At 46.7% G+C, this 144,179-nt stretch overlaps 3 protein-coding genes, 1 long non-coding RNA gene and 1 pseudogene across 5 annotated transcripts; 1 reads left to right on the plus strand and 4 right to left on the minus strand.

Annotated features, from left to right (window-relative positions):
* Nucleotides 1–23,648: 23,648 nt before the first annotated feature.
* Nucleotides 23,649–39,780, plus strand: LOC136516921 (uncharacterized). Of its 2 annotated transcripts, XR_010774150.1 has the most exons (5): nucleotides 23,649–23,909; nucleotides 38,296–38,394; nucleotides 38,533–38,632; nucleotides 38,699–38,781; nucleotides 39,643–39,780. It is a non-coding gene; the product is annotated as an uncharacterized lncRNA (long non-coding RNA). The 2 variants fall into 2 exon arrangements; XR_010774149.1 differs by lacking the exon at nucleotides 23,649–23,909 and having other exon boundaries at nucleotides 37,960–38,394.
* Nucleotides 24,468–25,616, minus strand: LOC136516919 (beta-galactosidase 7-like). Its single transcript, XM_066510422.1, has 5 exons — nucleotides 25,524–25,616; nucleotides 25,332–25,439; nucleotides 25,094–25,239; nucleotides 24,682–24,994; nucleotides 24,468–24,584 (listed from the first exon to the last, which is right to left on the minus strand). The coding sequence occupies exons 1-5, from the start codon at nucleotides 25,614–25,616 to the stop codon at nucleotides 24,474–24,476; spliced, it is 771 nt and encodes a 256-aa protein (XP_066366519.1). The 3' UTR covers nucleotides 24,468–24,473.
* On the minus strand, nucleotides 37,715–40,380 carry LOC136516920 (beta-galactosidase 7-like). The gene is made up of 6 exons (XM_066510423.1): nucleotides 39,661–40,380; nucleotides 38,742–38,837; nucleotides 38,517–38,629; nucleotides 38,289–38,355; nucleotides 38,008–38,100; nucleotides 37,715–37,940 (listed from the first exon to the last, which is right to left on the minus strand). Exons 1-6 carry the CDS (start codon nucleotides 39,868–39,870, stop codon nucleotides 37,728–37,730), a joined length of 792 nt encoding a protein of 263 aa, XP_066366520.1. The 5' UTR covers nucleotides 39,871–40,380; the 3' UTR covers nucleotides 37,715–37,727.
* A 6,649-nt stretch (nucleotides 40,381–47,029) lies between these two features.
* On the minus strand, nucleotides 47,030–50,114 carry LOC136518065 (uncharacterized). The gene is made up of 3 exons (XM_066511722.1): nucleotides 49,551–50,114; nucleotides 48,304–48,422; nucleotides 47,030–47,549 (listed from the first exon to the last, which is right to left on the minus strand). Exons 1-3 carry the CDS (start codon nucleotides 49,992–49,994, stop codon nucleotides 47,402–47,404), a joined length of 711 nt encoding a protein of 236 aa, XP_066367819.1. The 5' UTR covers nucleotides 49,995–50,114; the 3' UTR covers nucleotides 47,030–47,401.
* Nucleotides 50,115–51,378: 1,264 nt separating this feature from the next.
* LOC136515795 (potassium channel AKT2-like) lies at nucleotides 51,379–108,033 on the minus strand (annotated as a pseudogene).
* Between the last annotated feature and the right edge of the window lie 36,146 nt (nucleotides 108,034–144,179).

A 144,179-nucleotide genomic window follows, 5' to 3' on the forward strand; every position in this document is an offset into this window, starting at 1 on the left:
TTCTGGACAGTTCTGCATGTATGCATTGTTTGGCTCAGTTAAGTTATGAATCATGCCTTGTTGATAATAAATGAGTTGTAGTAATTTTCATAAGCTTTTCAAAAAGCTAAAGAGCACAATTTTTGGTTAAGTATGTGTTTAGCTATAGTTGTTTAAAGTACTGTGGCAGTTTCTGCCAAACCCAGACAGGGTTGCTTTGTGTGCCATGTGTGACCTTGTTAGTAGCAGAATTAGTTCTAGATGTTTATAGCAAAGTTGTTCACAATTTATTAAGCTTTCCAAAAATTCTAGAACCATATTTATTGGACATGTGGAACTCAACTTATAGCTGTTTAAAGTAGCATATCAGTTTCTGTTCATGTTTTGGATAGAGACGTCTTCCTTGGTTTAATTGACCTTGTTAGCTATGAAATCATCTTAAGATGATAATAAGAAAGTTGTAGGTAACTTTATAAGCTTTCCATAAAGTTAAGAATCATGTCTGTCAGAGGTCTAGAACTCCATTTATGCTTCTCTAAAGTTCCTATAAGTTTTCTGTCCATAGCTGTGCCTCTGCTGTTTAGGCTGCTGGTGCAAGTGTTACTTGTGCAACTAGTTTCATGGTGTAAATGATGTTTACTGTAGTTTTGGTAAATACAAAAGTTGTAGATGATTATCTTATCTTGCTTGTGTTAAATTTTCATGATCCTAGGTCTGATAGTTTAGGAGTTGCATGCTTAATAAGTCTACTGTCAGATTTTGATTACATTCTGCGCAGACTTAAAAGATTAGCATGTTTGGTCATGATAACGTGGGAATCATGCTGAGATGATTGAAGATGAAATGTAGATAATTTCCTAAGCTTTTCAGAATGTCTTGTTTCATATCATTGGATTTATAAAACTCCAGATATGATTGATTTATGAAGCTGCTGCTTGCAAGTCCAGAAATTGGCATATTCCGGTTATAGTTGTTGCTTCACCTTGACTTGCTTTGCATGTTGCTAGGTGTGGTTCACGTCCTTGGTAATTAAGTTAGATACACCTGAGATCTTGTGAGACTTATGTGCCATGTATAATATTCTTTGTTAGCTTAGCATGATAGATTGTGTGATGTTAAGTTAAGCATCGCAAAGTACTTAAGTGTGTTTAGTGTAAACGATGCTTGTCTTGCTTGCTATTTGTGATGCGTCTCCTGGTACTATTCTTCATATTCATGCACTTGCATCTTGCATCTCATCTAGGTACGCTAGATGCACCACGTGAAGGACGAGATGTTGGAGCCAAACCCGAAGATGGTGTTGGTGGATCCATCCCGAGGATGGAAGGACCCTGGAGTGCATGCCTAGAGTGGAGACGTCGTCAAGACGGAGCAAGCTAACTTGACTGATTTGTGTCGGATCCCAGGCAAGCCCCGGAGCATTTTAAGTCTCCTAGTATTTTACAAATGATTACTTAAGTACTTATGATTGATGCATTAGGTTATAAGAGTTGAATGGAACCACTTGATGCATATAAATTCCTTGTCCAGATATTACACCTTTAACCGGTATAGGTCCAGGATCGAATATATGCTTAGCCATGCTTAGACCGGTAGAAGTCGGGTGATATCCTGTCACCTGCGAGATATAGGTGGATACCGAAGCACGGTTGGCTATATTTGCTATCGTGGAAAAGAACCATGGGGTAAAAGTAAATCGAGGCCGGGCGGAGTCTATGTGTAGGTTGACTCATGTGATCCCGTCTGTGCCGATCAAGGACCGTACCGTTGTTGGAACTTCTGACAAGATTGAACGCATGCCTATCACTTAGCTGGCCGGATAACTCATTCCGACCGCGAAGCCGAGTAATTCAACTCAGGCCGGGAACCGTTTTGTTGTGCGCTCCTTCCGGGGAACGATCAGACTGAGCCCAAGGGCAGGCTTGGCCTGAGCATCCTGGCATCTGGTGTTCCAGATTGTGCGGCGCAGTACGGACCCACGAAATGTGTACCTGAGTTGTACCAAAGGTGACCTAAGGTGACCGTTGATCTGGTCTGCCTGGGTTTGTGTTAGGAATAAATTCCCAGCTGGTTGAAATCGATTCGAATCGCCGTCTCTCCCGGATAGTGAGAAACTTGGCTAGCTCCAACATCATAGTAACTATGTATGGAACATGATGGTTCGGATAAATATGGAATTACTACACCTGCTATGGTTACTATTGTATGCTCTAAAAAGATATACCACATGTTTGGCACAGGATAGTTGCTAATCTAGAGATGGATAGTTCTAATAAACTTGATGACAGAATCATAATTGTATAATTGAGTTAATCGCTGTTTATGCAAAATGTTGTCAAGCTACCTCCACTTATAAAGCCTTGCATACTCCTTGGAGTCAATTTTATTTCTGGTTATGACGGGTAAGTCTAGCTGAGTACATTCGAGTACTCAGGGTTTATCCCACCATGTTGCAGGTGAGGTTTCGGCCTGTTGAAGATGGTGGCTAACCGCCGGTGGGCTCGGTGACTCTATATTTATTCTCATCTATATGCTTTTATCTAAGGATGTCACTTATGCTAGCAATGTATTTGGAACTTATATTAATGTAATCATTTGAAAGCTATCTTGTTTTCACCAATCGATTTTGAAACCCCAAACTTGTACTATTAATTGTGAACTCATTGTAATATTATTTCCGCTGCAACTCTGTGTATGTGATGTGTATTTGCTTAATCACGCGATCTTGGTTGTGATGTTGATTTACCGAGGTCCTGCGTGACACTCGATGGACTACCGGGTTTATATAAGTGAGAGTATGCGCGTGTCAATGTGTTAAGCGGGGACAGCCGTACTTGATCTTGTATAAATTGGGCGGTTCTGTCACACTCGGCATAAGTCAAATCAGGTTCTAGTTCTACATCACCAAAGTCGATCTCTTGGTCAGGTACTTGAAGACATTTCTTTAACTAAGATACATGGAAGATATCATGCACAGCTGACATGTGATCTGGTAGCTTGACGTGATAGGCGACTGGTCCACATCGTTGTTGGATCTGAAAAGGACCGACATAACGGGGCGCCAACTTTCCCCGAATTCCAAAACGATGAACTCCTTTCATCGGTGATACCTTGAGGTAGACATAATCTCCCACTTTGAATTCTAGCGGTCATCTCCTCTTATCAGCATAGCTTTTCTGTCGGGATTGAGCTACCTTCATATTGGCTTGTATGAGTTTAACTTTCTCTTCAGCTTCCTTAACCACATCCGGTCCAAAGAACCAACGTTCTCTAGCTTCTAACCAATTTAAAGGTGTTTGGCATCTACGGCCGTACAGTGCTTCGAATGGTGCCATTTTAATGCTCTCTTAATGGCTATTGTTATATGAGAATTTAGCTAAGGGAAGGCATTCATCCCATTTAGCCCCAAAGGAAAGGACACATGCTCTCAACATATCTTTAAGAATTTGATTTACCCTTTCAGTCTGTCCATCTGTTTGTGGATGATAAGTAGAACTACGGATAAGTTTAGTTCCTAAAGACTCATGTAGACTTTTCCAAAACTTGGATATGAACAATGACCCTCTGTCAGAGACAATGGTCTTGGGTGCCCCATGCAAATAGAAGATTCTATCAAGATAAAGCTTTGCATACTGCTTCGCTCGATATTTATCTCTAACTGGTAAGAAATGAGCTATCTTGGTTAGCCGATCAACAATAACCCATATTGAATTATAGCCTGTAGATGTCCTAGGCAATCCCACGATGAAGTCCATATAGATATCTTCCCACTTCCAAGATGGAACTAGCAAAGAATGTAATGGACATGCAGTCTTCATATGAATCGCTTTGACTCTCTAACAAATATCACACTTGGCTACATATTGAGCTATTTCTATTTTCATTTTGGTCCACCAATATCTCTTTCTCAGATCATGATACATTTTGTTGCTACCCGGATGAATGGAGTATCTTATAGAATAAGCTTCATCAAGAATCTGTTTTCGCAGCTCCAGATTTTTGGGTACTACCAATCTATCCTTGAACCATACGACATCTGATTCATCAATCTTGAAACATGTTGGTCTCCCAGATCTGACTTTATCTTTAATATGGGCTATGCCTTTACTTTTCTGTTGAGCAACAATGATCTGATCTTTGATAGTAGACTCAACTACAATATTGGACAGAGAACCTTGTTCAATGATTTGTAAATCCAGATGCTCCATCTCTTGACATAATGTTTGCTGCATAGGTTCTACAATTAGGCAATGACAATGACTCTTGCGACTCAGGGCATCGGCAACCACATTAGTCTTGCCCGAATGATAGTGTACTTCTAAATCATAATCTTTAATAAGTTCCAACCATCTTCTTTGCCTCATATTCAACTCTGACTGAGTGAAGATGTATTTCAAACTTTTGTGATCCGTATAGATATGACATATATTGCCCAATAAATAATGCCGCCAAATCTTAAGTGAATGGACAACAGTAGCTAATTCAAGATCATGGGTGGGATAATATTCTTCATGCTTCTTGAGTTGTCTGGAAGCGTATGCTATGACTCTGCCTTTTTGCATTAGAACACAGCCAATACCAATTCCAGATGCATCACAATAGATATCAAATGGCCTCTCGATATTAGGTTGTGCTAAAACTAGTGCAGTTGTCAACAACTTCTTCAATGTTTGAAAGGCCTCTTCACATTCTATTGACCATACAAACTTAGTTTGATTTTTCAATAGTCCAGTAATTGGCTTCACAATTCTAGAGAAGTCAGGGATAAACCGATGGTAATACCTTGCCAACCCTAGGAAACTACAAACTTGATGAACAGTTGTAGGTGCTTTCCAATTAAGGACTTCTTCTACCTTGCTCGGATCAACAGCTATACCTTCAGCAGATAGTACATGACCCAGAAATTGTACTTCCTCCAACCAAAATGCATATTTGCTGAATTTGGCATATAATTTGTGATCTCTTAATCTTTGTAGAACAATACGGAGATATTCCGCATGTTCCTCTTTGCTCTTAGAGTAGATAAGAATGTCATCAATAAACACCATGACAAACTTATCCAACTCAGGCATGAAAACTGAGTTCATCAGGTACATGAAATGAGCCGGGGCATTAGTCAGCCCAAAATACATGACTAAATACTCATATAGACCATATCGGGTAGTAAATGCTGTCTTCGGCACATCTTCACGTCTGATCTTAATCTGGTGATAGCCCGATCTCAAGTCTATCTTCGAGAATACCTTAGCTCCCGCAAGTTGATCAAAAAGCAAATCAATTCGGGGTAAGGGGTATTTGTTCTTGATGGTGACTTCATTTAACGACCGATAGTCAACACATAACCTTAAGGTTTGGTCCTTCTTCTTCATGAAGATTGCAGGGCATCCCCAAGGTGATGAACTGGGTTAAATGAAACCATTATCTAACAACTCTTGTAGTTGCATTTTTAGTTCTGCTAGTTCTTTAGGTGGTATCCTATATGCTCTTCTGGACACTAGTGCTGTCCCTGGTTTTAGATCAATTCTAAACTCTACATCTCAGCCTAGTGGTAGACCAGGCAGATCATCGGGAAAGACATCCGTAAACTCACATACCACTAAAATTTTCTCGACTCCTTCAACAATAGTTGCATAGACTATTTCTACTATACTCTTAGGAAAGGGAAGTTGGATGAGAAGTTGGGTTTTGCTGCCAGGTGCATTTACCCTTATGGTTCTACGCAGGACATCTATGATAGCCTCGTGTTGAGTTAACCAGTTCATACCAAGGATCACATCTATATCTTGATCCTTTAATATCAGCATATTGGTAGGGAACTCATAACCTCCCAAATCAATAGGTACATGCTGAACTACCTCCCTTGTACAGATTCGTCCCCCGGGCGACTGTATATGATAGGGTTCTTTTGTTTCCCCAATAGCTATCCCATGCTTCACAATAAATGTACGATTGATGAATGTATGGGATGCACCAGAATCAAATAAGGTAATTGCAGGGTGCTTAGCAATGGGAAACATACCCATCATAATTGGTTCTCCTTCTGGAATAGATTCCACTTTAGTATAGAAGACCCTTCTAGTTTTCTTCTCAGCCTGACCCTTCTGATTGTTCTGAGCATTGCCCTTGTACTGATTCTAAGCTTGATTAACAGGGGCTTTGGGTGCATCAGGATTGTTCTTCCTAGGATACGGACATTCTTGGGAAAAGTGTCCGGATTTACCACAATTATAACATGGAAAATTATGATTCTGGGGAGTAGCATTGCGGTTTGCATTATTTGTATTGTTTTGCTGCTGCGGTGCTTGATGAGTATAAGGCGTATTAGTTGCAAGGTAAATAAAAATTTGCTGTCTGCTTTGGCCTTATTGTGGGCGGAATGGTGCATGGCCATGATTCTGAGGATGGTATACTATCTTCTGACGCTTGCCACTTGATGATCCGGAAGCAAATATTTTCTTTTTCTTTGCCTCCTTGTGTCGGCGGTAATTCTCCTCCGAAGCGATAGCAATGTTGATTGTCTCATGGTAAGTTGCGTTACCACAAGTTGCCATCATGGTCTAAAGTTTAGTGTTCAGGCCTCTAAGAAAATGATTCTTTTTCTTCCTGTCTGTATTCACATACTCAATAACATACTACGACAGGTGATTGAAATGCCCAACATAATGCATCACCGGGTGATCTCCTTGCTTAAGAGCCAAGAACTCTTCTAACTTCATGGTCATCACACCATCTAGAATATAGTGTGCCCTAAAGGCATCCTTGAACTCCCTTCAGTTGATTTGGTGACCAGCGGGCTGTACTGCTACCAAATTTGCCCACCAGGCACCAGCAGCTCCTCGAAGTTGTTGTGCCGCAAACCTTGGCTTCTGAACCTCGGTACAGTGAATCAGCTCAAACTTTTGCTCTATTGTCCTAAGCCAATCGTCTGCTTCTAAAGGTTCTTCTGCCTTAGAGAACATAGGCAGACGTGTGTCAGTAAAATCCACATAGGTTGACTCATCATTTCCATTACAACGGCCACGATTAGGGTATGGTGCCTGTTGGTTCTGCGCCAATTCCCTTAACAGCCTAGCATTCTCTGCTGTTGCATTGATGAGTGCGGCTATGGCATTTGCCATAGTCGAGGGCCTTGGTGGAGGATTTGGGCACTCATCATCGTCATGCGAGCCACTAGCACCAGTTCGGGTGATAGGACAAGGCATCTATTAGAGAACACATTTACTTACATTATTCTTTATTGAAAGCATTTAAAAGGTTTCATACTACAAAGGGTCCTTATTTATATTACATGTCTTGTATCCCATAAGACAACCCTGGTTTTCTAGGAAAGCAGTAAAGGAACTATTTCTACTCTGAGCTCTCAGTCTTCGGCATCCGTGCCCATATCGGACAAAACCTCATCTTCATCTAAGAAGTACACTAGCTCCTCAGGATCCTCCTTCTCTTCTTCATTCTTGACTTCTCCTGGAGCTACAATCATTTCTTCATCGGTAACTTCACCATCCCCATGAGGAGGATGAAGTTGAGCGTACAATAGGTGGACATTCTCATGAAGAATGGCATTGTCCATCTCTAGGTCTTCTACATAGAACTCCAACTCATGGACGCGTTCATTGTCCGCATCCTCTCGTGTCCAGGCTTCATTCCGCAGCTCCATGGTCATGGTGATGCCCCTTTGCATTTCTGCCAGCTCTTCTTGATCTTTGGCATGAGCTCGATGAAGAGTGTTGAGCTCCTTGTTAAGGTTCTCGATGTTGGCGGGGTTCTTGAAGATCCTTCATCTCCTAGGATCTTGGCACTACCTTCACCAAGCTCATGGTTTCTTGGTGCCAACTGGTGATGAGGGACTCCATGAGGTCCGGTGGACTTGCGTGCGGTTTTCTTGGTCTTTGCCATAGCCTGTAGGATTTAAGGTAGGACTATAAGAATAGCTTGAGGATAAAGGAGGTTAGCAAGAATGGGATTGACATTACTTACCCAACCACTATTAAGGGGAATTATTATGCAAGGTGCTCAAGCATGATGCATGAATCGATCTTACAAATCTAAGTACAAAAGATTTATATAATCATAAGTACTAGATTTTTAATACATAGGACAAACCTAAGCATATTATGCGCCACAAACTTTCAAATAAGACATGATTGAGTCTAAATCAAAGGTAAGAAGAAAGAAATTGAACTTTCAAAATATCAAGTTTACTCTCTTTGATCCAAATCAATTTGAAGGTTTTCCAAAGTAACCTACAATGATCTTAGATGGGAACTACTCTGATACTAGCTGTGGTAGAACCTCCTAAGAAATTGGGCCCACATGCACCTATCGTTGTCTTAACAGACCTTGGATAGCGTACACGAGTTCCCAACAACTCAATAGGTCTGTCGGGTGTCCTCAGAAAACCCAAATCATCCACGATTCTCTTTTCAAATAGGATCCCAATCACAGTTATTGCAGATTACAACAGTTTATTCAAATATATACATCAGAGTACAAGATAGCGAAAGTCTTAAGATAACATAGTTTACAAACCAGTTGTTTTCAAACTTACAATACCATAAGTGTCATATAACCATAGTAGCGGGATAATATTACATTAACTTTATTTATCATACAAACTAGTGCCTTGTCCAAAGGCCATTCATCACTCCTCATTGTCATTAACTTCAAACATAGTCATACAGCAGGGACCAAAACAAGCCTGCGCATGTGACTCGCCTACAACAAGGGTTAACAAACCCTAAGTGCAAAGGTACTCAACAAGACTAACCCGACGTAATAGGGTGTAAGACTTTAGAGATGCAGGGGTTTGGGACAAGGTAAGAATGTAGCAAAATTCAAAGTACTTTGCCAAAAGCTTACTATTCTTATCCTATTTTCCAGTTTACCCCTAAGTCCTTTTAGTTCATTATCTCAACTAATGTACATTTCCCATATTCCATTCCTCCTCATTCCATTCTTTTCTCATATTTTAATAATTCACCAGTCCTGCATTGCTTCTGTAATGAATCAAGTCTCCATATCCGTGGAGCATCGGCAATTCGAATTGATTCAAGTTCCAGCTGGGGATTCCTTATCACACGACATATGTAGAACTTAATCTTGCATATATCAACCTCGCTACCGGATCCTCCTATACTAAGCCGTCTCCACGCCACCTGAGAGCACAACACACCTCAAATCTAGCCATATTCTAGCCACGAGGGTACACGCTACTCCTGCCATCTCTCCACTCCTAGTGCGTGGGCATTCATCTTAATATCGGATTAGCCGAAGTAGGCTTACCGGAGTATGTGACCAGTACTACAAAGTGTCTCATTCAGAAGATCCACAATGAGTGGCCTTTAAGCGACATAGTCGGCAATATTACCCAAAATTCAAGATAAGTCACCCGACTAGTCTCTAGTTCATTCTACCTTCTTTCTTTCTTTGGCCAGGATGCCATCTTTGATTGTATCGAAACTTTTACTTTGAAAGCCTACCATAAAGCATACTAAGCATTCTACGCCTTTGTAAATGAAATCATCTTCAAGGATGGTAAACAATTAACAAGGTAGGCAATGCATCAAGTAGGTAACATTTGAATTAATCAACTTAATGTAATAGGTAACATAGGTGATAAACTTTTCAAAGTAAACAAGGTAATGGTTTAATGCATAAACCGGGGCTTGCCTTCGTTGACGATCTCGGGTTCCAGATCAGTACCACAATGATCGAATCCCGTGACAACCGGGGACTCTTCCAGAACTTGCTCAACTAGAATCGTTTCACTCTCGGGTTCTACACGAAACAATAACATATGCCTTAACATGATGATAATGTAAACATGATGCTTTCATGGTACATGAAATGTAAAAACACCCCGCAAATGATTTTATTTCACGGTACAGTTGTAAGCCAACAAAACCAACTTGCAATCCTACCATCAAGAACCACACATGTGACTTGACCAAATGGATCTTGAAACCCTACTAGTCACAAAACATGACCAAAACAAGATCCAACACTAATCAAACACTTAGGGTTTGCATTTATTTATTTTTGAATTAATTTGGAATTAAGCCCAAAAATGAACTTATTCCAAATGACCTAAAAATTTTATGTAAGCTTCCTCATGACAAATTAGTGTACCAAAACCAATTTCATAATTTTTGGAATTATACAGTGACCTACAAAAATCATGGAAATTGCATTTTTCAATTAATGGACTGAATATTTGAACATTAAAAATTTATTCAAATTTTAAGTTTTAAATTTTTAAATCATACTAGAACATGTACAGAAGCTACACACAAAATTTCAAAATTTTTGGAGCTATCATGAATTTCCTACAAATTCCCAAAGTTTCAGCACTATTCACAAATTTAGAAAATAAAAATTTTCACTGTTCTTCTTCCTCACTCGCACTGACAGCCGGGCCCCATTGTCAGTGACTCAAAGAAATCACGGCGGCACTGCCCTCACTGGCCGGCCTCAAAATGCGCCGATGATGATGCTCCGGCGAGGCCGACCTCACCAAAATAATCTACACACTACTACGAACCCATCCCAGCCCTCAGATCGGAAGAAGGTGCGCCGGAGAAGGCTCCACGCCGGCCATGGCGGCTCAAGCACGACGGCTCACGGCGTAACCCCAACAAGACTGTGGTAGAGTCAAAAGCAAAGTGAACATCATGTTCAGTGGCTCACCACGGTCACGTCGGTGGGCTTGGTAAAGGCGGAGATGGTCTGGAATGGCCTGGCCACGTCGAGGCGATGATGGCAGAGCTTCGGCCGGTCTCAGGGAAGAAGGCGTTGCGCCGGGCGACTCCGGCCAACCCAAGTGACGTAGGCAAGCCGCAGAGAAGCGCAAGGCCGAGGCGATCGCGTAGGCGTAGCTGGGCACGACAGATGCTGCTCGACGGAGGCTACGGCGAGCGGCAGAGGAGAGCAGAAGGGGAAAAACGGGAATAACGACGGCGGCGGCTGCTATTTATAGCTGGGAAGGGGTTGCCTGGCGTCGACAGCGCACGCCCAAGCTCGCCACGGCACCGGCTGCATGTCAACGTGCGAAGAAGCGGCGAAATCCGATCGGCGGCGACCTCCGCGTGGCGCCGGCGTCAAGCAAAGAGGTGGATGTTGATTTTTGAAATAATTACAGAACTGCCACTGCGTCCATTTTTCAAATTACTCACAAATTTTCTAAAGAAGTTGAAAAGGTTGATGATGACACCACAAGTGTTGCACATGAAGATTCTACCTCAAGCACACTTGATGGTGATCTTGATGATGATGGTTCATGCTCGGACCATGATTGTGATGCTACTACAAGCTCTTCTCCATCGCCACAATTCTTCATGTCACAAGGTGATACCAAGGTATCAAATAATAATGTGGTTGATCATATTGATTCATATGATGAGCTTGTTAGTAGACTTGCTAGCATGACCATGTACTTGATGCTTGTAGAGAAAGCTAAAACAATGAAATTAGAAAATGAAAACTCATATTTAAAGAACTATTGTGGAGAACATAAGAAATTACTTGATGCTTTTAAATCTTCACATGATGAGCTAAAATTGAATCATGAGACACTACTTGCATCTCATGGTGAATTATTAGAACAACATGCTTCTCTCATTAAAGTGTTTACAAAGAAACTTAAAAATAATGAGAGCTTATCACATGGATCAAATGATAAATTGCAAAATGTTGCTAACAGTTGTGATGTAGGCAAGAAGCATGTATCCACCTCTTATGATGATTTATTAGAAATGTCATGTTCTTCACAAATAGATGCTTGTGCTACGTCTATGTCGTGTGAGACTAACCTTTTGAAGGAAAACAATGAGCTCAAAAATGAATTGAAGAATTTAAGCAACAAGTTAGAGAGGTGCTACAACTCAAAAGTCACCTTTGAGCATATGTTGAAGACTCAAAGAAACTATGGTGACAAGTGTGGCCTTGGCTTCAAGAAGAAGATGACAAAGGGCGAAAGAAAGAGAGAAAGAAAAATGAAGAAGCTACAATAAAGAAAGCTCTCTCATACCATGTGCTACCGGTGTCATGAAGGGGGACACCTTGTAAATGGTTGCCCTAATATTGAGAAGCTAAAAAAGATAAAAGAAGAAGAGAGGCTTAAGCATGTGAAGTGCTTCAAGTGCCGCACTTGGGGTCACCTTACCTCAATGTGCCCAACCAAGCAATTGGTGAAGCAACTAGAAGAGCCTTAACCAAAGCCACAAGTTGAGCAAGAGAAGACACCCCAAGAGCAAATCAAGATCAACCATGAAGATGGTGGTGATTTGATGATAAAGAAGAAGAAAACAAGAAGAGGTGGAAAGGTAAGGTATCCAATACAAACTCAAGATGCCAAGATGATGAGCAAGAATGAAGATAAGAAAAAAGATTATGCTCACATCAAGTGCTTTAAGTGTGGAAGTATGGGACACTTTGCCTCTAAGTGTCCTACCAAGCTTGAGAAGAAGGCTCAAGCAATCCATGAGAGGCAAGGCAATAAGAAGCACCAAATGAGCAAGGAAGAGAAGGCTCAATCAAAGAGAAAGTGCTACTCATGCCGAGAAAGGGGACACATGGCACATTCATATCCCCTAGGTAACACTCCTAAGCCTATTTCAATTAATGATGATTCTATGCTTAGGAAGGATGATAATAGTACCTCTATGGTTGCTATTGCAAAATATCCTGCTACTCATACTAAGGCTTTGCCTAAGTATGTCGCTCCTAACTTCAGAGGACCCAAAATTGTTCAGGTACCATCAAAAAGTGGATGATTGATTATAGGTACCATTGGCATTGGAGACTTGATTCAATTGACTCCATATTGATCATTATATGTTGAGTCAAGTTATGAAGCCTAGTGCACATCCAAACTCAATGCCATGATAATTGAGTGAAGTCCAAATGTGCTACAATATACAAGTGTCATATTCAAGTTGTTGGTGATTCATTGGATTATTTGATGGCTTGCAAATATTTGAGTTGAAGCTTGCTAGTTAAATAATCATGAGCTAATCAAGGTATATCTCTTGTTGATCATTTCATATGGGTGCATATAAGTTGATTGAATTGGATAAATATGCAATGTTGCTTGCTATAAGATGTTTGAATGGATAATTTGATTAGTAATTAAGTTTGGATTGATTTATGTTGGATAAATTCATGAGATAACTTTTAGTAAGTGGTTTGAATGAATATATGTCTTATGAAAGTATTCAAACAAGTTAGTTTAATGTTTGATTCATATTTAATTAAGTATAGCTCAATTATTGAAATCTATCCTATATTGCAAAATCTGAGCTAGCTATGATCTTAGCCATGTTTGAGTGATCAAAACTTATTGGATTAGCATAAAAATTGGTGTACATGCTCTAGACTTTTGGTATAAGATGGTGTACAAATTTCATGAGAATTAGATAAGAGATGCTTTGATTTTGGAGTGGATCTTGTCAGCTATAGTGCAGCAATTTTTAGCATATAGCAGTGGTGGAAGAATTGAAATCTGGTAGCAATCTAGAAGTTAAATGAATCTTAAATTTGATTTTGGAGTGGATCTTGTCAGCTATAGTGCAGTAGTTATCAGCATGTAGCAGTGGTGGAAGAATTGAAATCTGATAGCAATCTAGAAGTCAAATGAGTCTCAAATTTTTATAGCTGCTATATAACTTAGTGATGCACACCTCCACCAAATTTTGTGGTATTTAGATGTGTACTTTGGGAGATATGCATTTTTCTTTGAAGAGTACAAAATCTGCCAGAAAAGTAACAAATGTTGGATTGATCTAGAGTCACTTTGATTAAAAGGTCCTCAAGTTGAAAACATGTTTATAAGTAATTGAGGCACCTAAGTTTGGTTTTGAGATGATCGAGAAACATGACAAGCAAAGAGTACAAGGCCATTTGATTGTGGAGTGTACTTTGCACACTTTTGGTACTCAAGATGAAGATCAAGATCAAACTTAAGTTGAAGATGAAGTTTAAGTTCTAGATATGATTGAAGATCATTTGGTAGAAAGAAAAGGACTTAAGCAAGTAGAAACAAAATGACTTAAAGAAGGAATCAAGGTTACTCATCAAGTTAAGTCCATCACTTGGATCAATCAATCAAGTTATTTCAAGTGAGTATCAAGAATGGTTCTTGGAGAGAGGTCACTTATCCCTATTGTAGGGGCTTGCCGCCTATGAGTAGGTAAACCAAGTGTGGTACTTGAAAGGCTAACATGGAAGTAGTGATCTGAGAAATATTTGAGATGCTTAGTTGAAGCAATTAAAAGGGTTGACCAAGAAAAGCAAGCAACACCCAAAAGAGAGCTAATCATAATATTTCAAGTGGTATTCTCACGTTGATACTCTCATGTAAGCATTGATCAAAAGATGAAGCAATCCAACCACAACAAGAAAGTGCACTTGATCATAAGTGGTATTTATTTCATATGGGTGAAGAATGAAATTCAAAATGTTATCTATTGGTCTTCACCAAGCTTATAATTGGACTTCACATTACTATTGGAGTAATGAATTGGAATCTATATGACTATTCTCTACTCCAACATAGCAAATGTATCATTGTAATGTGCATGATCATTTCATCCCTTACTAGTATGTGGTTAGTGCATATAGTATATACTTCATAGGATCATGCATAACAAATGAAATGTTTACATTCATATCCTACTACTATTGCTTGAATGATTAATTGATCTAGTGGTTAGTATATGAATTTATTCACGAGCTAAGTAAACCCAAGTACTTGATAATTTGGATTGCCAACAAGTGACAAGTACAACATTGGTAAGATAACCCTTGCAAGAGGTGTGAAGAAGCTTGTCATTGGTTTAAACCAGACTTGGAAGCTTAGGTAAATCAATTTAGTTTAAGAAGCTCATGATGGTGATAAGAGTACAAGCACAAGACAATAATGCAAATGGATATCTAGTTTGTTTGTTACAAGTGGTATCTAGACTCAAGTATTTTATCAAGAATCTACAAGTGATGTCTAGATCAACTCACAAGTGATATCCTATAAGTGGTACTCATGAAGATAGCAAATGTTCAAGAAATAGTTTTTATTGATAAATCCAACAAATGGTTCCATACTAGAAGATTCTTTCAAGTGGTATCACATCTACACATGGTATCAATCATGCAAGACGATGGTTCCACAAGTGATCCTCAACTTTAAGTGATCATCAAATAAAGAATGCTTCCCTCACCTACAAGAGCTCAAGTGTATCAAATAGATGACCCATGCTATCACATAGGGGGAGGTGTCACACAAATTGGTATCAAGATCAAAGATCCTATGTGTGGTATCTCAAGAAGCCCTACACAAGATACAAGTGGTACAAGTTACAAATGGTATCTATAAGTGGTGTCATTCCAATAATCAAGTGATGTCCATAAAAAATGCAAGATTCAAGTCTCAATCATCTACCCCAAATACATACCTTTGCATCAATGAGAAGCACACATTTTATAGAAATTGATGACAAAGGGGGAGAGATTGTACAAAGATATGAAAGCTTTAAGATTGAGATTGTAGATGTGAAAGCTGTGGGAGAGATTGAAACAAAGAAGTAGAGGTTGGATATGGACATGGACAAAGAGGGAACAACATTGAAGAAAAGAGATGGATCAAAATTCTTGGACAAGAGAAGCACACAAATAAGGGGAGCAAGCTCATGAACTTTGATTGATTGCATTTGATATGTGCATATTCATGTGCTTGCTTGCATTGCATAAGTACTTAAATTCAATATGCATGCTTGTGTGAGGTATGCTAGTTGTAGAATTTGTTTGATGAAATGAAAACTAGCATGCATAGGATGATAGCTAGACACTTGGTATGCTTTTCAAGTAATGCTAGTACCTTGGTTTTAATGTTGATCTCATGAGGTATCTAGTGATTTTATTTTCAAGTGATATCTAGCTAACCATGGTGCTAAGGATGAACTTAAAGATGCAACTTCGATTGGTATCATGCTTCAAAGGTTTACTCTATACACCTTAGCATCATTTAGTAGTAATTACTCTTCCACAATTTCAATCTATGCATATATACAAGCTTAAAAACAAACACTCTAGCACATATGTAGGGGGAGCTAAAACTACCATTTTGGGTTTGCGGTACTTGTCCAAAATCATTTACACATGGTAAAATTGCTTAGGCAAGCAACATGAATCCAAAAGACCTTAATTTCCATATCTTTGTAGAGTTGTCATCAATTACCAAAAAGGGAGAGATTGAAAGGTCCTTGTGTGGTTTTGGTAATTGAGTGACAATCCTAGGTGGACTAATTGTGTTTATGTGAGATACATAGGTGATTAGTCCACAAGTACATGTGTGTGAGCAACATATGCCGTGAAGGTGAAAATGGTTTTGAGATGCTGCAAAGCTCACACATGTGATGATGAAGGAGCTTATTGCACAAGAGACATGATATTGAGTCATGTGATCAAGGTGGAGAAGATCAAGACAAGACTTAGCTTGATGGACCAGTTGCAAGCGTGAAGGGCAAGTCGGAGGCTTTGGAGCGATGGACCACGTGGCGGTGGATCTTGAGTAAGACTTGGCGCCGATGGACGAAGGCAATGGTGAAAAGAAAGTAAAGTCAAGATCGATGAACCAATATGATCACGTGATGATATAAAGTGGATCATATCATTGTTGATCATGTTGGTGCATGTATTGCATCGACATTGGAGGAGATGGAATGAATTGCGCAAGGCAAAGGTGTAACCTAGGGCATTTCATTTCACCGGTCATAGGTGTGTAGAGAAGTTGATGACTGAATTTAGGATAGATGGCTGTACTGTCAAGAGGGACAAACTTGTTTGCATATCGGTCATCTAGTGCCACTTGAGTGATCTAACTTTGCATCATCGCTAGGATCGAGTGGCGTGGCAAGTTGAGTGACTAATCCTTTGGAAAATATTTGTGAAAAGCTAACACACATACATTAGTGGTGCACACTTGGTGGTGTTGGTACATTTTCAAAGGAGAAGAAGTTAGAGTTGCTGTGAATCAACTTAGAGAAGAGAAAAAGGTTTTTCGGTGTACTCCAAACTATAGGATAGTTTTTGGATTGGAATACTGCTTTGATCCATTGTGATTTGGATCAAGTATGCATGTGGGATGTGTAGCCCTCTAAGTAAGCTTTCCAAAATGTCCAAGATCATCGAAATTGGAGTTCAGAGCTAAGAGTTACAGCTGTTTTAGTGCTGAACGGTCTGTGACCAGACGCTGGCGCGAAAAATGACCAGACGCTCTGGGTCTGTGCCCGGTCAGCACCTGCGAGTCTAGTCACAGAGTCCAGTCAGTGTTTTTAGCATATCCAGAAGCGACCGAACGCTGTGGGAGTCCAAGCAGTGATGACCGGACGCGTCCGGTCACTGAAAAACGTCATTAGAACCTCTCTGTAAGTGACCGAATGCTGGGGTCTAGCGTTCGGTCATTATGACCTATGTGTTCGGTCAGTACGTGCTTTGCCCAGTGAAGGGGTAACGGCTATTTTAGCTCTTGGGGCTATAAAAGGAGTGTGTGGCCGGCCTTGGGCTGGCAGCTGAGCACCCTCACGCCTAAGTGGCTTGTGTAGGAGTGCTTGGATGCCCTCTAACTCACTTGTGCTTGCAAGAGTGCGAATCGATTGCGAGTGAGTGTGATTCTAGTGCGTTGCATTGTGAGATTACATCAAGTGGCACTAGGTGATCGAGTTGCAAGCTGGTGGTGCTTGTTACTCTTGGAGGTTGCCACCTCCTAGACGGCTTGGTGGTGGTCTCCGTCAAAGCCCGCAAGAAGCTTGTGTGGTGCTCCAGAGAAGAGCTTTGTGAGGGGCATTATGCTCGTCCCGCGGGAGCCACGAAGAGCAACTCTAGTTGAGCATGTCATTAAGCTATCCTCACTTTCAGGGTAGGTTCTTGCGATGCCCGACGTGCGGGCTTGGCGGGTGATGCTAATTAGACGCCGAACCACCAAGTGAGCGGTCGACATAACGGGGACATAGCGTGTTGGCAAGCACGTGAACCTTGGAAGAAAATCACCATGTCAACCTTGTTCTTCCTGTTGGTTTGCAATCCCCTTACACAAGCTTGTGATTACTTTTATATACATTGTGCTTGTGTAGTTGCTGTTGTGATTAGTTAGCTTGTGTAGCTCACTAGTTACCTTCTTGCTTGTGTAGCATAGAAGTAGCTCCCTTGCGTGGCTAATTTGATTTGTGTAACCTTATTAGTCACTTTGCTTAGTTTGTGTAGCTAAGTATTTGCGCTCTCTAATTTGGAATTGGTTGCCTTGTTATTGAGCATTGCTAGTGAGCTTAGTTGGCTTTGTGCTTTTGCTTACTAGCATGTGTAGGAGCTCCCTCATTGCTTGAAATACTAGTGTCATAGGTTTATGTGACCTTACTACTAGAATTAGTTAGGTGAGTTCTAGTTAGCCCGGCACCTTTGTTGCTTAATTAGGATCTTTGCAAGGTGCTAGAGAATATAGATAGAGGGGTGTAGTCTTGGCTAGACCGATAGTTTTAATTCCGCACTTATTTCGGTTAGCTGACGCGATTAAGTTTTAGTAATGACTATTCACCCCTCCTCTAGTCGCCATCTCAACCCTTCAGCGTTGGACGCAGCGAATTAATGGAAGGCGTCCTCTCACGTCTAGGCACTCTGGCACGGCACAACGGCGACGACAGCAGAGAGGCAAACAGGGAGAAGCGAGCGAACAAGAGGTGATGGGGACTCGGTCAGAGGCTCGACATGTGCGTGCTTGGCGGGACACGATCGACACAACTGGGGCTACCCACGGCCAAGCGCTAGCTGACGGCCACGCGCTCGCTATCGACGTGGCTCGCGCGCTGCAATGTCATAAATGGCAAGACGATGGTGACACGGCCTCGTGAGCGTAGCATCAAGGAGGGCCAGCGGCGCAGCGCAGCAGCAGGCGCATAGCATGGCGATGCGATGGTAGCGGTAACGGCTCGATGTGGCGCGAGCGCGGAGGTAGCATCAACACCAGCAGCAGTCGCGAGGTAGGGGCAGCGCCGCTTAGATGGGCCAGCCACAGCAACGGTGGCTCCTCACAGTCGGGTCAGAGCAACCAGGCCGACCAAGCACGGCAGTGCACGTGTGAAAGGTCCTAATATGGCTAGAGGGGGGTGAATAGCCTATTTAAAAATCTACAAATCAACTAGAGCAATTTGATTAGTATGACAAATTACGAAACGCAAACTTGCTCTAGCTCTACAAGAGTTGCAAGCCACCTATCCAACAATTCTAGTTGCAATGATTACTAGACACACAACTTGCAATGTTACTACTCACTAAGAGCTCTCAATCTTGCTACTCTAAAGAGCTCCACTAGATGAACTTAAAATAACAAAGCAAACTCTCAATTCTATTTACACTAAAGAGCTTGCCATAATTAGTTTGCAAGAATATAAATGAGTGAGTAGGGTGATTATACCGCCGTGTAGAGGAGTGAACCAATCACAAGATGAATACTAAATCAAACACTGGAAGAATACCAAAGGGCAAAAGACAATTGATTTTTTTCCCAAGGTTCACATGCTTGTTGGCATGCTAGTCCCTGTTGTGTCGACCAACACTTGGTGGTTCGGTGGCTAAGAGGTGTTGCACAAACTTCATCCATATAATTGGACACCGCAAGAACCTACCCACTAGTGAGGTAACTCAATGTCACGAGTAATCTACTAGAGTTACCTTTTGGCTCTTCACTAGGGAAGACATAAGACCCCTCACAATCACCACAATCGGAGCGAGAGATAATCACCAACCTCCGCTCAATGATCCTCGCTGCTCTAAGCCAACTTGGTGGCGGCAACCACCAAGAGTAACAAGTGAATCCCGTAACGAAACACGAATGCCAAGTGCCACTAGATGCAATCACTCAAGCAATGCGCTTGGATTCTCTCCCAATCTCACAATAATGATGAAATAATGATGGAGATGAGTGGGAGGGCTTTGGCTAAGCTCACAAGGTTGCTATGTCAATGCAAATGGCCAAGAGAGTGAGCTTGGGACGGCCATAGGGCTTAAATAGAAGCCCCCATGAAATAGATCCCTTGTACCCCTTCACTAGGCACAACACGGGGTGACCGGACATAGGACCCCAGTGTCCGGTCACCCAATGCTTGCCATGTGTCATCGGCTTCAAACACCGATCGCCCGATCTCAACGGTCAAGTGATGATCGGACGTGTCAGTTAGAAAGCGACCGGACGCAGGACCCCAACGTTCGATCGTTTCCAGTAAGGTTCCAAACATGAAATTTCACGACCGAATGCGTCCGGTCATGCTCGACCGGACTCACCCGGCGTCCGGTCACTCAACGTTTCTTTTGTGTGCCTCATGTCAGCGTACGTCAGCACTGACCAGATTCAAACCATGAGCGTCCAGTCAGTTTACACGTCAGCATCTGGTCACAAGACCGAGACAGTGTGCTTACTATTGTCACTGACCGGACTCTGAACCCAGCGTCCGGTCACTACACCACCAGCGTCCGGTCACTTTGTGAACCCCTGTCTTTTCTGTATAGGGTGTCGGTGGCACCATCGGACTGTCCGCACTCTGACACTCCACCGGTGAAGTTTCCAACCCTTGCTCAAATGTGCCAACCACCAAGTGTATCACCTTGTGCACATGTGTTAGCAAATTTTCACAAATACTTTCAAGGGTGTTAGCACTCCACTAGATCCTAAATGCATATGCAATGAGTTAGAGCATCTAGTGGCACTTTGATAACCGTATTTCAATACGAGTTTCACCCCTCTTAATAGAACGACTATCTAACCTAAATGTGATCATACTCGCTAAGTGTCTTGATCATGGAAACAAAATAGCTCCTACTATTTATACCTTTGCCTTAAGCCTTTTGTTTTTCTCTTTCTTCTTTTCTAAGTTCAAGCATTTGATCATCACCATACCATCACCATCGTCATGATCTTCGCCATTGCTTCATCACTTGGAGTAGTGCTACTTATCTCATAATTACTTTGATAAACTAGGTTAGCACTTAGGGTTTCATCAATTAACCAAAACCAAACTAGAGCTTTCAGCGTGCACACGCAGAGCGCGCCAACGCCATGATGGCGCGCCCCCGCGGCCTGGTGATCGCGCCCAGCCTAGAGGGCTAGCCCGAGAACGTGTTGTGCATGGATTTTAAAGCAGCGACTACCACTAAACCATTGCCTCTAAATTGAAACCGACTTCACCACGATCAAACTAATACATGAGGCTGCTCAGCCGAACTAAAACACCACATCACCCTCTAACCCAATCTCTCTAAATAAATTGCTAAACTTAGCAATGTCATACACAAGGTTGACATTTTCTAACTTTTTTGAGTTGAACTCTATTTCAAATTGCATTTCTAAGATATTGAAAATATTACTAAGCAATATTATTTTTCACCAGCAAGTATTTTATTGTCATCTATAAAGTTTGCACTTCTAACTTTATTTAAGTATCACACACATATTCTATAGTATTTTTGTTTAATAAAAATTGATTTTTAAACCCTACTTGATATACATGAGCTATTGCATCAACATCGATTTAACATTTTTATTACAATTTTTAAAAGGCCTAAACCCTATTAACTGCTACCAACAAGTCTTTCATGCAATAGTCCATACCTTATACTAACCCATAGGAGCAAAATATTTAAACACCATTTAACTATTTCGCTCAATATAATTCGCTAAAAATGGCATTTTAACAATAGTTCAAGTGTTTGCCGACTTAACGAAAAGAGCTTATCTTAAAGTTAAATTTGATTTTTGAGCTCTCAAAACACTAGTTAACAACATCTATTTCCCAAAAGTTAAAGTTGCATTTCCACCTACTAAACTTGTACTTCAATTTTTATTTAAGTACTAAATACAAGTTATGTTTGATCCTTGTTCCTAGAAATTGTTTTTCGCCTCACGTGCGTTATAAATTTTTAAACCCCAGAACTTGTTAGGCTAATTCTTCTCGGACCTAAATCTCGATGCTAAGCAAGCTCGTAACACCAGGGGTGTTACATCATCCCCGCGGCTGTCATAGGGGGATCATTTCTTCCCCATCCCCATCCCCGATGGGGATTCTCCATTCCCATGTAAACTTCTCGGAAAATCAACAATAGACAAACAACTAATAGATCAACAAAGCTATCAGCTTATGATCAAAAGATATCAAATCAACTAATCTCCATATATCTAGTATATTGCATATATATAAATAATAGATTGATACAAAAATGTCATTCATACCAAATTGTATAGCTACAAAGAGTAAGAGCGTTTCATGGGGCGAGTACATGAAAAAGGTTACATGTCCTCATCTCCACAACTCCATAAGACCTAGTGGAGATTATTTTATCCACATTTCAGTCCATGTGGGACATTAATGCTGTTTTTATCTACTAAGGCCTTGTTTGAATGTAGTTAGATTCACATTAATCCACATGTGTTAGAGAGGATTAGAGTGAAACTTAACTATATTCCATCTCAATCCACCCCAACACATGTAAAATAGATAATTGATGTCCATTGTCATCCCTGTCCTCGATGTTGCTAAATCAAGGGCCTGTCTAGTCAAAACTCGTGTGATTTCAAGCCAGCCATCACAGAGTGGCAGATGGCTCGAAAATACTCAAATGGACAAAACAAAAAAAAATCGAGTGTTTTGAAGCCGGCCATCACCCGAATTTCAAAACCATAGGATCTACATCTAAGGGACCAGATTATAAACAAATTAACAGATAATATTTTTGAAATACAAATTAAATAAATACAAATGCAAAACCATAGAAAAATACAAATTGCATATAAAAATTACAGATAATTTCTATGAAAGTCAAATTGGAAGAAATTCAAATAAATCAAATCAAACATACAAAAAGAAGATTGCAGATAATTTTTGTGAAAGGCAAATTGAAAGAAATTCAAAATAAATCAAATCAAACATAAGAAAAGAAGATTGCAGATAATTTCTATGAAAGACAAATTGAAGAAATTCAAATAAAACAAATCAAACATACATACAAAAAAAGCCAAAAAAGATCAAATAAGTGTTCGAGTAGTTTTAACCATTCTCGTTTACAAATAATCAATTTACACCAATTAAACATAAAATTTACACCCAAACAAAAATAGTAAAATATAGTATAATAACACATAATCTACCCGTACTGAACCAATAAATCTGCATGGATCAATGCTGGCGACAAATTTGTAGCGTGGGTCCCAATCAATTTTCCAGGGAATCGTCCGCATGCATGTGGCGTGGAGCACGAGGTGGGCGGCATTGTAGCACGCACCTGCAGCAACGGACAATCAGCCTGTTTGTTTAGCTATGACTTATCGTAAACGATCATAAATTTCTAACCAAAACAATATTTTTCTCTCACATAAATTAATCGACAGTACTTCTTCATAAATCAACCGAACGGAACATGCACACCTGTTCTCCGTGTCTCCACTATCCACCGCGCATGGTCCCTGGCGGCAGGAGCCCAACCATCCTGGCCCCGCGACCGCAGGTGCATGCTGTCCGTTGGTTGCGCGTCATCGACGGCTCTAAAATCGAGTGATCGCAAACGCCAAAACACTCGAGCGTCCTTTAGCTTTACCGCAAATCAAACATCTCTGAACACATTCGCCAAAAAAAAAAAAAAAACTGGACACGGATCGACTCGTTCATCTCCTTTCGTCCTCAAAACCAAACACATGTACCAGGAGTACAGGACTCAAGCAAGTAGACGGGCCGCCGCGGCTTCGATCCCCCCTGATCCCGGCCCGCCTCACCTACACTCCTGGAAGCTGTGGCCGGCGCAAGCCCCCACCTCTCTCGGTCCCTCCCAGGCAATCGCCGAGCGCCTCCGTCCCAGGGATCTGCAGCGGGGATGGATTGGTTGCTTGGGCAGGGACGACCGCTGTTGTAAGTGATTCCTTCTCTTCTCCTTGGCAATCTAGTACAGTAGTACGTACTAGTGGATGTTCTTCCCCTTAGTTGCACTAGTGAATGTTCTTCCCCTTAGTTAATCCTTTATGTGTTGATGCACGTTTGTTCCGCACCTCCGGTGATCCGAAGGGTTTCGGTTTCCGGTGGGTGGCTGTTGCACGGTGCGCGAGGGGATGCGATCAGATGTGAGGCGCTAGAAATGAATTACATAGCGTATTATGGGAGGCGCTACAAATGAATGATATGGCGTATTTCTAAATCATCATATAAACCATAAAACAATGAGCCGTCATTCAGGCGAAATCGATGTACAGATAACACGTATCTATGCCAGGTCAAAACAACTGGCACATAGGGATAGGGTCTACCAACTAATACGCCTCAATTCATCACCTGCCTGCCTAATAACAATTGCTGCTTGTTTTGATTTATTTATGCTTCCCTTCGTCTCTGCTGCTCACTGATTTTGCAACTTATCTTTTATTTTTTATACGCATCTAATTTCTTTGCTGTGATGTATACTTGTATGACTGTCTTGTGTCATCTGCAATTCGCCACAACTAGAAGGGATTTTTGGATTCCAGGGCATGGATCGCCTCCGAATTTGATAGGTGTTATGGGAATAGAGCACCCACTTTTACCCAAGCAAGCCTGAAAAAGCTAAAAGAAGTTATACAAACTAGCTAATATGACAGAACATTATTGCATAGCTCTGGATAGCTTAGAGATGATTTGGCTGTGTTCTGACCTGTTTTACAACAGATTCCGATGATCCTGCATGGCAGCTTCCGAAACCAAATCTTTTGCAGTCACCTACAGGATTTCCATAGCTTGCAAACTCAATTGCCGAGATCTGTTTGCCTTCCTGACACCAGAGATCGACTGCTGGTGGTTCCTTATCCTTGTATTGAAGCGATGGAGCAGAGAGCTCATTCACATTGCCACACACTCTTGTGACCGACACTGTGTTCACTGTTATCTGTTGTGGGTTGCCTCCCATTTCCTCAAAAAGGACCAGGATATTGTCTTGAGGGTTTAGAAATTGCCGGGGTATGTGATACCTTAGGAATGTTGGGTCAGTGAAACATTTGCTTGTGAGATTGTAGGGAAGAGAAGGATATAGTGGCGAGAGAGCGGGAGTTGGAACTAACTCTACTTACAGAGATTGCGAAGGATTGCCGCTAGGAGCCTTGAAAGAGACCCAGTATCGTCCGATGCTCTCTCCATTGACCCATACTTCGCCCTTACCCATACCAGTAAGGTTCAGTGTCACTGCATCATTTCCCGCGGGTGTGGAAAATGTAGTCTGGGTCACAGAACAAATGATGCCAGTTATGGTTCACTTCTGTAAATAATGGACAGACGGGAATTTTTGAACCATTGTTCTGTACTCTATACCTTGTACCAAGTAAGTGGGCTATATGCCATATTGTCGATAGTTGTCCATTCAACACTTTTTGATCCTTCTTGTGTGTAGATGCTATTCCTTTCCCCAAATAAGCCAACCTGCATTTAATAAGAAAACTCAAAATCATGCATCTAATATTGGCCTCTATTTTCATTTATAATAATAACTTGATTTTGACTTACTTGGTACCCCCATAGCTCATTGTTGAGCAGATGTCCTGGTTGTTGTCCCTGTTGTATGCTCACTTTCCGAATTCCAAATACTCTCCTTTCCATATGAGCACCGGAATCCTTTAAGTTAGTAGATGAAAGCTCAGTATATTGAATGCATGTTATTCAACGGCATCTACTTTTGAAAGTTTCGGTACTTGTGCTTGGCAATATATGCTATGTAAAACTGATCTCATAACAACGTTTTATCACAAGTTTGATACACCATTTACTTTGACAACATATGTTATGTAAAGCTGATTGGATAACAAAGTTTTATCACAAGTTTGATACACTATTTACTTTGTATGTGGAGGACCTATTGGCCATTGTAGAACATCTTGATGATGGATAAGTCTCATGTGTGGCTGGTCATTGTGGGGCTATGCTGCCCACATGGTCCTTGTGGCTGTTTTTCTGTTTTTAGGACAGCATCTTAGACTAGAGGACAGCATCTTAGCTAGGACAGCATATTAGCATCTTAGACTAGCATCTTGGCATATGTTTGGCTGGCTAGCAGCCTATAAATATGTAACCCCAACCCCTCAGGTTGGCATGTTATTTGTATGAGTTTGTGTGAGAAATAGACAAGAAAATTGCCCCAACTCCTAGTGTCATCCTCTCTCGATGAGAGTAAGAATTCTCCTACTACCAAGAGTGAGAATTCAGCGACTAACAACTGGTATCAAAGCCGTATTATCCTGTAGCCTGAGCATCTCTTGCTCATCTTCTTTTCCAGCCACACAACAGCCCCAGCTGCGAGCAGCAGCTCCAGCCGCTCCTGCTCACTCCTCCCCCGAGCTCGTCTGAAGCTGCCCTCTCCCCACGCAGCAACCCCCCGGTAGCGCGTCATGTCCGCAGAGCAGTCTCAGCGCTCGGTCGCCTCGAGCACTCGGCGTCGGCAGGAGGCCAAACTTGCCGCGGCAGAGGAACGCGAGCGAGCGGCGGCAGAGACCGCTGCGGCGGCGGCAAGGGCGTCGAGGCTGGCAGCGGCGGAGCTGGCAGCAGCCAGAGCGGAGGCGGAGGCAACGGCGGAGCTGGCAGCAGCCAGAGCGGAGGCGGCGGAGGTCGAGGCTCTGCGCGGCAGCATCGGCAGCTCCATCTCCGCTGACGACACCACCGACGCGGACCTCGAGCTGCTAGAGAGGGAGGCAGCGCGAGCGCGGGCGGCGCAGTGGGCAGCCGCGCACGCCCACGAGCGTGGTGGCAGCCCAGACAGGCGCGGACGCGCTGGCGGCGCTCCTGGAGGAGGCGCGCACGGCGGTGGCGCTCCTGGGGCAGCTGCGCACGCCCACGAGCACGGCGGCAGCCCAGACAGGCGCGGCGGCGGCGCTCCTGGAGGAGGCACGCACGGCGGCGGCGCTCCTGGAGGAGGCGCGCACGGCGGCGGCGCTCCTGGAGGAGGCGCGCACGGCGGCGGCGCTCCTGGAGGAGGCGCGCACGGCAACGGTGGCGGACGGGTCGATGGAGAGCGCGGCCTTCACAGGCAGCGTGGCTCTCTCTCCTCGGATCGGTACCGACGGGTCGATTGAGAGCGCGGCCTTCACAGGCAGCGTGGCTCTCTCTCCCCGGATCGGTACCGTGGTTACCACGGGCTCCAGGCTGTTGTCAGGGACGTCGGTCCCGGCGGTGGGTGGCCTACCCTCATCAAGACCAACTACGTCGAGTGGGCTGCGGTGATGAGGGTAAAGCTCCAGATGCGGCACATGTGGGAGGCAGTCTGATACGACGACGTCGACTACGACCTAGATCGATGGGCGCTGGATGCCCTCATCGCTGCAGTCCCGCCCGAGATGCAGTTCTCGCTTACCAACAAGCGGACTGCCAAGGAGGCTTGGGACGCCATCGCTGCGGCACGCATCGGCAGCGACCGCGCCCGCAAGTCCACACTGCAGGCACTTCGCAAGGAGTGGGAGAACCTGGTGAAAATACATCTAGCCCTTTAGTGGGTTTTGGATGATTGAATGACAACGTGATTAAAGGACTAACCCGTTTGCTAAGTGTGGACAGGTAATAGGTTATCTCACAGGTACTTAATGAAAGCCAAAATGATGTGTTGTTGTATAAACAATCTAGTTCAATCACAAGACAACAATGCAAATGGAATTCATGTGAAGGCTTATTCATTGTGGGATTTTCATGTACTATGTGAAAGCAAGCTCGTGATTATTAGTTAATGAGACATGAGGGATTGAATATGGAATGGTCTCATATTTGAAGCTTGCTAAATTAAAATGAAAAAGATAACAATACATATGAATGGATGATTCAACACAAGATGTGACCTGATGGCTTGAGATGGTAAAGATAGCAAGGAAAGGCTTCGAGGTACTAAGCAAGGGTGAAGGGCAAGCGACGGCTTGGCGGCCGAAGAACCTAGCTAGGGTGAAGAAGAAAGTATTTGCATTTAGTTGAGGTACTAATCAAGCTAAGATGGTCATATTGATGTGAAGGATCAAGTCTATAATGAAGTATTTGATGGAAGTGACTTGATACATTTGGGATTATTCAAATCTGATGAATGGAATCAAGTCACATGCTCAAGATGGCTATGCTCAAGTGAAAAGATCAACATCAACTTGTTAGCACCCTTACTTGATGAAGATTGAAAGGGACGGCATCAATTCAAAAGAAATCAACTGACAACAACAACAACAACAACAACAACAAAGCCTTTAAGTCCCAAACAAGTTGGGGTAGGCTAGAGTTGAAACCCAACAGAAGCAATCAAGGTTCAGGCACGTGAATAGCTGTCTTCCAAGCACTCCTATCTAAGGCTAAGTCTTTGGGTATATTTCATCCTTTCAAGTCTCCTTTTATTGCCTCTACCCAAGTCAACTTCGGTCTTCCTCTGTCTCTCTTCACGTTACTATCCTGATTTAGGATTCCACTACGCACCGGTGCATCTGGAGGTCTTCGTTGCACATGTCCAAACCATCCCAACCGGTGTTGGACAAGCTTTTCTTCAATTGGCGCTACCTCTAATCTCTCACGTATATCATCGTTCCGAACTCGATCCCTTCTTGTATGACCGCAAATCCAACGCAACATACGCATTTCCGCGACACTTAGCTGTTGAATATGTCGTCTTTTCGTAGGCCAACATTCTGCACCATACAACATAGCAGGTCTAATCGTCGTCCTATAAAACTTGCCTTTTAGCTTCTGTGGTACCCTTTTGTCACATAGGACACCAGACGCTTGCCGCCACTTCATCCACCCTGCTTTGATTCTATGGCTAACATCTTCATCAATATCCCTGTCCCTCTGTAGCATTGATCCTAAATATCGAAAGGTATCCTTTCTAGGCACTACTTGACCTTCCAAACTAACATCTTCCTCCTCCCGAGTAGTAGTGCCGAAGTCACATCTCATATACTCAGTTTTAGTTCTACTAAGTCTAAAACCTTTGGACTCCAAAGTCTCCCGCCATAACTCCAGTTTCTGATTCACTCTTGTCCGGCTTTCATCAACTAGCACTACATCGTCCGCGAAAAGCATACACCAAGGGATGTCCCCTTGTATGTCCCTTGTGACCTCATCCATCACTAAAGCAAACAAATAAGGGCTCAAAGCTGACCCTTGATGTAGTCCTATCCTAATCGGGAAGTCATCCGTGTCTCCATCACTTGTTCGAACTCTAGTCACAACATTGCTGTACATGTCCTTAATGAGCCCGACGTACTTCGTTGGGACTTTATGTTTGTCCAACGCCCACCACATAACATTCCTTGGTATTTTATCATACGCCTTCTCCAAGTCAATAAAAACCATGTGTAGGTCCTTCTTCTCCCTATACCGCTCCATAACTTGTCTTATTAAGAAAATGGCTTCCATAGTTGACCTTCCGGGCATGAAACCAAATTGGTTCATAGAGACCCGCGTTATTGCTCTCAAGCGATGCTCGATAACTCTCTCCCATAGCTTCATAGTATGGCTCATCAACTTAATTCTTCGGTAATTTGTACAACTTTGAATATCTCCTTTATTCTTGTAGATCGGTACCAATATACTTCTCCTCCACTCATCAGGCATCTTGTTCAATCGAAAAATATGGTTGAACAGCTTGGTTAACCATACTACAGCTATGTCCCCGAGGCATCTCCACACCTCGATTGGGATACCATCCGGTCCCATCGCCTTACCTCCTTTTATCCTTTTCAACGCCTCTCTGACCTCAGATTCTTGGATTCTTCGCACAAAGCGCCTATTGGTGTCATCAAAAGAGTCATCCAACTGAAAGGTTGTGTCCATATTCTCACCATTGAACAATTTGTCAAAATACTCTTGCCATCGATGTCGGATAAATTTATTTTTCCTTTGATCTTGAGTTTAATAGGTATGTCATACTATTAAGAGGGATGCATCATGTTGATAGATAATGATTCATAAGTGCTCAAGTCAACCCATGTGAGTTTTGAGTGTTTGAGCGACAAAAGAGCTAACTGATCTGTTGCTGGTCTGGCAATACCGGACGTGTCCGGTATTCACACCGGACGTGTCCGGTATTTGTCCAGCAGCTGTAAAATTGTTGCTCTCGGGTTGGTTCGTCGGGAGTTCCGACGTTGGTCGGGAGTCCCGGCATGGGTCGGGAGTTCCGACGTCTCGCACTTCAACTGACTTGGAGGGTTCACTGTCCTGGTCATACCGGACGTGTCCGGTATTCATACCGGACGTGTCCGGTATGGATGACCAGAAGCCAACGGCTAGTTTTCAAAAGCCTTGAGGGTCGGGAGTTCCGACGTGAGTCGGGAGTTCCGATGGTCGGGAGTTCCGACATGCGTCGGGAGTTCCGACACCTCACTAACTTTAACTCAGTTACATGTTTTTCAAAATTGCTGAGGGTCGGGGGTTCCGACTTGAGTCGGGAGTTTCGACGGTCGGAAGTCCCGGCATTCTTCGGGAGTTCCGACGCCTCACAACATCACTGTAACTTAGTTACCGTTGGCGCAGTGTGGGTCATGCATACCGGACGTGTCCGGTATTGCAACGGCTATAAAACGGCTAGTTTTCCAAGGGGGCTATAAATACCCTCAAGCCTCCACCTTTGGAGGCTGCTGATTCTGCTGAGATAGACACACGTTTTTGAGCCTTGCCAACTCTCCTATACCCTCTCTTAGTGAGTGTGTGATCCAAATTGCAAAATCAATTTGTGGGTTGAGAAAGAATTTGAAAAAGAGAGCAAGCCACCACTTGAGCACTTGTGCATATTGTCAATCTCGTGATTCGCATTTGTTACTCTTGGACTCTTCGGTCCTAGACGGCTAGGCGTCGCCGGAGAGCAACCGAGAGATTGTGGTTGTTTCGGAAAGTTTGTAACGGTCGATTCCGCCGCTTCGGAATCATCTAGTGAAAGGAGGAAAAGGAGTTGGAAAAGACTCCGGCTAGAGTGACCTTCGTGGTACCCTCTAGGGCTGACCTTTGCTGGGTCGCCCGCAGCCCCCTCAACGGAGAGTAGGACTCGAACGGGTCCGAACTTCGGTAAAACAAATATCGTGTCTTAATTCGCATTTCATTTGATATTTGTGTTGCTTTAGCTATTCTGCAGGTTCTCTGTGTATTTTACTATCTCTAATAGTTTCCTGCAGTTTGGATTGAAGATAGAAATCAAAAGGAGCAAGTTAGGGGCTGTTCCACTGAAGTCGTGAATACCGGACACGTCCGGTATACCTACCGGACACGTCCAGTATTAACCCCTACGTCAAACTGAATTGAATTGTGTTCTAACTCTTTGGTTGCAGGTGTTTGGCTCCTAGATTCATTTAGTATCTTTTATATACTCTGTGGCTAACTTGTGAGGGGTGGTACTCTTTATTTGGAGTTTTCATTTTTGGAAACTCACTTTACTAATCGTTTCCGCGTTTAAAGGTGTTAATTTTCAGAAACGCCTATTCACCCCCCCTCTAGGCGGCATTCTAGGTCCTTTCACCTGGCCTTCAAGCCAGGTGAGGACGTTGATGACTTTGCTCTCCGTCTCAACACTCTGTTGCAGAAGATGGTGCAGTTCGGCGACGACACCTACGGCGAGGAGAGAGCTGTCGAAAAGCTCTTCCGCTGCGTCCCCGAGAAGTACAAGCAGATGGCTCGCTCGATCGAGTCCCTGCTGGATCTCTCCACGATGTCGATCGAGGAGGCGATAGGTCGCCTCAAGGTCGTCGACAGTGATGAGCCACAGTCCCTCTCGGGGCCCATCACCACTGTCGGGAAGCTCCTTCTCACTCGGGAGCAGTGGCTTGCCAGCCAAGGTGACCGGAAGAAGGGAGAGCCTTCTTCCGCGACAGGCGGCCGCAAGCGTGGCAAGCCACGCAAGGCGCGCAGAGATGCCCAGGCCGGGGCGCGAGGACGTGCTGAGGGTGATGCCTGCGGAGGCGCCCAGGGCGGCGCCGTCGGCAGGCACAAGCCGGCACGGGACGACGCCTGCCGCAACTGCGGCCAGCTCGGCCATTGGGCCAAGGACTGTCGACAGCCACGACGCGGCCAGGCCCACGTCGCACAGGCGGAGGAGCCAGCTCTGTTCATGGCACATGCAAGCATTGAGCTACCTCCAGCGGCACCGGCTGCAGCGGCTCTCCTCCACCTCGACGAGCCAAAAGCACATGCCCTCCTCGGCGACAGCTCCGGCAACGACAAGACTGACGGGTGGCATCTCGACACCGGCGCCACCCATCACATGACCGGTCGACGGGAGTTCTTCACCGAGCTTGACTCTAACGTCCGAGGCTCCGTCAAGTTTGGGGATGCCTCCGGCGTGGAGATCAAGGGCGTCGGCTCCGTCATCTTCACCACCATGTCTGGTGAGCACAGGCTGCTCACCGGAGTCTACTACATCCCCGCGTTGAAGAACTCCATCATCAGCTTGGGACAGCTGGATGAGAACGGTTCGCGCGTGGTGGTTGAGGACGGAGTCATGAGGATTTGGGATCGTCGTCGTCGCCTTCTTGCCAAGGTATCCAGAAGCGCAAATCGACTCTACGTCTTTAACGTGCAGGTGGCACAACCCCTCTGTCTCGCTGCTCGTCGGGACGACGAGGCGTGGCAGTGGCACGAGCGTTTCGGGCACCTTCACTTTGAGGCCCTGAAGCGGCTCAGTGCCACGGAGATGGTGCGAGGCCTGCCGTGCCTCGACCATGTGGAGCAGCTCTGCGACGTCTGCGTGTTGACGAAGCAGAGGCGACTCCCCTTTCCACAGCGGGCTAGTTTTCGAGCCAAGGAGAGGCTCGAGCTTGTGCACGGGGACTTGTGTGGCCCGGTGACACCAGCCACACCGGGAGGACGACGCTACTTCCTGCTGCTCGTCGACGACCTCTCCCGCTACATGTGGGTGATGGTCCTCGGCAGCAAGGGAGAGGCTACGGACGCCATCAGGCGCGCGCAGGCTGCTGCGGAGGCGGAGTGCGGCCGCAAGCTGCGCGTGCTGCGCACCGACAACGGCGGCGAATTCACGGCGGCTGAATTCGCGTCGTACTGCGATGACGAGGGCATTCAGCGCCACTACTCCGCGCCGTACAGCCCGCAGCAGAACGGCGTCGTCGAGCGGCGCAACCAGACGGTTGTGGGGATGGCTCGGGCCCTCCTCAAGCAGAGGGGGATGCCGGCTGTCTTCTGGGGAGAGGCGGTGGTGACGGCCGTCTACATCCTCAACCGCTCGCCTATCAAGGCGCTCGACGGCAGGACGCCGTACGAGGCTTGGCATGGGCGCAAGCCGGCGGTCTCCCACTTGCGGGTCTTTGGCTGCCTCGCGTTTGCCAAGGAGCTTGGCCACATCAGCAAGCTCGACGACAGAAGCACTCCGGGAGTGTTCATCGGCTACGCGGAGGGCTCGAAGGCCTACCGCATCCTCGACTCGAAGACACAGCGTGTGCGCACGGCGCGCGACATTGTGTTCGACGAAGGGCGAGGATGGGCGTGGGACAAGGCGGTGGACGACGGCTCGGCTCCAACGTACGACGACTTCTCTGTCGAGTACGTCCACTTCGAGGGAGCTGGGGGAGTATGCGGCTCTTCTTCGGCGAGCACGTCTACCCCAGTCCCCGAGCCTCCACCGACCCCGGCGCCTGTTACTCCGACAGCACCACGCTCTCCAGCCAGGACCTCGGCTGCGATGAGTTCTTCGCCGGCTCCACCACAGCCGGCAACGCCACGCACTCCAGCACCGACAGGCACCACTCCGGGCACGTCTACTCCACCACCAGCTCGTGTCGAGCACGGCCCGGTTGAGCTCGCTACTCCGCTCTCTCACGACGAGGAGCGCGTCGACGCGTACCACGACGGCGAGCCGTTGCGGTACCGTACGATGGAGAACCTTCTCGGCGACCAACCGGTGCCGGGACCGGTGCCTCACGACCTGGAGGCGCAATTGCACCTTGCGTGTGACGACGGCGAGCCTCGGTCGTTTGCAGAGGCCGAGAGACACGTGGCATGGCGCGCCGTGATGCAGTTGGAGATGGATGCGGTTGAGAAGAACCGCACCTGGGAGCTTGCTGACCTTCCTCGTGGTCATCGCGCGATCACCCTTAAGTGGGTGTACAAGCTGAAGAGGGATGAAGCCGGTGCCATCGTCAAGCACAAGGCTCGCTTGGTGGCACGAGGTTTCGTGCAGCAGGAGGGGCTCGACTTCGACGACGCCTTTGCTCCCGTGGCACGGATGGAGTCCGTGCGACTCCTTGCGCTAGCTGCCCAGGAGGGCTGGCGTGTTCATCACATGGACGTCAAGTCGGCGTTCCTTAACGGCGACTTGAAGGAGGAGGTCTACGTGCACCAGCCGCCGGGATTTGTGATCCCCGGCAAGGAGGGCAAGGTGCTCCGCCTGCGTAAGGCCCTCTATGGCTTGCGGCAGGCACCGAGGGCGTGGAATGCCAAGCTGGATTCCACGCTAAAGGGGATGGGCTTCGAGCAAAGCCTGCACGAGGCGGCCATCTACCGACGGGGCAATGGAGGAAATGCCCTGCTGGTGGGTGTCTACGTCGACGACTTGGTGATCACCGGCACCAAGGATGCGGAGGTGGCGGCATACAAGGAAGAGATGAAGGCCACCTTCCAGATGAGTGACTTGGGGCCTCTCTCCTTCTACCCGGGAATTGAGGTGCACCAGGATGACTCTGGAATCACGCTTCGACAGACCGCCTACGCCAAGCGCGTCGTTGAGCTAGCTAGGCTCACCGACTGCAACCCAGCTCTCACTCCGATGGAGGAGAGGCTGAAGCTGAGCCACGACAGCACGACGGAGGAGGTGGACGCTACGCAGTACCGGCGTCTTGTGGGGAGCCTTCGCTACCTCGCCCACACACGGCCGGACTTGGCATTCTCCGTCGGCTACGTTAGTCGGTTCATGCAGCGACCGACGACGGAGCACCAGCAGGCTGTGAAAAGGATCATCCGCTACGTTGCGGGGACTCTCGACCACGGCCTCTACTACCCGAGGTGCCCTGGGGCGGCACACTTCGTCGGGTACAGCGACAGCGACCACGCCGGCGACATCGACACCAGCAAGAGCACGAGCGGGATCCTCTTCTTCCTCGGCAAGTGCCTCGTTAGCTGGCAGTCGGTCAAGCAGCAGGTGGTGGCCCTGTCCAGCTGCGAGGCCGAGTACATAGCGGCCTCCACCGCTTCGACTCAGGCGCTCTGGCTCGCTCGACTGCTTGGTGATCTCCTCGGCAGAGACACTAGAGCGGTGGAGCTCAGGGTGGACAGCAAGTCCGCTCTGGCCCTGGCAAAGAACCCCGTGTTCCACGAACGCAGCAAGCACATCCGGGTGAGGTACCACTTCATCCGAGGCTGTTTGGAGGAAGGGAGCATCAAAGCGAGCTACATCAACACCAAGGACCAGCTTGCAGACCTGCTCACCAAGCCTCTTGGGAGGATCAAGTTCCTTGAGCTCTGCTCCAGGACCGGGATGGTTCAACTCTCCCACAAGATGACGCACAAGACTTAGGGGGAGAATGATGGATAAGTCTCATGTGTGGCTGGTCTTTGTGGGGCTATGCTGCCCACATGGTCCTTGTGGCTGTTTTCTGTTTTTAGGACAGCATCTTAGATTAGAGGACAGCATCTTAGAGGACAGCATCTTAGACTAGAGGACAACATCTTAGCTAGGACAGCATATTAGCATCTTAGACTAGCATCTTGGCATATGCTTGGCTGGCTAGCAGCCTATAAATATGTAACCCCAACCCCTCAGGTTGGCATGACATTTGTATGAGTTTGTGTGAGAAATAGACAAGAAAATTGCCCCAACTCCTAGTGTCATCATCTCTCGATGAGAGTAAGAATTCTCCTACTACCAAGAGTGAGAATTCAGCGACTAACACTTGATCCCCACTTTTAGTTTTCCCTAATTGCTAATTCTTTATAGTTCACTACATAGTAGGGTTATATGATTTATACCGGTGATCCAACCATAGCACTTAGCAATGATATGGTGTTTGGCCCTTCCTTTAGAGAAATATTCATGTTGAGAATGATATTGGCAGGTCCACCATGGCTCCCATATATTCTACCTAAAATGTCATGGAAAAGACTTATATCAAACACAAATTAGATAAGAGGGAACACTTCTAGAGCATACATATAATTTAACGCATTAATTGTAACAAAGAGAATAATGTAATCTGGAACATTGTATGGTTTCATAAAGAGATAAATATACTTGAAGAACTTTGGGAAAACCACAGTAATTTAATAAGATAGTAAGATACTTGCCCACATATGCATTGTTGACAAAGGCATGCAATATATGTGCCCTTGACTCAACATTAATCAGTACAAGCTGGTCATCATCACTCGGTGTATATTCATAGCTGCATTTGAGAGAGTTTTCCCTTATTACGTGTTTAAGATAGTGATGAAACAAGTAACTGTCGTAAAGAAGATCAAATGATGGAGCAAAAGATCTTTGGGAAAGTTTATCTTACCCAACAATGTACCATAGATAATCGGTATCATCTTTAGTGGTTGATAGATGTTCAAAGAGCCGGTTTCCACTGTACGTAGCTTTACTCACATCTTGTGGAATTGGTTCCTTGAATGCCATCCAAGTATTAATGTCACTGAAAGACTGCACTTCTTCAGCCGTTCTTGATCCATGCTGAGCAGTTACCTGTGACACACGCAAAAATCGGACAATGAAGACATCTTCCTCTATCCTGTGGTTATAGAGGGAAAAAATAAAGGATATGCCATAAACGGTATGTAGGTTTACTCACCTTAGCTGTTTCAAAAACTACTCTCTTACAATCTGAGAGAATGCTGATTGATTTGGGGGCCAGTTCCAGTGATATATTACGAAATACTACTTCTGATATATGATGCCGGTCAAAGTTGACTAGGAAAGCCACACATTGTGATTCTGTTTCAAAAATATGTGCCTGGAGTACATCATACATTATGTCCTGATCTTGGCGGAGTCTATTGAAATAAAGTATCAACTTTTCCTTTCTGTAATTTTACCTCTTGTTCTTGACCTAAAGAAAGATTGGAGTATGTCCCAAATAGTAGTGGTTCTGATGACTGTTTTACTGAAGCATGCAGTTCTCTGAGATGACCCCATGTTGGTTGCCATATCAAACCTGGATATGATTCAATTAATTTTTTTGATGTGATAATTTCTTATCAAAATTGTGTAAATATGTTTAGCACGCTTCTATTTTGTGCAAATATTTACCATATTCATCAAGAGGAGCTCCATCATAGTAGCTCGTTGTTACATATGAAGAAGCAAACCTCCCAAAGTTTGTTCCTCCATGATACTTTATCATAATCAGTAGACAACAACAACAACAAAGTTATTTTGTGATAATCAACAAAAAAAAAAGAAACTGAGGTATTTCTAGGAAATATTCAATTCTGTTTCAGGAAGTTAATACCATGTAGTAGCTCACATAGCTTCCATTCTTCCTTGCTATAAAGTATGCAACTGCAAATGCGATATCTTCTGGAGACCTCAATTTTGTATCATTACCGTAAATAAGATAGCTGGATGCATGAACATTCTACCATTAAGCATGTTGTATTCCATAACGATTAGAAAATGTTAAATTAACAAGTGAAAATATTGTAGCACATATACCGTGAGGTCCAATTTTCTGTCCATAATGCAGGCTTGTTAGCTGAGTTTGGTCCAACAAATGTTTCTCCACAAATGAGCCCATTGCATGTATTGATCTAATCATGAAGTTGTTATTAGACTCGTTGGAACTTTCTGCTAGCATTGTGGAAGTCAAGTGGAATAGTATGAGAATGAATACTGACAACTGGATCTGGAGCATCATTTTGCTTGCACATCGTCCAGGGAACACCTGTTTGAAGGTCTACAGCCATTGCAGCTGCCCAACTGACATAACGTTGCCCACTTGAGCCAAATGCAGGCTCAACCATTTGGTATTCGTTCTCAATCTGCATATAATTTATGTAGTTAGATGATGTACACGCCAAAAATCGTTAACTTTGTTATTTTACAGACCTGAGAAGTTATAATGGGGCCTCCTTGTGGGTAGTAAAGCCCTTCATGTTTCATCATGTTTACTATATCTGTAACAAATCTTTGCATATGTTGCTGCATAGATCAGATGTAAGTAATTTAGTATGATGCCTTTAAACAGGTTTTATCATGATAAATTATTGATGAAAGTACTAAAGTAGTGCTTCATTTGGATCTTGGTAAATGGAACCCTACTATTTGTCTGGTCTTTCATTAAAAAAGAAAAACTGAGTTTAAAAATCCCACATCACAAGTTTGCTTACCTTAAAGGGTTCGTTGTCACTTCGGAAGATAATGTTTGGGACATCATGTAGCCAAAACGGAAATCCTCTGCATGGACCAAACAAAAGATATTCAGCATTTGTTGAGGTAATATCTAGTTTTATTTTACTTAGATGTTATATAGTTCCTTAAATCTTTTTTGAGATGCTTCTCTAAAATATTTTAGTTCAGCGAGAATATATACTTTGTTGTATTTATTTCATTCATACCCATATTTCCATTCAGACTCTATGAAGGGACCAATCCTGAGGCTTACGTAGAGGCCTTGAGCTTGAATTTCCTTGATGAACCTGACAAGATCATATCTTCCCTCGAAGTTGTACTGGTGAAATGATACCATTTACAAATTACACATCTCTTAGTACTTGGCCTCTCACAGGATATTTTTCAGGTGCTTTGACCGGTGTTCATATGAAACTGAGAAGAGCATCTACCTGGCCCTGGACAGGCTCATGAACATTCCAGAATATATAGGTCTGTATCACATCAAGGCCACCTTCCTTTGCTTTAGCAATGAGTTTTGGCCACATCTGCAATTATTCGAGAACTTTTTAAGAAGAAAAGGTATAACTGAAACATGCAGCGCATAAGCCAGAAAACATTACGAAGTTCATTTATTATATTTGAAGTCTGTCCTATATACTTTTGTTTGCATTACATATTCTTGCCTATAACTCTCAACCAAAGGATTTTGTGTGTGCATGCCCTTATTTTCTGAAATGCCTGGCACCCTGGCCTCTAAGCCAATTCTGCTGTGATTATCATAATCCTGAAACTCAGGATTGCTGGTCACTCTGAATGACACACCAAAAAAATACTGAGGTGTTCCCAAATGAGTGTGTACACCACAGAAAAAACATGCCATTTGTAATTTTGTATGACACACGGTTTCTAATTTATATTTTTTTTATAAAATATGTGTGCTTGTAGAAATGGCAATATTAGGTCAGTGAGGGCAATTAGAGGAGACAAGTAATTTTTTTCTCTGCTTGAGCGCTCCTGTGAAATGGGCTTAAATAGCTTGGTGGCATACAGAAACTAATGTAAAACCACTCTTTTGCAATGAACAAGAAGTATTTCCGTAGCTCTTCCAGATCTGCTCTGAGCTTGATATAATAACGGCGGCCAGACCACTAGTTGGGGTGGGTACACTATGCAGTGGCTCTGGGTGATTGGGAGCAGCTCATGTCCATCAGCTCCCTGATATGATCGATCATACTAGTTGTGCTTTGAACCGCATCGAATTATAATCAACTTGATATCTATGATCACTTATGCAAAGATAAATTGCCGATGATAGAGATTACAGATTTTCTTTGGCATTTTTCCCACCAGGCAATGGCGTGCACTAACCTCAGGGGTGCTTCTGGTGTAGTGCATCTCACCGGCGAACAGCAGCCTCCTGGTGCCATCAACTACCAAGGCCCTAGCATCCAGCGACACCTGTCTTGCCACCCCATCTTCCTCCGGCCACCGGATCTCGGCCACCACCGCGGCCGGTGGCATGCACAACAAGGCTGCCAACACAGCGAGCAACGCTGTGGCGGCAATGTTTATTGGCATTTCTATGATCACTAGGATATGTAGTTCAGGGCCGGCTTCCAGTCTCTATGCTCAAGTCAGTTGAAAGGGAGACGCTTTGTATATGCACATATATATACACGCTGAGACGTTGGGGGAAGTCATGACCTTTTGCCAAATCTCGTCGACGGCGCTGCAAATTTTGGTCAAGGTATGAACTGCAAACAATTGGCAAACGAGTGATCCCATGCAGTATAGATCTCTGGGTCTCATATCGCATCGTATCCGCCAACAAGAGTAGAGTGCTAAACACGTTATTACAAGTAGAAAATAGGCTTACAGATATTTGGGCTATGTTTAGATGCCCCAAATTCCAGAATTTGGCACTATGTAAAAAGAAGATTCTCCGTCACATTAAACTTGCGGTACATGCATGGAGTACTAAATGTTGATAAAATCAAAAACTAATTGCACAGTTTGGTTGTACTTTGCAAGACGAACGTTTTGAGCCCAATTAGTCAACGATTGGACAATTATTACCGAATAAAAACAAAACGCTACAGTGCGCGCTACAGTGTCACGAAATCTGTCGGCGCCTGCCCAACTAAACATGGCCTTGCATCTTGTCCCCTGCTAGTGCAGCCTCGAGAACGGCAGTTTCAACACTTCGCATTGACTGTGGAGTGTGGAAGTAAGAGTATAACGCAGTCAAGATGGTTTCTACATTCTGCACATCCTGTCGGTTTCGTGCTGTGTGTATTCAGATGAACCGTGATAGAGCTAGCAATTTACAGTGATCGGGGCATCCCAAAACTCTGCATGTTCCGTGGACACTGGACAAGTGATACCACGCACCCTAGAATAGATCGAGAAGTGTTATTTGACCAGAGATCGAGATGTGTTCATCCTTATTTTATTTTGTGTAGCCGTAGACCTATATGCGTACACATGTGCCGCATACCGGACACGCCTAGTAGTAAAATCCCTGGCAAACAAACTAAATGCAGCAACACGCGACCCAAATAATGAGCAAATCGACAACTAAGGGCACTTGCCACGTCACAACACACGGCTAAATGGAAACTTGTACAGTAAACCATCTATTTCACCGCAAACTGTTTAATGCATACACCCATCTATGATCAAGAATTAATACGATCTTTGTAAGTCACTTTGTTGCTTTTTTATACAAATGAATAAGATGAATGTATATATATAAATATTTCTATAGAATCATCTATATTAATTATCAATCGTTTGCAGCCTAAAAAATTATCAGAGCACTCACAGAACCAAAACAAGTTCATATAACAGTCCTTCTCAGAAGCGCACATGGTCACAGCACTTAACAGCAAGGTGACAAGATCAAAAGTTCAATTGTTCACTTGCTCACACAGCATAACTTCAGAACCCAAATGACTGACCAAATTAGTTAAGCATGCAAGCTGAAAATTTAGAAGTGAACAGATATTGCTCAGAGGCTATTGTCAGGTACCAAATAGGCAAATACACACAAGAGCTATTGCCATTTTATTTCAAGCCATGGCAGTACATGACATGAAATTCACACAGGAAACTCATCTTTTTCAGAACTAAGTTCAAAAGTCAGCTCAGTTTCTTAAACTCATTGCTGACATCTCTGCTCTGTTTGTGTGCAAAATTTGTGAAGACAGAATCCATGAAGGTGTATAGTTTCAGATATTCCATTCTGAACGTGCATGTGAAATACTGAAATGTTCCATGTTCCCACGCTAGATAAGTTGACCAATAGCCAATTATGTCACATGCGAGGAATTTGAAGATTGCCAGGCTGCAGAGCCTGAAGCTTGATGCTGCAACATCGAAGGAGACACCGAGGCACCGAGCTACGGCAGGCAGCCGCATCCCACGATGCCGGACCTGCAGGAGGGAGGATGGCCGGCGTCGGCGGAGCCATGGTTGTCGTAGAGGCACATGCGTCCACTTGTGTGGCCTCGATCCAAGAATACAATACAAGCCGTTCCAGTATGTAGCCAGGTTCACGAGCAAGCCCGATTTTAATTGTGTCAGAACTCAGAAAGAATATATTCTCGTTTCTGTATAGATGTGTCAGCCTTGTGCTTGGAAGCCCAGAACCAACGAAACGTGCAGTACTAGCGAGTATGCTACCACCGGACTACTAGCTAGCTAGCTCACTCGAACTTGAACGTGTGGAGGCAGAGATGCATCCATGCCATGCTCAAGTCAAGTGAATAACAGAGCAACCGGCAATAACTAGCATGCGAGAGAACAGAGAAGAGATCAAGAGCAGCAGGGGCAGGTCACGGCTTCCAACTTTCAGTTGGCAATCACGTTGACGTACCTAGGTTATTGCGCTTTTGCGCTTTCCAGTACGCGGTGATCATATCACTGATGGTGTGTTTCAATCAATGTTGTTTTATCAACCGGAAGCAGTTGTGCCTGCGCCCTGCAACCTGCATGCGGCGTTTCTTTTAATTTTCGCTTCCGGGCCTTTCGTTAAAGCCGGCCGGGAGGGTGGATCGTGGAGGCGTTGATCGTCCACTCCAACTTCCATTAGGACTAGCTAGCGAAATGGTTGCAGTACTAGCCACAGGCGATTCAGCACCAAGGGCGCCGTGGGCACTGGGCAGTGCGTCCGGCGCACGAGCACCGGGGGGCGGTGGAACACGCACGCCGCGCCGACGCCGTGGATGCCAGTGTGCCACCGCCACGCGCGGTCCGCCAGGCCGAGCGCCAAAAACCGATGACGACGAGCGAGAGGCGCGGGCGGGTGGGCCGAGGCAAACACGCCTGCAGTCCGATCCTCCATCTGTCACTTGTTAGAGCCGGCGGAGCATTTGCTGCTTTGGTCCGTAGTGGTACATCTCTAGTGCCAGCCTACTCGACTATTCGTACGTAACGACCGTGCATACTTCCACGTCGATCGCTGCTCCGATCCTCCAAAAAATACCCTGAATCTCAAACCGTGAGGCTAAAGCAGAATAATGTACAAATCTATAAGCGTTTCATATCGTCCCTCATGGATCCATTTTGTTCTAACACAAAGACGTACACGTACGCGCAATCAAACGACTGAGACTCAGGTAAAACTCCCGCGCCCGCCCTAAATATAAAATAGCAATACAGCTGACATCGATCTTATTGAGCAACAGGGAGCAAAATTATGCAAGAAAAAGTGCAGGCACGCAGCAGCAGCATTACCTCTGGCGTGCTCCGTGGATAGTGCATCTCCCCGGCGAACAGCAACCTCCTGGTGCCGTTCAGCACCAGGGCCCTGTGGTCGTATGTCACCTCTCCCCGCACACCACCACAGTCCTCCTCCCTCCATCGCGCACTCCCTGTCCCTGCCGTCGCTGCCGCCGTCGATGATGTCGTGCACGACGTCAGCCCGAGAAGCAGAGTCACGACGGCGACTACCTCCTTGGCGACGGCCATCTCTCTCTCACTCACTCTCTCCCACGGTATCCTTGGTGAATGGTGATGATCGATCAGCTGGCCTCGTGCCTGGACCTCCCGGCTCCCGGACCAGTTCGATCGTTCCTTGCAGTTGCTTCTTTGTGTTCCTCTCTGCTACTTATACCTGAGGAAGTGAGGAGGCAGCAGAAACGGGCACGTTTGCAGAGCATTGGCTGGCACTGCCGGGATGCCCGCATATCTCCTGCTGGCTTGCTATATGTGTGTCTATATGATAAAGTTGGCCAGTTATTAATTAATTTGTTCCGTTTCTTGTGTGAATGAGTATCTGGCTTTGGGGTCTGATGGAAACAGAAGAAGATATCTAATTAACACCATATATGCATGACTTCGGCGTTCTCATTCGCTTTTGTGTTTTCTTAATTTTGTAGTCACATTTTTTTGGGAAGTCACAAATGCTGTTTGTACTAATGAACCTTTTCTGATAGGGTACTCATCAGCAGCTTAATTACAGGTTGATGATGGATAAGCTCCGCGAACCTAAGGTGGCCTTAAGGTGGACCACTCCATTCTAGCTAGATGAGTCGATCCCTCAAACAAACACGCTTTTAGTGTCCAACAAGGGTTGGTCGCTGCATCCCACTCTCAGTTCGGACGGCGACCATGATTGACCAGTGATGACAACCGCGACCTTGTGACGATGATGGACAGTTGTGCCACGGCTCGCGTCCTTCCCGGCCGTTGAAGTCGAAAACCGGGGATGCTCCAACTAGAAGGCAGTTGCGCAGTGCCGGTACACAAATAAACGGGCCACCATATATGCATTTCGTCTGAAATGTGCACGCCCGCCCCGGTGAAGCATCCGGCATCCGCGTCGCGTGCGCTGCCGAATGGCAGGAGTAGGAGTAGGAGTAGGACGGCGACCCGATTGATCACTGATCAGTGAGCCATATTTGGTGGCCCTCGAGACGTGCGGGGATGGACCTCTCGCGTTTTTGCCAAGTGCCCGCTGGCCTATCTCCAGTTCTCCACTTTGCTCCGCGTGATCGATCAGGGCGCGCCATCGGGATTTCGGATTCTAGCCAATTTTTGGCTATGGGCATGGCCATTTTTAGACGCGATGGCCGTCAGCTGGCAACGAGGTGCACCAACTGCAGAGACGCGTCATTGCGTCATTCAGCTTGTTCGCTTGTTGGTTTCAGTCAGGGCTTATCAGTCGGTCAACATTATTTTTCTTTCACAACAAACCAGCACCAGTCGGACTTATCAGCCCATAAACCAACCAGCGAAACAGGCTAATTGTAGTCTGTACTATGTAGGTACTCCGTCCGTCCACAAAGAAAAATATAATTCACATTTTAAGAAATTAAACGGTCTAAATTTTGACTAAAATTATATGAAAAAGTATACTAACACTCATAAGACAAAATAAATATTATTAAATTAGTTATAGAATATATTTTTATAATAAATTTATTTAAAGATATAAATGCTAGTATTATTTACTATATACTTGATGGAGCTTAAGTTATTTTGACCGGTATGATTTCATAATTGCATTCTTTTGCGGACGTGGCAGTGGCCTAGTACTTGCGTCATTGCGTGCTGCTTCTGGTGGTGGTCTGCGATAGAGAAGCAACGTCAATGTCGAGTTCGTTGGGCCGAACTGGCACGGCGGCACACGCCGGACCGAACGACGCCGCAGAGCCACAAGGCGCCGCAGCCCGCAGGGGGACCCATGTCTATGGGCCGCTGTCTCCAGCCCATCCCATGCTCCCGCTGTGGTCCAAGAGGAGCCCGCGAACCAAACACTCGCGGCCTCCCGTTGTGTTCGGCACACCGAGCCTGGCTCTGGCCTCTGGCCTCTGGGGACTGGGGCTCCAAAATCCAAATGCTGAGCTCAGCTCAAGCTCCATTATTAGACCATTTTTTTAGCTTCTAATCAAAAAATTTTTTGGAGAATGTACCCGTTGACACGTGTTTCGTTAAGAGGGTTATAAATCGTTTACAGCATGGTCATGAACATCGACGCGAACAGCGTTTCGGACGGTGAGCACGCACGCGGCGCTTAGACAAGCTGAAATGTAGATCCCGGGATATGTTGCTCATAATCAATTCGTTTATAATCATCATATCTGCTGGCTCTTTCGGTTCTTGAATCTTGATTGTACCAGTTCAAAATTCTGAAGTGATTTCTTAAAATAAATTCTAAAGTGGCGATCTTAATCAAAGCCTCCGGTAGGATTCTTGTTTTCTTTTCAATAAGAATCTGATTATAAGAAGAAAAAAAATCACGACCTTAAAGAGATTCAACATCGCCTAGTATGTAATAGCTCTCTTTTCTGCTACTATCAACCAGTTTTCAGTTTAGGCCCTCTTTTTTTTTTTGGGGGAACTAGTTTAGGCCCTCTTTAGAACAAGAGAATTTTTCCTATTTTCTACATTTTTTTCTATGAAAATAGACTGTTTCCTGTGAATGAAATTTATATAAAATTCCTGCCTTCAAAAAGGTCCAAGAATTTTCTTTTCATGGTCAGTTTGCGCATCTTCTATACCCTTACTACCTTTTCTTCACCTTACAGCACGAGATCAAACAGTATAGAACTGAAAAGATAAAAGTTCACCGTACACCATCGCGAGGCCCGGAAGGAAGCGTAACTGCCGCGTCGTCTTCTTCATCTTCCAGCACGAGATCGAACAGTAGAACTGAAAAGCAAAAGGTTCGCTACTTCGCTGTACGCCATCACGACGGCACCGGGGAGCGTACAAAACTGCCGCAATCAGGGCAGACGACCGCAGCGGAGCGGCTGAGACCCAACACAGCCTTCAACTCCCGGGAATGATGGTTCATGATGAGCCCCGCCTGCACCCAGCACCCGTGGTGGTAAAAGCCTGCGCCCAGCTACGTAGCACCACCACCCTCGCCGCACCAGTCGCCCCGGTACGCACCATCATGACGCCGCGATGCCGCCGAGCGGAGCGGGAACGGGCGCGGGCCACGGGGCGGGGTCGCGGGGACGATCGACCATCCGGCCCCCTTCAGGCTGTTCCTTCGTTGGTTTGAGCCACACAATAGTGTTTTTCTCTCGCAACCCACGAGCACCCGTCGAGCTTATCGGTGTAGAAACCAAGGAAGAGACTGTTTGCCGCCTCCCATCCGCGGGCCATAATTGTGCTGCACACACACATGACACACCACCGGCTCGCCCCCTGTGCGGCAGTGAAGAAGATTCAAGGCGAGCAAGCCAGCAATGGTCCCTGACTGCCTGCCGGATTTGTCGCCGTGTCCATCGCTCCATCCGTCGGCGTCCCCGCGCGGGCCGAGGCCGAGGCCGATGCCGACCGGTTTGTTCTCGGATCCTGGGCTCGGGTCTGGGGACTGGGGACGGGGACACCGTGCGTTGTTGGTGAGTGGTGACTACCATGCCGACCGTGTGTTTAGGAGCCTGCCTGATCTGAACCAGTCACTGCTGCGCGTTATTGATCTGGGCCAGGTGGGGGGCGAGGGTTTAACCGGGGTTGTCGTCCTATTGTAGTTGTAGGCAGTCACTACTCACTACGATTAGCAAGTTTAGCTTTGACATGGAATCAAGTTTGTTTGACACAGTTGGCTTCCAGCGTTTTGGAGAGCATATTAGGGTAGGACAACATTGAGAGAGCAAGAGGGGACAGTTGGTCAACACACATCCAACTTGTTGGGCTGGCTGCTTTGTCTGGTTTGATGTGAGAAAAAAATACTGTTCCAGCTTATAATCCACAATCGTTTACGGCCTGCCGAACAGGTAAGTTCATTATGGAACTCCGTACTTAGCATTTCAGCGAGCAAACAAACACATCGCACAATACACAAATTCTAGTTTCCTGCACCCTGCTCTACAAACAGACAGATTTCCGGCAGAACAGACAGGTCAGCTTCTGGCTTTACTACACAACAGCTACAGCAGCACAGCTAAACCAAGACGATAGAATACAGCAGCGCATCAGAGAGAGAGAGAGGATCAGGCACACACGCACACTGGCACACCCTAGGACACTGGAGGTTATAGTAGATCAATAGATGCAGTAGTGGTTACTTATTGGCCTTGTGAAAAGCTTAGCCCGGGCAGTAAAATCTTCTGCCACCGGGAGGGGAGGCGGAGGCGGAGGCCTTGTGGATCGATCAAGCGAGGAGCCAGAAGTTCTTCTGCCACCGGGTGCTGACGAGGTAGCCGCCGACGCCCTTGCTCTGCCGCCGCACCGCCAGCGTCAGGCACTCCGCCCGGTTGATGCACTCCTCCACCAGCTCCTCGCTGCTGCTCCGCAGGAAGCTGCAATGTTTGTTCACAACGGCCACCCACGCATCAGCAATCTACTACTCTACTAGCAGGTAGATACATAAACATGGAAGCTTAATTTGATTATACAAGTGGTGAAAAGGTGACTTTGGCATAGTAACTTTTTTCTGACGCTGTATGTAAGCTTTTTCGTGTGGTTTTAAACTTTTCTTTCCGGATGTTTTTACTTTCACAGGCGTACAAGAGCAACGACTGCCAGGGCACACAGTGACAGTAGTACCCCTACGGTTCTTGCTGGTTGCTTTGCTCCATTCGGGAGATGGAATCGAATTTAAACTGCAAGGACAAGGGAAAGGCATCTCCGGTTTATGGATGGCACATGGCTGTTGCTGTCTGCTAGTGCTTGACCATCCCATCCCTGCCCCTACACTGGTCTCATGTTCATCTTAAAGTTGACAGCTTGTCAAACAGTTCTTTCTTGCTACCAAGAAAGAAAACTTCAGCTGCTAAAAATATACAGTACATGCTCTCTGGGAGTTTCAGGCATTTGTTTCTGAATTCTGAAGAATAATGGGCACGAACAGCAGTGTGATAGGCTGTGCCAGCTCCGCGAGATTCTATTCCCTCCCCTCCCTCTTTCACCTTTGCACGGCACAGCCCAACTGAAATACTGAATGATCCGATCCGTGACGAGGGACACATCGCAGGCGGATTGGATGAGAAGGCGGTGCGTGCACATGACATGCATGTTGTGTGTGTGTGTGTGCAGTGCAGTGGCAGTGCTTACCAGCAGAAAGGCGAGGGCTTGCGTTGGCTGAGCACCAGCATGGACGCCTCCAGCTTCTTCACCTGGCTGAGGATGGTCGACAGCTTGGGCCCCTGGATCACAAGCGCCTCCACCTCCACCTGTAACGTCCATCACCAAACAATTTTGTGTCATATCGCACCAGAGATCGGATACCGTGATGCATGAGCACACCCGTTTCACGGGCTAAAAGACGAGCAGCTGCGCATGCTTCCACTGCAACACACAGTGACTCAAGTACACTGAAATATGCCACAGTAGTTTTTCTTTTGTACAAACAAACGATAAGGCATAAGGGGAAAAAATTTACAGTTTGACTGTACCTGTTATTAGTTCCTATTAAACAAGGTCAGAAAATTTTGTGCAGAGACTGAACTTGTTATTAGTTCCTAATAAAGGCATTTCTTTCTCAATTGTTTGGGAGACCAGGATATAATTCTGAGCATCTTGCTTTTTAGGAAGATGAGACCCTTTTTAGCTTTAGGCCTGCCATGATCCATCAATAAAAGGGTGGCTATGATGGCATCTCTTTTCATGAACGTTCGGATCAGATCTAGCCACCTACTCGCGTAACTCTTGCGCCCAGGCAGGCAGTCAGTAGTGGCCCAAGAACCCAAACAACTTGATCCAAGAAAAAGCCACAGGGCCAACCGTATGACTCTGTAAGTACAAATTTCACCACATGCATTGCATAAAGAAGCAAAGCTTTTGAGTTTGGACTAACTAACTCGGTAAAGGTAGCATTTTTTATTTCCATCAGGATTCAGCTCCCTGCAATTGTGAGCTTGAAAGTTCAGTCTCTTGGGTCTCTGGGAATCTTAGGAATTTTATAGAAATTGTACAGGGATTTTATAAGAATCAACTTGTTTTTACGGAAAAAAAACCCGCAGGAAACGGGAAAAAAAATCCCGCAATCCAAACCGTGCCTTATTATTGTTAGCGCAGATTAAGGTCATAATGCACATTGTTGAACACCTCACGGGCATGCTCAGAAGTCTTAAAATGAACTCGAAAGCAATGTCCATATTTGCCGAATCAAATGCTAAATGAGAACGTCAAACACCTATGTCTTCATTTCAGTGTAACTGAAGTTCTGAAACAAAATGCGACGAGCATGCCTTATATCTGTTTACTGTGGATACAAGTATACAACATGTAGAAACAAGTTGTAAAAAAAAACATGTAGAAACAAGCTGCGCATGAGTGAAGAAGTAGACGGCTAGACGCACCTCAGGCTTGCAGGCCTTGCAAAGCGCGCCGAGGGAGTTGGCGAGCGCGGAGGCGTCCTCCGCAACGCCGCGGCTGCCACCGCTACCGCCGCTCCCGCTCTGCGGCGGCAGGACGTGGAGGAGGGTGAGGAAGTCGCCCTTGTTGGCGACGTGGGTGAGCGCCCACATCATGGCGTGCTTGGCGCCGGAGCTCTGGTCCACCACCACCATCACCCGCTTCCGCCCCGCCGCCGCCGCAGCCTCCTCCGTCCTGCAGAACCGGCGGTGTCCCCGCGCCCTGCTGGCCTTCTTCCTGGACCAGCGCCGCGACCCGCGCCTGCTGCCGGTGCCGGTGCCGCCGCCGCACTCCCACTCCCGCTGCTGCAGCTGGTGCGGCGCGCCGCCGCCGTCGCTCGAACTCAGCTGCCGCAGGAAGTGCTCGCTGCTGCCCCCGCTGCTCCCCATCGATCTACTCCCGCTGCCGCCGTGAGGTGCGTGTCGTGTGCACGCGGCTCGGTGCGTGTGCGCGCTGTGGTGTGGTGGTGTCGAGTGCTGGGCTTGGCTTTGGTGCGCGTGTGTGCGTGATGTAACGTTCTTTCTTGTTTTAAAGTGGAAGGCGGGCAACCCGCACAGGTCAGAGTTAATATACGCCCCCCTCTAATAAATCAGGTGTTTCGTTAAAGTAAGTACGGTCAACAGTTTAATATACTTCGATCGGCACAGAAAATAGTAGTCCAAACTTTATATGACTAGATTGGTAAGAAATTATACTATCCAATGATTATAAATTTATAAGTATAAATAATATAATATAAAGCAAATGAATGATAAAAGTGTAACCCAGAAGACCGTGTCGTTTTAACTTGTGTTAGATAAAATAGAACGGAGGAAGTAACTCTATCGACAAAATACAAATAGAGGTGTGGTGTGAAGGTGAGCTGCGAATATGTCATGCATATGGTTGGGTGGGGGAGATGCAAGTTTGGTTTTCCTCAAGGATAAACATGCATGAGCGATGAGATAAAAATAAGCTAGCTAACTCATTGTCTTTTTGAATCCCTCGGTCTAATAGTTAGGGTGTGTATACTCTAGCCGGACCCTTGCTCATGCGAAAAGCCAGTCTCATTGTGACTCCCAAGATATAAGGCATATTTGGGTTGTAGCTGGACAAGCTGCTGGGATGGTTCCGCACTTCTGCCTTTCTTCATCAAACGTGCCTCTTCCAGCGGATTACCACCGCTGCTGCCCACTCCTCTGCCCCTGCTAGAACTTGCCCCACTCCGGGGTGACTGCTTGCATCGGTTCTTATCAAAATTAGCCAATGCAATTAAAGAATCAATTAAAACAACTAATATAATTTGGTAGAACTTGAATTATAAGACGATGGAACAATAAAACAATAACAATATATGGATGTCTTGTATATTTTTATATTATTAAAAATAGTAATTACACTTAGTTGAGACGACCTGTATAACTTACATTAAAAGGTTAAAAGTTAGTAGCTAGGGATGACATGACATTTTGTAGGAGATCAATGATGTTGATGACTTACACGTTAAGATAGAATGCTAGTAGAGTTTATGATTATAAGATACGATAAGCATACCTCGCGTGTTGCTGTGGGTATCGTGAATAAACTTTTAGTGGATTGTATGGTATTACTGATGTGGATAAATAAATACATTTTAATGGATGACGTGGGTTATTAATGTGGATAACTTGCATGAGTAGATATGTGTCATAATTGCACGCACAGAGATGACTCGGTTATTAAACATACAATACTCTTGGTTGGATGCACATCTACCCGTGTGACTTGCTATGGAAAAACCTGGATCTACAAACGCTATGATGAAGACAGCGAGTCCATTGATGCCAGCCTCCTCAGATCTTCTTCGGTGACCACGAACAGCTTGTCTTTGTCCCGGATCACGTCAATGGAGTCGATCTCCGCTCCTTCGTCGTTCACGATCAGCGCCTTCTCCGCATCAACTTTCAATTTCTTACCTGAAGAAAAAGAAAAGCGCGATAGAATACTTCAGTACTTCAATTAATTTGCCACTGCAACTGCAGTTAGCTGAATGAACTCTGCTTTCTGCGCCTACCGACGATGGCTTTGAATTCTTCCATGGTGCCTGGCAGATTGATCAGCTTGCCAGCTTCAGAGCTGCGGTTTCTAAGGAAAGGGTGGCCCTTGTATATGCTCACCCGAGGCCAGCGCTGGTTGTCCGAGGCTCCGAGCTTCTGCTCTGTAATCTGCCTGGACGGCAGTGCCCCGACGAGCCGCCGTCCGGGACTACCGCTGGGGAGTCAACGATGGTTATCGAGTGGCCGAGCTCCCGCTTCCGCAGCAGCTCGCGAAGTACGGTCGGCGACATTGTTAGCCGCGTGGCGCCGGAGCCGGAGCCGTCGTCGTCGAGGCTCGCCTTGTCCACGCTGGCCCCGTTCATGATCAGGAACCTGGCCGCGTCGGATTGTCCCTCGGCCATTGCCACGCGCAGCGCGGTGGCGCCGTCGTGGTCCTCCGAGTCCACGTCCAGGCCGAGCTTGAGGAGCTCCCGGAGCGCGTCGAGGTCGCCGCGGCGCGCGGCGAGGCACAGGACGTCTCCGCCGGCGTGCGGGTTCGACGCGCGCGCGAAGTGGTACAGGATGTTGAAGATCTTGTGGTGCCCCGCCGCGATGGCGTTCCACATCGCCGTGTTGCCCTGCGCGTCCTTGATGTTCACGTTGCACGAGTGCTTGAGCAGCACCAGCACGCAGTCCTCGTACCCCTTGGACGCCGCGATGTGCTGCGAGTGGCGTCACCAACAACAGTGTCCGCATCAAATGGCTGTGCAGTGCATGGATGCGCGGAATGCCCTGGATTCGTGTCGTGTGTATGTTCGCTTACCAATGCTGTTCTGCCCTTGGCGTCGCCGACGTCAGCGTCCTTCCCTGCCCTGAGGAGGTCCTCGAGTAAGCCGCTGTTTCCCATCGCGGCAACCATCAGCACATTCGCGTCGTCGTCATGCTCGCCAGTGTTGTCTGCCAGCAAGTCCTCGACCTTCATGTTCAAGCCATGCATCTCGACCTGATGCTGCAACCGTTTCAGTGATCACCACCAGCCCAGAGCGGCAGAGCGCGGTGCAGTTTGTTCAGACTTTTGCAGAGAGCTGCGAGACGACTGGTAAGCGGTAACCTTGAGGAAGTTTTTGATGATGACGACGCTGTCCTCGGGCCTGCTCTGCATAGCCGCCTTGAGCGTGGCCTGCTTCAGCCGCAGCAGTTGGCTCAGCGTCCTCGTCCGGAACGTGAAGGGCTGCGCCCGGTCGCTCAGCGCGCTCACCTCGCCGAAGATGTCCCGTGTCCCCAGCGTCGCCTCCACGTGCTCGTCGATGCCGTCGAGCAGTATGACATCCACCTCGCCGGAGACGACGACGTACACGTCGTCCGGAGCCTCGTTCTGCACGATCACGTTCTCCTTGGGCGGGATGTACTCCGGCTTTATCTTGGTGCCCAGGGACAGGTGTTAGAATCTTTGACCATCCGTGGTGTAGTTGAGTGGGGTTTTACTGGGTTTCTTGTAGAAATGATGTGTACGGAGAGGGACAGAGAGGGAGAGGGAGAGTTAGGGTTAGGCACAGACCATCGGTAGGCATTGAGGAGGCGGATCCGGCCATCACAGGTACGCCAGTGAAGATTTGCGCTAGGGCAGCGACGGGCGCTGAAGAAGGAGTGGTGCAGTGAAGTGGTGTTGGCGCAGTGCCGTGGCGGCGGCGGTGCTTCCCGTCACTGGCTACGCCCCTCTGTTAGATCGGAGTAGGGTTTGCCGGTGGGGTGTACGGCTCAGGTCAACATCGTATTGAGAGCCGCCGGCCCCACCTCTATTTATTGCGCAGTGTGATGGGGGCCCGCCAGCCATAGATGGACTGGGCGCCCCCCGATCAGGGCGCGAGGTCAAAGCCCAAGTGGCCGTTGGGCCACTGTGGTTGGGAGATCAAACCAACATTCTCCTCCTTGATCTCAACTCATACTTTAACTTTAAATTTTGATTTTAATCACTTTCACTTTTATTTGTTCCATCACAGATTAGTATATAGAGCATGTTTCATCGTCACGGTCAATCGCCGATAGATTTAACAGCTACAATACACGTCTCTGTTCTGAAACAGATTCTTTAACTTTGGGCCCTTTATTGTCCGGAAATCATAGGCTTTCCCATAAATCCATGTCGACTGTGTGTTCTCTGAACACACTGGGTGGTAAGCCTTTTGTACGCGGATCCGCAAGCACTTGCTTGTTACTTATATGTTCAATACTTTTAGTATGATTTCGGACTTTCTTCTTCACAACGTATAACTTTAACGTCAATGTGTTTGGCAGCACACTTAACACGTTGTTATAGGAGCGAACTACTTAAATGGTTATTGTTGTTGTATACCATTATCAATTTCGATGTAAGTTCTTTTAACCATTTCGCATGTTCTTAAGCCTCATAACAAGCTATACTGTGGGTATGCATCTTTGATGACACCATAACTGTTTTTTGGAGCTTTTCCACAATAAAATTCTAACTGCGAGTGTTAGCTACTATATGGGTTTCACTAAATATCTCGCCAAAATTTAATATTTGTACCCACAACTATTTGAGAGTACTTATTCTTTCTTACTCACCATGAGGCCTATAAATCTTTGCACAATTGCAAAACATTCTCAACTCCATTCCAGTGATCTATATCTGAACTAGACTTCTGCCAAAACATCTCGAATACATGAACTGCGTCAGGGTAAGTTCTTACTTATAAACACTCATTAAGCTTCCAACAGCTGAAGCATATAGGATGTCCTTTCGATCTCACATTGGTTCTTGAAACACTGAAAGTTCCCAAAATTATTATCCTTGACTATAGGAACAGACGCAGGTTTATTCACATATATACTTTATTTCTTTAGAATCTTCTCTAAGTATACACTTGAGATAGTTCTAATACCCCTTTTCCTTTTGTCTCGATAAGTTCCAATTTCTGAAACGAATGACGCTTTACCAAGATCATTCTCATTGAAACTTGAGGACAAGAACTGCTTCTTCTCCAACAGTAGATTAACACCACTACTAGCGAGCAAGGTGCTATCCATGTGCAGGATTAGGGAAATTGATTTCCCATATTTAAACTTTGCATAAATACAATTATCCTCTACATTCTCTTTAAACCCAAACTTTTTTATTGTACTGTCAAATTTCAAGTATCAATGTCTTGAAGCTTGCTTTAATCCATAAATAGATTTCTTCAGGCAACATCCCTTACGTTCTTTTCCTTCCACGACAAAACCTTTTAAGTTATGCCATGTAAACTTTTCTATACAAATCCCCATTGAGGAATGTGTCTTTACATCTTTCTGGTGTAACTGTAAATCGTAGTGTGCTATTAACACCATTATGATTCTTAAAGAATCGTTGCATTCTCATTATAATCTATTCATTCTCTTTGTGTAAATCATTTTACCACAAGTGGCGTTTTATAGCTTTCCATATTTCCTTTGGAGTCACATTTGTCTTGCAGACCCATTACAACCTACTGTTTTGGCTCCATTGGGAATTTCTTCTAAATCCCAAATATCGTTGGTATTTATCGATTTCATTTCATCTTCCTTTGCTTCTTGCCATTTAGACGAGTGAACGCATCTCATGGCTTTTTCAAATGAGGTGAAATTACCCTCTATTTAATTTTTTTCTTAACATTGACTCCTTAGTCACCAGAAATATCTGATTTTCTTATTCTTTGAGACCTTTTGGGGCCTCGTGGCACTTCTTTCATATGGGGCTATTGTTACTCTTCATTGCCAAAAGGCAATTGTTCTATAGCCTCCTGTATCACAAGATCCTAATTTACTTATTCATCTTCTTTAAGAGCTAACATCAGGTGTTGTATATGTCATACAACATCAACATGTATTAAGCAATTTGTTACTCTAAAACACTGTAGTGGATATGTAGTCCCACTTCTATTCAAGCTTTAGGTATCTACATACCATGCTCCCCCAGATTACTCCATCTTCTATAAAGATGGTGTATCTTCAAATTTCTTAGTTTGGGTTTAATCTGCTAAAAAACTCATATGGCGCGTTTAGCACCGCCTTGATAACTCTGAACTCGTCCAGTATGAATACTAGGCGACTATGCTATCTTCCTATCGGAACTATAAAAGGTCCAAAAATTTAGCTATTTCTTTACTTTAGGGGTATCGTTATTATGACCGTCTTACTCCCTCAACGATCACATTCATCTTTTATAGATCACTTTTACCTTCAATGCATAGTATACATTGCATTATCTGAAGTATGGGGAAATATCTTTCTTAATTAATCTTACATTTCTCCCCCTCGAAATGTGGTATGAACTTTTCTACCATAATTTCGAAATATTCTGAACTCTTGTGAATGAGAAAACTTTGATTACTTACTTCATCCATATGATTACATCATGCAAACAAAATTCGTATAGGAGTACATTTTCCTCATTTCACTTCAAAACTCAACATAGTCTATTATTATCAATACTTCTGCAAGTCACACTTGCATATCATTCTTATCTTTTGGTTCACATGCAACTTTCTTTTGTTCTTAAATTCATTGAGTACTTAATGACCTTGACACAATCAGAGTGTACGGTCAATACTAGGATAGCATAAGAGCTATCCCAAATTTCTCTCCATGTGCGGGATACACTTAGAGCACATGAGTCATCACATCCTTCTTCTGCCATGCGGGATAAGTACTATACCAAACTCTCCCGCCATGCAGGATTGGTTAACATATATACTATGCCAACTTTACCCCACCATGCGGGTATTTTCTCAAACTTTTCCCGCCATGCGGGTGTAGGGGCGAGATGGCGGACTAGAGGGGGGGTGAATAGTTCTTTCTAAAATTAATCGCATCGGCTAACCGAAACAAGTGTGGAATTAGAACTTTCGGTCTAGCCAAGACTACACCACTCTATCTATGTTCTCTAGCACCTTCCAAAGATACTAATTAAGCAACAAAGATGTCAGGCTAGCTAGAGCTCACCTAACCAATTCTAGGAGCAAGGTCACACAAACCTATGCCACTAGTACTTTAAGCAACAAGGGAGCTCCTATACATGCTAGTAAGCAAAAGCACAAAGCCAACTAAGCTCACTAGCAATGCTCAACAACAAGGCAACCAATGCCAAATTAGAGAGCGCAAATACTTAGCTACACAAACTAAGCAAAGTGACTAACAAGGTTACACAAACCTAATTAGCCACGCAAGGGAGCTACTTCTATGCTACACAAGTAAGAAGGTAACTAGTAAGCTACACAAGCTAACTAGTTACAAGAGCAACTACACAAACACAATGTATATGAAAGTAACTACAAGCTTATGTAACGAGGATGCAAACCAACGGGAAGAACAAGATTGACATGATGATTTTTCTCCCAAGGTTCACGTGCTTGCCAACACGCTATGTCTCCGTTGTGTCGACCGCTCACTTGGTGGTTCGGCGGCTAATTGGCATCACCCGCCAAGCCCGCACGTCGGGAACAGTAAGAACCTACCCCAAAAGTGAGGGTAGCTCAATGACACGCTCAACTAGAGGTGCTGTTCGCGGCTCCTGCGGGGCGAGCACAATGCCCCTCACAAAGCTCTTCTCCGGAGCACCGCACAAGCTTCTTGCGAGCTTCGACGGAGACCACCACCAAGCCGTCTAGGAGGTGGCAACCTCCAAGAGTAACAAGCACCACCGGCTTGCAACTTGATAACCTAGTGCCACTCGATGCAACCTCATGATGCAATCCCACTAGAATCGCTCTCTCACATAATCGAATAATCACTATCAAGTATATGTGAGATGGAGGGCTCCCAAGCACTACTACACAAGCCACCAAGGCTCTAGTGTGCTCAGCTGCCGGCCCAAGGCCGACCATGGCTTCTATTTATAACCCCACGAACAAATAGAGCCGTTACCCATTCACTGGGCAAAAGTCGGGACGACCGGACGCTCCGGTCCGATCGACCGGACGCTGGACCTCAGCCTCCGGTCATGCAATACTCGCCATGTGTCCCCTCCTTCAAACGCTATTCATTCGATCTCAACGGTCATCTGACGACTGGACACAGCAGCTTCAACTGATCGGACGCAGCAACCCCATCGTCTAGTCGGTCGCGATTGGACGCAGCACCAGCGTCCGGTCACCGCCAGCAACACTGCTCTGCCTACGTCATCACACGTCACCTTGACCAGACGCACCCTGTCAGTGTCCGGTCACTTCCAACGCCAGCGTCCGATCGAAGACTGACGCTTGCCCGCTGACTGCCACTACTGACCGGACGCTAGAACCCAGCGTCCGGTCACTACGTGACCAGTGTTCGGTCCACTCTGTGAGACCATATCTTTTCTATAAAAGGCGTCGGTGGCACCGTCGGACTGTCCACCGGTGGAGTTCCTAACCCTTCTCGCCTTTATTTCATCACCGAGTTGATCCACATCAACTCCAACTTTATCTCCTTTGTAAATGTGCCAACACCACCATGTGTATGTGTGTTAGCATTTTCATAATCATTTTCCAAAGGATTAGCCACTCAACTTGCCACGCCACTCGATCCTAGCGATGATGCAAAGTTAGATCACTTGAGTGGCACTAGATGACCGATATGCAAACAAGTTTGCCCCTCTTGATAGTACGACCATCTATCCTAAACCCGATCACAAACTTCTCTACACACCTATGACCGGTGAAATGAAATGCCCTAGGTTATACCTTTGCCTTGCGCATTCCATTCCATCTCCTCCAATGTTGATGCAACACATGCACCAACATGATCAACAATGATATGATCCACTTCATATCATCACGTGATCATATTGGTTCATTGATCTTGACATCACTTGCTTTTCACCGTTGCCTTCGTCCATCGGTGCCAAGTCTTGCTCAAGCTTCACCGCCACATGGTCCATCGCTCCAAAGCCTCCGACTTGCCCTTCACGCTTGCAACTAGTCCATCAAGCCAAGTCTTGTCTTGATCTTCTCCACCTTGATCACATGACTCAATGTCATGTCTCATGTGCAATGAGCTCCTTCATCATCACATGTGTGAGCTTTGCAACATCTCCAAGCCATTTTCACCTTCATGGCATATGTTGCTCACACATATGTACCTGTGGACTAATCACCTGTGTATCTCACATAAATACTATTAGTCCACCTAGGTTGTCACTCAATTACCAAAACCATACAATGACCTTTCAGCGGGTACTATCACAAACTTTTCTCGCCATGCGAGATAATTCCTTTGAACGGACATAATTGCTAGGATTGGCTCGTGTTCAATCATCAAATTCAGAAATAAATCCGAATATTCTTTTAACACACATGTTTAATCCAATGTTAATCAAATTAAACATGTATATGACTTTTATAACTCTCATAAGTGAAACTGAAAATAAATTCTTCTTCACAGAGAGTACATAAAAGACATTTCTCAATGAAGACTCTCATTGATCTATCTCTTTTCTTGGATCAATATCCTAGAATTCTTTTCTTTTGAAGCCATTCTTTAAAGAGAACATAGTCCCTTAAGCAATGGCATTCTTTCATACATAACTTGCCCTTAGGCATTTCATCATCTGAGTCACAAGTACCCAGCTCATTTCTCTTACTGCCTTCAAGAATGAAAGCATAGAAGTCTTTTGTCTGAAAAAATATTCAACAATAATGCTCATTAAACTTTGAAATCTTTATGTTCTATTCTATATCACCGTTGGGCAGAAATAGAATAAAACATTATTCTTCTACATTAATTCCACATCACCGTTGGGCAGAAATGGAATTAACGTATAGAAATTCAATAATCTTGAAAACATAGAACTGCTCCTCAAAATTAAATTCTCCCGTTGGTTCGAATTTAATTAGAAGACAACCAACTTCATTGCAGCGGAAACATGAAAATATATTTCTCTAGTTTAAGAGCATTCCTTGATCTTTATCTATTCTCTAAAAAATTGATCACTTTGATGCAAAATTCATCAAAGATTTAAACTTCAAACATAAAACTTATAGAATTATAATATTGTTATCATCAACGTTGGTTAGAAAATAACAATACCATAATTCAACTTTAAACTTAAACTCATAAATAAACTTATAATATTATTATCATCAACGTTGGTCAGAAAATAACAATATTATAATTTATCTTAACTATAAACCGACTATTCCTCCAATTAAAATAATCCAAAATTTAATCGAAGTATAAAACAATCTTTGCAGCGGGAACTATGAACATAATTGTTGAATTTTACCCACAGGAAAATTCTCCTTTTCAATTTTCTTTGAGTCATTTATCATTTTCCAAGAAATTGCATTTTACTAGAAAATTAGAAAAAAAATGACTTAATTCTTTACTGCATTGTGGCCCAACCGGCAAAACGGTCCGGCCCAACTTAGCACGCGCGCGCGCGCAGCCACCCAGGCCGCAACGTGGGCCTAGGCTGGCAAAGCGCCACGGCGCGCTCGCCCGCCTGGGCCGCTGAGTGGCCCGGTGACTCCTCGCCGTTGGATCAAATTCGACGGCCGTCCGGCTGTTTCGCCCGATCAAAACCCACCGCGGCTGGCCTCCCCCGGAACCCTAGCCTCATTTCTTTCTCCCTTCTACTCTCTCAGCCGCGCGAGCCCGACGAAGAGCAGGCAATGATGAGAGCGAGCAGGGCCTCAGCGCCGTCGTCGGCCCCCTCACCGGCGTGTGCGCTCCCTAGCGGGTGAGCGCGCTGCCGTCGAGCGGCCTGGCCACGGCGCCCCTTTGGCCTGAGTCCGACGAGAGGCTTCTCCTGGTGCTCAGCCTTTTTCTCCCCACGCGTCGGCGAGGCAGCAGTGCTGCGCAGCGGCGAGGTAAGCCCACTGACTCTTCCTCATCCTCATCCCCTTTTCCCTTTCTGTTTCTTCGGATCTTGTTTGCTCTTCTCGGTTTTGACCGATTGGGATGGGGATCGAGTTAGGGTTAGGGTTTTGGGTTAGGGATTCACCCTATTCTTCTTCTTCCCCGAGTCTGTAGCGAGTTAGGGTTCGGATCTCATCGTTTTCTTGAATCCGAGCCCTCTGTTTCCATCTTCACCCAGTTAGGGTTAGGGTTAGTGAAAACCCTAGTCTATATGCTCAGATCTGAAAGGATCTAATCCGTTCTTTTCTTTTCTGTTCTTTTGCTTCTCTTCCCGCGCGTCAGCAAATCGGCGGCGGGTGCTCCATCCCGCGTGAGGCGGTAGTGACCGCGACGGGGAAGCCCTAGTAAGACTTCCCCGGACTATCCAATATCTTTAGGGTTAGAGTTTCATTTTCTTTCTTCTTTTCTTTGCCCTGATCTAGATCACACGCTAGCAACCATGGCTCTGATACCAATGTTAGAATCTTTGGACCATCCGTGGTGTAGATCAGTGGGGTTTCATTGGGTTTCTCATAGAAATGGTGTGTACGGAGAGGGACAGAGAGGGAGAGGGAGAGTTAGGGTTAGGCACAAACCATCGATAGGCATTGAGGAGGCGGATCCGGCCATCACAGGTACGCCGGTGAAGATCTGCGCTAGGGCAGCGACGGGCGATGAAGGAGTGGTGCAGTGAAGTGGTGTTGGCGTAGTGCCGTGGTGACGGCGGTGCTTTCCGTCACTGGCTGCGCCCCTCTGTTAGATCGAAGTAGGGTTTGCCGGTGGGGTGTACGGCTCAGGCCAACCTCGTACTGAGAGCCGCCGGCCCCCACCTCTATTTATTGCGCAGTGTGACGGGAGCCTGCTAGCCATAGATAAACTGGGCACCCCCGATCAGGGCGCGAGGTCAAGGCCCAAGTAGCCGTTGGGCCACTGTGGTTGGAAGATCAAACCAACAACAGGAGCATTTCTCTTGAGACCCCATTGAAGAGGTAGACATCCTTGACGACCGGTACGAAGAGGTGATCACAGATGCTCTTGCAAATGGACTTGGGTAGCTAGTCCATGAGCTGATGGTTTAGGCTCTCGGCCCTGAACTTGAGGCACATGTAGGCCAGGATCTGCTACTTCAGCCGCGGCGGCAGGTGGTTCCGGCCCACGAAGCTCGACGCAGCCCTTATGCTGTTCCTTTGCATCCAAATGCAAGTCGATCGTGTCATTCATTTTGCATACATAGCATGAGATTGCTAGTTTGCTGCAGGCCAAGCTAAGTCCAATAGCGAGCAGTGCTTACAAACTCCATGGTGCGGTGGGTGCCCTCGACGACGAGGTTGGTCATGTTGCCGATGAGGTAGGCAGTGAGCCCGAGGTTGAAGAGCATGTAGAAGATGTTGAAGATCATCTCGACGGTGTTCCTGGCGTGCAGGTCGCCGTAGCCGACGGTGGTCATGGTGGTGATGGACCAGTAGACGGAGGTGGTGTAGCGGATCCGTAGGCTAGCCTGCCGGAAGTTGGGGATCACATCGCCGATCCACGTCTTCTCCGGGTGCGGGTACCGGTCGGCGATCAGGTAGTACAGGCACCCGGCGCAGTGGACCACAAACAGGGTCACCTGAGCGTGCACGCGCGGCGCGGCGCCAAATGGTTCAGAATTCAGTCGTCGGAATTCGGAATTGCGCGGTGACAAATGCTACCAATCGCGGCGAGGCGCGTGCTGCGGATCCAGAAGTAGCTGAAGCGGATGTCCTTCTCGAGCCTGGTGAAGAACTGATTAACCCTGCGGAGACGCCACAGACGTAGGAGGCCCAGTACACTGTACGCGGCGTTCTCCCTGACCTCGCCAGTGATGAAGTAGGCAAGGGCCTAGAACGGGATCGTCGATGCCACGTCCATGACGAAGAACATCGATAGGTACCTACGGGCGCAGCGCACAACAGCAAAGCTCGCAGCATCAAATTGCTTGATGAAGCAATTGTTCTACTTCCCTTTTTCTTTCTTCTTCATATAGAAGGAAAGATCAATCAAATAAACATTCGATGAGTCTTTTACCTGTGTGCCATCATAAAAAATTGTAGTTGCCTAAAAGCCGCTAAAATGTTCCACAGGTCACATATGCCACTGGCCAGAACTTTTTTATCGTCCATGCCATTCCGTCCACCTTCCGTCGTGTTTTCACTGTTAGATGGCCCTGACATGTGGATCCGGCTAGTAAAGATGTCCACAATGCCCGCCTCCTTCCTGCTCCCACAGCGCCGTCCGTCGCACTCGGTCCTCACGCTCATTGCCGCGGTCCCTCCATCTCCCGCGTCCTCGTCGGCAACCAAGAATGGGAGAAAGCGCTACGCTGCTCTGGCTCTCCCTCTCTCTCTAGCGCCCTCACTCCCCATCTCCTTCCTCGTCTAGAACCAAGAGTAAGCCGCGCCTCCGCCATGGCCGGCAGATCCAGCACTCGCCGTTGCGTTCCACCGCCACGGCCTCCCTGTGCCCTCTGCTAGCTCCACCAGCCCCGCCTAGATCTCCACCGTTCGCTCCTCCCCTGAACCCAAGCCAAACCCGATCAGAGACCCGTCGTGCGCCACTATTGCCCACGCATTGCACATCGCCGGCCGCGAACAAGAGTTGGTGGGGTCTCCTCCAGGCCGTCTCCACCCCAACCGGCTACGCCATCGTCCTTCCCATGTTGTGCCGCTCCAGAAGCACCCTTTCTCCGGTCCCCACCACGACAGCATGCACACGAGGCTAGCATGCCACCGCCGGGCTCACGTCGAGGCAAGCCCTACCACGGGTGCGCCTGAGCGCCACCGCGCTCCTGCACCACCTCCCCGCCGCCGGCAAGCTTTTCCCCGGTCGAATTCCGGTGTTCCCCGGCATGCTGTACTCCCGATTTGGTGCAGGCGACCCACGGGCAAGAATAAGAGGACATGAGGGCAGTGGTGATGATTGCTGCTAGGCACAGGGGAGGTGCATGGGTGGCAGAGGTGAAGGAAGGGGCGGCGGCAAGCTCGGCCCGGCCGGCAATGGTGGCGGCGCCCGCGCCCTGCACGTCTGAGCGGGAGCGGGTGAGGAAGGGAGAGCCACACGTCACGGTGGCGAATGTGGCCGAGACCCTTGGGCAGAACCACTCGCCCATGGCAGTGCTCCCCTGGCGGCGACGAGGGCTCCAACCGCACCTACCCCATCTCGCCGGCCATCTCCATCACGACGCACCTCTACTCATCGTCGCCGCACTGCAGTCCCTGTATATCTCACCTTGGGTTCTCGATCTGCCGCCTCCTCGAGCCTCCGGCGCGATCTCCATGGCCAGGGGGAGCTCACCCTCGGGTGCTCGCGCTGGTGGGGCCGGAGCTGGCCCGCGTGCCGCCGCCGCTGCACATTGCAGTTGCCTCCCCGCTTGAGTGCTGGACCCCATAGCCCCCTGCTCTTCAGCCCTCGCCGTCGCAGATCATCCTCACCGGCCCAGACAAGACAGAGGCGGAGCGGCACCTGTTCTTCGTCTCTTTCAGCGAGCTGAGGGCATTTGGCACCTTTTCCAACGCAGTTTGACCATTAAATAGAAAAGTGGATGGAATGACGTGAACGACGGGAAAAAGTTCCACCTAGTGACACCTTGAACTTTTTATGGCTTATAGACAACTAAATCTTTTATAATGGCACCCATGTAAAAGACTCATATTTAATCAAGGTCCAGTTTGAGGGGCCGGTAGCATGACTGGTAGCTGCCTGTGTCTTATTTGGTTGCAGGCTTGCAGCCCTGGTGAGCTGCTGTCCCAAGCATCAGCCCCCAGGCTTAGGCGCACGAAAACGATCGCCTGGGTGCAGCTGCTGGCTTGCCTAGACTAATCACTTCTTTGTATTATTTGTTTACTGCTATTCTTTGTATTAGCTGGTACTGTGTACACGAATTCCACGGGAAAAAAACGTGTACCAATAAACTTGCACTAATCACAAGTCCAGATCACGTTCTTCTTTTCAGTTCTCTGTCAAGTGTTTTTGCTTGTAAAGCAACAATGGAAAAAGGATTCTTATGAGGGGTTTGATACTATCCGTCTTTTCATCCGATTATTTTTATGTAATTCCTATCATGTGTTATTTGCCCAAGTTGACTTAAGCTACAACCAATTTAAACTAGTGCTTGTGTTTACAGAATAAATTTTAACATATATACCACTTAATCTAATCTCAAGTCCAGGTCTCCAACCAAACAAACTTTATCAGGTTTATCTGGCCGGGCAAAAAAAAAAAAAAAAAAATCCAAACAATCTTCAGGGAACACTTTTTGCCAAGCAAATCAACCAGGCTTCTAGCCAAAACAGGCTCTAGTGCATCCAGAATATCAAATATGTTCGGAGGAAGATACAAACGATACCTACCATACCACTATGTGATGACGATGTGGTTCATCATTTGGGGAGCTGTCCGGGAGCTGCGCACTCAGTAATGTGCTCGCGTCCGATCTCTCGGCCACAACTTCATTAATCGCAAATGCTGAAATGCGTATAGTGTAGGGCCACATATATGGTTGTTTGTTCAACATGTTGCAGATATGTTTGTGCTCTTGATTAAAAGAGCAATGGATGATGGACAATTAAGGGGGTCATCCCACACCTTGTAGATGATGGATTGTCAATTATTGTAGACGATACCATTATTTTTTTGGACCATGACATGGAACAAGCAAGAAACATGAAACTTTTGTTGTGTGTTTTTAAACAATTGTCCGGTCTCAAATCAACTTTCATAAAAGTGAAATCTTTTGTTATGGAGAAGCAAAAGATTTTGAGGACCAATACATCAAGCTCGTCGGATGTGATGAAGGTGAATACTCCTTCAAATATTTAGGTATACCTGAAAGCATCTAGGCCCCTAGTGGGTTTCGGTGATTAATGACTACACAAAATTACCATGACCAACGTGTGTTTTGCAGATGCATTATAAGTTAGGTCATGGTAATGGTGATTGATTGGGCACTTATGGTATTCATCCCCTAACGATGGAATTCGTTTCGGTTTTCAAAAGATGGACGACAAGGTTAAGGACGAACTAGTTCTAAGTGTCATTTGGCGTTGAGAGACACTTGGATTAGTTTTAGGACTTTGTTTTTCTTTTAGCCATACTATAAAGGGGGGCATGGATGGGTAGCTTGACCTAGGCGAGTCTAGTGAGAAGAATGTGGTGCACATTTATTAAATCTAGCACTAGGTAGCTCAGAAGAAGCCCAAGATCATCGAAAGTTGGAAACCGATTCGAAACAACGATCAAATAGGAGGCTTGCAGCTCTGGTGGCAGCGGACAGGGTTGTGTGCACCACCCTGGTCACCGCCATGGGGGTGGTGGTGCCACCGCCCCTTTTATCCAGAGGCTGGGTGCCCGGGATGGCACCGGATAGGGCACCGCCATGGGGGTGGCGGTGCCACCGCCATATATTTCCAGAGACTCGGTTCTCGATGTTTTGCCTGGAGGGGCACCGGACAGAACACCGCCATAGGGGTGGTGGTGCCATCGTCGTTTTATTCCAGAGAGGAGGGAAACTAGGGTCTGGTCACCGCCCCGAGGAGTAACGACTATTTGAAATATAGCCGTTGGGATGGCACCGGACAGGGGGTGGTGGTGTGCCACCTTGCTGTCCGATGACCCTGAAAAAGTTGAGTGGAGGGCCAACGGCTAGTTCCATCCCTTGGGGCTATTTATACCCCTCCATCTCGTGCATTGAGGCTCTCTTGCCCATTGTTCAACTGAGGAAATCATTTGGTGTGCAAGAGCCTAGTGGGGTTGTTGAGATTTGCCAATCCAAGATTAAGGACCTTATTAGTGCATAAAGAGTAGCAAGTGTGCATCCACTCTTCTCATTAGGCTTGGTTGGGTCAAGTGAGAGTTCATGCTTGTTACTCTTGGTGATCGCCATCACCTAGATGGTTCGGTGGTGATTGGAAGCTTGGTGATCATCCGGCGGAGCTCGTGGATGACCCAAGTCGTGTTTGTGAGCGGTTGTGGGTGATTCACCGAGACGGAGTGTCGAAGAATCAGCCCGTATAGAGCATTTGATCCTTGCATGGATCAAGGGGGAGCTACACCCTTGCGCGGGTGCTCCAACGAGGACTAGTGGGGAGTGGCGACTCTCCGATACCTTTGAAAAAACATCGCCTCATTCCTCTCCCTCTCTTTACTTTGAGCATTTATATTTGAGCAATTCAATTCATGTCTTTACATTCTTAGAATTGCCATGCTAAAGTAGGATTGGAATCTAGGGTGTAAAACTTTTATGTGGTAGAACAATAGAAACACTTTTAGGCACTAGGGGGTGAAATGGGCAAAGTGTAGGGCTTAATTATTGCAAGAAATTTAGAATTAGCCCAATTCACCCCCCTTTTAGACATCTTGATCCTTTTAATTGGTATCGAAGCCTCGTGCTCCTAAATTAGGCTTGATCGCCTATAGCAAGATGTCCCATGGGGATGGACCCCCTCCTGTGTTTGAGGGAGATGATTTTCCTTATTGGAAAATTCGTATGGAGGCGTACCTAGAGGCTATAGATGTTGGAGTGTATAGAGCTGCCGCTCAAGGCTTCCCAAAACCTAAGGACCCCGCCAACCTTGTTGGTGATGAGGCAAACTACGAGAAATGAAATGCAAAGGCTAGAAACATCCTCTTTAGAGGCCTTTGCAAGGACGTCTTTAACCGTGTGCGGAACCACAAAGACACCCATACACTATGGTTAGACATTTGTGCGCTTCATGATGTAACCAAGAGTGAGCGTGAGGAACGCTATCACCTTGTGATGAAGAAGCTTAATTCATTTGAAATGCTTCCTAGTGAAAGTGCTAATGAAATGTATTCTCGCTTGAATGTTCTTGTAGAGGAGGTCAATGGGCTTGGACTCACACAAATACAACCATCCGATGTCATAAGAAGGATCTTGAGTGCCCTCCCCATTGACAAATATGGGCATATTGTGACGATGTGTCATCAAGGTGATCTTTCCGCCGCTATGCCAACTCAAATATTGGGGAAGATCAATGCACATGAGATGTACATGCACATCACTCCATAAGAGGGCTCTTCATCCTCAAAGAAGAAAGATTTGGTATTCAAGGCTAGCCAAGAGAAGAGAAGCAAAGAGAAAGTTGATCATGATAATTCAAGTGATGATGAAGTTGATGATGCAAGTCTTGCTATCATGGTGAGAAGAACCACCAAGATGCTGAAAAAGCTAAACAAGAATGGTGTCAAGTTTGATGACAAAAAGAAGAAATTCTTCACTAGTAGTAGAAGGAAGCCCATCTCCAAAATGGATTGCTACAATTGTAGAGATCTTGGTCATCTAGCTCATCAATGTCCCAAACCCAAGAAAGACAAGTTCAAGAAGAACTACAAGGGCAAGAAAGATGACTCAAGCGATGATGATGAAGACAAGAAGAACAAGCCATACAAGAAAAAGGATGACAAGGAGAAGGAGTATCACAAGAAGAAGAAGAATGCAAGGCTTATATTGTTGGTGATTGGCTCATGGATATTGAATCATCAAATGGCTCATCCGATGATGAAAGTGAAAATGAGAAGAAGAAGGTGGCCGCTCTTGTGATTGATCCTTCACTATCTCCACCGACACCGCCATCATCATCCTCTACACACCTATGCCTCATTGACAAGGGTGAACAAAAGTGATGATGATAGTAGTGGTGATGACAATGCTAGTGGTGATGAGAATAGTAGTGATAGTGATGAAGAATTTGAATCACCTTCTTATAATGATCTTGTCAAATTGCTAAATCAATACACTAAAATCATTAGAAAGACAAGAGCTAAAAATGAGAAGCTAGAACTTAAGAATGATTCACTCTTAGCAAAGTATGACATAGCCAAAAAAGCTAGTGATGGGCTTAGAGAAGAAAATAAAATTGTGTCATCCAAGCTCAAGGAGCTCAAAACCTCTAAAAAGGAGCTTAGAGAAAAACATGATAAACTTGAGGGGATACACAATGAACTCATCACTAGTTACAACTTGTTAAAAGAAGAGCACATCAATCTCAAGATTAATCATGACAATCTTGTTCTTTCTCATAAATTTTTATCCAATGAACCGCATGATGCTACTAACAATGTTGTTCAGATTGATATAGCCACATCATGTGATGGCTTAATTGTTGAGAGCATTGAGCAAGGTTCTAGTAGCAAAGGCAAGAAAGTGGTTGAGTCCGACAACTTTGATGACTATGTCAAGCTCAAGAATGAGAATGAAAAGCTCAAGATGGATCTTGAAAAGCTATCAACCACTAACACAATTGTGGGCACCAGCTCCATAGGCTAACTAGGCGACTGACGACCAGTAGGCGGCCACCAACTCCTATATGATGCCCCCAGGAGATCAGGAGGCAATGACGAAGGCCACGGTGGAGACCACGTCACGTAGGATGGCTGGCAAACCTCCATCGTGCCTACAGTGCCGCCACGGTTGGCATAGTAGCACCATGCCACACCTTACCATGATGTGGGCACAAGACCAAGACGACAACCATGCCCAGACGTGCACCATAAGATGGCGTAGCTTGCAAGCCAAGTTACCTAGGCCCCACCCTCAGGTTCATGACCCGTCGGTCAGGAGAACCTCTTTCTTTGTACATGTCCTAGCCCCAAACTCTATATAAGGGCAGCCAGGGCATCCTTCCCACCAGCTGGAGATTCAATTCTCTCATTCTTCACCACCTCTAGACTCCTGAAGCTTCCCTTCAGGTAGTTCACCTCCTAGCTCTAGCTCTCCTACCTCTTCCACCATTCTTGTCCCTCCATTATAAGAACTTCAGAGCATTCAAGCGAGGAACATGCACTCGATCATCTCTGAGACTAGACGTAGGGCTCTGGCCTGAACCAGTATAAATCCTTATGCCTTTTGGATGCTACCATTGTCTTCCTAGAGCAGCATGGCAATCATATAAATTTACTAGTATGGTTTACAAAACACCAATAGTTGGCGCGCCAGGTAGGGGACAGTCGCGCACTCTTGATTATTGAGAAGGAAGCGATGGCTCCTCGCATTGTCGGTGGACTTGCTCGTGGAATGGCCCACGGCGGCCACATCCGTCATGAAAACTATGAGTTCATTGGCGTCGGAGGGCCAACGCCCGCATCCGCTTTTGGCCGTGGCCCAGACCTCCATCCTAAAGATCTAGATCTCATGGTCTACGATGAATACACTCTTGAAACTGCCTCCAGTGGCACTATCCTAGAGTACACCTACATAGGGGGGCTAGTACCCTCTCTCGTCACCGACCATGGCCAAGTCTTTCGTCCAGAAAGCCAAACTCACCCAGGGAATGACCTCAACTGGCCACATCCTTTTGGGAAACCATGAGGCTATCCACACAAATGGGTCAATGCCCATCACCAGCTTCTACCCTATCCAGGCCAATCGCATGGGAAGCCTAGGTCCGACAGTAGAACCACGCCTCGAGCAGCATCTCTATTACTAGCGAAACGCAGCGTGTCAAGGCATGCACGAGCGATGAAATCACCCACCGCCACATGGCGTCATCATGGGTGATCAGGTGGCTACTCAGCGCCATGCCTCATAAGGCCAAGCCTAGAACCATGGTCTGGTTCCGCATGGTAGACAAACCATCCGTCAAGCCTCAGCAAACTGTCAACTTTCACCCGGAGGCACATGCATCCAAGGAAGCGGGCCCCCTAGATGCACCACTTGCCGCACCTAGCGGACCAAAATGCGTTGCCCTCAAAACCTATTTCCGCAGCGATAGGTCACACCAATTCTTCATCAAGAGCAGCCACCACACCTAGAAGCGGAGGCATGATGACCGTGATGTCATCGCGCCACGAGGGCTCAAGCACCAAAACGCACGAGCCTTCTCGGCTAGAAACTACAATAGACCAGACATGAAGAAATCATCCTCGAGGGCTCATGAGTTCACTGAGGACGTCGAGCCAGCAAAGGTTGACCCAAAGCTACCCGAGAGGTTGGCCCGCGTCAGCTACGATCACTTCAAGCGACAAAGAAGTGCCCTCACCAGCTCGTGGCCTAGGGACCACAACGACACTGCCACGAGCAGACGCTCGGGGGCTCGCCATGCCCCGAGCGATGACAACTAGGTTCGCAATAGCTTCTAGTACGTCGATCAGTCATATCCACGTTGACCTTAACCTCTCTACCTAAGCACGTCCACATACACCTACAAGCCCGATAATAGTTGTAGAAACTTAGGGCCAACTCATAGAGCAAACTAGATAGCATGATGTCCATACACTTCATCCCAGCAATGCTTGAACTCCTGAGCAATTCGATTTGGCTTGCGCTAGTAGTCGGACACAGTTCATCCATGGAGGCAATACACATAGTCACGTATACATGATCCATGGCGTAGCACTGCTTGTCATCGTCCTAGTGACTCGCTCGTTTTGAGTTCTTTCTAATTGTGCCTCAAACCATGACGAACCAGTGACCCAAACCTTGACTTCTTGTTCGCACTAAGGTTACCCCGACCAAGCCTCGTGGGCTAGCTCTTGGGTAAGGCTAGGTACCCGCACGCAAGTTTGAAGGGAAATAGGGAACTCGTTCGCTCAACGAGAAGGGAACAAAAGGAAAGAAAACTCTAGCCGCACACTCGCTTTCTTCTCGCATCGCACTGGATCTGTGACCTTTTCTTGATGTCTTGCCACGTGAGCGGGCCACGCACCTTTTAGCCTCGTGGGCTAGCCCCCAGGCTAGAATGCGTACCCACCCACACAAGACTAAGGGGGATGGCGTACATTCCTAACTCAAACTAGAAGAAAATGAGGAAACGACAAAATGACAAAGCGAATGCGCTGATCACACGCCGCACATACATACACAAAAACATGAACATGTCCACCATAGCAAAACCACTCATACAACACCAAACATCCACATTGAAAACTCTCACACACTGGAAGACTGGAACTAGTGGTAGATGCTTACAGTTGACATCTTACTCATGAGGACCTCCACACCTCGAGCGGAAGCAGTGTCGATGGTGAGGATGTCACTCTTGGACTTCCCCGGTGCATACCCAAGTCCGGCGGTGTCAAAATTAATGCCGCCGTAATGCGAGCCGACCGACGTCAAGGCGGCGTGAGCACCACAATGACCTCCTTTAGAAATCAAGGAATCGACTAGGAGATGGGCCTCATCAAGATGAGGCACCAGCTAGGCATTCCCCCGACCGACGCCAAGCATGACATCGCAAAGAGACCGCCTAGAGGTGGTCAACGCTGCTAGCTGGTTATCCATCTCCAGCATCCTCTGGTTTGCAGCCGCCTTCTCCTCCTGATCTGAGAGCGCCCTCATGCCTTGGTGTCGGGCGAGGCAGAGCCTGTGGCCTTGGTGTCAGGCAAGGTAGAGCTAGCCCTTAGGGGTCAGGCGAGGCAGAGTCCGCCCTCAGAGGTCGGGCGAGGCGGAGCCAAACCTTAGAGGTTGGGTGAGGCGGAGCCAGCCCTCAGGGGTCGGGCGAGTGTAGGGTCGAGATGGCGGACTAGAGGGGGGTGAATAGTCTTTTCTAAAATTAATCGCGTCGGCTAGCCGAAACAAGTGCGGAATTAAAACTATCAGTCTAGCCAAAACTACACCCCTCTAACTAAGTTCTCTAGCACCTTCCAAAGATACTAATCAAGCAACAAAGGTGCCGGGCTAGCTAAAGCTCACCTAACCAATTCTAGGAGCAAGGTCACACAAACCTATGCCACTAGTACTTTAAGCAACAAGGGAGCTCCTACACATGCTAGTAAGCAAAAGCACAAAGCCAACTAAGCTCACTAGCAATGCTCAATAACAAGGCAACCAATGCCAAATTAGAGAGTGCAAATACTTAGCTACACAAACTAAGCAAAGTGACTAACAAGGTTACACAAACCTAATTAGCCATGCAAGGGAGTTACTTCTATGCTACACAAGCAAGAAGGTAACTAGTAAGCTACACAAGCTAACTAGTTACAAGAGCAACTACACAAGCATAATGTATATGAAAGTAATTACAAGCTTGTGTAATGAGGATGCAAACCAATGAGAAGAACAAGGTTGACATGATAATTTTTCTCCCAAGGTTCATGTGCTTGCCAACACGCTATGTCCCTGTTGTGTCGACCGCTCACTTGGTGGTTCGGTGGCTAATTGGCATCACCCGCCAAGCCCGCACATCGGGCACCGCAAGAACCTACCCCAAAAGTGAGGGTAGCTCAATGACATGCTCAACTAGAGTTGCTCTTCACAGCTCCCGCGGGGCGAGCACAATGCCCCTCACAAAGCTCTTCTCCGGAGCACCGCACAAGCTTCTTGCGGGCTTCAACGGAGACCACCACCAAGCCGTCTAGGAGGTGGCAACCTCCAAGAGTAACAAGCACCACCGGCTTGCAACTTGATCACCTAGTGCCACTCGATGCAACCTCACGATGCAATCGCACTAGAATCGCTCTCTCACACAATCGAATGATCACTATCAAGTATATGTGAGATGGAGGGCTCCCAAGCACTACTACACAAGCCACCAAGGCTCTAGTGTGCTCAACTCCAGCCATGGCCGAAGGCCACTTCTATTTATAGCCCCAAGGGCTAAACTAGCTATTACCCCTTCACTGGGCAACTGTCGGGTCAACCGGACGCTCCGGTCGTGTTGATCGGACGCTAGACCTCAGCGTCCGGTCGCCTGATGATAGCCACGTGTCACCTACGTTCAACGGCATTCTTCTAATCTCAACGGTCATCTTCTGACCGGACACAGTAGCTTCAACTGATCAGACGCTAGACCCTCAGCGTCCGGTCATTTACAGTAAGGTACCGACCTTGACCGGACGTGTCTGGTTGGATGTGATCGGACACAGCCCCAGCGTCCGATCACTCTCCAGTGACACTGCTTCGTCCAACAATAGGACCGGACACTGCCTCCAGCATCCGGTTGATAGGCCGACGCTGCACGCTGACTGCCACTACTGACCGAACGCTGAGCCTGAGCGTCCGGTCACTATGTGACCAGAGTCCGGTCCACTCTGTGGGACCTTTCTCATCTCCGTTTCTTCACCGAGTTGATCCACATCAACTCCAACTTTATCTCCTTTGTAAATGTGCCAATACCACCAAGTGTACACCACCATGTGTATGTGTGTTAGCTTTTCACAATCATTTTCCAAAGGATTAGCCACTCAACTTGCCACGCCACTCAATCCTAGCGACGATGCAAAGTTAGATCACTCGAGTGGCACTATATGACCGACATGCAAAAAAGTTTGCCCCTCTTGATAGTATGGCCATCTATCCTAAACCCGGTCATCAACTTCTCTACATACCTATGACTAGTGAAATGAAATGCCCTAGGTTATACCTTTGCCTTGCGCATTCCATTCCATCTCCTCCAATGTTGATGCAACACATGCACCAACATGATCAACAATGATATGATCCACTTCATATCATCATGTGATCATATTGGTTCATCGATCTTGACATCACTTGCTTTTCACCGTTGCCTTCGTCCATCGGCGCCAAGTCTTGCTCAAGCTTCACCGCCACGCGGTCCATCGCTCCAAAGCCTCCGACTTGCCCTTCACGCTTGCGACCGGTCCATCAAGCCAAGTCTTGTCTTGATCTTCTCCACCTTGATCACATGACTCAATGTCATGTCTCATGTGCAATGAGCTCCTTCATCATCACATGTGTGAGCTTTGCAACATCTCTAAGCCATTTTCACCTTCATGGCATATGTTGCTCACACATATGTACATGTGGACTAATCACCTGTGTATCTCACATAAACACAATTAGTCCACCTAGGTTGTCACTCAATTACCAAAACCACACTAGGACCTTTCAATCTCCCCGTTTTGGTAATTGATGACAACTCTATAAAGATATGGAAATTAAGCTCTTTTGGATTCATGTTGCTTGCCCAAGCAATTTTACCATGTGAAAATGATTTTGGACAAGTACCACAAACCCGAAATGGTAGTATTAGCTCCCCCTACATATGTGCTAGAGTGTTTGATTTGAAGGTCGCACATATGCATAAATTAAAATTGTGGGAGAGTAATTACTACCAAATGATGCTAAGGTGTATAGAATAAACCTATGAAGCATGTACCAATCGGAGTTGCACCTTTAAGTTCATCCTTAGCACCATGGTTAGCTAGATATCACTTGGAAATAAAAGCACTAGATACCTTGTGAGATCAACATTAAAAGCAAGGTACTAGCATTACTTGAAAAGCATACCAAGTGTCTAGCTATCATCCTATGCATGCTAGTTATCAAATCATCATTCAAGTTCTACAACTAACATACACCACACAAGCATGCATATTGAATTTGAAAGATTATGGAATGCAAGCAAGCACATGAATATGCACATATCAAATGCAATCAATCAAAGTTCATGAGCTTGCTCCCCCTACTTGTGTGCTTCTCTTGTCCAAGAAATTTTGATCCATCTCTTTTCTTCAATGTTGCTCCCTCTTTGTCTATATCCATGTCCAACCTCTACTTCTTTGAGCTTTTATATCTTATCTCTCCACCTTGTACAATCTCAATCTCAAAGCTGTCATATCTTTGTACAATCTCTCCCCCTTTGTCATCAATTTCCATAAAAGGTGTGCTTCTCATTGATGCAAAGGTATACATTTGGGGTAGATGGTTGAGGCTTGAATCTTGCATTTTTTATGGACATCACTTGATTGTTGGAATGACAACACTTGTAACTCATACCACTTGTATCTTGTGTAAGGCTTCTTGAGATACCACACATAGGATCTTTGATCTTGATACCAATTTGTGTGACACCTCCCCCTATGTGATAGCATGGGCCATCCATTTGATACACTTGAGTTTTTGTAGTTGAGGGATGCATTCTTCATTTGATGATCACTTAAAGTTGAGGATCACTTGTGGAACCATTTTCTTGCATGATTGATATTATGTGTAGATGTGATATCACTTGAAAGAATCTTCTAGTATGGAACCACTTGTTGGATTTATCAATAAAAACCATTTCTTGAACATTTGCTATCTTCATGAGTACCGCTTATAGGATATCACTTGTGAGTTGATCTAGACATTACTTGTAGATTCTTGATGAAATACTTGAGTCTAGATACCATTTGAAACAAACAAACTAGATATCCATTTGCATTGTTGTCTTGTGCTTGTACTCTTATCACTATTATGAGCTTCTATGATTGACTTGAACTAAATTGATTTGCTTAAGCTTCCAAGTCCGGTTTAAACCAATGACAAGCTTCTTCACACCTCTTGCAAGGGTTATCTTGCCAATGTTGTATTTGTCACTTGTTAGCAATCCAAATTGAGTCAAGTACTTGGGTTCACTAGCTCATGAATAAATTCATGTACTAACCACTAGATCAAGTAATCATTCAAACAATAGTGGTAGGCTATGAATTTAAGCATTTCATTTGTTATGCATGATCCTATGAAGTATGTACTATATGCACTAACCACATACTAGTAAGGGATAAAATAATCATGCACATTATAATGATACCTTTGCTATGTTAGAGTAGAGGATAGTCACCAAGGCTCTAGTGTGCTCAGCTGCCGGCCCAAGGCCGACCATGGCTTCTATTTATAACCCCACGAACAAATAGAGCCGTTACCCATTCACTGGGCAAAAGTCGGGACGACCGGACGCTCCAATCCGATCGACTAGACGCTGGACCTCAGCCTTCGGTCACGCAATACTCGCCATGTGTCCCCTCCTTCAAACGCTGTTCATCTGATCTCAACAGTCATCTGACGACCGAACACAGCAGCTTCAACTGATCAGACGTAGCAACCCCATCGTCTGGTCGGTCGTGATCGGACACAGCACCAGCGTCCGGTCACCGCCAGCAACACTGCTCTGCCTACGTCATCACACGTCACCTTGACCGGACGCACCCTATCAGCGTCCGGTCACTTCAAACGCCAGCGTCCGATCGAAGACTGACGCCTGCCCGCTGACTGCCACTACTGACCGGACGCTGGAACCCAGCGTCCGGTCACTACGTGACTAGTGTCCGGTCCACTCTGTGAGACCATATCTTTTCTATAAAGGGTGCCAGTGGCACCGTCGGACTGTCCACCGGTGGAGTTCCTAACCCTTCTCGCCTTCATTTCATCACCGAGTTGATCCACATCAACTCCAACTTTATCTCCTTTGTAAATGTGTCAACACCACCATGTGTATGTGTGTTAGCATTTTCACAATCATTTTCCAAAGGATTAGCCACTCAACTTGCCATGCCACTCGATCCTAGCGATGATGCAAAGTTAGATCACTTGAGTGGCACTAGATGACCGATATGCAAACAAGTTTGCCCCTCTTGATAGTACGACCATCTATCCTAAACCCGATCACAAACTTCTCTACACACCTATGACCGGTGAAATGAAATGCCCTAGGTTATACCTTTGCCTTGCGCATTCCATTCCATCTCCTCCAATGTTGATGCAACACATGCACCAACATGATCAACAATGATATGATCCACTTCATATCATCACGTGATCATATTGGTTCATTGATCTTGACATCACTTGCTTTTCACCGTTGCCTTCGTCCATCGGTGCCAAGTCTTGCTCAAGCTTCACCGCCACGTGGTCCATCGCTCCAAAGCCTCTGACTTGCCCTTCACGCTTGCAACCAGTCCATCAAGCCAAGTCTTGTCTTGATCTTCTCCACCTTGATCACATGACTCAATGTCATGTCTCATGTGCAATGAGCTCCTTCATCATCACATGTGTGAGCTTTGCAACATCTCCAAGCCATTTTCACCTTCATGGCATATGTTGCTCACACATATGTACCTGTGGACTAATCACCTGTGTATCTCACATAAACACAATTAGTCCACCTAGGTTGTCACTCAATTACCAAAACTACACAAGGACCTTTCAGTGAGGTAGAGTCCGCCCTCAGAGGTTGAGGGAGGTAGAGCCAACCCTCTGAGGTTGGGCGAGGTGGAGTCCGCCCTCGATGTTGGGCGAGGCAGAGTCCACCCCTAGAGGTCGGGTGAGGCAAAGTCTACCCTCAGAGGCCGGGCGAGGTGGAGCTTGCGCACCTAGGGATCGGTTGGAGCTATAGTCGCGCTCTTGACTGCTTGGATGAATCAATGTTAATGGTTATGAGCTCCTCCTCTTCGTGTACCCTAGTATTGGTCCTCGACACATACACGAGTGGACGCCGATAAGTCATGACGGCGGTCGAGGAGGCCCGAAAGCCCCTAGGCCCACATGCAAGGCGACCAACCGTGACCATGACTCGCCATTGTTCTTAGGAAACCCACTCTTGGGCCAGCCCTTAGAAGGGCTCGAGGCCACAAAGAGATAGGGTCAAAGCAGGATGGGCCCCTGTGGCTCTAATCGGTGGTGCGGAGCCACACAACCATCCCTCTCTGTGTTTGAGTCGTCCGCTTTGAAGTCGCCCGGGTTGACCCCCTCAGGGGGAGGCATATTTCCCTCTGACCGCTGCGGAGGTGGCCGGGGACCAACGGGTTTGATGGCCGATGATTTATGGGACGTCTCTCGATGAGGCATAGTCGAGCTCTACATCGATTGGGGAGGATATCGGGTCCCGCTCGAATTACCCATTGACCCCGACGAGGCACACCGCTCCGACCGCGTGGTTACGGTGGACATGCCTCTCCCCCACGTGGGGCAAAAACCAAAATGTCTGTGACAAGGCATCATGACCCCTCGAGTCAAGAAGGACATCAGGGGAAACAAGGAGATGGGTGCCATTACCCTACAATTAGGTCGAGGCCCAGCCTCGATCAACTCCTCCCTGAGGCCCAATTCACGACCCTCGATCGGATGGCAACACATCCTATGAGGGCCACAATCCTAGCGGCATCGGGTAGAGATGATGCCCCCTGGTCAGGGAAGGCGTCTCAAAACCCCCGGCGTCGTCTGGAAGCACAATCCAAATCACACGAAAATAGGAAATAATCTCGGGCCAAGACTCAGGAAATATAACTCGAATACAAACGAATCCAGCCGAGCACCGCGGCATTCCACAAAATGGGTATGGTCAGCGCCATACAAAGAACCTCACGTCCCAACATGGTAGAAGCGACCTGAGCTCCGAAAGGTATTATGCTTGAAGGAGGCTTGCATGACGCTCCCCTTCGCCACTGCGGGCAAACGCAACGGAGAGGAGCACCTCGCAAACCTCCTCCTAACACCATAGCTCCCAGGGCATAGGACGTAGGGGAGAGAATGGCAGTAGCACCGTCATCTCACAAGGACGGGGATGACATGGTGGAACTGTCCACAGCAAGGGCCACCTCACACATCCAAGCCAAAGGACCCCAGAGGGCGAGGAAGTCGCAAAGCTGCTATTCCGATAGCCATGCCACCCCATCCTACCCTGCTCACAAAACTCCTCCTAGCACCAGTTGTTGGAAGGAGCAGCGCCGGCTTCCAGCCATCGCAAACAACCCCCGACGGGGCACGTAAGGGAAATAGCATAGTTCTCCTTGCACTTCTCTCTTTTCTCCTCATTCGATAAAAAGCAATCCATCCTCCATAGACATAGTTAAGATAATTCAAATGGTAGAAGCATGCAACCAGGCCAAAACGCTACTGCACCTATTACCTACTATGACGTTGCAATTGCAACGCAGAGAGATGGAGCAAGGCAAAAAGGCACGGTGCGTGCAGGGCAGTCCACGTACCTGAAGGTTATCTTCTTCCTGTCGCGGACGAGGAGCTGGGTCCTGGGGTCGATGTAGCCATGTAGGCGGCGAAGAAGGTGAGCACGATGTCGACGGCGAAGAAGAGGTCCACGACGAGGTCCACCACCTCCAGCCCGCCCTTGGGGGACGCGTTCATGAAGGCCACCTCGAACGGGTACACCCACGCCGAGTACGCAACCATGACCACCATCAACGTATCCCACCACCTGATGCACACGATCGAGCATCCATGACATGTATGGTACTATATAGAGAGATGACAATGAGCTTTTTTTTTTTTTTGAATCAGAGATAACAATGAGCTTATTAAGCAGGCATAGTATGACCAGGAGTGAAAGCACCACAGGTCTCTAAAGTTGTCAGCATTTGTCATCTAGGTTCCAAAGTCTCAAAATTTATTTTTGGGTCCCTAAAATTAGCTCGGATTTCATACAAGTCCAAACGGGCTTTACCCAACCCATTAGCTGACGTGGCATGCTGAGTCAGCGCTTACATGGACCTGATAGCTGGGGCCCACATGTCAGCCGCAAGTGTCAATTTTAAAAAATCGTATCTTTTCCATACGACCTCGAATGAAGATGATTTTTGTATGAAAATTGTTGCCCTCGATGAGATCTTCAGCTTTATCGTTTTAAGATTTTTCATTTGAGATCATTAAGATGGTAAAACAATTAAAATAAAGTTTCAGCAGCATATTTATCGCATACCAAGCTTGTCGTCATATAAAAATCATATCTTCTTTGCATGGTCTCGGATAAGGATACTTTTTACATCAAAATTATAGCCCTCGATGAGATTTACAACTTTCTAGTTTTAAGATTTTTCATTTGAGATCGTTAAGACGGCCAAAGAAATTAATATAAAATTTTAGCAGCATATTAATCGCCTACCAAGCTTGTTGTCTTTGAAAAATCATATCTTCTTTGTATGGTGTCGGATAAGGATACTTTGTATATGAAAATTGTAGCTCTCAATAATATCTTCAAATTCATAGTTTTAATTTTTATCATTTGAGGTGATTAAAATGGTAAAAAAAATAATATAAAATTTTAGTAGCATATTAATCTGGTACTAGGGATTGTCGTCTTAGAAAAATCATAACTATGAATTTGACCATTTTAACGACCATGAATGATAAAATCAAAATTATGAATTTGTAGATCTTATTGAGCGCTATAATTTTCATATACAAAGTATATTTATCATTCACCATACACAAGAGATATGACTTTTCTAAGACAACATGCTCTAATACAAGATTAATATGCTGCTAAAATTTTATATTATTTTTTGACCATTTTAACGACCTAAAAAAAGGATAAAAATTAAAACTATAAATTTGTAGATCTCATCGAGAGTTACAATTTTCTTGTACAAAGTATCTTTATGCGACACCATGCAAAGAAGATATAGTTTTTTCTAAGATGACAAGCTTATATGCTATTACTATGCTGCTGAAACTTTATATTAATTTTTTGACCATCTTGACGATCTCAAATGAAAAATCTTAAAACTAGAAAGTTACAGATCTCATCGAGGACTATAATTATCATATAAAATACATCTTCATCCGTGGTAATATGGAAAAGATACAATTTTTTTAAAAAATGAGCCTTGTCACTGACATGTGGGCCTTAGCTGTCAGGTCTACGTAAACGCTGACATCGTCTCTACATACAGTCATTGCATCACCTGTATCTGGAGTCGAGCGGCGAGATGACCCACTTGTCCGACCCACCATGGGACAATCAATGCAGGATGGTGTTCGCAGTACAGTCCCACGAACGGTCACCAGACGGGTTCCGCAAGCGATCCATAGAAAGAAGACGGGGATGGGTTCCACGGGTTCCAGCGATCACTAGGACGACGGGGACGGGTTCAGCGAGCAGTCGCGGAATCGCTCCCTAAAAACCTAATCGCCGCACACCCCGTGCAGGGTTCGCAAGCGGACAAGGGTTCCGGAGGCACCTGCTCTCCCGCTACTCCATGCGCGCAGAGATACGGGACGGAGAAAGCCAAAGGGCTGCTGAGATGTGGTCTCTCTCGGAAGTGAAGCAGAAGAAGTGGACTACCGATTTATGACTGCGATGGGAAGGGAGAAAGGCAGCGGAGGATCCTAGGAGACGGAGAGTGGAAGAGACGGTAACTGGCGCAATTAGTTCGCCTCCACCATAAAGGAGAGAAACTCTTGTGATTATGTGGATTAAGTGTCAAAACCTAGCCACGCCTGCCCGCTCGCTCACCGCCCGTCTACCACGCCACGGCCACGGCCACGGCCACGACCCACGCTCGTGCCCACGGCCTGGCCTGGCCTGGCCGGCGGTGCGCGCGCGCGTGTGGTACTCCTTTGTCCTTTTCTCAGCTTCTCAATTAAGATGGATAATTTTCCAACTAAATAAGATGAGTAAACGTTCAGTCAAAATCCCATACGGTATTAAACCATACAATGCTTAATGTTACGTACCATAGAGTTTTATTTAATTTATTAAATATTATACGGGCCAAGCCCATAATATATCAAACAATCCCCACTAAACTCTAGGGTTTGTAACAAAGTAGTCTCAGAACCACATTTCTTTTATATACCAGTGTTTCGATGGAGATTGTTAAGTTGAACATCCATCTAGAGCAATAGTTTCACTTAGTCACAACTGAATAATGGACTAAGCCTTGAATTGATAGTTTTGTGTGAGGTGAATATCACTAAAGTCCTTAGCTGATACTAGGCTGCAAAAGGCATCCCCTGTATTTGAAGCATATAAGTCATACTCTAGTGCCTTTCATGAGTATTATAGAGTATTCAAATCTCAGACTGTGACTAACAGTCTGACTCATATAGGTGTGTTCCTCAAAAGATGTTCTGTAGGACAACATTTTTGCTTTAGCATGCCACTTGAAACACATTAAGGTAAAAACCAACATGCCTTTCAGAAAGAAAAGATATGCATCAGAAATGAGTCTTACTAAGGATCTTTCCTCATAATTTACTACTAGCTTGTTTTACCATCCTACTTCATGGGATCTCTGATCACATAGAACATGTTACCACTATAGTAAATTTCATGTGGGTCTCAAACTCATCTCTCTCAATGCACTTTCTATCACATTATGTGACAGACCCTTTGTGAATTGATCTGCCAGATTGTTAGACGTGTGAACATAGTCCAATGCTATTACTCCAGAGTTTCTTAATTTTCTAATAGATTTTAGTCGTCTCTTAACATGTCTTGTAGACTTCATGTTATCCTTAGAACTGTTAACCTTTGCAATCACAGTCTGGTTATCGCAGTTCATAGAAATAGCCGGTATGGGTTTTTCAACAACCGATAAATCCATAAGGAGATCACGAAGCCACTCGGCCTTAGAGCCAACAGTGTCTAATGCTGTGAGTTCTGCTTCTATTGTAGACTTCGTTAAGATAATCTACTTGCAAGACTTCTAGAAAACAACACCATCTCCAAGCGAAAACACATATCCACTTGTGGCATAAAGCTCATCAGCATGATAAATCCAGTTGGCATCACAATAGCCTTCCAACACCTTTGGATGTTCGGTATAACAAATACCATAGCTCATAGTACCTTTTAGATAGCGCATCACTGTCTCAAGAGCACGCCAGTGATCATCTCTCGGGTTTAACACAAACTGTCGATGAAATATGGTCGGCAGTCTACCTAGGGGTATGCCTAAGGTAGTAGATTGTCGGCAGATAGATGCGCAAGCCACAAATAAGACGATGACGCAAGACAGACACAAGGTTTTATCTAGGTTCGGCCGCCAAGAAGGCGTAATACCTACATCCTGCGTCTGATTGTATTGCTGTATGTCAATGAGAGATGTTTTTTAGAGGGGTCCCCTGCCCGCCTTATATAGTCCAGAAGGTAGGGTTACAGATCTGGAAACTAATCTTAGCCAGTTACAATTGCCATACATGGCTGGATAAGGATTCCTATTCTAACCGACTAGGATCTTGCTTGGTCGCCAAATCTGTTTTGACTCCTTACGCGGGACTCCGAACAGGTTGGCCGGGCCGCGTGTCATCTTTTGGTGGATCGAACCCACTGATCCGGGCCGGTCCAAGCCTAGCCCTAAGGGTATAGGGGTTAATACCCCCACAGCTAGTCCCCGAGCACCATGTATTATGCCGCGACATGCCATTTTAACCTTCTCCGACAAGTAAGGCTCGAGTCCTTGACATCTCTGACCACCGTCGTCGCCGAAGAAATAGGTTGTTCGAAGAATATATGGTGCTCTTAAGAAAAAAGAAAAAGATTTCCGTCCTGGGAAGTGTGCCCATTTGTATTTCTGAAAAGAAATGTAAGTGGTCTTGAAGCGTAGCGTCCTTGAACATCAGAGGCGTAGGGGTCGAAAAACAAACACATTCACCGCAAGGTGAAGTGTGCCCACTTAGTCTCTGAGCCTGGTAGTAGGTGACGTAGTCACGTGGTGCCAGGGTCTAAATAGAATTCCCAGTTAAGTTGAAAACCCGATTGCTGTACAGACAATACGAGATGCACCGGCAGGTGCATCGTACCGATGTAGTCCCCGAGCTTGCTGGAAGGCGAAGTATGAGCCTTGTAGCAAGGTCTAAATAATTGTCTCTCAACTATATGTGAGTACAAACCACATGTAGCCGAGAAGAACCATTCTCCAAGCAGTGGTCGGGATAGTCCCCGAGCACTTTAGTAATCCTTACAATCATTCAAAGCATAGGGGTCGATTAAATAATCACATTCACCGCAAGGTGAAGTGTGCCCACTTAGTCCCCGAGCCTGGTAGTAGGTGACGTAGTCACGTGGTGCCAGGGTCTAAAAAAGAATTTATACTTTAATTAAGAATCCAATCGTCGTGCAAGCAAAACGAGATGCACCGGCAGGTGCATCGTACCGATGTAGTCCCCGAGCTTGCTGGAAGGCGAAGTAGGAGCCTTGTAGCAAGGTCTAAATAAATGTCTCTCAACTGTATGTGAGTATAAACCACATGTAGCCGAGGAGAACCATTCTTCGAGCAGTGGTCGGAACAGTCCCCGAGCACATTAGTAGTCAGAGCAGTCCCCGAGCACGGCAGTGGTTGGAGCAATCCCCAAGCATGGCAGTGGTCTGGGCAGTCCCCAAACACGACAGTGGTCTAGGCTGTCCCCGAGCATGGCAGTGGTCTGATCCATCCTTAAGCACAAGACATGCAGCAAAAATACGAACGCCGCTTGTATTATTATTTGGTGTATTTATTTATCTCCTTTGTCTATCAAGTCCAGTCTGACACGTCTGGTCAAAAAAGCAGACGGGTATAGTGCGGCACCCTGTCTTCTTGCTCTTTTCTGGCAAACAGTCACTTGGCACCTGTATGGAGGTGCGTCAGTGTGGGCCCTCTTACACTATCAACGAAGAGGCGCGTACACTGGTAACGAAGGGGCGCGTTTATTGGCATAGATCTCGAGGTTATGTGAACAACTGTTTGCGGTGCGTGCGCACGTCTCCCAAGAATCTTGGGTGGATGAAATGACAGGGCTCTTTGTTATTTATAATATAGACCTGGTAAGTTACTTGTATCGATCCCCATCGTCATTCGTCGCCGCAACCTTCTTCTTCTCCTCGCCAAACCCTTTTCCTCCAAAAATCATCACCAATCCCTCTGCCACCGCATCCACCCCCTTAGTAAGGACAGATTAATGGCAAAGAAAGACGCCCAGAAGAAAGGCGGAGTCATGGTGAAGGAGTGGTGGAAGTCACAGAGCAATGAGCAGACCATCAAAGACCTCATCGCCATGGGAGTGCTCCACAATAAGACACTCGCGGGATGGCGTGCGCCGGAAGGAGAAAGCTTCCCCGATCCACAACCAGGTGAGATTGTGGTTTTCGAGGATTTCTTCAAACGGGGTTTTGGGGTTCCAGTGCACCCTTTCCTTTAGGGTCTCTGCTTGTATTACGAGATTGGGATTTGCAATCTACATCCCAACTCGATTCTTCTTGTCTCCACCTTCATCCATCTCTGCAAGGCCTATGGTGGCTTCCAGCCCCATTTTGACCTCTTTTGCCACCTATTCTGTTTGTGGAAGAAAGGGAGCGGTGGCTCGAAGATAGCCAGAGGCGTCTACCTCAATCTGCGTGATGGTATGAAAGCCCAATACTTACACTGCCCCTGGAACACCTCACTAGACGAATGGTACAAGAAGTGGTTCTACATCCGTGAAGAGCCGAACACAATCACCCTGTGCGACATGGGGTTGATTCTAGAGAAGAAGAACAGCTGGTCGGAGAAGCCCGAGAACTTGGAGCAGATCGCAGAACTACTCGGGATGATCCTGTGGGGAAGGCTGGATGGTCCAAGCGTGGTCAAGAACTTCATCAGCCGAAGGATCCAGCCCTGCCAGAAGAGGGTACATCCTAGCTTTGAGTACTAGGGAAGTGTAGATCCAACAAGGACCAGGAAAGAGGCGCTCGACAAGATAGAAGTCAAGGCCAGGATTGGGGAGCTATTCAACCTGGCCGATCCCAATTATGTCAGGTTAAACGACATCGAGCATGCCTTCAAGATGGCCTGACCTCCCCCAAAGGTAAATGATACTTCCTTGTACCTATAGAATCATGTTGTAACAAGAAAGTGACTATTGTCTCCTTTATGTTTCTCAGAGTAATGGTCGTGACCGGGCAGCAGTGTTCGTGTCTCCGCCCCCTGGTGTGGATTGGCCGCAAGTTGCCGGCCCAGCCACCCAGACCAGCGCTAGGACCAAAGACGTCCACTGGGCGGCACTCAGGGTTGTGGAGGATGCATCGACCAGAGCTACTGGCAAGCGGCTGACTGCCAACAAACGGCGCCAAGCCATCTTCCCCCTTTCAGACGATGAAGCAGAGGATGCGGACATCTTTCGGCTCGTCCCTCAAAAGAGGAGGAGACAAATGGGGTCGATGGAGCAGGGTGGCTCCTCTATGCCAACAGTGATCGCATCATCGACCACTGCAACACAGAGGACTAGCGAGGGAAGTGTCGAGCATCAAACCCTGGCACCAGTACCAATCATCGGACAAGACCCGGTGGAACCCGCCGAGCACGTGGAGCAGGCGCGATCGAAGAGATGCTCCTTCGCCATGTCATTCCGTGCTTCCAAGCTGTAAGTATCTGTGACTTTGATGTAAGCTTATAATTTGTATTGAATATTATTGTCTTCTAAACTTTTTCCCTAGTGTATCAGGTCGGCATCCACCGAAAATCCCGACCAGCTAGCCGGATGCGGCATAGCTTCGCCAGTACTGGCGGAAAGAGCTACTCAGCGGCCAGTTGTGGAGGAACCTAAAGAAGAAATCCCGCTGGAACCTCAGCAGACGGGCGACCAGATGTCAGTCCCCGAGCAGCTAGTCGGGAAGATAGCCGAGCAAAGTACAAGTGCTCCGAGCACAAACCCTGCTGTAGTAGGTACCTTGGCACCAAGGGAACCAGTCCAAGCCGAGGAGCAGCAATCGGGGTTGGCACAGAACACGCTAGCCGATGCTACGGCTCGTGGGAAAGCCATGGTGGTCGCGGAGACTGCAGACTCTAGACCAGCGCCGCCCCCCAAACAAGAGGCTGAAGAGGACGAAGTAGAAGAAATCCTGGGCCGTCCCCAAGATAAATGACAACATGTATATGTATCACGCTGGCGGAATGATGAGTGGGTTATGCATGAAGAAATCCCAAAGGTCGAAGAGACCCTAAGAGTTGAACGAGCGGCAAAGCGTCTGGTGACAGAAGTCCAGGTATGTTTGGTTTGACCACTTGACCCCGTTATGTAGTCAATCTGTCTAACTTAGCTTGTTTATATGCAGGACTTGATGAAGACCGCGAAGTACCGAAAGAGGTGCTTCGACCAAATTAAGGGAATCACGGTGAACAATAAAGAACTAGCGGCTGAGGTGGAACACTTGCGCCGCCAACTTGAAGCCGCCGACTAGGAGAGGATAGAGCTAGAGGCACAGAACCAGAACCTGGTCGGCCAGCTCAATAACAAAGAGCGGGAAAAAACAAGTAAGTTGCCATTTTATCACAACAAGTGTGTAACGTGTGTTGTTGCGTTGTTGGTAGTGATAGCTGTAATGTAGGCTTAGAAGCTAAAGTAACCCGCCTCCAAGAGGGGAATAGCCGTGTGACCGCAGAGTGTGGTCGTCTGAAGGAGGACAACGAGAAACTGGCACGCAACCAGTCTCAACTCTAGGACCACACCACCAAAATGAAGGAAGAACTGAAAAGTAAGTATTCCAGACCACCTTTCTCATTCTGTTTCCCGCCTTGTCTTGTCGTGCCATTACATTTGATGTCTTGTACGGTGTTCAATTTTAAAAGTCAATGCCAAGAGGCATCTAGAAGCTGTGATCAAAGAGCGTGACAGCTGGAAAGCAAGATGCCTCGAGGTCACCGAGGATCGGGATGCATGGAAGAACCGGTGCCAAGAAGTGGCAACTGGCATTGTGCCCGTCCTTGACCTTATCGACCCGGTGCTCATAGAGGAAGAGCCAAGGACGCCCCAGCTCAGACTGGTCGAGAGATGCAGACAAGCATGAGGATGGTTCCAAGAGTTCGTGAAGGAGGCGGGTGAGTACATGGGTGCCCATGTGCTAAGCATGGTGCGTGCCCACTACCCCCTGATCGATCTCAAGCACCTGGAAGTTGGATACCTAAAGGAGGTAGACCCCGACAAGGCGGAGGAGCTTCAGATGGCCCAGCTAGACCTGTCGTCAAAAATAATTGGCGACATTAACCTATGTGGAGGTGGGACAGCACCTGTACAGGGGACGCCATCGACAAGTCAGCTGGAAATGCCATCAGTTGCAAGCCAACCGACAAAGCCTGCGGTCTCGACCAGCCAGGCATCGGTGGGGCCATCCCCTTCAGCTCGACTAGCACAAGAGTCCCCAAGACCGAAGTAGGGTATCGTAAGCAGCGACTAGTAGGTGCCGCGTGCCCCGACCAGCCAATGTAATAGGCTTAGAGCTATAGAAGGAGGGAATAGTTGTGTTATTGTAAACTTGGGCCTCTTTAGGCAAGCTTGTAATAACGTAACTGTATATCATTATAAGCTTGTTTGCTTTGTATAAAACATTTTTAAGCTTGAAACTTATGTTGGTGTAACTAAGTGAGAACATGTTAATGTTTTGTTTAGTTGTACCATTTTGCTCGACACATCATCCCGACAAGTTTGTGCGGCCCTAGTTTGCCATGTGGTCAGAGTGTGAGGTTCGTGACCTGTGCACACGTAGACATGGACAAGTCAAACCAAGGGGGACCTACCGATCACCCATAACGTAGAGAGCGGATCCCATGCACGTGTTGAGAGGAACCGGAGACAGGGCCTGCTCCAAAAACTGTAGAAGGAGTGGTGGTCGGCTTTTACTGGCTAAGTTAGAATAACCATAAAATTCGAAGTGACACATTAGAGTGGTCGGAGAAATCATAATAGCTTTATTGAAGTAAATTGAGAGTACAAGAGGGGTACATATCTCAGTAGCTAAGCATAGAAATGTCTAAGCTTGTCGATGTGCCACGAGTTTGGTACGTCAGTACCATCCAGGTGAGCTAACCTGTAAGACGTTGGTCGTGTGACCTCCTTGATCATGAAAGGACCCTCCCATGGGGTTGCAAGTTTATGGACACCAGCCTGGTTCATCTTCCACTTCAGGACCAGGTCCCCGACCATGAAGAACCGCTCTTTAATGTTCTTGTTGTAGTACCTACACAAAATAGCAAGGTATTTGGCCGTACGTACGCAAGAATCTAGCCGCTTCTCTTCTGCGCTGTTCACTTCTAGTTCCTGTACTTCATTGACCCTTTCTTCGTCGAAGTTCTCTACCCATGCTGATCTAAAAGCTATATCTGCTGGAAGGACTACCTCAGCGCCGTAAACCATAAAGTACGGTGAGACGCCGGTGTTACGACTGGGCTAAGTTCTGAGGCCCCAGACCACGGCGGGTAACTCTTTGAGCCATCTTCCAGGAGCTTTGTCATTTTCCCTGTACATCCTCTTCTTTAGTGCATCTAAGATCATGCCATTGGCCCGCTTGACTTGTCCATTAGCTCTAGTGTGCGCCACCGAGACGTATTTTACTACTATGCTCCTTTCATAGTAGAAGTCCCAAAAAGCGTTCCCGGTGAACTAAGTACCCAAATTGGTAATGATGCTGTTGGGTATACCGAAACGGTGGATGACCTGGTCGAGGAACGTGACAGCCTTTTTTGAGGATGCCTGTACCAGAGGCATGTATTCTATCCACTTAGAAAATTTATCGATCAGCATGAAGACGCATGTAAATTTCCCTAGAGCCGGTTTGAAGGGCCCGATCATATCCAGTCCCCAGCATGCAAAAGGCCAAGAGGCTGGTATTGTCTGGATCTCATGCACTAGTATGTGAATCCTCTTGGCGATGAACTAACAACCCTCACAGTGGTGGACTAGCTTCTCTGCGTCGGCTATTGCTGACGGCCAATAGAACCCTGCTCGGAAAGCCTTGCCGACCAACGTTCTTGAGGCCGCATGGTTGCCGCAGGAGCCAGAGTGGATTTGGTCTAGGAGATGTTCGCCATCTTCCTGGGTTATACACTTCATCAAGATTTCCTCCTTTGCGTTCTTGCGCCATAGCTTGCCATCGACGAGCAGGTACTGCTTACTGTGACGCATCAGGCGCTCGTTCTCTGTCCGATTAGTATAACCGCTGCCATCTATTAGATACTTGATGAAAGGTATTCTCTAGTCGGGCTCACAAGTGGTCGGAGGGGGCTCGGTGGTGCTTGACGCCGGAACCGTAGCCACCAATTGCTGGTCTGGAAGCTTGTCTGGCATGGAATCTTCCTCTTCGATGGAAGGCGTGAGCAGGTCTTGGACGAATACGCCATGTGGGATTTTTGCTCAGGATGGTCCTAACTTTGACAGTGCATCCGCTGCGTGATTCTTGTCCCGGACCACGTGTATGTACTCGATGCCATAGAACCTGCCTTCTAGCTTTCTGATCAATTTGCAGTATGCATCCATCTTCTTGCTGGTTGTGTCCTAGTCCTTATTGAGTTGGTTGATGACCAGAGCAAAGTCTCTGTAGATGTAGAGATGTTTAACGCCAAGCTCAACCGCAATGCGCAAACCATGTAGGCATGCTTCGTACTCGGCGGTATTATTAGATGCTGGGAAATAAATCCTGAGGACGTAATAGAGCTGCTCCTTGGATGGCAACATGAAAAGGACTCCTGCTCCTGCACCATCAATGTTGAGAGAGCTGTCAAAGTACATCGTCCAATACTCGTCGGTTCCGATAGAGGCAGGCGTGCTTAAGTCTGTCCATTCGACGATGAAATCGACAAGTGCCTGAGACTTGATTGTAGTGTGGCTTGCAAACTCCAAGGAAAAGGGGCATAGCTCCATTGCCCATTTGACGATGCGCCCATTCGCATCCTTGTTGCTAATGATGTCTCGCAGAGGGTACTCAGTCATGACCACCACATGATATCCATCGAAGTAGTGTTTCAACTTTTGGGATGTTATCAGTATGGCATAGATCAATTTCTAAATCTGCGGGTACCTGGTCTTGGACTCATTGAGTACCTCACTAATGAAATAGATTGGTTGTTGTACCTTGTAGACGTGGCCGGGCTTGTCTCGCTCGACCACCATGGCCGTGGAGACTACTCGATTAGTAGCCGTAATGTAAAGCAGCAGTGTTTCGTCTTCTCTTGGAGCAGTGAGGACCGGAGGTGACGTAAGGTATTGTTTCAGCTGTGTGAAGGCAGTGTCTGCTTCCTCCAACCACTCAAATTTTTTGGATGCTTTGAGTAGTTTGAAGAATGGTAGTCCTTTTTCGCCTAATCTTGATATGAAACGGCTGAGGGCGGTCATGCACCCGGTGAGCTTCTAAACATCCTTCACCTTCTTGGGTGGCTTCATGTCCAAGACAGCTTTGACTTTCTCTGGGTTAGGGTGTATGCCGTCATGACTGACGATGTTGCCAAGTAGTATGCCAGAAGAAACACCAAAGATGCACTTCTTTGGGTTTAATTTCCACTAGAATGTGTTAAGGGCTGCAAAGGTGCGTTCCAAGTTGTCAACAAGGGTATGTGCTTCCTTGGTTTTGACGACTATATCATCAACATAAGCCTCGACGAGGTCATCTTTTATCTCGTCTTTGAGGCAAGCTTGTATAGCGCGTTGGTAGGTAGCTCCGGTGTTCTTAAGCCTGAATGACATGGTCGTGTAGCAGTAGGCGCCGAAAGGCATGATAAAAGATGTCTTGATCTGGTCATCCTTTTTGAGAGTGATCTAGTGATAACCAGAGTAGCAATCGAGAAAGGAAAGGAGCTCACAACTGGCGGTTGAATCTATGACCTCGTCTATGTGAGGTAAGCCGAAGGGGTCCTTAGGGCAGTGTTTGTTGAGATCAGTATAATCAACGCACATTCTCCATTCATTATTCTTTTTGCGTACAAGAACTGAGTTGGCTAACCACTCCGGATGATACACTTCTTTGATAAATCCGACTGCCAAAAGCCATGTAACTTCTACCCTAATCGCCTCCTTTTTGTCGTGAGTGAACCGTCGTAGCTTCTGCTTGATAGGTTTGGCCTTGCCGTTGACATTCAAGGAGTGCTCGATCAAATTCCGAGGTACACTGGGCATGTCAGCAGGTTTCCATGCGAACACATCCACATTGCTCCTCAGGAACCTGACGAGCATGTCTTCCTATTTGGGATCCAAGTTGGCCCTGATAAGGGCCATTCTGCTGGCATCGCCGTCGACCAGCTAGATCACCTTGTGCTCCTTGGACTTGATGTTCTTGCGTGGAGCCTCAAGCTCTGGGATCTCCAGGTGGTTGGCCGAGGTCTTCTTGGCGTCGAGCATGGTTTCGCCCATGCAAATAGAGAGGTTGTGAGCCTCTGCTATTTTGAAACTGTCGTCCTCGCAGGTATAAGCTGCATACATGTTGCCTTAGAGGGTTAGAACTCCTTTCTTGGTAGGCATCTTGAGCTCCAGATACCTATAATGAGGTATGACCATGAACTTGGTGAGCGATGATCGACCAAGAATAGCATGGTAGGTGCCATCGAAGTCAGCGACCACAAAGTTGACGTAGTCGGTGCGGAAGTGGTCTAGGGTCCCAAACTGCACAGGTAGCGTGATCTGCCCGAGAGGTGTAGAGCTCTGTCTAGGGAGAACACCCTAGAACTATGCCTCGTATGGCTTGAGATCCGCCTGAGCTATCTTTAGGGTGGGCAGACTGTTCTTGAATAGTATATCGATGGAGCTGCCGCTGTCGATCAGTACTCTATCGAACTGGACCTTATTGATACAAGGATCGAGGACCAGGGGAAAATGTCCTAGCTCAGGTATTGCGGCCCATTGGTCCTTTCTGCTGAAAGAGATTTCATGGTGAGACCACAGAGGGAGCCGTGGATCAGTGAGGAGGTTGTTGGCGTTTGCCATGTTCAAGCAAGCACGGGCGAGCAGCTTGCGTCCCCGCTTGGTCTCGATGGACACTTTGCCTTCGATGATGGTGTGCACGTGATCGGTTGGCTTGACGTACTTGTGATGAGGGTCTACATCATCGTCGTCGTTATCCTCATTGCGCTGTTCCCCTGCGTCGTTAGGCTTGTCGGATGTATCCAGAGCATGTTGACGCATATAGATAGACTTGAGAATGTGGCAATTCTCCATGGTGTGGTTTGACTTAGGATGGAGCTGGCAGGGCCCTTTCAATGCTTTGGTGTAGTCGTCTTCATAATTACAACATCTGCCACCCTTTTTAACGGTATTGACCTCGCCGTCGTCTTCCCGAGCACGCTTGCTCCTATAATCGTCACGGCGGTTACGCCACTGATTATGTTGGTCGCGGTGGTCGTGGTAGTCATTGCGCTGGTTGCGGCGGTCAAAATTGTCATTCTGACCACGGTTGTTGTGGTAGTCGTCGCGGTGTGGGGGGTGGTCGGAGCGTGGAACCCTTGCTGCTTCTTCAATAATTATCTTCTTAGCATCGTCGGTGTCCACATATTTCTTAGCGGTAGCCAGGAGCGCTGTGACCGATTCAGGTCTCTTCTAGAGGAGCTTGTCTCTTAGGGCATCGTGGAAGCGGAGGCTAGTGATGAAAGCCTCGATTGCCTCGTTGTCAGAGATTGATGGGACCTTGATGCGCATCTCCGAGAAACGCCGGACGTACTCACGCAGTGGCTCATCTTTCCGATCTCGGATCCATTGCAGATCGTACTTGTTGCCCGGTTGTTCACAAGTAGCGATGAAATTGTCGATGAAGGCTTGCTTGAGCTCTTGCCAAGAATCAAAGTAGTTCGCCGGCAAGCTGACCAGCCATTGGTGACCTACATGGCCAACAGCGACTAGGAAGTAGTTAGACATGACGTGCTCATTAGCCATGGCTGATCTGCACGCAGTTTCATAGAGCATGACCCATAATTCGGGGTTTTCCTTGCCGTCGTACTTCTGAAGTTTCTCGAGCTTGAAATTCTTGGGCCATATGACTTGGCGAAGGTGTAGAGTAAACTGCTTCAAACCCAGCGGACTGTGGGTAGTGTCATACTCCATACGGCGATAGCTTTCATAGGATGCTCAATCATCGGCTCTCTGGTTGATGTGAGCGCGTAGATCGCGTCCACCGAGGTAATGGCGAAGATCGTTATTGCCATCGCGGCGATCTCGATTGCCATCTGGATTAGCCCTACGACCATGGTTATCACGGTGATTGTTGCGGTTGTCTCGGCGATTATCGTCCCGGACGTCGCGACGGTTGTCCTCCTGACGGCGGTTGTCATCCTGACCACCATCATGGCCACCGTTTCCGCCTTGACGGTTGTCTGATGGGTCATTGTTGCACGAGCCACGTTGGTTGAGGGGCTGTGAGCGACTTGGGTGCTGGTGGCTGTGGCTTGACTCGACTGAGACGGATGGAGCCCAGACTTGATTTACAATCTCTGCGGTCTGGGCCATGGCAGCCGTCAGATTGGCTTGTATTTCATCGCGAACCGCTTGGGTTTCTGGGGTGTTGGGTAGCTGTTGCATTGTTGCCATGGCGACGGCTACGTTGGCACTTGGAGTCCTAAAGACCTGTTTGTCCCCCACCCTATTGAAAGCATCGTTGAGGTCGTGTGGCTGGACCCTTATGCGTCGCGCCTCCTGGTCTGCTTCGGCTTCGATTTGTCGGCGATTAAATCAGTCAATATTGCGTGCTTCGCATGCAGTCCTTTCTTGTTCTGTTTCACCAACTGCTGGCGGTTCATCATTGCTGACGTCATGGATCAAATCCCCTCGTCTTGGCGGGAATGACGGGAATTGTGAAAACCCCGGGGCGTGGTCTAGCAGATCTAGATCGTACTTGATGCTGTCATCTTCGTGATGCTGAAGCTCGGTGTGGACAGATGCATTAGATGCGATGCTAGACGAGGAGCTGGAGTTGCCCTCTTGGACTGTGTGGATGGATCCTTCTCAACAATCTTCAATCTGGATCATGTTGACGAAGTTGTGTGGCTTCGGCCGAGGTCGGTGCATAAAACATAGATCCAAGTGGTGTTGTAGGTTATACACGTAGCTGGAGGCAGCGTTTTGTAGGCCGTAGGGCTAGACCTGGTGGTTCTCCATTGAGGCTTCGTACTCGAAGAGTTGGAGGCCCGTCATGGAGGCTAGCCGGCGACGAGCGGAGCGTCCTTCAGGAGTAGATATGACCAAGAGATCTGTACCAAGTCATGCAGGACGACTGGTCTGAGCTGGTTAGGTAGATCTGTTGTGGGGAGAGGTTACCTGCTCATTAGGTTGACTTTGAATCATACTTACCAGAGCTAGGGTTTCAGCGAGTTTGGTGCCAACTCGATCGATGGAGCCGAGCAGGTCGGTGTTGTCGATCTGCTTCCCTTTATAGCGGGGAAGCGGATGATGAGTTATCGGCGTGGCTGAAGATGATGCAAGCATGGTCGGAGCCAGATGTACCATGGTTAGAGCCAGATCCATCGTGGTCGGAGCCGTACCCATCGTGGTCAGAGCCATAGCCGATGCAGGCGAAGCAGTGGTCGGTGTAGACTTAATCCGCGCCTCCTCCGGGGTTATGGCGATGAAGTCGTCGGAGCCGGTGGTCCAGGTGATCTGGCCAACGGTGAACGTGAGGCCATTCGGCATAGCCATGGAGCTAGAGATGATGACCATCTTGTTTGCTTGGAGAGCAGTACGCACACCCCCTACCTAGCACGCCACTGTCGACGAAATATGGTCGGCAGTCTACCTAGGGGTATGCCCAAGGTAGTAGATTATCGGCAGATAGATGCGCAAGCCACAAACAAGACGGTGATGCAAGACAGACACGAGGTTTTATCCAGGTTCGGCCACCAAGAAGGCATAATACCTACATCCTGCGTCTGATTGTATTGCTGTATGTCAATGAGAGATGTTTTTTAGAGGGGTCCCCTGTCCGCCTTATATAGTCCAGAAGGCAGGGTTATAGATCTGGAAACTAATCCTAGCCAGTTACAATTGCCATACATGGCCGGATAAGGATTCCTATTCTAACTGACCAGGATCTTGCTTGGTCGCCAAATCTATTTTGACTCATTACGCGGGACTCCGAACAGGTTGGCCGGCCCGTGCGTCGTCTTTTGGTGGATAGAACCCACTGATCCGGGCCGGCCCAAGCCTAGCTATAAGGGTATAGGGGTTAATACCCCCACACAAACTGACTCAGCTTGCTCACAGCAAATGAGATGTCAGGCCTTGTTGCACTAGCAAGATACATGAGCGAATCAATGATCTGGGAATATCTCAATTGATTCCTTGATATTCTTCAATTTTTCCTCAATAGCACACTAGGGTCATAAGGTGTAGGAGCATGTTCACAGTCACTAAACCCAAAGCGACTCAACACCTTTTCCACATAGTGGGATTGTAACAGAGTTACCCCACCATCACCTTCTCTCAGAAGCTTGATATTAAGAATAACATTAGCCTCTCTCAAATCTTTCATTTCAAAATTATTAGATAAAAAATCCTTCACCTCCTCAATCACTTTGAGGCTAGATCCAAAGATCAGTATGTCATCAACATATAAGCACAAAATGACTCCTTCACCCCCACCATATCGATAGTACACACATTTATCAGCTTCATTCACAACAAAGCCAGCAGATATTAAAGTTCTGTCGAACTTCTCATGCCACTGCTTAGGAGCTTGTTTTAAGCCATATAATGACTTTAATAATTTACACACCTTGCTTTCTTGAGCATTTGCTACAAATCCATTTGGATGATCCATATAGTTCCCCTCCTCTAACTCTCTATTTAGGAAAGCTGTCTTAACGTCCATTTGATGAATGATAAGACCATAAGAGGCTGCCAGGGAAAGCAAAACTCGAATTGTAGTCAATCGGGCAACCGATGAATAAGTATCAAAGAAATCATCACCTTCCTTTTGAGTATAACCCTTGGCCACAAGCCTTGCCTTGTACCTCTCGATAGTACCATTAGGCCTAAGCTTTTTCTTGAACACCCATTTGCACCCTATAGGCTTGCACCCATAGGGACGATCAACTATTTCCCAAGTTCCATTAGACATAATTGAATCCATCTCACTCCATACTGCTTTCTTCCATAAGTCAGCATCAGGAGAGGAATATGCCTCTTCAATGGTCGTTGGTGTGTCATCCATATGGTACACAATATAGTCATCACCAAGAGACTTTATAGTCCTCTGTCTCTTACTTTTCCTAGTGACTATAGTGTCATCCTCCTTAGGACTTTGCATATAGGGTTCCTCAATTAGCTCTATCGGAGTAAAATTTTTATGCTCATGGGGAATTATAAATTGATGACTAGTCATACTAGGTGCATTTTTTATGGGAAATTTATTCTAAAAAATATAGCGTCTCTAGATTCTATGATTGTATCAATAGCCATTTCAGGAACACTAGAATTTATAATTAAAAATCTATAACGCACGCTGTGAATAGCATAACAAAAAAAAAACACAATCAACGGTCTTTGGTCCAAGCTTTCGCTTTTTGTTTATTGGCACATTCACCTTTGCCAAACAACCCCAAGTTCGCAGGTAAGAAAGATTTAATCTCTTCTTCTCCCATTCCTCGAACAGTGTAATTTCTTTGTTCTTTGTGGGTACCATATTCAGGACATGACACGCTGTTAATATAGCCTCACCCCACCATTCCTTAGATAGCCCCGCAGTCTCTAACATGGCATTAACCAAATTAGTTAAAGTGCGGTTCTTTCTCTCTGTAATTCCATTGGACTGTGGTGAGTATGGTGGCGTCCTCTCATGAATAATTCCATGCACCGCGTAAAACTCAGAAAATTCATTTGAGAAATATTCTCCCCCATGATCGGACCGTAAACGCTTGATTTTCTTCTCAAGTTGATTTTCTACCTTAGCTTTATAGATTTCAAAATAATGCAATGCTTCACCTTTAGTTTTCAATAAATACACATAGCAAAATCTAGTACAATCATCTATAAATGTCATGAAGTATCGTTTACCGCCTTTAGTCAATTCATGATTCATTTCGTATAAATCAGAATGAACGAGTTCTAATGGTGCCAAGTTCCTCGCCTCAGCAGCCTTATGAGGCTTGCGTAGTTGTTTCGATTGTACACACACTTTGCACTTAGAATCTTTGACTAAGTTAAATTTTAGGATTAAATTCAGTTTTGCAAGTCACGTGAGACAATCAAAATTAATGTGACAAAGTCATGAATGCCATATATTCGACTCATCCGAAACATTAACATTGTTCACTACTTTATTACACATCATCAAGCAAAGATAAGCGGAACAAGCCTCCGCAATCATAACCTTTTCCAACAAATTGTTTAGGCTTCCCCTGTGCGGCGCGATAGCAATTCATAGCAGTCAACCACAATACCATCTTGGCACGCCAGATCATGAAATTCTTGCCATCAAAATTATTTGGCTTCAAAGCAGCAACAAAACCACTGACAGAAAATTGCCTAATATTATGTTTTTGGATTGTTAGATAATTAGGCATTTTCATAATCAATTTAATCCAGAAATAAAACATCAGAAGGTTTGTGATAACATATATGTGCATGTGTATATCACTAACAAGCGCTACAACATGCAAGTATGACATACATATCGATACAGTAAGAACACAAAATGCGGTAAACACAGAGTTGAGATTATACCCAGTGGAGGGTCCCATGCCGAGGGCATCAGATGCTCCATTCGCACTAGTCGACATAGTGCGTTGCTCGAAGTCGTTGACCACAGTCGATGTAAGATGGTGTTCGTAGTGCAGTCCCATGAACGGTCACTAGATGGGTTCCGCAAGTGATCCATAGGAAGAAGACGAGGACGGGTTCCACGGGTTCCAGCGATCACCAGGAAGATGGGGACGGGTTCAGCGAGCAGTTATGGAATCGCTCCCCAAAAACCTAATCGTCGCACACCCGTGTAACACCCTAAAAATTTGCATATTTTTGAAATAGGGGAAATTTGGTTAATTAAGCATTTTGTGGGAACTTGAACCTAGAAAAAAAATAAATTTTATTAAATTAAAAACAAATATAGGTCAACGACTATGAGTGTGTATTCATGCTGTTGCATAATGTTTTGTATTGCTTGGTTGATGTCGGGTTTCAAATTGAGTCGAATTTTCATTTTGAACTTGCTTTGGAAAAAATAGAAAAAGAAAAAATAAATAAATTTCCTTTCTCCTTCCTCTGTTTTCGGCCCAGCAGGTCGGCCTGCCCGTGGCCTGTTTTTTTTCCTTTCCCAGGCCGCTGCTCTCCCTTTCCTTTCGCTTGGGCCGAAGCCCAAGTCGGCTCTTCTCCCGCGCCGCGCCGCGTCGGCCCAGCAATGCTTTGGCCCAGCTCCTCTCGCCCGCAGACCCACGGGCCTTCCCTTCACCCGCTGACCACCCGGGCCCAGGTGTCAGGCCTTCTCCTTCCTCTCGTCGTGGCTAGCTCAGACTCTAACTCGCGTCGATGCCGTGTCCGCCTCCGCCACGATCTCCGTGATGCCGTGATGCCCAAGAACCCTACTCCCATAAATAACCACCTCCTCTGCCTCCTTATTCATCCTTGCCGCAAGCTCTTCGCCCAAGCAAGCTGCAGCTAGGCCTCGCCCTAGCGCCGCCGTGATAGCCGCCGTCCACCGAGCGCCACGCCGCCTCTACTACTTCCCGGTCATCTATTTTGGCTCCGGTGAGATCCCCATCTCCTCCACTTTCCCCCGGGCTTCTCCATTTGAAAAACCGAGCACTATGGGGCCTCAACCGAGAGCTCCGACGAGCCACCCATGGCGCCACCACGGTCAAGCCATCGCCGGTCCTATTCCGGTCGGCAAGGCTTCTCTTCACCCGCCAGATTGAATCTCAGTCGTCCAGTTCTAATTCGACGGCCCTTAATCCCAGATACCCCTTCGCCGTTGGTTTTACAAAAAGGCCCTTACAATTATTTCAGATTCAACCCATAGTGCAAAGCGTGATTTCAGATTCTGTTTTCTATTCTTGAAAACGTATTTTGGTTCATTTAGATTGAAAATACGTTTTTAGGTATTTACAGTTTTGCCACTCAACTTGTTTTAGCCATAAAATCTTGGTTTTAACTCTGATTTGATTCGTTCAAGTTGCGTTAGGTTCATAATTAAGTAATCTACATGTTTATACTACTGTTAAGTGGGTTTTCAACTTTTAAAATTTGAGAGTAGATTTAATCTATTATTTTACTATAGAAAATCTTGTTTAGTTCATAACTTTTCTGTTTTAGCTCTGATTTTCGTGATCTTCGCGTCTGTTTGTTTGTAGCCAGACGTAGATTTGTTTTCCCAAACTTTTCATCTTGATTTTATGCCGTTGGTGCACTGTTCTAATCTATAGCCTTGTTTGTTTTGCATGATTGCTCCTAGATGTTTGTATGTTGCTGTGTTATCGAGTATAGACGGTGAGCAATTCGTGGGAGATCAAGGCTACGACTTTGACGAGCAGGGCCAGCAGGAGTACTTTGCTGAAGGCAAGTATAGCATGGGATCATCCTTGTTTCCTATTCACTTGAATACATTAAATTCATGTTGCATGTGTCCCCTTGATAGGAATTCCCTAGAATTGAACTTTTACCTTGTCACCTATGGGCTATGCATTTGGGTAGCTTTGCTAGAGCTCAATTAAACCATGATTTAACTTGACTAATGGTATATGCAATAAACATTAAAATATGACTTTTGAGCAACTTGGAAATAGGGGGCTGGAGTATTTAGCTACTTTCTAAATGCTTCAGATTCCTCTCCCTAAGGACTTATTTGTAAGTGATCATCTGAGACTTACAGTACAGCTATGAGGGCTACATGGCTCTGGCTTTAGCTCAGTATGAGGACCTTTTCTAGCTTGTTAGAGGTTACCTTTATGGTGCAAGAGGGGTGTGTTCCGGGTTGGATATAGTGCGGCCTCTGTCCATCAGTGTATAGGCTGCGCGTCATTGTGCCTGTCTGAAGGGGAGCCCTACATTTGTAGGCCATAGAAACCTAGCGGCCCTAACTTGTTAGATAGTGACCCCTATCTACTCACCTTGGAAGTGTTTTGGGAGTTGCAAACCCAGGCATATGGGTATCATGACTTACATTGAAAGTGTACAACCTCTGCAGATTGTAAAACTGGTATATCAGCCATGCTCACGGTTGCGAGCAGTCTTGGAACCCTTATGAAATAGATGAACACTAAGAATTATCTGTTTATGCTATTCATTATTCATGTTTACATTTGATCATATGTTTTATATTAGGAATTGAAACAACTTGTTGCTACTCTTAAGCTAAAATTATGACAACTAAAAGCTGAATGCTGTTGAACTTGTGTCAAGCCTTTTGAGCCTCATGAACCCCATGTTACACTTGTTGAGTACGACATGTACTTACGCTTGTTTATTTTCATTATTTGGATAAAAATTCTAGATGGGTAATAGATGGCTTTGGGTATGATGATTTTTCTGAGGACTACTAGACTTGTGGTAAACTAGTCGATGTCCCTGTGAAATGGAGCTTCCATGAGAGATCTTTTATTATTTCTGCTATATTTATGTGATAACTCTGTCTTATTCGTGATGTAATAAACACTTTTGAAAATACTATTTATAATTTGTCGGCTTATGTGTGTGACTGATCTCTGGGCGCACATAAGATCTTGCACTCCATTTTATCCTTAAAATTAGGTGTGATAGATTAGTATCAGAGTTGTGTTGACTGTAGGACACAAGCCTAGTTAGCAATGGTCGTTTTAGCTTCTTTTGCTTCACTCATTTCATGCTTTCTATCTCATCCTTGTTATTTGCTAAAGTTTTATGCTTCTTTTGCCTTATTCTATTATGAAAATTATTGCTTCTAATCTAATCTAACTAAATCTAATTTTATAGATGCCTTGTGCCAGCAAGACTGCCCGTATCAGCATTGGAGGGTACTACCCACCTCGTGGGTTGTCCATGGAGCCTGAGGAGGAAGAACCCTAGGAACAGGAATTTGATTCGCCAACACCTGTACCTACGCCTGAGCTAGTCCAGGAGGAACCCCAAGAAGTCAAGGTCGTCCACTTGTCCAACGATGACAAGGAAGACGGCATTGAAGAGGATGAGCCGATCCCGCCCCTAGGGTGGATGACAAAGGTGTGGTATAAGCCAGGATGTGAATCGTTCATTTCACATCACCGACTCATGAGCATGCTTTAGACCTACTACAACGACTGGGATGCAGCTGTGGAATACGTCTGCGAAGAACTTACACACCCTCTTGAAGATACCTATTGGAAGACCAGGGTGTGCATCACCATCAAGGATGAACAGAAAGGTGCATATCAGCTGGATTCAAACTATGTGCACCATGGTCACCATGCTACCATGGAGGATGGCATAGAAGATGCAGCCGCTGAAGCTTGCATAGGCCTCCGTGGTCGCCGATTCGATGACATGAAGAATGACCAATATTGATTCCTCCCTCACCAACACCCAGAATTAGGATGGGCGATGATGGACCCATAGGGCATGGATCCAACAACCCAGGTGATGGTACACTTTGGCTATGAGTCTGTGGCAAAGATTCGCCGACTAGAGGATCAATTGAAGGCACAACAGAAAACCATTAAGAGACACCAACAGGTGATAGATGAACAAAGAGTGTGCCTCAACTTGCCCAAGATGTACGAGGAGCTACCCCATAAGTCTCGCCCATAGATGTTGGAGTCTCTTTTATGTAATAAATCGATAGTAGAACGAGTCAAGTTAGGTCTAGTCGAGTCTATTAGTGTGGTGTGAACATTGGTGTGCTTAGTTGATTTGTTATTATGTTTATGTGTGAGTTGGTTCTTTGTAATGAGTGCTAGAACTTTGTGGGCATGTCCACAAGTTCCATAGTTTAGAATATTAAAGATTGGGTCAATAAATAAATAGTTGGGTTTGTTACATCTTGTTCTCTCGGAATCTGTTTTTTGGAGCAGTCTGTCCTTATCTCTATGCCAACTAAAATCTTCACAACCAAAAAATTATGAATTTTTTATGGGAATAACTAGACTTAAGTATATTTCCAATGCCTCTGGAATCACCCCCATATCTGATCTGGTTCGTGAGATATCTCTGTTTCAAGTTAAAGTTTCTGCGCAGTCTGGAATCTGGAAATAGTTTCGGTTGTATCCTATTTTTGAGTAATCTAACGACAGAATCTGGTATTGTGGTATGAATGAAAGTTGTATATAATTTCTTAATCTTTCCAACCATATAAATTACCTCTCATTTGGATTTCTAAAACTCGAGATATGACTGTTTTATAGAGCTGCTGATGTTGAGACTCGTCCAGAAAATTTTCAGAATGTAATCTAACTTGGAAATTTCTAAATTTTGAATATTTGATAGCAGATGTCTGGAAGAGGAAGAGGCCGAGGTCGTGGAGGTGTTCCCCCACATCCACCACCACCACCGCCACTGACTATTGAACAACTCTTGGTAGTACAGACATAGATCATGCAAACATTGAGAATTAGCAGAACCAACAGGTTGGTGGAGCACCGCGTGATAAGCGTAGTGAATTCTTAAAGGGCCGTCCCCCAGTGTTCTCTCATGCCACTGATCCACTGGGAGCAGATGATTGGCTTTGTGCAGTGGAGAAGCAGCTCAACATAGCACAATGTGATGATCAACAGAAGGTGTTGTACGCTTTAGGGTAGCTCCAGGGAAAAGCTCAAGACTAGTGGGAGTCATTCGAGTATGGACATCCTGCCAATGCCCCTCCTGTCACTTGGTAGGAGTTTAGAGAGAATTTTAGATCCTACCACATACCAGAGGGACTGATAGAGCTCAAACAGGAGGAGTTTAGAGCTCTAAAGCAGGGATCCATGTCCGTCACTGAGTACCGTGACAAGTTTGCTCAATTGTCACGTTATGCTCCTAATGAAGTGGTTGATGATGCCGACAAGCAACGCCGCTTTCTCAAGGGTTTGTATGATGGTCTGCAGCTCCAGCTTATGTCCAATACATACCCCAATTTTTAAACGCTGGTGAATCATGCTATTGTTATTGACAATAAGTGCAAGGAGATTAAGGCCAAGAAGAGGAGGCTTCAGGGACATGCCTCTGGAAGTAATACTCGTCCACGTACCAACCCTCAGCAAGGCTTCTAGCAGAGGTTCTAGGGACCACCCAGTCACTAGAATCATGGTCAGTAAACTCAGCGTAACCCAAACCAGTAGCCGATTGGTAATCAATGTCCTCAGCAGCAGAGTGGTCAGCAGACACCTTGACAGGGAACACCCAACAACACTCCTATGAAGACTAATGCCCCTAGCACCCCCAACAAGTGCTTCCGTTGTGGCAAATAAGGTCACCTATCTTATAATTGCCCTGAGAAGCCCAACCCGCAAACCCCCTAGAAGCAGAATAGCAACTAGAAGCCATCACATTATGGGAAGGTGAACCATGTGTCTGCCGAGATGACGCTTGCAGAGCCAGAAGTCATGCTTGGTACGTTCGATGTTAACTCAACCCCTGCCACTGTTCTTTTTTATTCTAGAGCTTCACATTCATTCATATCACAAGCATTTGTTAGAAACCATAGCATACCATTATGTGCCATGCAAAATCCCATATTAGTAAACTCATCGGTGGAAGTATGCAAGCTTCATATCGTTATCTTTCGACTAGTCTATTCTTAAGGGGGATAGAGTTCAAAGTTTGCCCCATTGTGTTGAGAACATCTAGTATTGATGTGATTCAAGGTATGGACTGGATGAAGCAACAACAAGCAGTGATTCAGTGTAAGGAGAAGGTAGTTGTTGTGACTGCACCAAATGGGGAAAGAATCAGTGTTGATGTTGTAATACAAGCATAGCCGACAGCCACGGTGAACCAGATTGATGATAGCGGCAACAAGGAGGACCCAGTGGTGGATGAATTTCTAGATGTGTTCCCTGATGATTTGCCAGATATGCCACCAGACCATGACATTGAGTTTATTATTGAATTATTACCTAGAACTGCACCTATAGCTAAGCGTCCATATAGAATGGGGGTTAATGAATTAGAACTTAAGAAACAAATAAAGGAGTTATAGGAGAAAGGTTTTATTCGTCCTCGCTCATCACCTTGGGGAGCACCAGTGATATTTGTTGACAAGAAGGATGGTACTCAGAGGATGTGTGTTGATTATTAGTCACTCAATGAGGTTACTATCAAGAACAAGTATCCGTTGCCTAGAATTGATGACTTGTTTGATCAATTGAGATGTGCTTGTGTTTTCTCTAAGATTGATCTTCGTTCTGGCTATCATCAGTTGAAGATTCGTGCAACTGACATACCTAAGACAGCTTTTACTATGAGGTATGGTTTGTACAAGTATACCATTATGTCCTTTGGGTTGACCAACGCACCTGCCTACTTTATGTACTTGATGAATAAGGTGTTCATGGAGTTTCTGGATAAGTTTGTGGTGGTATTTATCGATGATATATTGGTATTCTCCAAAACAGAAGGAGAGCATGCTGAACATCTAAGGTTGGTCTTGTAGAAGCTCAGGGAACATAAGTTGTATGCTAAGCGAAGCAAGTATGAATTTTGGTTGAAGGAAGTTTCTTTCCTAGGACATGTTGTCTCTAATGGTGGAATCACAGTAGATCCAAGCAAGGTGAAAGATGTATTGAATTGGAAACCACCAACAGATGTGGGAGAGATTTGAAGTTTCTTGGGATTAGCTGGATACTATAGAAGGTTCATAGAAGGTTTCTCTAAATTTGCCAAGCCTATGACAGCTTTGTTGGAGAAAAATGCCAAGTTTGTGTGATTCGAGAAGTGCTAGGCTAACTTTGAAGAGTTGAAGAAGAGGTTCACTACAACCCAGTGTTGATTTTGCCTAATTTGAACAAGAGTTTTTCTATCTATTGTGATGCATCTCGTCAAGGTCTCGGATGTGTTCTTATGCAAGAAGGCAGAGGAGTGGCTTATGCATCCCGACAATTGAGAAAGCATGAGTTAAATTATCCTACTCATGACTTGGAGTTACCAGCAGTGGTTCATGCTTTGAAGATATGGAGGCACTATCTCATTGGACATAAGAGTGACATCTATGCTGATCACAAGAGTCTGAAGTATATTTTCACTCAGACAGATCTGAATATGAGACAACATCAATGGTTAGAGTTGATCAAAGATTATGATCTAGAGGTACATTATCATCCTGGGAAGGCGAACGTTGTTGCCGATGCTCTTAGCAGGAAGAGTTATGCCAATGAGGTGCAAGTGGCACATATGTCAAGTGAGTTATGTGCTGAGTTTGAGTGACTAAATTTGGGCTTTGTCACTAATGTAGTGGAGCTAGTGTTGGAGCCTAAATTGGAGCAAGAAATACGTAAAGGACAGTTACAGGAAGCGAAGTTGAAAGAGATTGCAGAAAACATAGTGATTGGTAAGGCACCAAGATTCCGTATGGATGACAATGGAACTCTGTGGTTTGGGAAAAGACTATGTGTGCGTGAGGATAAGGCTATACGAGAGGAAATTCTTCATGAGGCACATGAGTCTGCTTACTCTATTCATCCTAGGAGTACTAAGATGTATTTAGATCTAAAAGAGATGTTGCTGAATATGTAGCTTTGTGTGATACATGTCAGAGAGTCCAAGCTGAACATCAAAGACCTGCAGGATTGCTACAACCAATGAAGATACCTGAGTGGAAGTGGGAAGAAGTTTGTATGGATTTTATAGTTGGGTTACCACGCACTCAGAGAGGTTATGATTCAATCTGGGTAATAGTGGATCAGTTAACTAAAGTTGCTCACTTTATACTGGTCAAGACTACTTATAATAGACCAAGGTTAGCCTAGTTATATATGGAAAGAATATTGTGTCTACATGGAGTTCCCAAGAAAATTGTGTCTGATCGAGGTACCCAATTTACATCTCATTTTTGGCAGCAAGTACATAGTTCGTTGGGAACCAAGTTGAATTTTAGTACAACATATCATCCTCAGATAGATGGGCAAACTGAGAGGATTAATTAGATATTGGAGGATATGTTGAGAGCTTGTGCATTGCAGTATGGTACAAGTTGGGACAAGAGTTTGCCTTATGCAGAGTTCTCGTACAACAACAGTTATTAGAAAAGTCTTAATATGGCACCTTTCAAAGCTTTGTATGGATGAAAGTGTAGAACCCCGTTGCTTTGGAATCAAATGGGAGAAACTCAAGTGTTCGGACCAGATGTTTTAAGAGACGTAGAAGAGCAAGTAAGGATGATCAGAGATAACTTGAGAGTGGCTCAGTCTCGACAGAAGAGTTATGCCGACACTAGGAGAAGAGAATTGGTTTTCAAAGTAGGTGATTATTTATACTTGAAGGTGTCACCTATGAGAAGTGTGAGAAGGTTTAACATGAAAGGGAAGTTAGCACCAAGGTATATTGGGCCTTTCAAGATTTTGAAGAGACGTGGAGAAGTAGCTTATCAATTGGAATTACCTGAGAGTTTGTCAGTTGTGCATGTTGTGTTCCATGTGTCTCAACTAAAGAAGTGTTTGCGTGTACCTGAGGAGTAGATACTGTTAGAGGAGCTTACAGTTAAGGAAGATCTCACTTATGAGGAGTTTCCGGTAAGGATTTTGGTGACAGGAGAAAGAGTTACAAGGAGCTGAGTTATAAAGATGTGTAAGGTTCAGTGGAATCGGTATACGGAAGATGAGGCTACTTGGAAAAGAGAAGAGAATTTGAGGAAAACATACCCATAGTTATTTGAGTAAGCATCGTCTGAATCTTGGGGACGAGATTCATTTTATGGGGGATAGAATTGTAACACCCTAAAAATTTGCATATTTCTAAAATAGGGGAAATTGGTTAATTAAGCATTTTGTGGGAACTTGAACCTAGGAAAAATAATAAATTTTATTAAATTAAAAACAAATATAGGTCAATGACTATGAGTGTGCATTCATGCTGTTGCATAATATTTTGTATTGCTTGGTTGAAGTCGGGTTTCAAATTGAGTCCAAATTTCAATTTGAACTTTCTTTGGAAAAATTAGAAAAAGAAAAAAAAATCCTTTCTCCTTCCTCTGTTTTCAGCCCAGCTGGTCGGCCTGTCCGCGGCCCATTTTTTCCTTTCCCAGGCCGCTGCTCTCCCTTTCCTTCCGCTCAGGCCGAAGCCCAAGTTGGCTCTTCTTCCGCGCCGCGCCGCGCTGGCCCAGCAAGGCGTTGGCCCAGCTCCTCTCGCCCACAGACCTGTGCGCCTTCCCTCTGCCTGCTGACCACCCGGGCCTAGGCGTTAGGCCTTCTCCTTCCTCTCGCCGTTGCCGGCTCGGACTCTTACTCACACCGATGTTGTGTCCGCCTCCGCCACGATCTTCGTGATGCCGTGATGCCCAATAACCCTGCCCCCATAAATAGCCGCCTCCTCCGCCTCCTTATCCATCCTTGCCGCAAGCTCTTCGCCCAAGCATGCTACAGCTACGCCTTGACCTAGCATCACCACGACAGCCGCCGTCCACCAAGCGCCTCGCCGCCTCTACTGCTTCCCGGTCATCTGTTTCGGCTTCGATGAGATCCCCATCTCCTCCGCTTTCCCTCGGGCTTCTCCGTTTGAAAAACCAAGCACTGTGGGGCCTCAACCGAGAGCTCCAGCGAGCCACCCATGGCGCCGCCACGGTCAAGCCGCCGCTGGTCCTGTTCCGGTCAGCAAGGCTTCTCTTCACCCGCCAGATTGAATCTCAGTCGTCCAGTTCTAATCCAACGGCCCTTAATCCCGGATACCCCTTTGCCGTTAGTTTTACAAAAAGCCCCTTACAATTATTTTAGATTCAACCTGCAGTCCAAAGCATGATTTCAGATTCTGTTTTCTATTCTTGAAAACGTATTTTGGTTCATTTAGATTGAAAATACGTTTTTAGGTATTTACAGTTTTGCCACTCAACTTGTTTTAGCCATAAAATCTCCGTTTTAACTCCAATTTGATCCGTTGAAGTTGTGTTAGGTTCATAATTAAGTAATCTACATGTTTATACTACTATTAAGTGGGTTTTCAACTTTTAAAATTCAAGAGTGGATTTAATCTATTATTTTACTATAGGAAATCTTGTTTAGTTCATAATTTTTCCGTTTTAGCTCCGATTTTCGTGATCTTCGCGTCTGTTTGTTCGTAGCAAGACGTAGATTTGTTTTCCCAAACTTTTCATCTTGATTTTATGTGGTTGGTGTGCTGTTCTAATCTATAGCCTTGTTTGCTTTGCATGATTGCTCCTGGATGTTTGTATGTTGCTATGTTATCGAGTATAGACGATGAGCAATTCGTGGGAGATCAAGGCTATGACTTTGATGAGCAGGACCAGTAGGAGTACTTTGCTCAAGGCAAGTATAGCATGAGATCATCCTTGTTTCCTATTCACTTTAATACATTAAATTCTTGTTGCATGTGTCACCTTGATAGGAATTCCCTAGAATTGAACTTTTACCTTGTCACCTATGGGCTATGCATTTGGGTAGCTTTGCTAGAGCTCAATTAAACCATGATCTTGTAACTTGACTAATAGTATATGCAATAAACATTAAAATATGACTTTTTAGCAACTTGGAAATAGGGGGCTGGAGAATTTAGCTACTTTCTAAATGCTTCAGATTCCTCTCCCTAATGACTTATCTATAAGTGATCATCCGGGACTTACAGTACAGCTGTGAGGGCTACATGGCTCTAGCTTTAGCTCAGTATGGGGATCTTTTCTAGCTTGTTAGAGGTTACCTTTATGGCACAAGAGGGGTGTATTCTGGGTTGGATATAGTGCAGCCTCTGTCCGCCAGTGTATAGGCTGCGTGTCATTGTGCCTGTCGGAAGGGGAGCCCTACATTCGCAGGCTATAGAAACCTAGCGGCCCTAACTTGTTAGATAGTGACCCCTGCCTACTCACCTTGGAAGTGTTTTGGGAGTTGCAAACCCAGGCATATGAGTATCACGACTCATAGTGAAAGTGTACAACCTCTACAGAGTGTAAAATTGGTATATTAGCCGTGCTCATGGTCACGAGCAGCCTTGGAACCCTTATGGAATAGATGAACACTAAGAATTATCTATTTATGCTATTCATTATTCATGTTTACATTTGATCATGCGTTTTGCATTGGGAATTGAAACAACTTGTTGCTACTCTTAAGCTAAAATTGTGACAACTAAAAGCTAAATGCTGTTGAACCTTCATCAAGCCTTTTGAGCCTCATGAACCCTGTGTTACCCTTGTTGAGTATGACATGTACTTATGCTTGTTTATTTTCATTATTTGGATAAAAATCCCAGATGGGTAACAGATCGCGTTGGGTATGATGATTTTTCTGAGGACTACTAGACTTGTTGTCAACCAGTCGACGTCCCTGTGAAATGGAGCTTCCACGAGAGATCTTTTATTATTTCTACTATATTTATGTGATAACTCTGTCTTATTCATGATGTAATAAACACTTTTGAAGATACTATTTATAATTTGTCGGCTTATGTGTATGACTGATCTCTGGGCGCACATAAGATTTTGCACTCCATTTTATCCATAAAATTGGGTGTGACAACCCCATGCAGGGTTCGCAAGCGGACGAGGGTTCCGAAGGCACCTGCTCTCCTGCTACTCCATGCGCGTCAAGATACAAGATGGGGAAAGCCAAAGGGCTGCTGAGATGTGGTCTCTCTTAGGAGCGAAGCGGAAGAAGTGGACTGCCGATTTATGGCTGCGATGGGAAGGGAGAAAGGCAGCGGAGGATCCTAGGAGACGGAGAGCGGAAGAGACAGTAACTGGTGCAATCAGTTCACCTCCACCATAAAGGAGAGAAACTCATATGATTTTGTAGATTAAGTGGCAAAACCTGGCCACGCCCGCTCGCTCGCTCGCCGCCCGCCTACCTACCTCGCCTTGCCTTGCCAAGCCATGCCATGCCTATAGCCACGGCCACGGCCTCGGCCTCGGCTCGGCCTGGCCCACACCTACGCCCACGCCCACGGACTGGCCCGGCCGGCGGTGGTGGTGGTGGCATGCGTGCGCATGTGGCACTCCTTTGTCCTTTTCTCAGCTTCTCAATTAAGATGGATAATTTTCCAACCAAATAAGCTGAGTAAATGTTCAGTCAAAATCCCATACGGTATTAAACCATACAATGCTTAATGTTATGTACCATAGAGTTTTATTTTATTTGTTAAATATTATACAGGCCATGCCCATAATATATCCAACAGATTGCTCGCCCCTGCCTTGGGTTGTAGAAATCGGATCGATCCGCTTCGGTCCTTGATTTTCGTAAATCCTAGGTTTGCGAGTGATCCAATTCGAAACCTAGCACTAGATCGCCTACCACCACCATCGCCGCACACACATCCCCACTTCACCCGATTCGCTCATAGCCGTGGCGCTATGAATCCTGATTCCACACATCCCCACTTCACCCCCTCGCCTACCCCGCATTCCCAAAGCATAGGTTTGTAGCAACGACCCACACATAGGGGTAACAAGACCCTGTGTGCAGGCGGGGTTCAGGGGTTTTCTCGGACTGAGTGAGGAGTCCTCTACCTTAAGTGCAATGCTTGGGGGTGCATGCTATCCCCGGCGGTGCAAGTTTTTTTTATATACGAGTTGTGTCATGTGGTAGAACCGCCAATTTAAACTAATCAAATACTCGCTCACCACTAAGCACTAAGTAATAAAGGATTAATTTAAATCTGGTCGTCCATCGAGTCCACCATCTAGGAGAACTCGAAACCATCCACGTTTGATACAAGATCCATAAATGAGTAGTGAAGTACATAAATAATATTACAAGCTTTAGTTCACATATAATACATGATCCAAATACATTACAATACCAGTTTTTGGAATTGCAGCAGAATTTAATACATACGGATTATAATACGAGAGGTTCCTTTTTACCTTATTGAAAGCTTAGACTGACACTGCAAATTTAACTACGGTAGAAATCAAAGCCAAAGTTCTCACTGTGCCCACTTTGGAGGACTCAACCAAGCAGAAGCGGAAGCAACACATGGGTACGCTGTTCCAAGGAAGGACCCACAAATGGACGAACACCCGGTTACACCTCAGGATTAGCATCTGCAACAAAAAGGATGGAACAAACCCTGAGTACACGATGTACTCCGCAAGACTTACCCGACTAGGTGGGAATAGTTTCCTGACTCTCAAGGACATGTAGGGGCTATTTGGTTTGCTGGTTCATTTGCTTTTGTAGGAAAGCATTACTTGGAGTACATCCATATATTCCAAATTTTAGCAGTCACATTGAGTTAATGACCTATCCATTCTAGATAAGCACATGTACTACTTTCAAACATGTGGTAAGCAATTAGAATATCTCAACTCACTGGTTTCATTTTTTTATCACAACATCATGTTATAAATTGTTACTATGATAGCAGTGATACGACAAGAGGTATTCATATCCGAGGAGGGCGATGATTGCAATCGATGTACATCTAGCTGGGCAATCCCAAACACATGCCCATACTTCTTAAAGGAGCAAGTACAAGGTAACCGTTCCGATCGTACGACCCAAGTCTAAAAGTGACCTGACCATCTCGAGGAACCCACCCTATGAGGCCTGCCCCACCAAGCAGCGATGGCTTTCCCCCTCAGATGTTTGATCCATGGACATTCCCCGCCTCCTAACAACTCCTCAAATGGTCAGTGTAACACTCCAATAAACTTTTTAGGGACCTTGAGTCATAGGAAGGTACTTAGCTTCATGGTCAACTGTAACTCAGGCCCCTGTTATCTGTTTGGTACCTTCAAACTTTTTAGTATGGCCGCTAATGAACAGTACTTGACCTTCATGCCCTGTTCATGCACCAAGCACCACTTCTTGCCTAGTCTCCAGTTGTTATCCAACCCACAAGTATGATATAAGAAACAATAACAAGCCTATCGTGCATGACGACAGGTCACACACGTACTACCGAAGTTCCTAAGCAAGGCGGCTACTCGGACCTATCATACTAGTATGACTCGAGGTTATATATATATGGTGCATTTTATATACTCCGGGAATAGTTACTCCGCTAATCAATAAATCACGTTGCGTATGTGTACATACTCATTTATCAGTTTGAGTATGTTGACATACTAATATTAAGATACTCCAGATCTTTACTATGTGAAAAAATTTCAAAAGAGCACATATTTTTTAATATATTATATAATACTATGGTAGTAGCATATAAAATAAGTATAACCATATACTCTAAGTATACATACATACTTGTCATACATAGTACCCTAGATGGTCTAGTATGATGATATACTCCATCTATATACACTTCATCGGGCCATATACGCCCTAAATCTAGAGATATACACATGGGAGTAACTACTCCCTGGGAGTAGGAAATAATTTCCCTATATATATATATGCAAGTGTGTTTCAACCAATGCCTATAACCTAATGCATAAATCACATAATAACAAGTATGTTGAAATATAGAGGTTATGGACCAGGGCTTGCCTTGGTTCTAGACCAGGTCAACAAAAAAGTCAACAGGGGTTTCAGGAACACCGTCAACGAGGACCTCCTCCTCGTACTCCTCGATGGCCTCCTCATACTCCAGCTCCGTGTCCGGCAAGAAATCAATTGCCACATCACCTATATGCACAAAGAATGCAATGACTATTTAATACACCTACATATATCACACAATCTAACACTAAGCATAACATATATGGATAGAGAACAATTTTATGAACCCAACAAAACTTGTTTCGTATTTTTCTATTTTTTCTATGATTTCTAGTGAATTTTTGAAGTTCAATGACTAAGATAAAAAGAAAAAAATGAATTTCCATTCAGGCATTGGGCCATGCGGCCAGCTGTAGCCATGGCCAGGGCCTAGGCGCACGTGGCCAAGGCCCATGGGCGTATGGCACGGCGGCCCAGCAAGGTCCCCACACCACCTCGTGATTTTTATAGAAAACCCCTAGACTTCTAGATTTTCTCTCCCGAGGTCCCTGCTCCTCTTCCCCATTCACAAAAACAAAAATAGAGGATGCACCAGCTGGTAAATTTTTGGCCGAGCCGGCCCTGATAGCAGCGGAGGTGGCGTGTAGGAGCCCCTAAGGGCCATGGCGGATGCACACCCGAGCTCCACCCACACCTACACGGAGCGCAGCAGCCTAGCCACAAGCGCACGGCGCGACTGCGGCCTGCGCACAGGCACGGCGCGGTCGTAGCCTAACGGTTGGTAACGGCGAGCGGTGGTGGAGCAAGTAGAGGGATGGGGTGCGGATGCTTACCAATCTCCACGGCATGAACAGGAGACGCACGACCGAGAGACGTAGCCTTTGTGGGAGATTTTGAGAGGGAGAGAGAGAAACAGTGGTGGCTCGTACTTATAAAAGGAACACCGAGGAGGAGCAGCGTCCGTCAGTCCAAAGCGAGGCTCACAGGTATACTCTAGCACAATGCTGGAAGGACGAGCACAGCGTCGCCATAGTGACTGGCATGGGCGGGCTCTCCCAACGCGTGGCTAGCGGCAGCAGCGGCGGCATGGCCAGAGCCTACAACGCATACCCAGTGATTTCTTTAAGCGCGCCCGGGATTTGCGGAGTACGGCGATGACCAGGGTAGCACACGAATGTGGCATGGTCGATGGGCCCACTGGTGCGGACACCTAACCGGTGCGGCAAGCGCCCTTGCGCTCGTGTGAGCGAGCAGGCCGTCACTGGACCATGCGGCAATCCATTCCCCTCCTCCTTTTCTTTTTTTAACCAAAACTGATTTCCTTTTTTTACAAAGATAAGGGGAGGCACGTGCGGTCTGGTGGCCATCCAGAGGTAGAGTTGCTGCCCACCATCTTTTCTTCTTCTTCTTCTTCTTCTTCTTCTTCACTTTCTTCCCCTCTTCATTTTCTCTTCCCCTAAATAACATTATCAGCACACATAAAACCAGCTCCACCTCGATCTCTAACACGGCTTAAGTTAATTAATTATCAAGTAACACCGGGGTATTACAGCCCTCCCCCTTAAACAAAATCTTGTCCCAAGATTTGAGCACGCCCTCGTAAGGTGGGAATATTAATTACACCACTTTAGATCCGTTTAATTATTAAAGCACCAGTTCATCACTTCTTCTCCACATATTACATAGGAAGCTTACAACATAAGAACTGATTAACTTCTAATTATTTTCCTATAGCAGGTGGGGGTAATGTTCCTTCAAGTAGTGCTCCTGCTCCCAAGTAGCTTCTTCTGCGGTGTGGTTGGTCCACTACACCTTGCAGAACTTGAGCACTCTATTTCGAGTAACGCGTTCCTTGCGATCTAGGATCCTGATGGGATGCTCGAGGTAGGTAGTATCTGGTTGCACTTGAAGACCCTCTATTTTGACTACCTCGGTGGGAACATGTAGACATTTCTTTAGCTATGATACATGGAAGACGTTGTGTACAATAGACAATATTTCTAGGAATTGGAGACGGTATGCAACTGGTCCGCATTGTTCCATAACCTTGTATGGCCCGACATAACAAGGGGCAAGCTTTCCTCGCACACCAAAATGATGAACTCCTTTTATAGGCGATACCTTCAAATAAACATGGTCGCCCACGTTAAACACCAACGATCTATGCCTACGATCAGCATAACACTTTTGGTGAGATTGTGCCGCCTTAAGGTTGGCCTGAATTATCCTTACTTGCTCCTCAGCTTCATTGACCAAATCAATTCCAAAGGATCTCCGCTCACCAGCTTCTACCCAATTTTAACGGTGTTCGGCACCTACGGCCATACAGTGCTTCAAAGGGCACCATTTTTAAGCTTTCTTGATAGCTGTTGTTGTATGAAAATTATGCCAAAGGTAACCATTTATACCAATTTTCAGGAGATGTTAGCACATAAGCCCTCAACATATCTTCGAGGATTTGATTAACTCGCTCGGTTTGTCCATCTGTTTGTGGGTGATATGCTGAACTTCAAATAAGCTTAGTTCCCATGGATTTATGAAGGTGCTCCTAGAACCGAGACATGAATTGGGAACTATGATCCAACACTATGGCCTTGGGAACACCTTGCAGACAAACAATCTTCTCTAAATACAACTCAACATAATGATGTGTTCTGTAATTATTTCTTACGGGAAGGAAATGTGCTGACTTGGTGAACCGATCAACTTTAACCCAAATAGATAGCGGCTGTAGAGGACTTGCAGGCCTCAAGTGGTCCGCCTTAACTTTCCGGTAGGTGTCACATCGAGCGACATAACTAGCAATTTCTTTCTTCATCTTGGTCCACCAAAATTTGGGCCTCAAATCTTGATACATCTTGTTACTACCAGGGTGGATGAAGAGTTTAGAGGAATGGGCCTCCTCTAAAATTGCCTCACGTAACCCTCGGTCTTTTGGGACCACTAGGCGGTCTCGGAACCATAGAACTCCGTCATCATCCAACTGAAAGCAGTTAGCCTTTCCCTCCTGCACCTTTGCTTTGATGTGAAAAATTCCAGCATCATGCTTTTGTGCTTCAATGATTTGCTCCTAGAGTGTAGAGATTAGAGTGATGTGAGATAGGATCTCTGGATGAGAAAATCTTCAATCTCCATTAACAGGTTCACCTTCCAACCCTTCCATCATGTGGCTGCTGGTGTCCCAAGGCTTATGGCTCAAAGCATCTTCAACCACATTGGCTTTGCCCGGGTGGTAATGCACTTCCAAATTGTAGTCCTTAATTAACTCTAGCCACCTCCGTTGCCTCATGTTCAGCTCTGCTTGGGTGAAGATATACTTCAGACTTTTATGATCAGTGTAAATATGGACAACATTCCTTAGAAGATGGTGCCTCCATATTTTTATGGCATGGACGACTACAGTTAATTCCAAATCATGAGTCAGATAATTCAACTCATGAACCTTCAATTGGCGGGATGCATAAGCAATGACACGGCCTTCTTCCATAAGCACACATCCTAGGCCATTACTAGAAGAATCACAATACACATCATATGGCTTGTCGATGTCGGGCTGAGCTAGGACAGGGGCAGAAGTCAATAGTTTCTTCAAAAGCTGAAAAGAATCCTCACAGGCCTAAGTCCAAACAAACTTGATGTCCTTTTGAAGCAACCTCATCATAGGCTTCGCGATCTTTGAGAAATCAGGGATTAAACAATGGTAGTAGCCTGCCAAGTCTAAGAACTAACGAATTTGCCTCATAGTCCGAGGCACCTTCCAATCCAACACATCTTAAACCTTGCTTGGGTCCACTGAGATGCCTTTAGGAGTCAACACATGTCCCAAGAATTTCACTTCACTCAACTAGAAAGCACATTTACTAAACTTGGCATAAAGTTGATGCTCACAAAGTCTTGTTAGAACTATGTGAAGGTGTTGGGCATGGTCTTCATGGTTCTTGGAGTAGATCAAGATGTCATCAATAAAGACCACCATGAACTTGTCCAATTCAGGCATGAACCCTAAATTCATCAGGTACATAAAAAAGGCCAGAGCATTTGTAAGTCCAAAGGACATAACCAAATACTCGTAAAGACCATACCGGGTGGAAAAATAGTCTTTGAGATATCTTTAGGCTTGATCTTTATCTGCTCGTAACCGGAATGAAGGTCAATTTTTGAGAAAACTTTGGCTCTAGCAAGCTGATAAAAAAGGAGGTCTATGTGGGCAGAGGATACTTATTTTTTATTGTCACTGCATTTAAGGGACGGTAGTCAACACACATCCTTAAGGTCTTATCCTTTTTCTTGACAAAGATGGCAGGGCAACCCCATGGTAAAGAACTAGGTCAAATAAACCCTTTATCTTGAAGCTCTTGTAGCTAGATTTTTAACTCCTTCAACTCATTTGGTGGCATCCGATAAGGTTGACAAGAAATTTGTGCTATTCCTAGGGCCAACTCAATGGAAAACTCCACTTCTCTATCTGGTGGCAAGCCAGGAAGGTCATCCGGAAAAACATCTAGAAACTCACAAACAATGGGGATAGATTCAAGCTCTGGGGAGGTCGTAGGAGTGATAATGGCATTCACCCGCTCTAACCACGGAGGGATACCCGGGAAATGAATCAAAATCATGAAGTCCACGGATGGGGATTTTAAGTAAAGAACTTAGGACCCCAAGTCCAAGACAACATCTTGTTTCCTTAACCAGTTCATTCCCAAAATAAGATCTATTCCTTGATTTGGTAGTACTATCAACTTGAGAGGGTAAGTATGCCTAGAGAAGCCAAGGGACGCATCCTGTGTCATTCTATTTGTATTTACCATGTACTGGGAAGGTAGTGCAGCTGTACTGACCCCATGCTTGTGCACAAATTTCTGACTCACAAAAGAGCATGAAGCACCAGAATAAAAAAGAACCATTGTAGGGTGCGTGTTGACAGGAAACATACTAGTCATGATCGGCTCTACCGCTGGTACATCCTCAATGTTGACAAAGTTGACTCGGTCAACTCTAGCCACGGGAACCTTCTTCTTGATAATTGTCTTCTTGATCATACGAGGTCTAGAAGACTGCTGAGTACCCTTCTAGTTTAGGGGGCATTCCCTTGCAAAGTGTAACAGAACCGACCAATTTATAAGAGCACAAGTACAAAAGCAATCACCGAAGTGATCAAACCGTCATACTTGAACCCATATAAACTCGGTAGTCAACTAAAACAATGAAGGATTTCAAACCAACTTGCATACAACCAAGATCATACTCGATTCAACATAACAAGCCACATGTTACATCCATTTCACAAGTAGTTCACAAGTATCTCATACATCAGAGTTCACATAGTTATTACAACATGAGTTCACAAATAGCGAAGCAAAGTAGTTGGAAACCATCACACACAATTAGTCCAAATACAAGCCAGTTCCATAGTCATATCGAGCAAAAGCATCATGATAAGATAACATAGAAGATCATGCCCATGATCTAGTCTTCATCACCAGTAGGGTGGAGACAATATTTGCAGTAACCGTTATAGAGCACATCATCTGCAACAAGAGGGAATAAACCCTGAGTATGAGAATGTACTCAGCTAGAGTTACCCGTCGTAAACCAAAAATAAATGACACCAAGGAGTATGCAAGGCTTTATTCAGTGGATCTCGCTTGACAACCATTTTGTATAAAAGCTTTAATGATACAAGAGCATAATTTAAATTATTAGTTAAGCAGCAAGTTACCAATATTAAACATGTCATCTAGATTAGCACCTGTACTAGAGCAAGCACTTGATTAAACTTCAAACATTAGTAACCATATCCGGTATAATGTTGTAACATCATCATTATAACCATCAAGTTCAATTAAGTGTCTCTATGTTGCCGCTGCTCAGTCAAGTTCTCACTATCCAGGAGAGACGGTGACTCAAATTGATTCCTACCCAGCTAGGGAAATTATTCCTAACACACACCCAAGCAACCTGAACAGTGGTCGCCTTGGGTCACCTTTGGTATAGCTCAAGAACAAATTTGTGGGTCCAAGCAGCGCTGCACTCTCGGGGAATCCACTCTGCCAGGATGTCAATCTGCCCTTCGGATTTACGCCAATGGCTCTCCGCACATCCTTACTACCGCTAGAGTGCACAATTTCACTTCTTGGCTTTCGTCCTGAGTTGAGCTGCTTGGCTTTGTGGTCAGAACGAGTTATCCGGCCAACTAAGTGATAGGCATGCATTCAACATGGCACAGGACATACAACGAATCGGTTCTTAACTAACACAGATGGGGATAGATCTACACCCAAGACCTCCTTGTCTTGTTGCTTCTCTATCGATGTCCCACCCGGTCTCCATTCATTATTAACACATGGTTAATTCCATGATAGCAAATATAGCCAACCATGACCAGATATCATCCTATCTTGCAGGTGACAGAAAATCACCTGACTTTACCGGTCTAAGCATGGCTAAGCATTGATTCGCTCCTAGACCTAAATAGGATTTGGGGCACGTTTACTGGACAAGGAATAGATAGATATGCAACAAGTGTTTGCATCCAACCCCTATCACTTAATGCATCAAACATATAAAGATACTCAAAGTAACATTTTTAAAACATAGGAGACTTAGAATGCTCTGGAGCTTGTCTTTCAAAAAAGAGGAAGGTTGGTGATCAGGACACTCAAGAACTTCTTCTTCGTTGGCTCCTCCTGCTCCTGCACTTGTTGATGCTCCTTCGGAAGTCCTTGTTTGAATTCTAGAAGCGTGACTCCCTCCGGAACACCAACTATATGCATATGCACCGCATAAGAGTCATGCATGCAAAAGAGATGGAAGGTGATGATGAAATATACAGCCATGTAAAGACGGACACATGAATGACATGATGATTCAAGATTAACATTGATTTTATTGGGTAGATGCATATCTCTTCTTGAAAACAAGAACTACACACTCGCCAAGCTCTAACAACCTAAGATAAAGTTGTTCATCTTCAGTAAGAGGTTTAGCACCTGCAACTAACAATTTATCTTCATTAGCCTAAGCATCTAAATCATTACATCAACTCATATAAAGCAATCAAGTCCTTCACTGCATTCACAGATTCAAGGCTGTAAATAGTAGCAGTTAGTTTAACTCATAACTGGAGTTGTACTGACCCAAAAGACATGCAACAAGACAACATGGAAATCTTATAAAATTGTCTACAATTCATATTTAATCATCTCAGCATGATTCCCAAGTTAACAAGGCCAAACAGGCACATTTATCAAATCTGGTCCAGAAATTCCAGAGAACTACAAGTTCTGAAGACCAAGTTTGAATAGTCATAACTCACAAACCATTTCGCTAAATGCCATTAAAATTTAACACAAGCTATATAAGTGAGTTAGCTACAACTTTGTTATAGACAAGATTCATAGAAAACATCATCTTCACCATGTAATTTGCTTAACTCTAGAATCTATCCAGAAAATCACTATAAGTGAATTTTAGAGAAAATAATATTTCACTACATACAAGAATGGTACTTTGAGCACTACCAATGTCACCAACAGTTAACATACATCAAATGAGGACTAGAAAACATAGTGACCATTCCTAAATAAATTATTTTCAATGCATTATTAAGTTATTTAGATAATTAGGTGAAATAATAAACACATAGCAAAAGTGTACATTAAATTCCACAAAAAATATAATAGATTATACATGTCCCAAATAGGCTACTGTATAAATTTCATAGTATTTGAATAAGTAGAACATCCTACACAAAAATAACAACCCATCAGGGCTTAAAATAGCATAAATAGGAAATCCTATTAAAAAGTGTCAAACAACAACATTCCTATTTTTCTTAGCTTCATCATAGCACAAGAACACTGTGCAATAAATTTCATGCTCATTGAATGCATGTTTTTACCATGAAAAATAGCACAAGAATCTAGCATTTATTTAAGATAAATAGCAAACTCCTATTTTCAACAAGATCATTGTGCAACCAATATTTTTCCCTGCTAGTACATGACAATACAAGACCAACAAAATTGGAATCACATTTTTATCACTTTTCTATCTCAAGTTTTAGATTTTACAAGATTGAAACCATTTAAAAGTATTTATATAGCTCTATTTTATTCTCCTAGGAAAATACCAGAAATGGTGCATTTCATATTTTTATCAAATACTAAACTTCATGATGAATTCGACAAAATTTGGTTCACTCAACTTGGACACTCCTAGCTCTATATATCATTTTCCAAAGTTAGCACAAAAATCTAGAAAAGAAATAAACAAAACCTAGAACTGCAGTCACTGACATGCGGGACCCAGCAGTCAGTGGACCCCACTGGTCAGTCACACAGAGACAGGGGAGGTGGTTTGACCAACGCTAGCTCACTGACGATGAACTTTCTGGTGAAACCGACCCCACCATCATGTTCCTCACTCTCCTGCGTCGATAGATGTAGGTGGTTGGCACGGAGGCGCACTGGGGATAGCTCATCGTCAGCCATGGTAGCACGGCGGCGCTGTGTAGAGGTGCGCCGGCTGTCTCTAGCCATGGTAGGTCTAGGCGAGAGGCGCAATCATTCCGTGGTGACCATGCGGACCTATCTAGGCTACCTAGGGTTCAGGTGGAAGCACCGGCGAGGGTTGTCCACATGCGCAGTGGTGCGGCGGCGAGAGCGCGACAGCGCTGACCATCGTGTTCAACGCCGGTGAAGCTATGGTTCACCATGAGATCATCGCCTAACCTAGACTACACCCTAAACTAGTGCTAATGCGAAGAAGGAAAGGGAATGGGTGAGGGAGCAGAGCGGCAGTGAGCTCGCCATGACGATGGCCATGGAGACAGTGAACTCCGGTGAGGCGAGAACGATGAAATTCGCCCTCACCGTGGCTTGTTCGGTCCAGCAAACTTGTCGAGCAGGTAGAGAGGAAGATGGTGAAGCTATTTGCTAGCTAGAGGCAGCAATGGTGCGGCGGCGAGGGAGCTAGGCGATGGTAGTGCTCTTGGCGGCAGTGGTGGTGACAGTGCTTTGCTTTTGCGGCTCACGCGTGGCATCGAGACCAAGCGAATGAAGCGAGCGAGAGCAGCAGCGCGTCGTAGCGCCTATGTGGCTACGATGGCCTGACGGGTGGGGATGCCACCGGTGTACGGCTGCCAAATGGCATGCGTGGCCAGCACCCTGTCGGCCATGACTGACCGGCCGAGATGGCCATCAGGTGCAGCATTAGTCGACTGACGGTGTGTTTTCTCCCCCTCCTTAATCTTAACCTGTGGAAAATTAGCAAGAGATCCAGTAATCAAAGTTGTAGAGCTATAGGTAAGCTCCAACATTGCCAATATCAACTTAGTCTAGATCTCCACGGTTTTCAAACTATAAGGAACCAAAGTAGCTTACACGAAAACTGAAAAGCGTTGAAAGACTTAGAAATATTTCCAAGTTTTCAAACAGCACTACTTGACTTTTGTGATCCAAATTCAAGCATGTTAGGAGCTAAACTAGCCTATGTCAAAAATAAAAGTTGTTACACTACTTGAGTTCTACAACTTTGTTTTAGGGTGCACAGCCATGCAAAGTTTCTAAAGTGATGTTCAACTCCAGTCAAACATGCAACATGAAATTGATGATTTACACTATAGATATGACTTAGAGACCAAACTAGCCTTAGTCATGAATACCAAAGTTGTTCCATGTGATATTCTAAACATGTTTAGGGTACTCCTAAGGCCCCACAAGCATTTCATACATAGGTCACACATAAGTACTTCCTAGGTCAACCAAGCATGTCATCACTTAGGAGCTTAATTAGGTAAAGTGATTCACATGAACATTGTTCCATTAGGCATCCTAAGTGTAGCTAAGGTGTTTTAGTGACCAAACAACACCACTTGCACTTAATCACACATGATCATAAGCATACACATATGGAAAACATAGAATAACAAGGCATGTTCACATGTTTCAATTGTATGTTTTATATGTAAAAGCTCATATATGAATGCTTGATGCTTATGCACGTGCAAATGTAAGTGCAATTATGCAAGCCTAACACCTAGGGTGTTACAGCCCTCCCCCTTATAAAAATCTCATCCCGAGATTTGAAAAGCGTACCATTTTGGATAAAAGGTAGGGTATATGTCCTTCAAATAATCTTCCTGTTCCCATGTTAGATCACTCTCACTACCCTGATTACTCCACATGACCTTGTAAAACTTGACCACCCAATTCCGGGTTACTCTCTCTTTTGTATTAATAACCCATGAAAGCATCTAGGCCTCTAGTTGGGTTTCGGTGATTAATGACAATACAAGATTACTATGGCTAATGTGTGTTTTGCAGAGGCAATTAAGTTAGGTCATGGTAATGACAATTGATTGGGCAACCATGGTTGTCATGCCCCTATGATGGATATTGTTTTGGTTTTCAAAGGATGGACGACAAGGTTAAGGATGGACTTGTTCTAAGTGTGGTTTGGTGTTGAAGAGACACTTAGAGTAGTTTAGGACTTTGTTTTTCCTTTAGACATACTATTAAGGGGGGTATGAACTAGTAGTGTCGGGGACCTAATACCGGGGTACCCCAGAAGGTGGAACCAATAACCGCCGAATGTAAAAAAACTTCTGGACGCATAAGGGCGCCGTTTCATCCCTCGTTCGGGTAAACAGGAGTTTGGTTCCGCCTCGCCTGACGCCTTTGGGAGATAACTCTGCCTCGCCCGAGGGCCAAGGGATAAACTCTATCTCACCTGATGCCTTGAAGGCGAGCTCAGTCTCGCCCGAGGGCTGAGGGATAGGTTCCGCCTCGCCCGACCCTAGAGGGGTGAGGTCGGTCTCACCCGAGAGATAGGAATTGGTCTCCATTTCGCCCAACGGTAAGGAACGAATCTCACCCTGCTCCATATCAAAAGATTGGATTCATCCTCCCTGACAACTTCTCCCCATTCCCTCAAGATGATAAGTACAGGGTAAGACAAGACGTTCGGGTCAACCGTGGCTCCAAGGACCATACCCTGTGCCCTAGCAGGAAAAGTACTGCCAGGGGATGACAGGACAGGTGCTTTAGACCCTTCCGGGCGCCGCAGAACCCGAAAGGTTGTACAGGTGCGTGCTCCTCGCCCTATAGAGTTGTAGGCGCCGCCTTCAACTCTGGGACACTCAACCCGACGAAGATATACGACAACCGCTACGCTCTAGACAAGGACTTAATATCTCCACGCACGACGGGAATTTCGTCACCATGCTGTAGACCTGAGGGAGCGGCGCCTGCTTCCTGACCCCTCAGGTCCAAAGCCAGAAGGCCTTGACCTCGGTGTTACTCCGGACCCTAATCCCTCAACACTCCGACGAAGACTCACAAGAACCAAAAGATGTGCGGAACAAGGCTGGGAAAGGCTAATAAGTCAAAACCACTGTACTACAGCCCATACCCTGAGCAGGACAACATTCTGTAATCAACCTGACATTCTACAGGGACATCAACAGTGTTGTAGGCACTTATCTTCCTTAGCACTCATCAGAATGAAGGACCAGGCCAGGTAGACGTGAACCACAAGATTAGATAAAGCCCTCATCCTTGTAAAGCCACCCCTTGATCTATAAAAGGGGATGCGCCTATCCCATAAGGGGGAACTCAAAAAAGACCGAACAAGACGACGCACTCATACACATGGTCAAGCGGCTACGAAGCTCTTGACCACCTTTCAACCCTTCCATTAGAGACTTGGGACCAGTCCCTCTCTCGATCGTTTGTACCCCTTACTATAGACCATTCATGGTGCTAATAACACGAGCAGCAGCAAACTGGACATAGGGACATTCGGCCCGAACTAGTATAAATCTTGTGTCCTTTAGCGCACCATCTGAGCCTAACGCGCATTACTATAAATTTACTTGCCGGTGCTTGTACGAAACACCGACAGTTGGCGCGCCAGGTAGGGGGCTTACGTGTTCTAAATCAGGCCTCGGATGGCCACCCACGCAACCAGCTGGGCCCCAGGCACACACGTGCGTTTCGGTGACCTAGATTTCATCATCACACTAGGAGGAGAGCTGGCACTGACTCACTCAGCCGCCCCATCTCCCCCTTCCATCAACCTCAGTCGTCTTAGGCTTGAGGGCTGGCCGAGCAACTCCCGGGGAGTCCCGTCACCCAAGGAGGCCTCTCAATACGCTGCCCTATGTCTGGAAGGGTCTATATGGAGTGCCTCGATAGCGTTTCCGTTCGGTCTCCGCAACGCTGCGGCGACCGCTGGCTGCCTTCTGGCGCTACGTATGGTTCAATCACCCATGGACATAACGAGTTCGTGGGGGCGATTGAGCGGGATATGGAGACCCTCTATGAGCTCCTCAACGAGGAGCTAGGATCGTTCTCTAGCTTGGATTCCAGTAGGGGGAGCCACCACCCTTCTCGGGAGTGCTTCATGACGTAGACCCCTGAAGGTCATGTCAAAAGCGCCTCTAGGGAAGAGGTCACCCCTACAAACAACCCTGACAGCGGATCCGGGGAAGAGATGATAGCCCCATCTCGCCTAAGGATGGAGCAGCTGTGGGCCTGTCAGCAAGAGATCGATGAGGCCAGGCAAGGGCTCGTCCAGGAATATGCAGACATCAATCGCGAGATTGAACGCCACAAAGACGGGGCGCGCGCGCGTGCCACGGCCCACACCATACATCAAAGGATTCTCACCGATGATGGGGCCCTTCCTCACTTTGCCCGAGCTAGCCAGAACATCGCCGCAGTGATCGCCTTGCTGCATGGCCTTCCGAAGGCCGCGACATCCGAGGATCGCTGCGCTCGCCGGGAGATTCACACGTTGCTCGAACGTGCAGCGGTGCAGCAGGCGGAAAGTTTGTTGTCTCGACGACGCGAACCCGAAGCTAGGTAGCGCGTGCCCTCAGTGCGTCCCACCAAGGATGCATCCATACACCAAACACCGCCAGCCAGCGGGCAGCCCTCTGTCGTCCCAGTACATCAACGCCTTGGCCATGGCCGCGACGTACGCAGCATCATCGACACTCGGAGACATGCCCACGGCGATGATGGAGAAGCAGCATGCCGCGGCTATCATCCCTGACGTGGTGGGTGCTACGACAGCAACGAGGACCAAAGCCTGAGCCCCGGCCTACCAGGCCCTCAGGCCTTCAGCCGACACATCCTCAACGCTGCGTTCCCCCTAAGGTATCGACCGCCTACCAACATTCCTAAATATTCTGGCGAGACAAATCCTGGGCTTTGGCTTGAAGACTATCGACTTGCATGTCAGGCCGGTGGTGCAAGTGATAACAACTTCATCATTCGCAATCTCCCGCTGTTCTTGGCCGATTCGGCTCGAGCATGGCTGGAGCACCTGCCGTCCAATGCTATTCAAAGTTGGGCGGATCTGATGGAGATCTTTGTGGGTAACTTCTAGGGCACGTACAAACGCCCTAGAAACCCAAGGGACCTCAAGAACTGCCGCTAGAAGGCCGATGAAACCCTTCACGGGTACATCCGGTGTTTCTCTCGACAGTGCAACGAGCTCCCGAACGTCGCCGATGCCGACGTGATAGGAGCCTTTCTGTCCGGGACGACCTGCGAATCCCTAGTCCACAAGCTAGGACGTAGGGGCCTGTGGACTACCAAGGAACTCCTAGACATCGCCACTAGTCATGCCTCTGGAGAGGAGGCAGTCGGAGCCATCTTTGATCGCTCTGACAGAATGACAAGGCGGAATGAGGACGCCGGCGAAGGCGCCTCCAACTGCCCGCCAAAGGAAAAAATAAGAAGCAACGGCGCGACAACTCACTCGTGGCCGCTGCCGACCGCAAAGGTGGCTAGAAGCCTATGGAGGGCACTCCGAACCACTTCAAGAAAATGCTTGAGGGGCCATGCCCAAACCACGCCTTCCCAGCCAAGCATCTATACAAGGAATGCGGCCTTATGCGCAAATACTTGGCTGGGGGCCTTAATAAGGGGGAGCAGGGGAAGGAGCTTGTTCCTACCACTGATGACGCAGAGGAGAAGGACGACACCTTCCCAACACCGACCGGCGCCCTCATGATCTTTGGAGGATCAACGGCCTATGACTCCAGGCATCGCTAGAAGGCCGCATGTCATGAGGTCTATACCGCCGGACAGGCCACGCCAGCCTTTCTCCGGTGGTCGGAATCCGCCATAACCTTCGACCAGACTGACCATCTAGATGCCATCCCACACCCGGGAAGGTATCCGCTTGTCATCGACCCAATTGTCGGTCCAAAGCGGCTCACCAAGGTACTGATGGATGGGGGCAGCGGCCTCAACATCATGTACGCCAAGACGCTCGACGAGATGGGCGTCGACCGAACGCACCTCCATCCCATCCGAGCACCTTTTCATGGCATCGTGCCTGGAAGGCAAGCCATGCCACTAGGGCAGATCGACCTGCCCGTCACTTTTGGGGATCGATCCAATTACCGGAATGAGACCCTCACCTTTGATGTAGTGGGGTTCCCGAGGACTTTCCACGCCATCCTAGGACGACCATGCTACGTGAAGTTCATGGCCGTACCCAATTACACATACCTAAAGCTGAAGATGCCGGGTCCCCATGGGGTCATCACCATTGGTACCTCCTTCCAGCGCGCTTACAAGTGCGAGGTCGAATGCTGCGGACACGCATCCACAGTCATCGCATCCGAAGAGCTCGCCACCCTTAGGGAGGAGGTCATTGAAGGGACACCCGACGCAAAGAAGTCGTCCGGATCGTTCGAATCGGTAGAAGGCTCTAGGGAGGTCCTCTTGGATCCCAGCAGCTCCGAGGGCAAAAAAGTCCGTATCGGGACCATGCTCTCCTCTGAATAGGAAAGCGCGCACGTTGACTTCCTCCGCACCAACAAAGACATCTTTGCGTGAAAACCCTTGGATATGCTGGGCATCCCGAGGGAGGTCACCGAGCATACTCTCCAGATCCTCCCGGGCTCCAAGCCGGTGAAACAACGCCTACGCCGCTTCGATGAGGAGAAACGCAGGGCCATTGGTGAGGAGATAGCCAAACTACTGGCCACAGGATTCATTAAGGAAGTATACCACCTAGAGTGGTTAGCAAATCCTGTTCTTGTCCGAAAAAAGAGCGGGAAATGGAGAATGTGTGTCGATTATACCGGCCTCAACAAAGCGTGTCCAAAGGATCCATTTCCTTTGCCGTGAATAGACCAAATAGTTGATTCCACCTCGGGGTGCGAAACCCTCTGCTTCCTTGATGCATACTCCGGCTACCATCAAATCACGATGAAAGAGTCCGACCAGCTCGCGACATCTTTTATCATGCCCTTCGGATCGTTTTGCTACATTTCAATGCCGTTCGGTCTGAAGAATGCTGGGGCAATGTACCAGCGCTGTATGCTTAATTGCTTCGAAGACCTCATTGGGCGAACCGTTGAGGCCTATGTTGATGACATCATAGTCAAATCCAAGTGAGCTGACCACCTTATCGCCGACCTTGAACGCACCTTTGCGAAACTCCGGGCAAACGGCATCAAACTCAATCCCAAAAAATGTGTTTTCAGGGTCCCGAGGGGCATGCTGCTCGGCTTCATCATCTCCGAGCGTGGCATCGAAGCCAACCTGGAGAAAATATTAGCCATCATGAGGATGGGCCCGATCCAAAACATAAAGGGGGTTCAGCGGATCACAGGGTGCCTTGCCGCCCTCAGCTAATTCATTTCACACCTCGGCGAATGAGGACTCCCCCTTTATCGACTCCTGAAGAAAACTGACCGCTTCAAGTGGACAACCGAGGCTCAAGAGGCGCTTGACATGGTTAAACAATTTTTAACTACACCACCGGTCCTAATTCCTCCATGCGCCAGAGAATCTCTCCTACTGTATATATCGGCTACCACCCAAGTGGTTAGCTCTGCCTTAATAGTATAGTGAGAGGAAGAGGGGCACGCCTTCAGGGTGCAGCGCCCTGTATATTTCATCAGCAAGGTTTTATCCGACTCCAAAACCCGCTACTCCCAAATCCAGAAACTTCTCTACACCGTCCTCATCACCAAAAGGAAGCTACGCCGCTACTTCGAGTCACACCCCATGATAGTAGTGACGTCGTTCCCCCTCAGCGAGGTCATTCATAGCCATGACGCTATGGGAAGAACCGCAAAGTGGGCACTCGAGCTGATGGATCAGGGCATTTCTTATGCCCCCCGAACGGCGATCAAATCTCAGGCACTAGCTGACTTCATCACGGAGTGGACCGAGGTACAGATGCCACCAGCAGCCATCGATCAAGAGTACTGGACAATGTACTTCGACGGATCGCTGATGAAGAAGGGCGCTGGGGCAGGACTAGTCTTTGTATCCCCCTTGGGGTCCACATGAGGTACATGGTTCGGCTTCATTTCCCCTCATCCAACAATACTGCAGAATATGAAGCGCTCATCAATGGCCTACGAATCACCATCGAGCTGGGCATCTAACGCCTCGATGTCAGGGGCGACTCTCAGCTGGTCATCAACTAGGTCATGAAAGAGTCATGCTACCACGACACCAAGATGGAGGCATACTGTCAAGAGGTCCGACGTCTGGAGGACAAATTCGATGGCCTCAAACTCAATCACATTCCCAGGCGCCTCAATGAAGCGGCCGACACGCTCGCAAAAGCAGCATCCAGCTAAGAGCCAGTCCCAACTGGCGTCTTTGCTAGTGATCAACACAAACCCTCAGTACGCTGCGCGGGGTCGGAATAAGCCAACGATGGCCCTTCTAGTCTGACCCCCGGGGCCGATCCGCCAACTGCTCCACCCGACCCTGAGGTCATGGAGCTTGAAGGGGACCCAACAGTGGAGTTTGATCCTCCCGATGACTGGAGAACGCTTTACCTCAACTATCTCCTCCACGACATACTACGGACCGATAAGACGGAAGCCCGACGGCTCGCACGACGTGCCAAGTCCTTTGTTCTTGTAGAGGGCGAACTCTACAAACAAAGTCACATCGGAATTCTACAACTCTGTATCCCTGGTGAACAAGGAAAACTTCTGCTAGGCGACATTCATGGTGGAGCATGCGGTCATCATGCCGCACCAAGAACCTTGGTTGGGAATGCATTCCGACATGGTTTCTACTGGCCCACCGCAGTAGCCAATGCAGAGCAAATTGTACGCACCTGCGAAGAGTGCCAATACTATGCTCGGCAAACACATCTCCCGGCCCAGGCTCTCCAGATGATCCCCATCACGTGGCCCTTCGTGGTCTAGGGGCTCGACCTGGTTGGGCCACTCAAAAAGGTGCCCAAGGGCTTTACCCACCTGCTTGTCACATAGACAAGTTTACAAAATGGATTGAGGCTCGACCAATATCCACGATCAAATCCGAGCAAGCCATGCTATTCTTCCTCGACATCATCCATCGCTTTGGAGTACCAAACTCCATCATCACGGACAACAGCACGCAGTTCACCAGTAGGAGATTTGTTCGATTCTATGATGAACAACACATCTGGATCGATTGGGTAGCCATCGCACACCCCCAGACGAATGGGCAGGTCAAGCGCACAAATGGCATGCTTCTTCAAGGCCTCAAACCTAGAATTTTGAACCGGTTGAACAAGTTCGGCGCGCGTTGGCTCGCTGAGCTCCTAGCTATGCTCTAGAGCCTAAGGACAACTCCTAGCCGGACCACCGGCTACACACCTTTCTTCATGGTCTACGGTTCCGAGGCCATTCTCCCAACAGACCTCGACTATGGAGCACCAAGAATCAGAGCATATGACGAATAGGGAGCCGAGGCATCTCACCAAGACGCCATGGACCAGCTGGATGAAGCCCGTGACATCACCCTCCTCCGTTCAGCTAAGTACCAGCAAGCATTGCGACGGTACCACAGCCGACGGGTGCGGGGTCGAGCCTTCAACGTCGGGGACCTCGTCCTCCGTCTTATGCAGAGCAACAAGGACCGCCACAAACTCTCCCTGCCCTAGGAAGGGCCCTACGTCATCATAGAAATACTTCGCCCAGGCGCCTACCAGTTGAAAACCATCAAAGGCAAGGTCTTCACCAACGCCTGGAACATTGAGCAGCTACGTTGCTTTTATCCTTAAAATAAGCATACGCCCTTCCTTATCAGTTTTTGTCATAATAATACCCCAATCCTCAGTGACTTCCGACCCCTGCAAATAGCGAGGGGTCAGACCTCACTCAGGGGCTGGCATGAGATCGTAACATATGACATGTGTAATACAAATATTACGCTTACAAAAAATTTCTATGTTATACTTACAAACATTCTCTAAGTTTTCCATTCGCCTCATAAACGAGTCTCGAGGGCTAAGATCTTGAGAACCAATGCTGAATACAACTAGTAGGACTACGAGACACCCACGCCCCAGTGGCTGCAACCTCTTTGCTCACTAGTTCAATCAGAATTAGTTCACCCACGTTCCTAGCTTCCTATGACTTAGACCATGAGAAGAGTCGGAAAGCACTAAAATCATTCCTACAGAAAGGAGAGAAGATAAAAATTGCTTGCCATAAGCAAAGGATGTAATTTCGTTTATTTTTTGCACAAATTCGTCACTTACAAAGTGATTTCATTACAAAGAGGAACAATATACTTATAAATTCAGAGGACTATTTGCTCGGGGGCTTCCCCACAAAGTTATTTCATTACAATCTTTGCTTAGCTCTACTACAAGTACTACTGCGGTCGCCGCACCATGCTCTCCATTGGCGACGCCTAGGGCATGTACACGGGCCAGCTCGTCTACTGCGGCCGCCGCGCCATGCTCTCCATCGGTGACGCCCAGGGCATGTACATGGGCCAACTCATCTACTGCGGTCGCCACGCCACGCTCTCCATCGGCGACATCCCAATATCCTACCGCTTCGCTGGACCCTCGAAGGTGCCACCATCTGCGACGTCTCCGTCGGAGCATCCGGGGACTACGCCACTGTCGTTAGCTGCAACCTCGACAATGACGCCACTGCCAGGGCGTTTGGGGACTATGCCATCATCCCCAGCCATAACCCTGACAACGGCGTATGAGCAGGAAACATCTCCCGCCAAAGGAGGAGCACAACGGACGACGGCGCAGCCGACGACGTACGACACCCACCGGCGCCTCTTCTCCTTCGACAGCAGCGACTCCTTAGCAAGGGCAGTACGCACCATCTCATCTACGTTGGATAACCTCCGGCTCAACATCACGTGCCAGACTTGCGAGCAAATTTGTGAGTTCTCTCTCTCTCTCTCTAGCATTACTCTTCCTCACTCAGGAATTGGCATGATGCACGGATGCGTTCGGCGGAAAGGAAGAAGAAGGAGAGATAGCGGCTCAGAGGCAGAAGAGGAGGTGGGATGAGAACTCCTCTCCCCCTCCCTATTTAAAGAGGAGGCACGGTAGCTAAGGAAAGGCGAAAGGTTGGACGAAAAACCCACTCCCTTCCCCTCTTTAAATACAGAATCAATGCTGATTGATATCTAAGGGGACACGCCGAAACTGACGGGATGCACCCCGATCGATGAGGCGTCCCTCTTTGGTCAAACTAAGCACTGCCTGGGTATGGCCCGCTACTGACCCACTCCGGACATGGCAATTAAGGCGCCCACATAGGCAGACAGCCCTTCACCTCCCCATGTAGGACCACGGATGATCCGATGATAGGACCTTTCGGATCTCCTGGGCCGGCGATTCGGCCCAGAAGACACGACGAATGAACGTCCAAAGAAAGGTAAGCCTCTCAGCGTTCTTACTTTATGCGTTAAAATTCATTCATGAGTTTTCGACCCCGTCAAACGGCGGGGACACGAACATCACTTGGGGGCTGCCGAGGATGACTACCAGTCTAGACATCCTCTTCACCTAACCCCTCCGTATGCTTGAAACTAGGAGTACGGAATGCGGGCATAGAACTTTGAGTAAAACTAGACGAACTGGCAGACCCTATGCCTCGGTGGCTACAGTGTTTTTCGTTCACCAGAAAAACCATGCTCAAGCACCCCTCGCATCTCCGACTTCAACGTCTACCTTCTCAAGAAGGGTTCGGAGGGGTCCACCTACAGAGTCTCTCCCAAAGGAGAAGCTGTCAGGTTCCCTAAGTTAATTAAATGGCTCGGATCGCCACCGAGACACGAAAAACAAAGAACAGCAATTCTTATGCAGGTTACTCCAACCTCATCGCGAACATCAGGGTCCGAACCCCGCGCGGACACGTTTGGTAAGAGCCTTTCATCACTCATACCACCAAGGTAACGTTGCCGATCCCGCCTTCATTTCAATTACATTATACGTAGGCAAAACATCCCAACGCTTCGTGTTGCACCACGAAACGGCTATCGCCTCATTTGATATAGGCGACCACAGGCTGAGGTTTGAAGGTCGGCCCGCAAAGGGCTCGAGGCCACCTCATGCTGAATAGAGCCAGGGAGAGATAACCGAGACAAGCCCCAGCGGCCTTGCCTGACCCCGCTCAGAAGAGAACAGGGACGTCTCGACCTTCTCTCGTTCGATTCTAACCCCGAGCCAAACCCATAGAATCTCCATCAAGGAGAGGCCATCGGGCCCCCTGAGCTTATCGAACGACTCAGGCATCTATCAGGAGGTGGGTTAAGAAGTTGTGGAGTGCCACCAGAGGGCTCTGCCGACCCCATCAGCAAATGATGGACCTAGATTCCACACGAACGTACCCGTTAGTGAGCTCGTTGAGCATGACAGTCGAGCCGTCGAGGCAAGTGTCGTTCACTCAGCCCCTCCGATTACGAAAACCGAGGATGGGGTAACATGCAAATAATGGCCGACCCCTACTAGACCCTAACAAGGCTCGAGGGCTCGAGCCAAACAATACAGGGACACAGGTTCGAAGGCCCCACCTTGCTGAGCCCATAGAGTCCCCAGTTGGGGATTTCTATTGGAAGACAGGGCAGGGAATATTGCGATGACATCCATGGACTTCGTCGACCCTGTCACTAAAACCATAGTTCCGATCTCCTGTAACCCCCGACCCCAGCAAATGTAGGGGGTCGGACCTTACTTGAGGGCTGGTTAAGGTACGGCTACCTCCTTTCTTTCTTTTGGAACAATCTCCTCGCATTATAACCAGCGGTATAATTTTGGGGATCAGATTGGTAAGATCATAAAAAATCAAACAAAATGAAATTATGATGCAAAATCACGAAAAGCGCCCAGACTCGAAAAATACTGACACTTGTCCACATATTACACATAAGTTGTTCTCAAAATTGTTCAACTAATTATTCCCGCGGAGGGAGAACCATCTCTTTCAGATTGTCTGCCAGGTTCTTCGCAAGGGGAGCAACCATCTTCTCCATTTCCTCCAACTCTTCATCCTCGTAGGTGGATGGGAAGCCTTCGCTCATCACCTTCAGGTTTATTTCCTTCTTGTAATGGGTGTGGGCGACGGTGAAGGCCTAGGTAATCCCGGCATGAAAGGCACTCTCCTCAAGCTGGCCCACTCGAGCCGTGATACCTGCGACACAAGCCACGAGCGGGCTGGTCTCCACTGGCTCCATCACATTCAGGGCATTAAGGACCACCCCGACCGTAGCTTGTAGAAGATCGTGCTCATCACTCTCAACCTGAAGGGCCCTTCGCGCATAGGTAGCCTCTTTTTCCAGCTTGGTGGAGACGTTCTCAGCTCTCAACCTTCGGTTCACCGCATCATCGAGCTCCGCCCAGAGAGAGCGGACCACCGCGACATCCTCATCCACCTTCTGCTAGAGGGCCGTGGCCCGACTCTCGGCCTCCCACCGGAGTTCCCGCTCCATCTCTAGCTCCTTCAGGACTTCACCGGCCTTCTCATTGACCGCGACATTCCTCTGCAGCAGCTCGTCTCGCTCTTTCTAGAGCCTGGCAATCTCCTCCCCATCCAGCTTAGACCTCACTGACAGATCCTCGAACATCCTGTGGGCCTCCTCCACGTCCTAACGCGCTTGGGCCTCCCGCTCCTGGGCGGTAGCAAGCTGGGCGGCCATGTCTACTCGTAGCCGGGCCTCCTCGAAAAGGCAATCCCTCTCCACCTTCTGCTCATGAAGAAATTGGGACTTTATTTGGCTACGAGCAACAAGAATCTGAAGAGGAAGAAGACCGGTATCAGAAAAGCGAAAACACAAAAACATGCGCAGAAAGAAGAAAGCCCAGCAAATACCTAAGTAGTAGGAATAACAATCTCATGGAGGGCTCCTCTAGCTTGGTCCAGGGCATTCAGCATGGTTGAAATCCCGATGTCAAGACCCTCCCACTCCATGCTCTCGGAATGATCATCGAGCGAGAAAAGGGCCGATGTCGGGTCCTGAGCGGCCATCCACTAGAGCGGCGGCTCCCCCCGCGTGGGGGAGCGGTCTCCTCCCGACAAAGGGGCCAGGGGCAGCTCCCTCCTGACCCTATGCAACACCACTGCCACGCTCGAGGATCCTCCAACTAGATCCTCCTCCATCTGGGCCACTTCGAGCGCCACAGGCAGATCCACCTAGGTCTCCGGTGGCGCAGATTGCACTATGCCCTCGTGCGCTACCACGGCCATACCCGGCTGGTCCAGGCTTGGCATAGTCACGACCGCCTCCACCGATGGTATACGGCCCTCGGCCGGCTGTACCACGTCCATACCCGGCTGGTCCAGGCTTGGCGTAGTCACAACCGCCTCCACCAGCGGTATACGGCCCTCGGCCGGCTGTACCACGTCCACCATGAAGGAAGCCGCCTGCTCGGTAACCTCCGTGGGCGTGGGCGCCACCACAGACACCGTCGGGTCGGCCAACGTGGCCCCGACGTCAGCATCACTCCTGCTCAAAAATAGGGGTGATGGCAGGCGATGCCATCTGTCCCGCTTGAATGGCGAGGCTCTTCTTGGGCGCCAGCCCCAGGGGGTGACCCGTCCGCAAGAACCTACACAAAGGTAATAACCATTAAGTCAAAATAAAAATGGAAAAAGGATGAAAACAGAGGAATCAGCAGCTTACGTTGATGTCCTTAGCCGGCAGAAGCATTTTGGGGATGGATCCCCAGATCCCTGCCCTGACTCATCTGGGCGGGACCGTTTCATGCCTGCCCCCTACTCCGGGGCAGGGGGGTTCATCTCGTCGGGCGCGGTACCGGAGTCGCTCCCCTCCATCGTCTCGTCGGGTGCGGCACTAGAGCCGTCCCCCTCCATCGTCTCACGGGGTGCAGCACCGGAGTTGCTCCCCTCCATCGTCGCCTTGGGGATGGCGGCGATAGGCCCGCCCTCCTTCGTCCATCGGTCCTCGACCGGCACGCCATGCGAAGCGGCGGATTCGCCGGCCTCCACTGACCTCATTGATCTACTTCCCTCCGTGTGGAAAGGGAAGGGCCCCTACACGGATGGGTGGCCACTCGTCAGCGTGTCCTCGTCCTCTAGGATGCCCTAATCCACATCGACGGCTACCTCGTCGTCGTCATCATCATCATTGTCATCATCGTCGTCCTCACTGCTCATGTCCTCTCCCCGATCCCATGCATCCTGCTTCAGTCATTTCGCCTTCTTCATCTCTTCCTTTGCTTTCTTGTCCTGCTCGGTCGTGAGTTGATTCGCCGCCGCCACGACCTTGTCCTTCGGCAGTGGAACTAGGCTATCCTTAAAGACCAGCACCCTCGGCTGGTCCCAACGTCATAAAGCAAGTGTTAAAAAATGGAGATCCAGGAAAAAAAGAAAAGAGCACGGGAGAGGAGGGCTTACGAATTCAAAGAATCCAGGCTCCGGTCGCATTGGGGGGTGTCCGGGCACCAGATACATAATGTCGAGGACCCTGCCTGCAGAATCCTTCGTCGGCTCCATCGCCTCCTTGATGCGCTGCGCCACTTTCGAGTAAGGGAGCACCTCATCAACAAGCACCGTCCCCTTGAATGATATCCTGGGCATCATCCGATGCAAGGGAAGCACACGTGCCATCAGGGGCGCCACCCTCCTAGCGTGGTAGGCACCGATAATCCCTATCCCCTTTACACCCTGACCCTTCAGGGCTTGGAGGGTGGAAAGAAGGTCGGAGATGTGTTTCTTGTCTTTGGACTGGACGCCCTAGCCCCACGACTCTGGAACGTCCACAATAAGATGTCTAGTATACTTCGGTAGGGTGCACTCGCATCATCCCTAATGTAAAATCACTACGAGTGCCATCCCTTGTTGGATGTCGCCAGACGCATGTATGGGTAACCCTTTGACCGGGTATGGTGCAGATGAATGCTGGCACATCCCATCGGCGCGTTCATGTCTTTCCCCCCAATTTTCCTCTTTGATAGACTAATGTTAAAGAAATACCACCATAGATCAAAATGGGGATCGATCCCCAGGAAACCCTCGCACAGGGCAACAAACGCTGCCATGTGCTGAATCCCATTGGGAGTTAGATGCTGCAGCTCTACCTCATAGTAATCCAATAGCCCTCGAAGGAATCTATGCATGGGTACCCCAAATCCCCGCTCATGGAAGATGGCAAAAGAGACGACATACCCTTCAGGCGGCACCGTCTCACCCTCGTCGCCAGGTAGCAACCACTCCTGGACGGCAGACAGTGGGTGGAGAAGGCCACGGTGGACGAGGCCCTCCAGGCGCCGGGAGGTGATGCTTGATCTACCCCACAACTCCATTAAAGCAGTAGGGGGGAAGGGTAGGCGCGAGCTTGATAGCGGCTGGAACACGAACGCAGGCCGATCGACGGTGGTGATGTGGGTGCGAGAGGCTGGGACGATTGGCGGCGGATGTTTCAGAACGCAAAGGCAGGGGAGCGAAATACGGAACCTTGGGGGCAAACCCCGTGGTTTTATAGGGGCGACGGATGTGAGAAGGGCAACCATTTGCCTCGATCTCTAGGCCTGCCACGCGTGCCACCGCGTCACATCGCGGGACACACGCCCGCAGTCCCTATCCTCTCACCCCAAAAATCTCGGCGGATGGTTCGCCTTCCCCAAGCGAACCCGGACTCTCTACCCACCTGGGAAACGCAAGCCACAAAGGCCTGTTCTTTTCTCTTCGGCCCACCTAGGGCCCAGAAGCTTGCCGGCCGGCCCAACTAAGGAAGGATCCATGAACGATCCCAAATCAAGGGCAGAAGCACCAGTTAGGTCAGCCCCGAATCAGTTCCCAGCGAACGGGATGCCACGACCCACTCAGAAAAACATCCAGTTGATAAAAAAACTAAGTCCTTCAGCCTTACCCACAAAAGGACTGATACAACCCCTGGGCGACTCTACTCGAATCACCCGAGGGCTCGGGGGCTACACCCATCGGGTGCGCTCGCGCGCACCCTCTGGCAAAGTAACTTCGACGAAGTCAAAAAACACCCTCCAGGCGGTTCTACTTGAATCATCTAGAGGCTCGGGGGCTACTGTCGGGGACCTAATACCGGGGTACCCCAGAAGGTGGAACCAATAACCGCCGGACGTAAAAAACTTCTAGACGCATAAGGGCGCTATTTCATCCCTCGTTCGGGTAAACAGGAGTTTGGTTCCGCCTCGCCCGACACCTTTGGGAGATAACTCTACCTCGCCCGAGGGCCAAGGGATAAACTCCATCTCGCCCGACGCCTTGAAGGCAGACTCGGTCTCGCCCGAGGGCTGAGGGATAGGTTCCGCCTCACCCGACCCCAGAGGGGCGAGGTCGGTCTCACCCGAGAGATAGGAATTGGTCTCCATTTCACCCAACGGCAAGGAACGAATCTCACCCTACTCCATATCTAAAGATTAGATTCATCCTCCCTGACAACTTCTCCCCATTCCCTCGAGATGATAAGTACAGGGTAAGATAAGACGTTCGGGTCAACCGTGGCTCCAAGGACCATACCCTATGCCCTGGCAGGAAAAGTACTGCCAGGGGATGATAGGACAGATGCTTTAGACCCTTCCAGGCGCTGCAGAACCCGAAAGGTTGTACAGGTGCATGCTCCTCACCCTATAGAGTTGTAGGCGCTGCCTTCAGCTCTGGGACACGCAACCCGACGAAGATATACGACAACTGCTATGCTCTAGAAAAGGACTTAATATCTCCATGCACGATGGGAATTCCATCACCACGCTGTAGACCCGAGGGAGCGGCACCCGCTTCCTGACCCCTTAGGTCCAAAGCCAGAAGGCCTTGACCTCGGCGTTACTCTAGACCTCGATCCCTCAACACTCCGATGAAGACTCACAAGAACCAGAAGACATACGGAACAAGGCTGGGAAAGGCTAATAAGTCAAAACCACTGTACTATAGCCCATACCCTGAGCAGGACAACATTCTATAATCAACCTGACATTCTACAGGGACATCAACAGTGTTGTAGGCACTTATCTTCCTTAGCACTCATCAGAATGAAGGACCAGGCCGGGTAGACGTGAACCACAAGATTAGATAAAGCCCTCATCCTTGTAAAGCCACCCCCTTGATCTATAAAAGGGGATGCACCTATCCCATAAGGGGGAACTCAAAAAAGACCAAACAAGACGACGCACTCATACACACGGTCAAGCGGCTATGAAGCTCTTAACCACCTTTCAACCCTTCCATCAGAGACTTGGGACCAGTACCTCTCTCGATCATTTGTACCCCTTACTACAGACTGTTCATGGTGCTAATAACACGAGCAGTAGCAAACTAGACGTAGGGACATTTGGCCCGAACTAGTATAAATCTTGTGTCCTTTTGCGCACCATTCAAGCCTAACGCGCATTACTATAAATTTACTTGTCGGTGCTTGTACAAAACACCGACAAGTAGCTTGACCTAGGTGAGTCTAGTGAGTTAGGTGTCATGCACACTTGTCAAATCTAGCACTAGGTAGCTTAGGAGTAGCCCTAAGATCAATTGGAGCAAACTTCATTCACATATGATTTTGAGTTGGAATTGAATGGAGGGTCAAATGTTGATCGGACACTGATCCGGTTGTGACCGAACGCTGGCTATAGAGTCTAGTCAGTTCATTTGATCAAGGAGAAGTAAGGTTCTAGACAGGGAGAATCTTGATCAGACGCATTAGGTCAGTGCTGACCAGATGCTGGTTAGGTTCTGGTTACTGATCGGACGCTGAACAGCGAAGTGACTGGACTTTAGGCACTAGCGTTCAGTCAACATTAGTATGGTTCTAGAGAGTAGTTTTCATGAATGGACACATCTGGTCAGGGTTGACTAGACATAGGTCAGAGTCCAGTCACAACTTAATAGCTCTGTGGTGGGGAGAACTAACTAGAGCGTCTAGTCACCTTGATCAGAGTGTCCGGTCACCCCGCAGAATGCTGACGCAACCTCCTAATGGTTCGTTTTGAATGAAGGGGTATAAATACTTCCTCTATTCATCCAAGGGAGGCCTCTTGCCCATTTGATTAGCTGAGAAACACCCTTGAGAGTGCTTTAGAGAGCAAGAGCCTAGTGAGGTGATTGAGATTTGAAAATCCAAGATTAAGGCCTCATTAGTGCAAGGAGAGTAGCAAGTGTGCATCCACCCTTCTCATTAGGCTTGTTGTGGTCAAGTGAGAGTTCATGTTTGTTACTCTTGGTGATCGCTATCACCTAGATAGCTTGGTGGTGATTAGGAGTTTGGTGATCATCCGGTGGAGCTTGTGGATGACCCAACTCAAGTTGTGAGCGGTTGTGGGTAATTCACCACGACGGAGTCGAAGAATCAACTTGTAGAGAGCACTTGATCCTTGCGTGGATCAAGTGGGAGCTACACCCATGCATGGGTGCTCCAACAAGGACTAGTGGGGAGTGGCGACTCTTCAACACCTCAGCAAAACATCGCCATGTTCCTTCTCCTCTCTTTACTTTGAGCATTTACTTTTGAGCAATTCACTTCTTGTCTTTACATTCTTAGAATTGCCATGCTAGAGTAGGATTGGAACTTAGGGTGCTAAACTTTTGTGCAGTAGATCAATAGAATCACATTCTAGGCACAAGGGGTGAAGTGGGTTAAGTGTAGGGTTTAATTATTGCAAAGAATTTTAGAATTAGCCCAATTCACCCCCCACTTGGGCATCTTGATCCTTTCAATTGGTATCAGAGCCTCATGCTCATGTATTTAGGCTTAACCGCCTAGAGAAAGATATCCTATAGGGATGAACCTCCTCCTATCTTTGAGAGAGATGATTTTCCTTATTGGAAAATCCGCATGGAGGCCTACTTAGAAGCTCTAGATGTTGGAATTCTTAGAGCCACCTCTCAAGGTTTCCCAAAACTTAGGGATCCCACACATCTACAAGGCGATGAGGTCAATTATGAGAAATAGAATGCAAAGGCTAGAAACACCATCTTTAGAGGCCTTTGCAAAGATGTGTTTAATCGTGTGCGGAACCACAAGGACGCCCATGCACTATGGTCGGACATTTGTGCACTCCATGAGGGAACTAAGAGTGAGCATGAGGAATGCTATCATCTTATCATGAAAAAGCTTAATTCATTTGAGTTGCTTTTCGAAAGAAAGTGCTAATAAAATGTACTCATGCTTAAATCTTCTTGTAGAGGAAGTCAATGGGCTTGGACTCACATAAATGCAACCATCCGATGTTGTAAGAAAAATCTTGAGTGTCCTCCCCTATCGACAGAATATGCTCGACAGTCCACCAAGGGGTATCCCGCGATGGTAGATTTGTCGGTGGGGTTGCGCGTGATCAGGAACCAGATGGTGACACAAGGCGCAGAGATAGCGATTTAGACAGGTTCGGGCCGTCTGATCGATGTAATACCCTACGTCATGTGTCTTTGGTGTATTGTATTGATCTAGATGACCAAGTAGCTTGATGTAGCCCATCCGCTAGGGGACCCCTACCTCTCCTTATATAGTCTAGAGAGATAGGGTTACAAGTAAAGTATCCTATTTGGTACTATACAATGTCTTGCGGTGCACGCTGAGCAGCACCATGCACGCCTTGATCTTGTGGGCCGGGCCACCTCTGATGGTGCAGCCCATGTCTTGGGGGCCATACCCCCATAGCTAGTCCCTGAGCCTGATAGTAGGTGACGTAGTCACATGGTGCCAGGGTCATAAAGTAGAAGACTAGCCAAGCAGGCAGCTAGCCCCTAGGCGTAGCCTCGAGATGAGAACAAGCACATTCACCGCAAGGTGAAGTGTGCCCACTTAGTCCTCGAGCCTGCTAGAAGATGAAGAATGAATCTTGTAGCAGGGTTAAAGAAGTCTGAAAGCTTGCCGATGTCGTCTGACATGCACGTATCAAGACCCCAGACGTGCTGCCCAAGATCAGCACCTTGATCCGAACAACATGGAGCAGCTTGATAGTACACTAACGAGATGTAGCAAGATCTGAGCAGCAAGGGAGTCCCCAGCGTCGCTGGCGATGACCGAGCACCGAGGAGCGAGGAGTCCTTGGCGTCACTGGCGATGTTCGAGCACTAAGGAGCGAGGAGTCCCCGGTGTCGCTGGCGACGACCGAGCACCGAGGAGCGAGGACTCCCCGGTGTCACTGGCGATGTTCGAGCACCAAGGAGCGAGGAGTCATAGGTGGCGCTGGTGATTACCGAGCATCGAGGAGCGAGGAGTCTTCGATGTCGCTGGTGATATCCGAGCACCGAGGAGTCCCCGACATAGGCGGCGATGACCGAGCACCGAGGAGCAAGGAGTCTCCGATGTCGCTGGCGATGACCGAGCACCAAGGAGTCCCTAGCATAGGCGGCGATGACCGAGCACCGAGGAGCGAGGAGTCCCCAGCGTCACTAGTGATGACCAAGCACCGAGGAGTCCCCAGCGTAGGCGGTGATGACCGAGCACCGAGGAACAAGGAGCGAGGAGTCCCCGGCGTAGGCGGTGATGACCGAGCACTGAGGAGCGAGGAGTCCCCGGCATAGGCGGCAATGACCGAGCACCAAGGAGCGAGGAGTCCCCAACATTGGCGGCGATGACCAAGCACCGAGGAGCGAGGAGTCCCCGGTGTAGGCGGCGATGACCGAGCACCGAGGAGCGAGGAGTCCCCAGCGTCGACGGTGATGACCGAGCATCGAGGAGTCCCCGGTGTAGGCGGCGATGACCGAGCACCGAGGAGTGAGGAGTCCCCGGCGTCAGTGGTGATGACCGAGCACCGAGGAGCGAGGAGCGAGGAGTTCCCGGTGTAGGCGGCGATAACCGAGCACCGAGGAGCGAGGAGTCCCCAGCGTAGGCGGCAATGACCGAGCACCGAGGAGCGAGGAGTGAGGAGTCCCCAGCGTAGGCGGCGATGACCAAGCACCAAGGAGTGAGGAGTCTCTAGTGTCACCAGCGATGTCTAAGCATCGAGGAGCAAGGAGTCCCTGGCGTAGGCGGTGAGGTCCAAGCACCGAGGAGTCCCCGGCGTAGGCGGCGATGTCTGAGCACCGAGGAGTCCTTGGCATAGGCGGTGAGGTCCAAGCACCGAGGAGTGCCCGGCATAGGTGGCGAGGTCTGAGCACCGACATAGCTGACAACATCCATGCAGTGAAGTGTGCCCACTTAGTCCTTGAGCACAAAGAATCTGAGCACTGAGGAGTAACCGGCGTAGCTGGCGATGAAGCACGAGCGGCGAACAGTCTAGTCAACTGGTCAGCGGCGAAGTGAGCATTGAGTAGAAGCGACCGATGAACAGTTTGATCAACTAGTCGGTGATAGAGTTCATGAACCAAGCGGTTCGACCAGTTGATCGGTGGAGAAGTCCAAGCACCAGGTGATCCGATCACCTGGACATTGATCCTACAATACAAACATGTAGAATGGGTAGTACATGATGTACAAATAAATAAACTCTGGAGAAAAATCAGCAATGGTGATGAAACGACGTATGCAGTTTGGCGATCAGTTGGCGTGAAAATATATTTATATTTAATATAAACTGCCCGACCAATTAGTGTGTAGCTGTGTCTCCAGCCCTAGCTAGCCCATAGTCCATAACGTCGAGCATAGAGCCCGTGCACATGTAGGAGGAATAGGCGTGACCAAGGAGCCACTGCTGACCACCCATAACATAGAGCGCGGAGCCCGTAGCACATGTAGGGAGGAGCCGGAGATAGGGTCATCTCTAGAGGTGTCCGAGCATCGATAGGACTGTTCAGGGGTTTAGAAAATCATTTGGAGAGCAAACATGGAGAAAACAGTTCGGAGAAACATCATAGCGATATACGGAGATTGGAGAATATTTAGGAAAATATTAAAGCATGACTTAGCTTTGGACGGAGCGTCTAGTCAGCGACATATGGCATTATCTAGTCGACGTTGACGGTGA

This window comes from Miscanthus floridulus, chromosome 17 (genome assembly GCF_019320115.1).
Source record: "Miscanthus floridulus cultivar M001 chromosome 17, ASM1932011v1, whole genome shotgun sequence".
Classification (NCBI taxonomy): Eukaryota; Viridiplantae; Streptophyta; class Magnoliopsida; order Poales; family Poaceae; genus Miscanthus; species Miscanthus floridulus.

Coding starts and splice junctions, on each gene's coding strand:
- LOC136516919 (XM_066510422.1), bottom strand. CDS start 25,616: ATGGAAAGGAGAGTATTTGGAATTCGGAAAGTGAGCATACAACAGGGA. Junction 25,440..25,523: donor ATGAGCTATGGGGGTACCAA/GTAAGTCAAAAT, acceptor TATTAAATGCAG/GTTGGCTTATTTGGGGAAAG. Junction 24,995..25,093: donor GGCAATCCTTCGCAATCTCT/GTAAGTAGAGTT, acceptor AACATTCCTAAG/GTATCACATACCCCGGCAAT.
- LOC136516920 (XM_066510423.1), bottom strand. CDS start 39,870: ATGCCAATAAACATTGCCGCCACAGCGTTGCTCGCTGTGTTGGCAGCC. Junction 38,356..38,516: donor GAGTCTGAATGGAAATATGG/GTATGAATGAAA, acceptor TGGTCCATGCAG/AGGATTTCCGTTTTGGCTAC. Junction 38,101..38,288: donor GTGACAACGAACCCTTTAAG/GTAAGCAAACTT, acceptor TGATCTATGCAG/CAACATATGCAAAGATTTGT.
- LOC136518065 (XM_066511722.1), bottom strand. CDS start 49,994: ATGGGGAGCAGCGGGGGCAGCAGCGAGCACTTCCTGCGGCAGCTGAGT. Junction 48,423..49,550: donor GCAAGGCCTGCAAGCCTGAG/GTGCGTCTAGCC, acceptor TGGACGTTACAG/GTGGAGGTGGAGGCGCTTGT. Junction 47,550..48,303: donor AAGCCCTCGCCTTTCTGCTG/GTAAGCACTGCC, acceptor CAAACATTGCAG/CTTCCTGCGGAGCAGCAGCG.